The sequence below is a fragment of the Panthera tigris genome, chromosome A1 (genome assembly GCF_018350195.1).
Source record: "Panthera tigris isolate Pti1 chromosome A1, P.tigris_Pti1_mat1.1, whole genome shotgun sequence".
In the NCBI taxonomy this organism is placed as follows: Eukaryota; Metazoa; Chordata; class Mammalia; order Carnivora; family Felidae; genus Panthera; species Panthera tigris.
The window spans coordinates 117,173,972-117,316,120 of record NC_056660.1 but is presented as its reverse complement, the minus strand read 5'-3'; the positions used below and the strand labels follow the sequence as shown (position 1 = coordinate 117,316,120).

The window sequence follows — 142,149 nt, the reverse complement described above, 5'->3', positions numbered from 1 at the left end:
CTTTTGGTACTCAGAGACCGATTTGAAGCAGATGGAGTGAAAAAGTTGGCCTTTATGATAAGGATCCAGGATAGCTCACTGGACCCAAGGATGAGAACCCAGCTGGGTCAAATATATATGTTGCAACCAAAGTCTCAGACACAAGCAGGACTCCCCCTATTTTATCGCTTTGTAAACCTACACAGGTGCTTTATTCTTGTTTTTCTCTTTGCAGATCAACTCCATGTACTTTTCTGACCCATGGAGCAGAAAACCATGGCCACCCACGTTACCTGCCACGCCTCCAACCACCAGTTCCCAGTCCAGCTTCCCAGGGAAGCAGTCTGAGTGACAGACTTGAGTCAGGTGTACATCCTCAGGTCAAAAAAACCAGCATGACGGCAACAAAGAGACCACTCAACCCTGAGATGCAGACGAAGGCAGCTGCCTGAAAAAGAGGAATCACTGGGAGCCTGGGAGCAAACCCAAGAGGTGTCTGCCTCACCTGTTAGTCTCTGACTACAGAGCAGGACTGTCCAACAGAAATATAACACCACACACAAATGTGAGCCGCATACATCATTTGACATTTTCTAGCAGATGCATTACACAAATACAAAGAAACAGATGAGATTGATTTTAATGTATTTTATTTAACGCAACATATCCAAAATATGATTACTTTAACATATGCAATATATAAATATTTTACATTCTCTTTCACACACTCAATCTTTGAACTCCAGCGTGTGTTTTACATTTACAGCACATCTCAACTCGGGCCAGCCATATTTCAAGCGCTCAATAGCCACATGTGGCTAGAGGCTATCAGGGTGGACACGCAGATCTAGATTTCTTGGCTGAGATCAGGTTGATGCAGCTACTCACGTACATCACGGCAGACCCAAGTCTGTAATGATCGAACAACATTCTCTTGGTTGATGCAGTTATCATTACAGTGTGTCTGCTCTTGGACTCAGCTAAATATGCAGGATTAATCATCGCTGGCTTTCAAAGTGCACATAGCTCAAGCACATTTGCTGCCAAAATGCAATTACAGAGTTCTTTCTTTGATGGATCCAGAGTTAATGTCTTTGCACTTCCTTTATTCCAGAAATGAAATTAAAGCCACACACACACAAAAGGCCCACAGAAACCTACAGCTCCATCAGCAAATTGTTCAGCCTTGGTAGGAAGGTCATTAGACTGGTTTTATACAGAGTCCATAAAGCATCGGGAAAACAGATAAATGTCAAAATCCTGGTTGCTTGGTTGCACTTCAGCTCAGCCTCCCAAAGGTAATAAATGCACCTCTCCAAAGTGTATCTGTTTTCAGTTTGCTGCATCCAGGTAAGTAAGCAGTGCAAGGACATATTTCTTTTTCATTACATGTATTATTCCCCCAAGTTCTAGCCAACACAGATGTATATACAGGTTAGATCTGCTCCACCTCACTTGGAGAGGCTAGTTTCTATTCTGGCTATTGATTTTTCAGAAGGGTTTGGATGAAAAGACAAGATGTGATGAGTTTAGAAGTCTCTAACTTTTCTGCCCAGAGGCAGTTTGTGATGGCTGCCTTGTAAATTGATAGCTGTTATACATGAAGCATTTCTTACGTGCCAGGCAGGGGTGCTAAGCCCTTACAGACATTATGCCATGCCATTTAATTTTGCAACAATGCCATGGGTTAGTACTATCATCAACGGCCCCAACTTCTAGAGGAGGAAACTGAGGTTTCAGAAATATTAAGTGACTTGCCTGAAGTCACAGGGTTACTAAGCAATGAAACCAATATTTGAACTCAAGTTGCTTGACGCCAAAGCTTTAGTTACTAAGGCCTGCAGAGCAATTAAGGGTGATTTCTGAAATAGAAGGCCATCCAAGTCTCACTTCCAGGGGCCAGACTTTTCACCAAAAGAGAGGATAGTGGAATGAGGTCACCAGTGGGCAAGGCTAAAAGGTGGCACAATGGAACTCCTCTTTCATGGGAAAAATAAAGACAGACGTGCAAATGCCTGAGGAGGAAGCAAGTGACCAATCCTGACAAAGAAGGGTTGGACTCTACTCTGCCACAAGCTCTGACCTTGCGCAGCAGCCTTGAACAAGCCACCTGGCGTTCAGTAATATAAAGATAATGGTTCTGCCAGGCCTTCCTGAGGGCCTATTTGGATTAACCAGTTAATGGTTATATCCTAGTTAGAGTAGGCAAAGGGCCCAATAAAATCTCTACCCAAGCCTTTTTAACATAGAACTGAGCCCCTGTAGATGATAAAAAATGTTAAAGGAAGATCAAGTTCTTTCAGTTTTACTGCTTTAATTGAACCCTTTGGCAGTCCTAGGCCAGTCAAGAAAATAATAGCATGCCCATGTTAACTAGACAAATTGACTCTGAAAGACAACACTAGTAATGTTCTTAAAACCTGAATTAATTTTGGTAACCTCAAGTGGAGGGCAGGCATTGGATAAATATTTTTTGAAGGACTAAATGCACAGATTCAATGTTTAGCCAAGCACCTACTACGTGCCAAACAGTGGATTACAAAGATCAGGATTTAAAAAGCTACCTTTCTGGGGCACCTGCATGGCTCAGTCAGTTAGGCATGTAACTTCGGCCCAGGTCAAGATCTCATGGTTTATGAATTTGAGGCCCCCATCAGCCTATCTGCTATCAGCAAGGAGCCTGCTTTGGATCCTCTGTCCGCCCCCCTCCCTTCCCCGTGTGTGCACATTCCCTCCCTCAAAAATAAAATAAACATTAAAAAAATAATAATAAATAAAAAGCCACCTTTCTGATGTCAATATTTTGCCTGGAGATTGGGAGTGACACCATATCACTCCAAATGTGGATTTCTCCATCAACGAGTTCTTGCACAATCAGCAGTATAAAGCAAACTATCAAAGTAAAGAAAATTATCAAAAAATTTCTCAAAGCAAAGAGAAATTGAAAATTTGATAGCAGTTCTCTTGGCAGAATGGCCCTGGAAGACAGAAATCTACATTTGCCAAACACAGGAAAAATCACAGAATTTTCAGGAGCTATTTTGATAACAACTATAAAATTTAAAATATGCAGAGTATTTTCATCCTTTAAAGGACTATATCTACCCAGATTTCCACAAGGCAAGAATAAATAAGTTCCCAGTTGGAGGTGAAGGTCACATCTCAATTACGTAACACTCTCTTGTCAATACTTACCTGTTTGGAAAAGTATGTGAAATGTGCAAGTTTCCGTAGAAATAACCAGGCATTTGTCCAGCTGGTTTCCAAACTGGCTAGACCTTGTCAATCAGTTAATGCCTTACCTCCTGTGAGATAAACACATAAGAAGTCACTGTCAGGCTACTGTATTTTCTCAAACCCTAATTTGTTCATGCTTTTATTCATTCAACGAAAATAAATTGAGGGCCTACTGTATGCCAGACGTTGTTCTAGACATGAATGAAACATGAACAAACCAAAGGTCACCTGTCTTCCTAGAACGTACATTTTAGCAAATGCTTTCAATTCCTAATAGAACCTAATAGAACCTAAAGTGTGCTTCAACTGGTAGTTTTAACAAAATGAAATAGCCTTTTGGGCTAGTACTCAGATTTCCTTATGTTGATTCACTCTCTTGGCAAATACTAACTACTGGGCTATCCCGAAACAATACAAATATCTATTGAGATGGCAATCATGATTTCAAGGGAGCTCACTGTCTAAATGGAAACACAAGACATTTACAACAACGACAACAACAACAACAAAAACAAAGAAAACACAACCCAACACTACAGGGCATTAAATGCCATGAGCAAAGCGAGTAGAACACTGGGAAATTTCAGAGAAGAAAATTCATCTTCATGGAGAAGGTAACTAGGAGGCATCTGAATTAGGATTTAAAGGATGAGTATGATAAGCACAGGCAAAACGAGAGGAGGGTGGGACACACTAGGATAAAGGATTGTCTGTAAATGATCAAAAGTAACATCTTATTTTCTTGAGGCGCCTGGGTGGCTCAGTCGGTTGTGTCTGACTCTTGATTTCACCTCCTGTCGTGATCTCATGGTTCATGGGACCTAGTCCAGAGTAGGGCTCTTCACGTTGGGATTCTCTCTCTCCCTCTCTCTCTCTGCCCCTCCCCTGCTTGCAGGCACGTGTTCATGTGTGCATTCCCTCTCTCTCTCTCTCTCTCTCTCTCTCTTCCAAAATAAATAAATAAACAATTTTTCTTTTTAAAATAACATCTGTGGGGCTGGGGAGGGGGGAGCTCAGTTGGTTAAACGTCCAACTTCAGCTCAGGTCATGATCCCACAGTTCGTGGGTTCGAGCCCCGCGTGGGGCTCTGTGCTGACAGCTCAGAGCCTGGAGCCTGTTTCAGATTCTGTGTCTCCCTCTCCCTCTGCCCCTCCCCCACTCCTGTTCTGTCTCTCAAAAATAAATAACATTTTAAAAGTAACATTTTCTTAAATATGTGATGGTGAAACAAATCTCTGAAAGCTGCTATGGATTGAATGGTTGGGTCTCCCCAGAATTCATATGTCGAAGCTCTACTCCCCAGTGGTCCTGGAAGTGGGGTCTTTGAGAAGAAATCAGGTCATGAAAGTGGAGCCCTCCTGATAGGATTAGTGCCCTTACAAAAAGAGTCACAAGAGAGAGAGACGATCTCTCTCTCTCTCTTCCTGGTGAGGATACAGCAAGAAGGTGTCATCTATAAACCAGGAAGAGGGCTCTCACCGGAACCCTACCATGCCTGCACCTTGATCTTGGACTTGCAACTTCCAGAACCCTGAGGAATAAATATCTGTTACTTAAGCCACCTAGTATATCTTGCTACAGCAGCCCAAAGGGACTGACACAAAAGCAAACACTTCAACCTTGCTTTCAAACTTTTTTATCCAAATCAAGTTTAGAGCAGTTGTTGTCTTCAACTCAACTGAATGCTCAGGGTCAACCTACAATGAAAAGTTAAGGGTGGAAAATGGGTTTCTTTCTTTCTTTTTTTCTCTTCAGTTTATTTATTTATTTTGAGAGAGAGAGAGCAAGCAGGGGAGGGGTAGAGAGAGAAGGAGACAGAAAAGCCCAAGCAGGCTCCACAATGCTAGCACAGAGCCCGATGCTGGGCTCGAATAACTGTTGAGATCGTGACCTGAGCGGAAACCAAGAGTCAGACGTGAAACTGACTGAGCCACCCAGGCGCCCTGAAAATGGGTTTCATCTCACATGTTCACTATGGAACTGGCAGCTAGAAGTACTGTGTGGCAAGTAATTCTGAGGCTTCATTAAGGGGCAGCAGGAAAGGACCTGTGATTGATTACTGATGTCTGCTGCAGGCACAGGCTTCAGATGTGGTGGGTGATTTATTTGCCATCCCTGGGTTAAGATCAGACATCTGATTTGCTTAGGGAGGAATGCTGTGTCATAGTGGTTTTTAAACTGTTTTAGCAGCAGAACCCTTTGTTCAAATGAAATCTTACTCAAATTCCAATAGTTTGAAGAGGAGAGCAGTCCTCATTGAACAGGAAAGTTGGATGTCTAGAGTCCCAACCTCCCCCTCCTCATTCACAGTGGCACCAGGAGCACAGCCTGAAAAACCACCACTTTATGAGACTGTTGCTTTCTGGGTTACAAGACGAACAGCATTTAATTTGTTTGGCTCATATTCAATTCCACCAGAAGGAAGATAATCCTATTTTACAGATGCAAAAACTGAGGTCCAACGAAGTTAACTGATAAACCCGAGGCTGACAACAGAAGGTTACTAATGAAGGCAAGAACCAGAAGCCAGGCCTCCTCCCTCTTACAGGACCATGGTGTCACCGTCTGTGACTCAGCAGCTCTACCAGAGTTTGCCATGGGCTGAATACCAGAGACCTCTGAGGAAAAGAGCTGGGTTGAGTTGAAATAAACATGAGAAAAAGAAGATGGTCCTGCCTCTCTGTCTGAAATTCTGCCTCGCTCTGCCCTCCCCTACATATCTTTTCCACCAGCCCTGTTGTCAGTGACACTTTAGAGGTCTGTATCCCTGAGCAGCTCAGGGCCCCCGGGGGCTCAAGTTTCCTTCTCACTTCCTGAGACTTACAGGAGAGGTAACAACCTGAGCATGACCCCTCCTCCTCTCTCCTCAGCTATTTCTTTTCTTTTTTTTAAGTTTACTTATTTATTTTGAGAGAGAGAGTGCGCATGCGTGCATGCACGAGTAGGGGAGGGGCAGAGAGCGAGGCATAGAGAGAATGCCAAGCAGGCTCAGTACTGTCAGCCCAGAAGCCCCAGGAGGGGCTCAAACTCATGGACCTTGAGATCATGACTTGAGCCAAAGTCAGACGCTTCACTGACTTAGCCACCCCGGCACCCCTCTCCTCAGGCCCCAAAGGGCTGACGTAGGGTGGTCACAGTGGGTCCCCCACGTAAGCCACTTTACAAATTATACAGCGCTTTTCTCGTCTCCCCAAGCCCACCCCACCACCTCATCACTTGTAGCCTGGACTACTGTGGCAGCCTCCCTCCCCACCTCTTCTCCCCTCTTGGGCTCTGGCCTCACCATGTTCCCTTCAACTTCCCACACTGCAGGAAGCCATCTTTGAATAATGCAGATCCTGTCATGCCTCTGTCTAAAACCCTCCAGCAGCTTCCCGCTGTCCTTAGTTCCTCATGGAAAGACCATTTAATTAGGACAAAGCGTGTGTGTGCATGTGTTGCAGTGTGCACATGCACTCTCAAAAAGGAGGGTGGTTTACGATATTTAAACTGGGACACGAAAGTACTATAGGCAAAAAAAAAAAAAAAAGTACTATAGGCTCCCTAGGATACACAGCAAAGTATATTTATTTAGGTCCTGACTCATTCCACAAAGGAACTGGAGCAGCTGGGTATATAATATGTCTCCTGGGCAAGCAAAAACAGGATGCTTTCTCAGCTATGTTTTGGAAACGTCAATTCTGTGGTATGAACCAACTACAGTGTAAAATAAAAACAAATTAGCGTCTTATTCTCTTAAAAGCCCTGAAAGGAAAGGAAAGGGCATATATCTGCAGAGGTGCTCTATCACAGCATCAAGATGATTTCTGGATCACTGAATGGGCATTCTGAGGTGCATTAGGAGAAACGGAGTCAATACCTAACACAGTAGCCTGTGTGTCAGTATTTTCCTAGCACTGGCTGGCCCCTAGGTCCTAAGTCAAGAGGGCTGCAACAAAGCAGTTGAATTAAGACATGGGCAGAGGATCTGAAGAGACATTTTCCAAACAATACATGCAGATGGCCAACAGGTCCATGAAGAGAGGTGCTCAACATCACTCATCAGCAGGGAAATACAAATCAAAACCACAATGGGATATCACCTCACACCTGTCAGAATGGCTACTATCAAAAAGATGAGAAAAAGAAAGTGTGTTGGCAAGGAGGTGAGAAAAAGTGAACCTTTGGCACTGTTGGTAGACATGAAAATTGGTGCAGCCACTACAGAAAACAGTATGGGAGTTCCTCAAAAAAAATGAAAAATAACCACTATATGATCCAGCGATTCCAGTTCTGGGTATTTATCAAAAGAAAATGAAAACACTGACTCCTCTTCATTGTAGTATTATTTGCAATAGCCAAGACATGGAAACAACCTATATCTATGGATGAATGGATAGAGAAAGAGAATGGGTGCGTATGTGTTTGTATATGTACACACAATGGAATAGTATTCAGCCATAAGAAAGAATGAGATCTTGCCATTTGCAACAGCATGGATGGAGCTTGAGGGCATTAGGCTAAGGGAAATAAGCTAGTCAAAGAAAGACAAATACCATATGCTCTTACTTATGTATGGAATCTAGACAAAACAAAACAGTAAGTTCATAGACAAAACAGAATGATGGTTGCTAGAGGTGGGAGGTGGGAAGCTGGGCAAAAATGGGTGAAGGGGGTCAAAAGATACAGACTTTCAGAAAAAAAGCACTTACTATAAATTAGGCAATACATAATATTTCAAAATTCCAAAGGTACAAACATGCCTGTAATAAAGCCTCCTTCTCATCCCTGTCTTTCAGCTGCCCTGTTGCCCTCTTCAGAAGCCCTCTTCAGAAGCATAATAGTCCATGCATACATTAGCCTGCATATTCACAGTTTTTATTTTCATTCAAATAGTGGAATTATATTCCCAGTGTCCTTTGCCTTGCTTTTTTCCCCCTACCTTGCTTTTTCACTCAACCATTTATCCTGAGACCCAGTTTCATTACATGTGACTGTCATGAACAGTGACTGGGCTGTGTCCTTGGGATTCTTCTTGGGCCTGAGGGATTTTGTTCCCACTAAAACAAAACTGTCTGACTTGGGGCTGGGGACTTGGGCCCATATTTACTCATATTCACTGACCCTGGAGCTCATCATCTAGAGAAAGGCAGTTGCTGTGCGGGACCAGCAGGGCAGTACTTGGGGTCAGACAATCAGAACCAGCCCTCCTCTGCACATCACTCAGGGACACTGGCTTATTTTTTAGAGCTTTTAAATAATTTTTAATTACATAGGAAATGCACAAATATATTTCTGTGGAAAAAAACGTTTGAAGAATTCAGTTGAAGTAAAAAAGCCAGCCCCTTTGACTCCCCAAACACATGTTCACTGTCTACACAGAAGGGTCTACCGTAGCTTGGATGTTTTAAGACTTTTGCTCTGTGGGGAAGATTGTTTTGGTGTGTTTTCCTACGTGGGAATCATAGTCTTTACACCGTACAAGTTGCTTTTCTCATTTAACATTTTGTCTTGGCCCTATTTCCACTTCAGAGTATGGAGTGGGTACTTTGTCCTTTGTAACCACCACATTACGATTCTATTGTATGAATGTATCATAGTTGATGTAAGGATCTTCCCTCTGATGAGCATTTAGGTTGTTACTAATTTTTCAATATCCACATCAACTGGCTTCTTTCACAGCATATGGGAAGGCAGCTCCCTTTCCAGGATTTCTGAAGATTCCAAGCCACTTTCTGTGACCAAGTCCTGGTCACTTTCTGTCCTTGTCCTGTTCTTGAATCCACTAGGGGCTTCTCTATTCTTGCCTCTCCCCCCATGCTCATTATTGCAACTCTTGCTTCTTTATCATCCCAACACCAACAATTTCACTAAGGTTTGCTGGTAAAGGAGAGGGGTCACAGCACAATATTGAACAGGAAACACATTACAACAAATACCAGGCATCGTTCTTCTGGAAAACTCCTTGACCACTGTACCTTGGGGAGGAGCCACTGGCTGAACTTCTCGGGCCCCTACAACTTGCCAGGTTATCTCCTCTCTCACAAGGGCCCTCTGCCATCTTTTAAATTTCATTGGCCAAGGAATAGCTGCTCAATTCCTAGTGCTTTATTCTTACCTGGCATGGAAATTTTACAGCATGGTTAACAGTAACTCTGCTACTTGCTTCCTGTGTGACCTTCGATAAGTTACATAGCCTCTCTCAGCTCCAGTTGCTTATTATGTAACAGAAGCTATATTAGAATGTATTTAAAGCCCTCAGCACAGCATCTGGTACATTAGCTCATATCATATCCCTGAGGCTATCACCTCTCACACTGGGAAATGACCCATCAAGGTGTTTCCCTCTCGAAAGAGCAGTTACTGGCCTAAGTGAGTTCTACCACCAAACTATGACATCCAGCAGGTGTTGTGTGGTTGTTTTTTCTTTTTAATATTTTATTTTTAAGTAATCTCTACAGCCAACGTGGGGCTCAAACTTATAACCCTGAGATCAAAAGTTGCACACTCTACCCACTGAGCCAGCCAGGAGCCACCCCCTCTGCTTTTTTTTTTTTTTTTTTTTTTTTAGATTTTATTTTTACCAGCAGCAGGTTTTGAAAAGAAGTGTTTTCTTCTCCATTAGTGGGTTGTAGAAAAGCTCCTTTTCAGCTTTACTCCTTACAACTGTTGCTTATGCAATGCATGAGTTCTTGGAGGTTCATGGCCAGCATGAAAAGAGGTCTTGGGCAACTTAAGTGTGCTGTATCCAGGCCACAGAACCGAGATTCAATGCAGTCCCTCCCCTTCACTCTCTGCCATCATCCCTCCTCCACCCAGGGGTTCAAGGCAGACATCTGGGAGTCACCCTTGAGTTCACTCTTCCCTTACCCCCACCCTTAGGCTCCCACCAAACCCGGCTGGGGTTACATGCAAATTCTACAGCCCCAGTACTCTGAGCCAGGACACCGTAGGCTCCCCCACCCCCACTCCCACCGCTGCGGCAGTCCATCGTCCGCCAGGCTAGCAGAGGCATTCGAAAACATAAACCAGACCATTTCCCTGTCCTGATTAAAACCCATCAGTGCTTCCTGTGGCCTTCAGAGTGAAATCCAAGACTCTGGCCAATCCCCTCCTACTGTTTCTCCAGCTCCGTCTTCTGGGGCCCTTACAACTCACCCCCCTTCTCCTCCTCTAACCACCATGCCACCCGCTCTGGGCCTTTGCACAATCTCCTTCCTGGAGCACACCTCACGGCCACAGCTGCCGCGGTGGGTCCCACTCAGCTTGCCAACTGCAGGGCAGAGAGGCCTACCCTGATCACCCACTCTAACCAGCCCACCCCTCCAATTTCTCTGGCTCAAACCACCCTGTGTATCACCTTCCAGGTCTCTTCTTGTGGATGTGTTTACTGTCTGCTCCCCACAAAACAGGGGGCTCCGCGGAGGCAGGCACGTTGTCTTGTTCACTGCCCTGCACCCCGTGGGGTGCACAGTAACCACACGGTATCTAATGGTTGAACAGACAAACGACTACATTTACAAAGAAAACGAAGAGGAAATCTCCAGAGGAATGTGTAATTGGAAGACACACGCCAAAGGAGGGTCCCGTGGGAGCTATCTCTCCATACTGGAGCCTGGAGCCTCACAGTGAGACAGGTGTAGGTTGGAGCCAGGAGTGAGGTCCCAAAGTCCCAGGGCCTCCCATGGCCTCCTGAGACGGGAGAGGGAATGTCTCCCCACCACTCACAAGTGCCTTGATTGGCACAGCCAAAGGGCAGGGTTGCTGCCTCCACTGCTGATTTCCATGCAGCACGGCCCTTCTTCCACCCACCAGAGAGCCCACTGAGTTGCCATAGCAACAGAGGACTGCACCAGGTCCAACAGGGATGTGTGCATCTCCCAGCACTTCCGTGAGGGCGAGGAAAAGGGGGGCTCAGTCCAGAGTTGTGCCCTTGCTCTGTCTGCCTCTGGCCTGACCTGGTCTAAGCAAAGCACTCTCCTTGGCCCCTCCAGCCCTACCTCATGGGAACATCAGAGGAAGCTCTCCCTTCACAGTCCTCTCCTCTGTTTTCTCTCTCCCGCTGTGGAAGGAAGGCCTCATCTCTGTATCCTGTCCAGGCCCACAAATTGGCCAGAAGAACAAAGGAGAAGGATTCTCTGATGGCACATAACCCTCAAAACAGTCTCAAGTATGTTTTCTTTTTAAATACAACTTTGTTAGTCTGAACGGTCATCTCCTGGAGTTTTCGAGTCTCTGTTGGCTGTCTTTTCGGTCCTCCTGAAGAAGGCAAACTGGCTTTTTAATCCCCAGACGCTAACAGCCCTTTGAGCAAGCTGCTGTGAAGCAGTTTGTAACATTCGTCAAAATAATGACAATATTATTTACCACTCTCTGAGTGAGTATGGGGCGTGCCTCACCTCTCTCAATCCTTACATCCACCCTGAAAGAAAGGCATTATAGTCCCTCTTTACATGCAAGGAAACTGAGGCCTGATCTGTCCTGGAGTCACACAGTGGCCGAGAGGCCAAGCCGCCATCTGCACACTGCACTCTCAGACTCTGAAACCCAAGCCATTGGCCACCGCTCTGCATCGGGAGGCAAAATCAGCAACATGGAGTGACACATTTTGTGTCCCCAACTCCAGCCAGCCCCGTTAGTCCTCACGTGGCCCCCTCCCGGCCACCATGGCCAGCAGTTGTTGGCTCTGGCCCCATGCCACATCACCCCCACAGGGATCTGACAGCAAGTAGCTCAGAGTGGGAACAAAGGCAGCTTTTTCAGCCCCTTCTTTAGAAACCTTGACTCCTTGCCACGGAAGCGCTCCGTGGATTGGCTGCTACCATGGCAACTGGCTGCTGGTCTCTGTCCAATTATGTCAGTCCAGAACTGTGGTGCCTCCGTGTCCATTTCCTGCCCAGGCTCCCAGCCTGCCAGTCCAGCCCTTCTGACCTCCAGGCAGTTTTGAATGCCTACGCTTTCTAATTACAGCTGCCTTTCAATTCCCTGCTCCTGATGAAACCTTTGTAATCTGCATTGAACTTCTCCTCCCCGCAGCCCTTTGTCATGCTCGGCTGCTGGCTCTTTATCTGTGGTTTATGAAGCACCAATTGTGTGCCCAGCCTTGCCTCCAGCATACTTGTGCACCTGATGGGCAGATAACTTGGACACACAAATTTCAAACATCCGGGACTCAGTGTCTAGCACCAAGCTCTGCTGCAATTGTGACCTGGTAGGAGGTCTATGGTGGCCTGATTTTAAGCCCAGATTTCTTTGTTCAATGACTCATGAGCACCTACTATGTTCCAGGCACTGGGGATACCATGTTAAACAACTCAGCATGGAACTTCACGTCTTCCTAGAGGAAAGGGGTGATAAAAGTAAACAGGTAAACAAACATGACTTGGGGAGTGGGAAATGTAGTGAAAATAGAAAGGGGCTGAGGAGCTCTGATCCTGGGATGGACATTTTCCTCTGTCCTCATCTAAGCTTCTCACTTCCAGAGGGAGGGGCGCACCTGAGGAAGCAGGGGGTAGGAAGTGGTGCTTGGTGCCCAAGGGGCATTTCTGGATGCAAGTGGCAGAGACTAAACTTAGGGAAAAGGATTTTTATTTAGGCAATGATGCAACTGGGAGTCTGAGGCCCCAAAGTCATCAGGACTCTATCACCATCTTTTCCCTCTCTCTGGCAGCCAGCTTCCTTCCTTCTCTTTGCAGTGGCTTTTCCCACAAGACAGGCAGCATGGCTGCTGACAGATCCTGTGAGCTTTACTTTTTCCAGCCGCAGTCATGGAAGACAGCCTGACCTCAAGCATTCTCCCATTTCAAGACCATAAGACTGTAACTCCAGGCCACTTGTTGGCCTGGATCAGAAGTTCCCAGCCTGACTAAGCAGCCAAGGCCAGGGATGGGATCAGAGTACTAACAAGGAGGCTCCTGAGTTCTTTGTAGTTAGGAAAGGCAGACAGTACCAGGGTCCAGACCACCCTCACAGAGGGAGACCCATCAAAGTGTGTGCCCCTCCACCCCCTTCCCACACTCCTGGTTTCTTATTTTTATGGTCTCAGTTCTGTTCCTGAGAGGTAACTTTGCCCCTATGGCCTGGTTCAGTCCCAACTCAAGGTCACACTCTGCTCCGGGGACTTCTCTGCCCATCTTATCTTTGTTACCCTCATGTGTAGTCCCACCAAACCGATGCAGGACCCAAAGTCACCACTAACTCTGGTTTTTGTGTACAGCAGGTTTGACTGAAGGCCTAGGGGGTAACAGATGGGAAACACTCCATAGCTCAGAAGAAGACCAACATATGCACCACACATTGAAACAATTCTCAGTGCCTTCTATCCTTAGTGCTTACTATGAGGAAATCACATGATTTCCCTTCCTCTTTGACCTTTCTCTTGGAACTCCCAGCAGGAACTGTGAAATTCCTTATTACTTTCTAACACAGAGGTATTCAGCTATCTACCTCCACTCAAGTCAGATTCCTGAACTGACCCTGGTGTATCGTAAAAACACATGAAGGTGCTTTGCTAAATAAAAGAACCTTCATTCTAGGGTGCCTGGGTGGCTCAGACAGTTAAGTGTCTGACTCTTGTTGGCTCAGGTCATGATCTCAGGGTTCATGAGGTCGAGTCCTGAGTCAGGCTCTGTGCTAGACATGGAGCCTGCTTGAGGTTCTCTCTTCTCTCTCTGTCCTGCCCCCTGTTTACACACTCTCTCTCTAATAAAGAGGAAGAAGAAGAAGAAGAAGAAGAAGAAGAAGAAGAAGAAGAAGAAGAAGAGGAGGAGGAGGAGAGGAGGGGAGGAGGAGGAGAGGAGCTTACAGAAGTCAGGAGAGGTTTTCAACAGTCATTATTTGCTTAGCTTATCTACCAGCAAATTCTTAGGGATCCTATTCCCAATGGCCAGAGCAAGGACAGGAGGTCGGGGTGGAGGGGTTCATTCACAGAGCCTAGTTTGGCCTCAGGATAACGTGCTATCCCCCTCAGTGCTGAGCTTGTGTAAGGTTAGGAAAACTTGCATGTGGTATATCTTACCACGTCTCCTCTGATGTTAGATGGGGTTGCATGCTTATCCCTCAGATATCTTTTGAGGGATGGGCTCAGCAGGTCATACACTGGCTCAACATCCTGACGGTGACACAGAGGAAGAATGAATGGCTCCCAGACTGTAGAGGTTAGTGATGCCTCAGCAAGGGACACAAGATCCCATTCAGAGAAAAGAAAGGGTAGCACAGACCCTCTCACCCAATGTCAGCTATATTTTCCAGCTGAGAAAGTGCAGTTCCATGCTTGCATTCCCAGGACCTGCCTTTTTCACTCTCGCTGGGGTGGGGATATGAAAATGCTAGAATTCTGACAGAGTTGCTGCCTCTGAATCTCCCTACTGGATTTGTGAAGATTCAAAGATGACAGTCATCTGGGAAGCCGTGCCCTTACATGTTTCCCGCTGCCTGAAGCTATTTCTGTGAACAATCAGAGCTTTCTTTCTCTATGGCCTCAAAAAACCTACACAGGGGTAGTCTGCCCACGTAGGGCACTCATGTAGCAAGCCTTGTCTTAGAGACCAGTTTGAATGTTCTGGAGGGATGGGAGCCAGAGACAGGGAAAACAACTGTCCATTCTGCTTCTGTCCTATTCTCCCCCAAAGATTTCACATGAGGAGAGTTACAAATATCTTGATGTTCACTCCTTGTAAGTCTAGGTTCTTCTCATTATCTCAGACTTCTTGGAGCCTGACCTATTAGTGGACTCCTTCTGACTTTGTGGTCTCATCAAACTGCAGGCTGTTTCTGCAAATGCATTTGACTTTGAATATAGGGGCTAGGCTACATAGTCACTGAGATCCTTTCCCCTTCTTACAAAAGGGAAGTACTAAGTTCATAGAATGAGCACTGGGCCACAAACCAGGTAAGTTTGGGGATCTGGTCCTAGTTCTGATAAGGTGTGACTTTGCTCAAGTCACTTGCATCTTGGGGCCTTTGGTTTCTCATCCATCAAATGCATGGCTCAACAGAGACAGTTTTCTAAACCCTGGCCTTTCCTCTGTACCTTTGTCCTTTTTGCCACACCCGTGTATCACCTATACTATCATACATGGAATTCAACATTAATATGTTGAATTACCTTTTTAACTTGGCTTCATGATACGCAATATATCCACGATATCACATATTTAATGTGCTATTTTAATTTTTTTTACCATGTGCTAAGACAAATACTTATTTTTAATTATACTCATCTGTATAATCCCTGAAACCTTCCTGAGTACCATACACATAAACCACCTTTGAGAAACACTGAATTGGAACATAACTTTGAGAATGCTCTTTACCCTTATTGTGAAATGCTAATAATCCTCAAAAGGAAAAGGAATTTCAGAAAGGAAAAAATTTGTCATTCCTAAGCCAACAGCCAGCATGACCCTTGGAACAAAATGGTCATGTTTTGACAACTTTTTCTTTCCCATCGCAGGTAACAGGACCCAACTCTGATTTTAGTTTCTGGAGGCTGAGGAATCTATAGAGCCCCGCCCACTGCTCTCCCCTTGGATTTCCACATGGCCTACTGAAGACCACAGTCCCCAAGTAGCCCAGGCCTGCCCCTGTGCTAGGTGGTGGGACTGCTGTGGCCAAGTGGAAACGGCTAACTCAAATGACAGGAAGGTTGGCCTTTCATCCTAAGCACGCGATCCCAAGGTCAGAGCAAGTCTTGTTGGCTGGCAGCCTCCTCCAGTTCCCTTCACCGGCACTGCTTCCTGGAACTATTTGGATGACATAATGCAAGAGACTCACGGGGATCCTCGGCTGGAACTCTCTTCTCTGGTAAGGCACTGGCAAGCAAGAGAGAGGAGGGCTGGGCTCCTCAGGTGAGAGAGGGAGAAGAGATAACACTTCCCTGGTGAAAAAGGATACTTGCACAATGAAAGAAAAAGTGAACAAATCATCAGTCGTCAGGGGTGACCCTCCCCACTACCTCAGGGATTCCCAAATCTGGCTGATCATCAGAATCACTTGAAGTGCTTTTATAAATAAAATTCAACTATCCCTATGCTATTATACAGCAACTCCACTCCTTAGTATTTACCCATGAGAAATGAAAACATATTTGTGGCACCTTTAGTCATATTAGCCGAAAACAACACTAAAAGGCCCGTCAGTAGGTAAAGAGAGAAACAAACTGAGGTATAGCCATAGGGTAGAATACTACTCAGCAAGAAAAAAGAATAAATCCCAAAAACTTTATGAGAAGTGGAAAAAAAACAGACACAGAAAGTGAATACTGCATGATTATGATTCTACGGATATGACGTTCAAGAACAGGAATGACTCATCTATGGTGATAGAAATCAGAACAGTGGCGATCTAGGCAGGATGGGGATTGATTTAACTTTCTGGGGCTGTGGAAATGCTCTGTACCTACACATTTGCCAAAATTCACCCAATTATACTCTGAAGATCTGTGCATTTCCTCATAGGTAAATTTTACCTTAATTTAACATACATATAGATTAAAAAAAATATATGTGGATATAGATATAGATTATAGATTATAGATTATAGATAATATATAGAGATAGATTATAGATTTTATAGATTATATATTATATAACATAATATATATAATAATTATATTATATATTATATATATATTATATATATATATATATAATATATATATATATATATATATATATCTCCTTCCTTTGGCCCCCATCCAATTCCTAGTAAATCAGCATCTCCAGAGGTAGAATCTGGAAATTTATATTTAAAAAAGTGATTAATCAGGTTTGGGAACTTTTGGATCCTAAGAAAGCTTTGACTGACTCTCAGATACCAGATTTGGGGTAATCTGCTACTAGAAAGAAAGACTAAAGTAACAGCTACTGCTTATTGAACACTTATTATGTAATAACCCCACAAAGCAGGTATCATTTTCTCCATCTTACAGATTAAACAAAACAAAACAAAACCGAGAGCAAGGCACTTGGCCAAATCACACAGCTGGTAAAGAGCAAAACTACTTAGCCTAAGTCCTCTTTACTACAGATACCTCATTCTTTCCACCATTCATTCATTTATTCAAATAATCCAAGCCAAGTAAGTATTGTGTGCCTTCTTGGAGCCAAGCACTCGGCCGGGCATTATGCCATGTCAACCTCTCTGAGAAGATAGTAAGGAGGACTGATGGGCGAGCAAGATGAAGTCTATAAGGCAGCATTTACCTTTGCTTTATAGACTTGGGGAGGAAAAGGGATCCAAGTCCTCTTCTAATTTTCATTATTCAGATGGTCTAGGGAAAGTCCGGGGGTTTATGGTTATATAAGCATAACTAAAGGAAGCCTCTGTGCTGCTTACTTTGGGAACATTCCAGAGCTAACACCAATAGCAGGTAATGTTAAAAAAATGGGCTAAAATCATTACGGGATTATGAATAATTCACAGGCACCCCCTTTACCCATTACATTTTGTTCTACATAATTGCTTCCTGGGAATCTGCTCCCAGGGCAGGGAATTGGGACTATGCATGAAATTGAATATTTCTGCCTTTGACAAGTAAATTTAAACAAAATTGTGAATTAGTTTCAGTCCCCTGCTGCCTATCCCCTTTGAGTCGATAAGACAGGTCCTTTACTGAACAAAATAACCGTGCAAGCAAAAGAGTATAGTTCTTTTGAAAGAGAAGCGAGCCCCCAGTTCCTATTCATACGCAGGAAATGTTCCAAGGGTTCTAAATATGCTGGAGGATTTGGGGTATGATGGGGGACTAGAAGAGGGATGGCTAGGAGAGAATTAGAGTCAAACCAGAAAAAGTACTCTGGATAGTATAAAGATGGGACTGACCAGGATAAGAGTAATCCTTCTTTAAAAATTGAGATGGGGCACCTGGATGGCTCAGTCCATTGAGTGTCTGACTTTGGCTCAGGTCATGATCTCGTGGTTCTGTCCCCCTCTCTCTGCCCCTCCCCCACTTGTGCTATCTCAAAAAGAAATATTTTTTAAAAATTGAGATGTAATTCACATACCAAAAATTTACCTTTTAAAGTGTACAAGTCACTATATCCCAGCCCCTGGCAACCATTGATCTACTTTCTGTCTTTGTGACTGGCTCCTTTCACTTAGCATATTTTCAAATTTCATTCACGTTGTCTCACGCATCAGAAAGAACTTCATTCACTTTTATTGCTGAGTCATATTCTATTGTATGGATATACTACACTTTGTTTATCCATTCATCAATTAATGGAAGAAGTTTGGGCTATTATGAATAATCCTACCATGAACATTCGTGTATAGGTTTTTGTGTGAATATATGTGTTCAATTCTTTTGGGTATATAGCTAGGAGTGGAATTGCTGGGTCATAAGATAACACCTGTTCAATATTTAACTTTAAAAAAAAATTTTTTTTAATAATTATTTATTCTTGAGACATAGACAGAGTGTGAACAGGGGTGGGGCAGAGAGAGAGGGAGACACAGAATCCAAAACAGGCTCCAGGCTCTGAGCTGTCAGCACAGAGCCCGACGCGGGGCTCGAACCCATGAACTGTGAGATCATGACCTGAGCTGAAGTCAGACACTTAACCGACTGAGCCACCCAGGAGCCCCAATTTTTAACTTTTTAAGAAAATTTATTTATTTTGAGAGATAGGGAGAGAGCAAGTGGGGGGGAGCAGTGGGGGGGGGGAGGGGGGAGAGAATGAGAATGAGAGAGAGAGAGAGAGAGAGAGTATCCCAAGCATGCTCTATGCTGTCAGCGCAGAACCTGACACAGAGCTCCGATCCCACAAACCATGAGATCATGACCTGAGTCAAAATCAATAGTCAAACGCTTACCCTACTGAGCCGCCCAGGCATCCCAACGTGTTCAATTTTTTTTAACATGTATTTATTTTTTGGGGGTGGGGGGACAGAGACAAGAAGCTGGAGGAATCAAAATAGGCTCCAGGCTGTGAGTGCAGAGACCAACAAGGGGATCAAACTCACAAACTATGAGATCATGACCTGAGCCGAAATCAAGAGTTGGCTGCTTAACTGACTGAGCCACCCAGATGCCCCACATGTTAACTTAAAAAAAAAAATTATTATAATTCCAGTATAGTTAACATACAGTGTCATATTAGTTTCAGGCGTACAATATAGTGATTCAACACTTCCATACATCACCAGGTGCTCCTCCGGAGAAGTGCCTTCCTTAATCCCCATCACCTACTTCACCCATCCTCACCTCTCACCTCCCCTCTGGTAGCTATCAGTTTGTTCTCTGGAGTCTGTTTCTTGGTTGTCTCTCTTTTTTTCCCTTTGCTTGTTTGTTTTGTTTCTTAATTCCACAACACAAGTTCAATTTTTGGCGGGAAGTATCCAACTGTTTTCCATACTGGCTGTACCATTTTACATCCTCCCAACAGTGTATGAGGATTCCCCCTTTTCTAGCAATAACCTCTAGCAATACTCTTGCTTTATCTTCTTTATCAAAATTTATGTTCTATGTAGTAGTCATAGCTTATCTGAAAACCTAACATACATTACTGGTCTCATGTGTCATCCCTCTGGATAACACCTTTACAATTTAAGAGAGCTTCCTGGAAAGAGCCTAAATGTCCATCAACTGATGAATGGATAAAGAAGATGTGGTCTATATATATAATGGAATACTACTTGGCAATGACAAAGAATGAAATCCTGCCATTTGCAGCAACGTGGATGGAACTGGAGGGTATTATGCTAAATGAAATAAGTCAGTCAGAGAAAGACACATATCATACGTTTTCACTCATATGTGGAACTTGAGAAACTTAACAGAAGACCATGGGGGAGGGGAAGGGGGGAAATAGTTACAAACAGAGAGGGAGGGAGGCAAACCATAAGAAACTCTTAAACACAGAAAACAAACTGAGGGTTGATGGGGGGAGCAGGGAAGAGGGGAAATGGGTGATGGGCATTGAGGAGGGCACTTGTTGGGATGAGCACTGGGTGTTGTATGTCAGCAATGAAACATGGGCATCTACCCCCAAAACCAAGAGCACACTGTATACACTGTATGTTAGCCAACTTCACAATAAAAATTATGTAAAAAGAAAAAAAAGAGCTTCATGGAGGTACACTAGTACATTATTCAGGACACTTCCAAATTCAAATTATCTGAAGCAAAGAGAGGATTTATTTACTCATGTAGCCGGGAAGATAATCAGGTAGGCCTACAGAATCTTAAGGGGAAATTATAGGAACCAAGGTTTCAGCTTCAGGAAGAAGTTGCCTCACTTTCTCTCTTGCCCCTCCCCCCTGAATCTCCCTCTTGTTTCTCGTTTCTTTGGTGTCTTCTTTCCATGACACTCTCTCCACCTCTCATCTCTGTCGCCTCCACTTGGCCTCATTCCATATCAGGTTCTTTCCATGTACGAGAAAGACGGCTGCCCGCTGCTCAGACCTACATCCTCCCAGTTTAGCAGCAGTGGGGATAGTTTAGACTTAGGGACGGAGACCTTCTCGCCCACCATCATGTAAGTCATGCCATCCTCGTGTCAATAGCATGTCCAGGAAAATGAAGTCTAAAATGTGTGGCCCCCACTGGCTCCCACACCCACATCTGGGGCCGGATCAGAAGAAGGGGACCTTCTCTGAGACTCACCACCTAAGCTAACTACCGCCTCCTTAGTCATTTCACCCTGTTGCAATTTTACTTTTTCCAAATGAGTGGAATGGAATCTTTTTTTAGAAAATGGAGGAACAACTTCAGTAATTGAAAGCACTTTCTATTTTACTCTCAGTGGATTCCAAAATCTGAAAAGGACTCTCAAGGGACTTCCAAAACTTCTCAAGTAAGGTTAAACACCTATTAGAGCCCACATGTTAAAAAAAAGAAAACGAGCTGAATCCTTGAATGTTAGAGCTGGAAGACTCTGTGGCGACCACCTAGTCCCCCAACTCATTTTACACTGGGAGCAACTGAGGCCCAGGATTGGTAGGGTTCTGTCTGGTCACACAGATGAAAAGTAGTAGAGCTAGCCCCAAACCCTGATGTCCAGGCCATGCCCTTTCTTCTTGACCAGGCTTCTTGTCTGCACCCTCCCTTAGGCGCACACTCAGATAAAAAAAAGTGGGAGTGGGGGTACTCCAGATTCATAGTAAGGGCATAAGAAGGACGTGCTGAATGTATGTACAGACTTCCTAGTTGCAATTTACTCTGGGCATCGCAGGGACCCAATTTATGCTGTGGGGAGGATTTCTTGCTGAAATCAGCACTGCCTGGGCCATAATCTTGCTGTGAGTCACAAACTGCACAGAAGTATCTGAATGAGATTTCTTTAAGTGAGAGAGAAGTGAAGGGTGAGGAAAAGAAATATATGCAGGCATTTTGGGAACTGAAATGAAGAGCTGCAATCAACAGACTCACCCAACAGGAGTCCCACCCCTGTGTAATGCTCTGTGGGCAGTGCGGACGCCGTGGACACAAGCTTCTCCTTGCACACATGCTATTCAGAGAAAAGACAAACTTCTGGGACACATTTTAGAATCTTCCCCCCCCCCCCCATGAATGTGTAAGAGCTCTTTATACGAGAGTTTCATTCTTGTATATCTTGTAAGTGTCCAATATTTCTGCCCACCTTTCATTTCTCTTTTACTTGTTTTTATCTTTTGCAGTGTTTAATTGTCATATGTGATCTTATCAATTAATTATTTCTTTTGTGCTGGCTAAGCTTTGATGTCATAATTCAATATCCTTCTCTACTTCATTTTTTTTAACCGATGAAAGTCATTTCTTATAAACCCATTGAAACTTCCCTTAAAAGCCCGAGTTTGCAATAATTTGAACAAGACAGACTCCCATATCCATTCTACTTAAATGTATCCAAATTTTCTTCCAGTACTTTTGATTTGTTTGTTTTGTTTTTAATGTTTACTTATTTTTGAGAGACAGAGAGACACAGCATGAGTAGGGGAGGGGCAGAGAGAGAGAGGGAGACACAGAATCTGAAGCAGACTCCAGGCTCTGAGCTGTCAGCACAGAGCCCGACGCGGAGCTCAAACCCATGAACCATGAGATCATGACTTAAGCCGAAGTCAGGCGCTTAACCACCCAGGTGCCCCTCTTCCGGTACTTTTGTACACTTAACTATTTCAATTATCTAGGATTCAATTTGGTGCAAAATGTGAGATAGGGATCTAAGTTTTTGTTTTCTTGTTGTTTTTTTCCAAATGGCTAATCGGTTATCATAATAACACTTACTAGTAATTCTCTTCACTTCTAACTAGTAATTCTCTTCACTTCCAGTAATGTTTTCTAGCGGTACAGACTGTGAGGATGCATGCTTGGTTGCTGTTGTTTTAAAATATGTGCATAAATCCATGCCACTTTTCTCTTCAAAGGATGGAATTTAACTCCCCTCCCCTTGAGTGTCAGCTGGTCTTAGAAACATAATAAAGTAGGGGCGCATGGGTGGCTCAGTCGGCTAAGTGTCCGACTTTGGCTCAGATCATGATCTCACGGTTTGTGAGTTCGAGCCCCACATTGGGCTCTGTGCTGACAGCTCAGAGCCTGGAGCCTGCTTCGGATTCTGTGTCTGTCTCTCTCTCTCTCTGACCCTCACCCACTCATGCTCTGTCTCTGTCTCTCTCTGTCAAGAATAAATAAACATTTAAAAAAAAGAAAGAAAGAAAGAAACATAACAAAGTATAATGGATGGTGTAAGTGCTGGTGTGTGACTCATGAGGCTAGGTCATAAGCGACATGCAGCTTTCTTCTTGCTCTTTCTTAGATCATCCACCCTAGAGCAGGGCAGCTACCAGATTCCACAGCCCCCACAAGTGCAACAGGGAACCTCTGCTCCCTCAGAGCGCCCCAGGTCTGTCGGGGAGGCGCTGAGAAGAGCCTCACAAGAGCACACAAACCAGCCTATCTCTGTAGTCACCAGGCAGCTTCTTGCCTTTTTTTTTTTTTTTTTTTTTTTCTCTTTAGCACCACTGCTTCCTGACTGTGGCTTAGGAATCCCGTTGGAAAAGCATCGCTTCTGCATAAACCATTGAGAGAGGCCTTGGAGCAGAGTGTTTCCTGGAGGTTGAGGATGCAATTGCTTCTGAGCTACAGCAGGCCACGTGGGTCCTTGAGTGTCTCTGCTTTGCCCTGAATTTTGGGGTGTCCAGCTTGAATTGCTCTATCAGTTTCTTTCTATAAGTCCCTCTCTCTGTAGAGTGCTCAAGGCAATCCAAAGGAGTAGGTAGGGACACAAGTCCTTGTATCTGCTTCCAGACATTTATCGTCTCTCCCACAGAGAAATGTCCCGTTAATTAGATGGAGACATGGAGCTCCATGGAGATATGGATTAGAGCCCTAACAGCAACCAAGACGCAATGCTCTGTTATTCCCCAAACCCTTTTTATAGACCTCACCTAAGAGACTCCTTTGGTCTCTCTATCTCACCTAGTTAGCATTTACCTTCTCACAGATACACATTCCCCTTCCTTGGTCCAGATCTCGCTTCCTTAAAAAACCCAGCAGCTCCCTCTCTGCCCCAGGCACATGACCTGCCTGAGTTTCTGCATTAATAGCTGACCTAGCATTCTTAGAGAACCAGTGTCTCTTGAGCATCAGATCTAGGAAGGAGCCACTCTGTGTTCTAGAGAATATTCTCTTGCCCTCTTGCCTTCAAAATGGCATTCACTGAAAAGAGATAGGGTTTTGCTGTCAAGACTGGGGTCGAAGCCGCTCAGAGAGACAGACAGGCAGCCTTCAAAACATGCATACAAGCCTTTTTAACAAGCAACTCCACTGTTGGAAAAAATTTAAAGACAATAACAAAGATTTAATGGCAAGGGTGCTCATTACAACACCGTGTATAAGAGTGAAAAATTGCTAATAGCCTAAACGCTCAAGACTAAGGGTACTGATAGATTATGGCACATCCATAAAATGGAATACCATTTAGCTTTTAAAAACTGCCCTGTAGATGAATGTTCATGGGCATGTAAAGATGGGCATTGTACATTGTTAGCAAAATTTACTGTAGCATGTCATTTTTTTCAGTATACACACTAATAAATGTAGGATGGATATTTATCAAAGATTAACAGGAGTTGACTTGAGATGATGGGTATTTTTATTGTCTTCATTTTGCCTGTGTATGTGTTCTACACATCCTCTAGGTGGGTGTCTGTCACCTTGTAAAGAGAAGAAAATTGTAAGAATTATTTTCAACTCAAAATCTGACTGCCTCTCTACTAGACCAGCTAAAAGCAAAAGGACTGGCAAGACCAAGCGCCAATGAGGATATAGGACTACCAAAACTCTCGTCCACAGCTGACAGGAGTGCAAAGTCTAACAACCACTTTGAAAAAATGTCACAGGATATTACTACAGCAAAACATGCATCTACCCCATGACCCAGCCATTCCTTTCCTGGGTATATACCAATAGAAGTGTCTGTTTATGTACACCAAGTACACACACAAAATCATTACAGCTTATCAACAATAACTTTACTAACAACAACCCAAATCTGGGAAAACACTAGTGTTCATCAGTGATAGACTGGGTGAAATAAACTGTTGCCTACTAATACCACAGAGTACTACAGAATACCGAAAAACTAAACCTCTACAACATGGTAGAACATGAATGAACTTCACAGATCTAACATTGATCTGTGTACACACATTATTCTATTTACATGAAGGCCAAGAACAGGCCAAATGAAGCTACGATAGAGATCAGGATAAGGGTTACCTGGGGGGTATTGATGGGAAAGGAACATGAGGGAGCCTTCTGGGATGCTGGGAATGTTCTATACCAGCACTGTCCAAAAAACATATAATGCAAGCTGTATATGCAATTTAACATTTTCTAGTAGCCATATTTATTTACTTTTTATTTTTTATTTCAGAGAGAGAGTGTGAGCCAGGGAGAGGGGCAGAGGGAGAGAGAGAGAATCTTAAGTAGGCTCCACACCCAGCACAGAGCCTGAGGTGGGGCTCAATCCCACGACCCTGGGATCATGACCTGAGCCAAAATCAAGAGTCAGACACTCAACCAACTGAGCCGCCCAGGTGCCCCCAGAAACCAGTGAAGTTTAATTTTAAGGATATATTTTTATTTAATATCCAAAATATTGTCATTTGGACATTTAATCACTAAAAATTATCAATGATATATATTCGTTTTTTTGTACTAAGTTGTTGAAAAGTGTATTTTATACCTATAGCACATCTCAATTCTAACTAGCCATGCTTCATCTGCTCAATAGCCACACATGGCTGGTAGCTACCATATCAAAAGCCACAGGACTGTAGCTTGATTTGAGTTGTAGTTTCATAGGTATATACTTACATAAAAATTCATGATACTGTACATTTAAGATATAAAAGTGATACTTCAGGGGTGCCTGGCTGGCTCAGTCAGTTAAGCATCTGACTTCAGCTCAGGTCATGATCTCCTGATTCGTGGGTTTGAGCCCTGCATTGGGCTCTGTGTTGACAGCTCAGAGCCTGGACCCTGCTTTGGATTCTGTGTCTCCCTCTCTGTCTGCTCCTCCCCCACTCATGCTCTGTCTCTCTCTCTCTCAAAAATAAACATTTTAAAAAATGTTAAAAGTTATACTTCAATAACATAAACAAATACATTTTTATTTTATTTTATTTTTATTTATTTATTTTTTCTAACGTTTATTTATTTTTGAGACAGAGAGAGACAAAGCATGAACGGGGGAGGGTCAGAGAGAGAGAGGGAGACACAGAATCAGAAACAGGCTCCAGGCTCTGAGCCATCAACACAGAGCCCGACGCGGGGCTCGAACTCACGGACTGTGAGATCATGACCTGGGCCGAAGTTGGCTGCTTAACCGACTGAGCCACCCAGGTGCCCCAACAAATACATTTTTAAATAAACCTTTAAAAAAAGAGGGTTTAAGAGACACTTCGAGCCAAGAGAAGCAGCCTACAGCTGCCTAGCTCATTTGACCAGCCCTCTCTGGAACTGAGGATACCGGTCAGAGTTCTAAGGGCAACCTTGCAAGTCAGCTGACTTGACTGCACTGCACAGGCTAGATCCACGGTGTGGTGGAGCAGGGTGAAACCAGCAGGGTAATAGAAGGAAAAACAGAAACTTGTGGAGAAGGCTCCAATGCTAATAGGAGTGTGGGATGATTCTCATAAACAGAGTGCCTTCTTGCTGGGTTTGCCCCCCGGAGTTGAAGAGCATGCTGTGGGACTCACATAGAATATGGCCAGGAAAGATCCCAACCCACTGGCCAGGAAGGTCCCCATGGCCATGGCTGACATTGGTTCCACTCAAGCCTGACAGAATCTACCTCTAGAGTTTTACTTGGAACACCATAACTTACGCCTGTGCTCCTGAGATAGAGTAAATATACCTGATGATTTCTGTAACATTTTTCTCACTAGTTATGTACTTATTTAAAATTGTGTGTGTAGGGGCTCCTGCTTGACTTTGTTGGTGGAGCCTCTAACTCTTGATCTTGGGGTTGTGGGTTCAAGTCCCACAGTGGATGTAGAGGTCACTTAAAAATAAAATCTTTAAAAAAATGTGTGTATATAAGTACGTGTGTATATAATGGAACATGAAATCTATGATTTCATAGATAACAACTGATTAGAATAATGCTAAAGTTTAAAAAATGACTAAAAAATATTAAGTAATAACACAGACAGTACATGGATAATAGCAACCAAAAAACTAACGAAGTGGCATGCAATCTTTGAATTTTAGAAAACAGTGCTTTATATACAATCCTCCCTTCATGAAATGATACTGGATACCCAGGCTTTTTGGGGTGGGAGAGGCAGAGGTATTTAAGGGACTGGTCCATGTGGATGAGTCAAGTAGAAAAAAAAGATGAACAATTTGTTTAGAATGTCTGTAAAGAGGCATCAGAAACTGCCTAGTTGGGGGCTGCCTGGCTGGCTCAGTCGGTTAAGCGTCCAACTTCGGCTCAGGTCATGATCTCAACCGTTTGTGGATTCAAGCTCAATATAGGGCTCTGTGCTGAGAGCTCGGAGCCCGGAGCTTGCTTTGGATTCTGTGACTCCCTCTCTCTCTCTCTGCCCTTCCCCTCCCCTGCTCATGCTCTGTCTCTCTCAAAAAATAAACATTAAAAAAACAAAAACAAAACCCACAACTGCCTGGGTGGAAGTCAAAGGCAATTTTCTAGGCAAACCCAGGCCTCAGAGAAAACAACCGGGGCAGGTTTCTCCAGAGGGGTTTATGTTGTAGTCATGATAGAAATTCTTTGTTCTCCTGGGGCAAAGGACAAGGCCCCGACTCCTCACCCAACCAAAGCCCAGAGCCATGCGTTTTCCAGATCAGCAGATCTCTAGACATGGCACTTCCTGTTTGTCCGGGAGCCCTCAGACAAAACGACTGCTTGCAGGACTGATCCACGGCTGAAGGTCTGACAGAGAGCAAAGTCAGGGGAAGTGCACATCCGTAAATACTGAATTGGTGAGCAAAAACAAAGAGCAGTACCCTAACTTTGAGTGGTTGCTCCCTTTTTTAGTCTGTTAGTACATCGATTTTGGGAATTTGTCTTTTCCTATCAATATTCTGAAAGTCTTTTCTTTCTGATCTTTTTTCCTGGTTCTGACCAGAATGCTTCCCAACTTGGAAAGAACTAGCTTTGTATATCAGGGCCAACCTGCAGGGTCTTTCGAGGAAGCAAAGAAGTAGGGGTTTTAACTGGCATTGAGTTCCTCAAGGGCCCTCAGCATCCACTGAAGAGAAGCCTGTCCACCTCCAATTCAGAAAGTGCACAGGGGTTTCCGCTCTATTTCTCCATGCCCTTTGAGTCTAAAGCCCTGTGTGGAGGAGCCGCTGAAGGAACACAAAGATGTCACCACCTTGTTCTTAAAGAAGCTCAGTCCAATTGGGAGCAGAGGAGAACAAAAGTGTAAAAAAGGCAGAAGGAAGCCAAGAAGGAAGGAGCGGGCTGAGGAAAGAACCAGCCACCTTCACAGCCCCAGTCTGGTCCACAGGACAGATTTGGGGGATGAATTTTATATCCCCTCCTCCGAGCTCCCCGCCATATGGAAGAGCCCATAACAGTCGTGAAAATTTGTTTCTATTCATTGTCCATTTACAGTGTGCCAGGCACCGTGCTGAGTGCTGTCCATGCACTATCCCATTTGGCAGAGAGGTTGCGAGCACAGGCTCTGGAGCTACTCATTCAGCCAACATGTTTTATTGAGAAACTACTATGCGCCAGGTGCTATTCTAGGTACACCGGAGAAATGGCAGTGCCAAGGCCAAGTTCCTACCCTAAGAAGTTACAGCAGAGGCTTCACTTGGACCAGATCTGTGTTTCAAACCTGTCTCTGCTTTTCAGTGGATGATTGATCATTATTAGCTCCTTGAGCCTCAGTCTCTAAATCCATGAAATAACCAAAAAAAAAAAAAAAAAAAAAAAGAAGAAGAAGAAAGAAAAAGATTTGCCTTAAACGTCTGTGTGAGGATTACATGAAACACATGTAAAGTTCTTAGAGCAGCACCCAGCAGATAGCACAGGCTCAATTAATACTGGCTATTATTTACAATCCCTGAAGTAGGTACCTTTATTGCCCCCCCCCCTTTTTTTTACTGTAGTAAAATATACATAAAATTTACTATTTTAACCATTTTTAAGTATACAGTTCAGTGGCACTAAGTACATTGACACTGGTATGCAAATGTCACCACCAGCCATCTCCAGAATTTTTTCCATTTTCCCAAACTGAAACTCCCTTCCCCATTGCTTCCCGTCCCTGGCAACTACCGTTCGACTTTCTGTCTCTGAATTTGACTACCCTAAGTACCTAATATAAATGCAATCATATAACATTTATCCTTCTGTTACTGGCTTATTTCACTTAGTATAATGTCCTCAAGATTCATCCATATCGTAGCATGTGTCAGAATTTCCTTCCTTTTAAAGGCTGAATAACATTCCACTGTGCGTACAGACCTCATTTTGTTTAACCATTCATCTGTCAGTGGACACCTGGATAGTTTCTACCTCCTGACCATTGTGGATAATACTGCTATGAATGAAGGTGTACAAGTGTCTTTTTGAGTCCTCGCTCTCAATGCTTTTGGGTATATGCCCACAAGTAGGATTGCTGGTTCATATGGTAATTCCATTTTTAACTTGGAGGAACTACCATACTGTTTTCCATTCCCACCAGCAGTGCACAATAGTTCCAATTTCTCCACATCTTCATCAACACTTCTTATTTTCTTTTTCTTAAAATAACATCCCATGGGTATGAGGTGGTATCTCATTGTGGTTTCAATTTGCATTTCCCTACTGGTTAGTGATGGTGAGTATCTTTTCATGTGCTTATTGGCCTTTTGCATATGTTCCTTGGAGACATGTATATGCAAATCCTTTGCCCATTTTCCAGTTGGGATTGTTTGTTTTTGTTGTTGTAACCAAGTTGTAGCAAGGTGTTTTACATGCATTTATTCCTTTCTTCCTAACAATGCTCCTAGAGCCTCCTCTTAATCCTCCTGCCAGGCACAGACTCATGCCCAGCCTCCTCTCCTGGCACCCCAAAGCAAGCCAGACTGATAAATGAAACTTGCAACAGCAGCTGGAGAAAAGAAAACAAAAGCAGAAAGAAGGGAGGGAAGGTCAGCCAAAGAGATAAATAAACAGGCTTCAATTCTCTCAATCCAGGGCATGCTAAATTAGGTCCAAAATAACAGCACCTCAAATCCAAAGGAAAACTGATTCATGTGAATTTCATCTTTGAATTTCACAAGGGAAATGGGTCTTTCACATTCTAGGAGCATTCTCTCTGCCTCCCCTATGATGAAAGAGTAGCAGCAAAGACCAAAAGAAATGAGAAAAAGGGTGAGGGGCCTGGAAGGAGGGTAGGTCCTATGCAATCAGCCCCTGTGAGCAGAATCGTGTCTGGTGGAAGGAGGAGGGACAGTGATCGCTCCCCCATTGCATTCTCCAGAGGTGGACCCTTAGAGCACTAATGTAATAATTAAATTGATGTTAAAAAGTCAGGTGAGGCCATGATGAAAAGCTGTTGCAAGGAAGACATGTAAATGCAGAACAGAAGACCCCTAGGGGGTGCCTGGCTGGCTCAGTTGGTAGAGCATGTGACTCTTGACCTTGGGGTTGTAAGTTTGAGCCCCACACTGAGTGCAGAGACTACTTTAAAAAAAAAAAGAAAGAAAAAGAAAAAAGCATCTAAAAAGATGGCCATCCACAAAGGATTTTTTAAACATAATTGCTCCTCGTCGTGCCTGGGTGGCTCAGTTGGTTAAGCATCCAACTCTTGATTTCAGTCCAGGTCATGATCTCATGGTTCATGAGTCTGAGTCCCACATCAGGCTCTGAGCTAACAGTGCGGAGCCTACTTGGGATTCTCTCTCTCCCTCTCCCTCTACCCCTCCCCCCTGCCTCAAAAAATAAACTAAAAAAAAATAAAAAATAAAAATAGTTGCTCCTCTTGTGGTAGGGCCCCCTCCTTAAGGAAAGAAAAAAGAAAAAACAAACCTCAAGGCAACCTGGCTATATGCATATGTGACAACACCCCTCATGACCTTGTAACATGAGACCACTTAATCAGACTACATGTTTGTGTGTTACTATACATGGGAGACAAAGAAGTAGCAAGTATATAAAAAACTACACCACATGACATTCCGGGCTCAGTTCTTTGGGTACAAACCCAACTGAGCAGTGCTGGCCCGAATAAAGTTGCTTCCTGGAAAGAAAAGACTCAGTGTCACGACTCTGTGTGAGAATCCTGCTACACTCTGACAGTGACCCCAGCCTTACCCTAGTCTCTTTGTTCTTGATATTAGAATTAGACTATAGCTCTTCACCAAAAAACATGTTAAATGCAGGTTCATGGGCACCATCTCCAGAGATATGGCCCCCGTGTGCCTGAGATGGGGCCCAGGAACCTACCTTTTGGCCGAGGTGCCCATTGTGACAGTGACGTCAATGGTCAGAACCTGTTCTTTGAGCCCTTCTGGCTACTTTCAGCAGCAGAGACAACCCTGGGCTTTCCCCAGTCTATGGGACAGCCATCATGGTCTGCACATCCCCTTTCTCTCCCCAGATCCCAGATTCCTGAGATTGCAAACAGAAAAATTAGGGGCCGATCACTTATTTACCCCACAACAGCATTTTTTCCTTCTTAAAAAAATTTGCTTAGAGATGCTTTTAATTTTTAAGCACTGCCCCTAAGTCTTTGCCTCATAAAGAGTGTGAGGGGAAAATTTGGCAGATGGCATTTGGGGGAGAGATGGAAAGCATCTAAGAGCCATGCAAACTGATCATCACTGAGCAATGAAGATAAAGGGAGAATCATAACCTAAAGTTACAGTAAGAATAGGATTCTACATACTGGTCAAGGTCACACCCATTATAACTGTAATAATGGCTCATGAATCTCATGCCAGGCCCTGGGCTAAGTGCTTTTCACTAATTTATTAAAAGTATATTTAAATATGGGGGCACCTGGGTGCCTCAGTCAGTTAAGTGTCCAACTCTTGATCTCTGCTCAGGTCTTATCTTAGGGCTGTGAGCTCAAGTACCACATCCAGGGTGGAGCACACATAAAAAAAAAAAAAAAAAAATATATATATATATATATATATATATATATATATAGGAAAAATATATATATAGGAAAAATATATATATATGAAAAACTACATAAATAATTATAAAAATGTAAACAGAGGCTGCATTTACAGATGGTCTCAGGTCATTCAAGCAATGTAGCCTTGTGGTTTTAGCACATGAGCTGTAAACAGCCTTAGGTTCAAATCTTGGTTCTGTCATTCATCAACTATGTGACCTTAGCAAGAAACCTCTCCTGGCCTCAGTTTGCTCATCTGTCAAATAAAGAAGCATGTAGCTCACAGGGCTGCTCTGCTGATGAAGTGAAATGATAAATGCAAAACTCTTAGCATGGTCTCTGGTACATGGTAAAGCAACTTAAGAGTGTTTATTACCATTATTGCTGCCAGAGTAGAGTGCAAGTCCTGACCTAAAGTAGGGTGTGTTGGGCCAGTACCCACTTCTAACTTCATACATCTCCAACAAAGATCTAGAGAGATCCAGGGAACACTGCTAGGCCAGAGTAGTCACTGAGGTGGCACCCAGAGCTGGAAGCTGGCAACCTCTCGTCTTCATGCTGGATGACCCTCCCTTCACAGATGGCATGGCCCAGAACTGGCAGAAGACCTTATAAAATAGGTTGCTTCAAGAATTAAATAAACAAGCAATGCCTGGCACATAGCAAATGCCCAATCACCGTTAAGCATTATTATCATCTATAATTTTGTAAGACATTTGCTAAGAACACGACCGCAATAATAACAATTAGCATGATTGTTAGCACAGACTCTTGGAGTTTGGACGTCTTGGGTCTGGAAGCCCAGTCCTTTCACTGTTCCCTAATAACAGCATTCCACCTTGTTTTGGATGAACTTCAGCCCTCCATCCCACGGTCCTGGCAGGGCTGCCAATCACAGTCCTCTATTCCAGACCCTGACAGTCCTGTTAAGCCTCATCAGCCAGAGGCCACCAGGAAGGAGCCTGCAGTGATGCAATCATATCTCTTGCCTTGATGTGGTGAGGTGGGGCCTTCCACAGGACTGCTCGTGTTACTCTTTAGGACTCAGGATTGAGAAAAGCAGAGTTAACTGGGGATTGAAAGCTGTTGTGTCATGAGGGTGGCTGAGTAGTTGGTTGTCCTCCGTAATAGATGAGAATGGCAAAGAAGGCCTTTGTCACAGATCAGAAAGCATTGGTCACCCAAAGAGAGGTCCTTATGACATTTCATAGTTTCTACGTGACTTTGGGAGAAAGTGTTTCCTGTTGGCTTTCCAGCTGGCTTTATCTTCTCTGTCCTCCTGGCTTCATTCTTGGGCAGTGCAAGCTGATTCTCACTGTCAGTCCCAGACCCAGTTTTGCTCTTTCAGCCCCAGGAGTGACTTCAGACAGAGACACTTTTGCTCAAGACATGTTACTGGGATTTGCTAGAAAATTGTCATAATGAGAATTCAAACCTCTGATGACCATAACATGAAGAAACCCGCAGGAGTCGTGCAAAGACCAACCTACAGTGACAGGTAGCACCTGTAGTGGCACTCAGGCCCTGAGCTGTGGCAGGATGCTCCGGGAGCCGGGCAGGGCGCCCTCAGGTGGAGACGAGGTCGGAGCATGGGAGCAGAGCCCCAGGGGGGTGCAGATCCATGGCTGCTGGTGCTAACATGCCTATAACGGCCTGGTGTCTTCCTGGCCTCCTGGAGGGCTGAGTGCTTAGTTACTTTTTCGATTCTGGGAGCTATTGTAATCTTTTTTCCAGGAATATCTGTTAAACCAAGCCACTCAGTTTCTGCTGCTTTCCACTCCAGAACCCTAAATGACATATCTCTTTCTGTAGGCCCTGTGTTTGCTGCTGGGGATAGAGAGGAATGGGCTGCAGTCCTGCTTGGACATACTCACTGACTACTTGTGATTAAAGGGAGTCATTATGCTCATGACAAAAAGATTCTTGCTTTCGGGGCCCCTGGCTGGCTCAGTTGGTAGAGCATGTAGACTCTTGACCTCCGGGTTGTAGGTTCAAGCCCATGTTGGGTATAGAGATTATTTAAAAATAAAATCTTTAAAAAATAAAGATTATTCTACTCCTGAAATCATTGTTGCACTATATGCTAACTAATTTGGATGTAAATTTTAAAAAATAAAATTAAAAAAAAATTCTTGGGGCATCTGGGTGGCTGAGTCGGTTAAGCATCCGATTCTTGATTTAGGCTCAGGTCATGATCTCACAGTTTGTGGGTTTGAGCTCTGTATCAGGCTCTGTGCTCTCAGCACAGATTCTTGGGGATTCTCTGTCTCCCTCTCTGTCTGTCCCTGCCCTGCTTACTCTCTCTTTCTCTCTCTCAAAATAAATAAGCTTACAAAAATCCACTCCTGGGTCCTCCCCACTCCACCCCATTTTCCTTCCATAGATTCGATGAAGGCTTTCTCTGACCCCAGCACCTGGCCCACAACAGCCTCAGCAGATGCAGTGAAGGGATGGATGGATGGACGATGGGATCATCTCCATTTCTACACATAAGGAGACAGTCTCAAAGAGGCTTACAACTAGCCCACACACCTAGTATCAACAAGTGGTAGAACAGAGATTCAAAACTACGCCAGCCTGTGTCTTCACTACACCACACTGTGTTTCTCTTGTTCGCCCTGGAAAGGAGCTCTCTTCTTTGCTTGGATAGGAGAGAGCCAAGGTACCAAGAAAAGACTCCAATGTCAAAATAGCACATTCCAATTTGGGGGTTCCTCAAAAAGGTAAACATAGACTTACCATGTGACCCAGCAATTCCACTCCTAGGTGTAAACCCCAAAGAACTGAGAACAGCTACTCAAGTACGTGCACACACATGTTCACAGCAGTGGTTTGAGTGGTTTTTTATTTTTTAAAATTTACTGCACTCCAGCCCGTCCTAACAGTTAGCTTGCTTCAAGCTTATGCATTCCTTGCTTGCTAGCCTGTCCCTTGATGCACAGCAGAAACGACTTACTTTCCTTGACATTTGCAGACCACTGGTTGTGGGGCACGAAGAACCAAATTTTCCAGAAGATAAGCCTTCGAAAACAGCTGCCACTGATCCAGCAAGTCTGTGAAGGGTCATGTCCACATATGAGTAACCACCTGGGCACCTGCTTCTCTTGGGTGTAGCCCCCCCCTACCCTTTTCCCATGCTTTCTCCTTTAAACCCTACAGCTTCCCCTGGACAGGGAAGATGGTCTTTGACACATTAGTCTACCATCTTCCCAAGTTGCCAGCTTCCTGAATAAACCAACCTTTCCTTTCCTTCCATCATTCCTCTCTTGATTTTCAAGCGGTGAGCAGGTGAACCTAAGTTTGGAACTGGTTCTCTGTCCTGTAACATTTATAATAGTCAAAATGTGGAAATAGCTCAAATGCCCATCAATGGGTGGATAAACAAAGGGTGGTATATGATATTATGGAATCTAATAAAAGAAAAAAGCATGGAGTACTGATACCTATTACAATGTGGATAAACCCTGATAACAATATACTAAGTGAAAGAAGCCAGACACAGGTCATATATTTTATGATTCAATTTATATGAAATATCCAAAATAGGTAAATCCACAGAAACAGAACACAGATTTGGCGGCTAGAGGGGCTGAGAAGAGGGAAGAATGGAGGGAAACAGCTTAATGAGGAGGTGGGTCCTTTTTGGGGTAAGGAAGATGTTTTGAAACTAAATAGAGGTGATGGCTATACACTGTGATTGTACTAAATGCCACTGAATTGTTCATTTTGAGATGGTTAGTTTCATGTTATGTGAATTTCACCTCAATTAAAGAAAATCACATTCCAAGAGTCACACTAACACTCAAACATCAAATGTCTCCCATGGTACCTCTCCCAGTCCCAGGCACACAGTAGGTGCTCAATGAATGCTTGGTGCTTTTTAACTGGTTTTTAGGCTGTGTTGGATAAGCCCTCTTTTGGAGGAAGTATGATTGAATGGCTAAGACTGCCGACAGCTGGGTTCAAGCCCCAGATCATGACCTCAGGTGAAATTCTAAACCTCTGTATACCAGTTTTCTCGTTATTAGAATTGGAATAACTGTGCCTACCCCATAGAGTTGTTCTAAGGACTGACATGATAATGCATGCAAAGCACCTAGCACAGTCCACATAACACAATACCTTCTCAGCGAACATCAGCTCCTAGGATGACAGTGATTATCTGCTACAGTGGGTTCTGCTCCCAAACTCTCTGTTTTCCAGTGCTTATCATACTCTAACACATTCTGTGCTGTAGAAAACTGGTTTTGCCAGGAAAGAAGCTATTCTTCTCAAGTCAGACTGACTCTCCAGGGAGAAGACTTTCAGCTATGAAATCCCAAGGAGGCTACGGAGTACCCTTCTTGTTTGTTTGTTTGTTTGTTTGTTTCTCTCCATCAGCAACAGAGAGCTCCCAGGAAGTGAACTCTACACAGAATAATGAGAATGGTTCCCGTTTCCTTTGGCTGCCTGTGAAATTTAGTGCATTTACTGTGAGCTCTGTTTCTTGGTCATATGCTATGTGGGATGACATTGCTCTCCTTCCAGCCCCAGGCTGCTTCCTGTGCTCTGTGATGTGGAAGAGACTTGGAGATGTGGGAAACATCCCACACAGCTGGTCCACCAGCCTCAGAAGTCCACCCTAGAGCAGAAGGGTCACCAGGCTCAGGAAACATCCTGTCCACACCCTCAAACATATCAAACCTGTGCCTTTTGTCTATGCCCAGGTTACACACTTGATTTTTGAAACCACTGTTTTAAAAATAATTACAAGTGGGACATCTGGGTGGCTCAGTCCGTTAAGCATCTGAGTCTCGATTTTGGCTCAGGTCATGATCTTGAAGTTGGTGAGATTGAGCCCTGCATCGGGCTCTGCGCTGACACCGCAGCACCTGCTTGGGATTCTCTCTTTCGCTCTCTCTCTCTCTGCCCCTCCCCTGCTTGTGTGCACATACACTCTCTCTCAAAATAAATAAACTTAAAAAAAAATAAAAATAATCAGAAGCATTTAGCATAGGTGATGCACTCACAAAGGATAAAAAAAATCAAACAAGGGGCATCTGGGTGGCTCAGTCGGTTGAGCATCTGACTCTTGATCTGACCCTGGGTCATGATCCCAGGGTCATGGGATTGAGCCCCACATCAGGCTATGCACTGAGCGTGCAGCCTGCTTGATTCTCTCTCTCTCTCTCTCTCTCTCTCTCTCTGTCTCTCCCTCTCTCCCCAACTCATGCCCACACACACACTCTCTCTCTCTCTCTCTCAAGGTAAAATAGAAAAATTTTAAAAATCAAGCAGTATGAAAAGGAAGACTTCCTGCTCCTTTTGCTTCAGTTTCCCAGCTTTTCAGTTCTCCTCCCCCCAAGGAGATCACCACAACTGTTCTAGAATATCATTCCAGAGATAGTCTATAGGAACATGTATTTATTCCTACCTCCATGACCCCCATGCATACTTCAGCACAAATGATACCATACCTGGAGTTCTGCACCTTGCTTTTTTATTTATTAAAAAAAATTGTTTTATTTATTTATTTTGAGAGAGAGAGAGAGCAGGGAAGGGGCAGAGAGAGAGGAAGAGAGAGAGAATCCCAGGCAGGCTCTGAGCTGACAATGCAGAGCCCGATGTGGGGCTTAAACTCACAAACCACGAGATCATGACGTGAGCCAAAATCAAGAGTCAGACACTCAACCAACTGAGCCACACAGCTACCCCTATTTTTTTTAATGTTTATTTTTTGAGGTGGGAGAGGGGCAGAGAGATGGGGACAGAGGATCTAAAGTTGGCTCTGCACTGACAGCAGAGAGTCCAACGTGGGGCTCAAACCCACGAACAGCAAGATCATGACCTAAGCCAAAGTCAGACACTTAACTGACTAGGTCAGCCAGGTGCCCCGTCCTTGTTTTTTTTTTTTTTTTTTTTTTTTTTTAACTTAACTATGGGGGTAGTCTTTATAGCAGTTCACAGAACTCCTCCTTTTTAACTGCTGCATTATATGCCATTGTATAGATGTGCAAAACTTTATCCAACCAGTTTCCCCATGATGGGCACTTATGTTGTTTCCAGTATGCTCCTTTAAGAAGCAGGGCTATAATGAATGACCTTTTAGGAGGAAATGAGAATTACAGTTCCTTCTGTTGGGGGTTGGGGGTGGGGATTCTTCTGTTACTCTTGAACTTTCCCCAGAGTTGCCAGTTTATACAGGACATGTTCTGTACTTTGTCCTGCACGCTCTATTAACTATCTATTAACTTTCAGGATGCCCTGAACGTATTCAGCTTTTTTCTTAACCTATTTTTAAAACTAATTTATTATCATTTTATTTTTTAAATGTTTTTATTTATTTTGAGAGAGAAAGAAAGAGCATGAGCAGGGAAGGGGCAGAGAGAGAGGGAGAGAGAATCCCAAGCAGGTTCCGCATTGTCAGTACGGAGCCGACACGGGGTTCCATCTCACTAACCAGGAGATCATGACCTGAACTGAAATCAAGAGTGGAACGCTTAACCGACTGAGTCACCCAGGGGCCCCCATTTTTTTTAATTTTAGAGACAAAGAGGGGAGAGGGGCAGAGGGAGACAAAGAGAATCTTAAGCAGTTTCCATGCTGATTTGAGCTGAAATCAAGAGAAGGATGTTCCACCAACTGAGCCACCCAGGTGTGCCATGTACTCAGCTTTTTAAAATTAAGTTACTAAAAAGTTTCAGAGTTATTTTTCCTCCACCATAATTGGTATTTAAATCAATTAAATGGCCACACTAACTGAAAAGCATAACTCTACCAATATAGATCTGGACAACCCCTTATGGTCTCCGCAGGTTTAACTGAGGTTATTATAAAAGGGAAGGCTGCAAATTAAAGGTACTTATTTTCACATTCAGGAAAGGAAAATACTGTTCTTTGGCTAAAGTCCCAAGCGGTGAACACTACCCACCATTATTAAAAAATAGCGATTTTTGTTCTGAAAATCAGCCAATCAGCGATACTCACCCCGGTAACCAGGCTTCCGAAAGTGAGAGATTCGAGGAAGGAGAACCCCATGCCTCTGAAAGCCAGCCAATCAGTGACAGCCCTGTGCTCCTAGACAACAGCCAATCAGCAGGTCCCTCATTCCACAGTCCAGGCTTCAAAGTCAGCAAGTCAAAAGCAGCCTTGCCCTAGCAATACACGAACGCAGCTGAGGGTCCTTAAATTCCTAAATAATTCCTCTTCTGAAAGTCCACCAGCTCCTTGTCACACTCCCCCCCCTCCCCTTACAGAAAATCAGCTCTAGCTTTGTTCGGGAGACTTGGCCGTAAAAGCACATGTCTCACTTTCAAGCAAACATGAAGTTCATCTTTGTGCGTCAGACATAAAGTTCAATTTAATATTAGTTTGCAAGTATGCAACCCTTTTAACATCTGGACCCCTGTTTATGATTGGTTGTGAGATCAGACTTCGGAGTGCAGGTGCATTGTTGCACCTGTGAGCTCTTCACATTCAATCTCTTTGACTCTTGGACTTGTTTCTATTATCTATTTTTTATTTGTGTATATTTGAACCCCCCACAAACAAAAGCAACCATAAATTTTGTGAACTTTCTGAGCATAGTCATTTAGTGAGCGAGGAAAAATTCCTTTTAAGGTTTGCACAGTGTGCAATTGGTCATTTCATATTTTAAAAATGGTGGAAAGCCACATATAAACCAGCATATGGTAACAGCTACGCATAAGAGATGTATGATTTCCTCAACTAGTGTTAAGGGGAGTGATAAACAGATTTTTTAAAAAGAGAGATTCAGGTTAAAATGATAAAATACTTGCAGCAGAAATGTAATGGACTTCCACACTGTATATCATCATCAGTCTTCAAGCTCAAATAACCATTCAAAGATACTACTGCTGAAAGTGTTTTCTGATTCTAAAATTAAAATTTTCAAATAGTAGCATCCACTTCTATAATAAAATTGTAAAAGCTGTATTTAGTATTGTTGAAATGATGAGAGATCTAAATGTCTCACCTTATGGCATAGCCACAGTGCAAGTAGTCTCAAGGCAAAAACAACTTTTCTTTCGTGCAATATTTTTCTGGTTAAAAAAGCTTGCTAATAGGGCTATTCTGAGTAGAATCTCTTCCAGATAAGACCTCAGAAAGTTTCTGCAAATTTATGCAGAAACTCTTTTACTGAGTTCATCACACACACACAGTTCACCACACACACACACACACACACACACACACCCCAAAAGGGCCCAGGAAACTTCTGGAGGTGATGGCGATGTGTATTACCTTGCCTGTGGTGATGGTTCACAGAGGTATGCATATGTCCGAACTCATCAAATCACATACATAAAATATGTACAGTTTTATTGTGTATATAAAAAAAGAACTGTTGAAAAATTTTTTTACTGCTTTTGTTGCAGATAATATGAACATAACTTTTGGTGAATGTTTGTATAAGGGTATAAATCCTGCTTATTCAAGGTTGAAGCACAACATAAATAATTCTATGGTTAGTTATCCTGCTGATATTCTGCATAATGCTACTCAACAGTACCTGATGTCTTTTTTAAAAAAAAAATTAATGTTTATTTCTTTTTGAGAGACAGAGCATGAGCAGGGGAGGGGCAGAGAGAGAGGGAGACAGAATCTGAAGTAGGCTCCAGGCTCTGAGCTGTCAGCACAGAGCCCAACATGGGGCTCGAACTCGGGAACCAGGAGATCAGGACCTGAACCCAAGTCGGATGCTTAATCAACTGAGCCACCCAGTCACCACTCATGTCTTTTTTACTGAGATTGGAGTAACTGTCATGAAATTTCTCTCTTACTTCAGCATTGATACTATTCTAAGTGAGCAATTTAAGGATTTTGATTTTATTGGCATTCAGTATTCTTCATTTCTCTTACATTCAAAAACCATTAATTCTCGTTAACACACAGTTGAGAAAATCCTCCATTTAATGTGAAGGACTGAGATGATACTTGAATTCTAAAGAAAAGGGTTTTTTTCTCTAAGAAATACTCTCTAAGAAGCCAGTTGTTGGTTCAAAATTCCTGTTGGCTTTTTTTAAAAATTTTTTTATTTTAATGTTTATTTATTTTTGAGACAGAGAGAGACAGAGCATGAATGGGGGAGGGTCAGAGAGAGAGGGAGACACAGAATCTGAAACAGGCTCCAGGCTCTGAGGTGTCAGCACAGAGCCTGACGCGAGGCTCGAACTCACGGAGGGCGAGATCATGACCTGAGCTGGAGTCGGACGCTTAACTGACTGAGCCACCCAGGCGCCCCCTGTTGGCTTTTTAAATAATGCATTGAATGAAGTTTACTTCTTTTTCTTTCTTTCTTTTTTTTTCTTTTTTGAGAGAGAGAGAGTAGGGGAGAAGCAGAGAGAGAGAGGGAGACAAAGAATCCAAAGCAGGCTCCAGGCTCTGAGCTGTCAGCACACGGTCCGACCCGGGACTCAAACCAATGAACCCTGTGAGATCATGACCCGAGCTGAAGTCAGTTGCTCTACTGACTGAGCCAATCAGGTGCCCCTACTTATTTCTTGTTCATAGTTTTCAGTATCAATTTGGCAGTAGGATTGTGCAAATTGAAAGAACAGCTAACAGTGTAATGGAGGTGCTCCATTACTAAGGAACTTGTTGAATGTGTTAAACGAGAATTGATGAAAAACTTGTCCCTTTTATTATCAAAAATCTTCTTAAAAAGGGCATTATGTATAAACCAGAAAATAAATTTCAGTCCAGTAGATAACTATTTCAGCACCTGTCATGATTATCTTTTGAAATGGGTTTCATCCATTACAAAATTTGATTATTTTACTTGGATGTTACTCAACACTCTTTTAGCATGGGAACAAGTAGAATCAACATGGGTAACACAGAAGAAAAAAGGAACAAAAATTGAAGACCATGCTTCTTTTTGCTGGTGGACATTTTACAAAATTATTGATCAAGAGATGCAGTGGAATCCTGCAGAGTTGGAAAAGCAGGTTACGCTGTGAAAGATGGTATTATGTGCTTCAGCCAATCACATTTGAAGAGCAACGCTCAGGGTTGGTAACATTTTACAAGTAGATGTTCCATATGCTGGCTCATAATGCTAATGCTGAGCACGATTTCTCATTAACAAATGTTCACTGGTCAGGAACAGAATAAGTTGAATGTGGGGTTTCCTGGGGAGCTCAGTCGGTTAAGCGTCCAACTCTTGATTTCAGCTCAGGTCACGATCTCCCAGTTTGTGAGTTCGAGCCCCGCATCAGGCTCCGTGCTGACAGTGTACGGCCTGCCTGAGATTCTCTCTCCCTCTCTCTCTGCCTCTCCCCTGCTCTCGCTCTCTCTCAAAATAAAAAACTTAAAAAAAAAAAAAGAATGTGATCACTGCAGAAATCATGTTAAAATGTAAATGGAACAAAGACTGTAACTTCAGGGAATTTTATAAGCAAATTCTGCAAAATGAGGAACTATTAAGGAGAACCAAATAACCAGGGAAATATAATGAAATAAACAGGTGTATAATCTAGATACTTAGAATTCATTTCAGATAAACAACTCTGTTTTTAGAATAAGTATGTCTCATGTAATTTTTTTTTATCTCAAAGTATATGCAAATAGGCATTAGAAATAATTCAAATTTAACTGTGTCCTGTGTTTTTACTTCTTGAATTGGTGAACACCTTACCCACAGCCTCTGTGCCTCCGTGCCTTTGATAATCCCTGTCTATAATGCCTTCTCCCTCTTCTTCAATGACCAAATCCTAATTCTCTTTTGAGACCTATCTCAAAATGATCCCTTAGCGATGGCTAACTGTGCCAGGCACTGTTCTAAGTGTCTTACATCTATTAAGATCATTTGTTCCTCCCGAGGTAATTATTCTTGGTTATAATAGTATATACTATAAGGAAGATATTTTTCATATTTTATGGATGAAGCAATCAGGGCACAGAGAAATTAAGTGACTTACCAGAAGTTACCCAATCAGTAAATGGTAGAGCTGAGATTCATAGCCAGAGAGTGTGGCTCTGAAGTCCATTCCATGATAAGCCATTCACGTCTGTAGGATATGGTTGCCCTTGGAACCCAGCCACCATGTTGTGAGGAAGCCCAGGCCACAAGGAGAGGTCCTATGTGAGTGTTCCAGCCGACAGCCAGCATCAACCACCAGGTCTGTGAGTAAATGAGCCTCATGATTCCAGCTCCAGCCTGTGAGTCTTACATTTGAGGCTCCACTGTACCCTGTCTGAATGTCTAGCACATTAGAAATCATGAGAGATGATTAAAAATACATGTTTTTAAAAGGATTCTTCAGAGCAGTTTTAGGTTCACAGCAAAATTGAAAGGAAGGTACAGGGGCACCCAGGGGGCTCCGTCAGTTAAGCTTCCTATTTTGACTCAGGTCACGGTCTCATGGTTTGTGGGTTCCAGCCCCACACTGGGCTCTATGCTGTCAGCGCAGAGCCTGCCTCAGATCCTCTGCCCTTCTCTCGCTCTGATGCTCTTCCACTCACACACTCTCTCTCAAAAATAAATAAATGTTAAAAACAAAAAAAGAGAAGGTACAGAGGATGCCCATATACCTCCTGTGCCTACACATGCACAGCCTCCCTGGTTATCACCATCTCCCGCCAGAGTGGTACGTTTGTTGGAACCGATGAACTTACACTTATTCATTGTAATCCGCCAAAGCCTATAGTTTTCAAAGGGGCTCATTCTTGCACATTCCATAGATTTAGACACATGTATAGAGACCTGTATCCACCATTATAGCATCGTACAGAATGGTTTCACTGCCCTAAGAGTTCTCTGTGCTCCACTTATTCATTCCTTCTTCCTCCCTAACTGCTGGCAACCACTGATTTTTTTTTTTTTTTTTTTTTACCATCTCTCTAGTTTTGCCTTTTCCACAATGTTACACGTTTCGAATATTACAGTAGACATAGCCTATTCAGACTGGCTTCTCTCACTTAGTGATAACACACTTGAGTTTCCTTTCAGGTCTTTTCGTGGCTTGACAGCACATTTCTTTGTAGCCCTTACTGAACTTACTGTTTTTAGTCATTGAGTTTTGGGATAATCTATTGTGCAGCAATAGATAAGTATCCTTCCAGAATTTCCTCTAACTAGCCTCATGGTAAAAAAAAAAAAAAAAAAAAAAAAAAAAAATTACCTATGTTTTCACTCATCCATTCACCCGGTTATTGAACTTAACGATATATCTGGCTTCAGACATGGCTCAAATGATGTCATCAGGGTTCAGTATCTGTTTTAGATGGTTCTACTTTTCTCATTGGCAGTTCTAAGCTTTCCTGGATTTTACAGCTCCCCCAAATGTATATCCTCAAAATACCAGCATAAACCCCAAGGAAGACCTGAGTCATCTGCTGTAACAATGAGTCATGTCTTCAATTTCAAGTCACAGAAAACTCTAACAGTGACTTAAAGTTTAAACCATAAGGATATTTGTTATTTACTTAGGAGAAGTCCAGAAGCAGGAGTCCCAGCATTGGCCAAATATTAAGAAGTTCTTTCTAGCCCTCACTCTATCCTTACACTTATTGCCTCATGGTTATAACATGGCTTTTCCAGCTCCAGGCATCACATCTGCCTTCAAGGCAAGAAGAAAAGGCAAGGAACAGAGACTGTTTGGCAAGCATGTCACTTTTCTCTGAAAGTAAAGTAACTTCCTAGAGCCATCTTTTTACTTCATTGTCCCGAACTAGGTTACCAGGCCACATCCTGGCTGAGGAGCTGGGAGAGTAGTTAACTTTCCAGCGGCCACAGTGGGAAGCCACAAAGGAGAAGGGAGCCTGTGAGCCACCCTTGGGTTAGTATCTTCCCTGTCTGCCTAGCCCTGAATCAATCATGGCCAGGGGCATGGAGCTCTCTAATTGATTAGATCTTAGGCCAAAGGGCAGGGCCAGCTTCACAAAACTCACATGAACCCTGGGGACCCAGCAGGATTTTCTGGGCCTGGGGGCCAGATGTTTACTCAGAACAGGGGCAATGAAAGAGTAGAAAAACATCTGTCACAGGAGAGCTGCAGAATGTTCCACTCTATGGGTGAATCCACAATTCTTTTAATTAGCCCGTTTTGGTTCTACAAGAGGACTGAAGGCTGGGTGTGGGTAAGATGAACCCCAGGCATGCAGTGGGAGGAACATGAGGGGGCAGGAGGTTAGGGTAGAGAACATTTGGAGGGTGGAGAGTGGGCTGTAAGGAAGGTGGGAGGAAATAAGGGGTAATGATGGCTGGCCATGAAAGCCAAACTATACTACTGTATCATCGAATACTTCCAACAGATACATAAGGTCAATGTTACTAATCCCACTCAAACCCCTTGTTCCAGAAGAGAAAATTCAGAGCTGGAGAGGTTGAGTCCTTTGAGTCACTCACTCAAGAACTGGGAATTGACTACCAGATCTTTCTGATCTGTCCCTAAGCTCTCTGATTCCAGAGCTGCCAGCCTTGATATGGACCTGGAACTGGTTCCCTACAAAAAGGTAATGGGGGTTGGGGTGGAAGGGACAGGCCCACTTAAAGTCACATGAAGTCATTCTTCCTGGACAGACCCGAAGGCAGCTGCTGATGAGCACCCCCCTCCCCCATTTATCTGATGCGTTTGGAGACTGGGGTTGTGAAACATCTATGGTCCTCATGTGGAAATGAGATTTCTGACTGCATTTTTTTCCCCCTGCAAATTAGCTCCACCACTCCTTCTCATCAGGGCCTCACCAGACTAACACCACCTCTACCAAACTGGCCTGGAGCTGCAGGTGGGCCCACGGGGAGCCGTGAACCCAATGACGGGAACTGCAGAATGTGGCCACCTAGCTCATTGTGTGGTGTGTTCCCATTTCTGTAAAATAGAAGTACATTCAAGGAAAAACAATTTGGAAATGTAGTCTAAACTGTTAGCAATGTTATCTTTTTTTTTTTTTTTTTTACATCCAAGTTAGCATATAGTGCAACAATGATTTCAGGAGTTGATTCCTTAATGCCCCTTAGCCATTTAGCCCATCTGCACCCCAACAACCCCTCCAGCAACCCTCTGTTTGTTCTCTGTATTTAAGGGTCTCTTATGTTTTGTCCCCCTCCCTGTTTTCATATCATTTTTGTTAGCAATGTTACCTTGAGGTGGAGACCTGGGAAGACCAGGGACCTTCCCTTTTCTCTAGTATAGATTGCTGTAAAGATTAAGCTTTAAAAATAAAGCAAGAAAAATCCAATTATATTTAAAGCAAAGAGGTTGTAATATCTAGGTAAAACCATGACATCTAAAAGTTAACCTGAAGGCAGAGCTAGGCCCAACTCTAGGAGACTCGAAGGAAGCGATTCTGCTCTTCCTGCCCCCACCCTTCCCCAGCACTAAAACTCAGGCCCCAACCCCAGGCCAAGCACTGCATTCCTGGGAGTCACCTGAGGCCCCCAAGTCCCCGGCCTCCTGCACGAACCCAGTCTCCAAGCCTCGCCTCCCACGGCTGTTCCCAGCCCTGCGCGTCCCTGGAGCGGAGATGAAAGGGTGGCTGGCCCCGGCCAGGGCACAGTCCACCGGGAGCCAGGGCCCCGCAATCACCCGGACGAGTCAGCCCCTCCGGCTGAGAGCTGCTCCGCGTGACCCGGTGCCACGTGACCCGCGCGGGGCGGGGCCGCCAGCACAGTTGCTGCAGCCGCCGCGGGAGGTGTCGGAGTAAGTGGGTACCGGGCTGGCGGGGACCCTCCTCGCGGGTGGGCGCGGGCGGGGCCCGAGCGTTGCCCCTGCCTCTGGTCCCCGGGGACTGTGAGCCAGCGAGCTGCTGGGATCCCTTCCCCATGCAGGGCCGGAGGGGCGATGGGATCGCCATCGGGGTCGGAAAGGCACACCCGTATCCTTCGGATGGGTGATCCAGACACTTCCGCCTCTCACTCTAACTGACCGCAGTGAGAGGGTAGCAGACGCCCTCCTTGCGGAGCGGTTGCATTTTCCCCCGTACGCTGTGGGGGAAACTGAGGGTCCACAAAGCAAGCCAGGCCGGTGGGAGCACCCACTCCAGCACTGATAAGAGAACACACCTCTACAGGCAAAACCCGTGGATCTCACCTGCTCTAGCGTCCCAGTATATCACTACACCTCCGTTTATTGAGGAAGAGGCCGTAGGTACAAAATATCCAGCGGATGGGGGAAGAGGGGTCGGGAAAGAGGGCTGGGTCGAGCTACAAGGTAATTGCCAACATATTAAACACTATGGTTTACACGCATCCTTATTTATTATTCACCATCGTGAAATTTGTCAGGGAGGTACTGTCCCCATTTTCATGCCTGAGGAAACAATCTCGAAGATCTTGAGTCCTTTGACTAAGGTTCTGCCGTTGGTAAATGGAGGAACGGAGATTAGAACCCAGGTCTGTCTCACAGCAGCGCCTTCTGGTGGGTGGTGGAGGCACTTGGCCCAGTGTATTAATTCCTCTGTGAGCTGAAAGTTGGGATCTTTTCCTCTTCCTGGTTCATCAGCCTAGGCAGAGGGTGTTGCTGGGTGAGAAGGGCTTCTCCCCTCTCCCCAGCCACCTGCATCCCTCCCTTTATTCCTGTCCCTTACCACTGATTCCTTTTGTCACCTGTCCCCTACAGGACAAGATGAAGCTCATCATCCTGGACCATTATTCTCAGGCCAGCGAGTGGGCAGCCAAGTACATCAGGAATCGCATCATCCAGTTTAACCCAGGGCCAGACCAGTACTTCACCCTGGGACTTCCCACTGGTGCGTTGTGGGATAGAGAAGGTGCCATGGACTGGAGGCAGGGGGAGAGAGTGAGCATCTGGGGTTTTTAAGGGACCAGGTTCATGGGCTCATTAAGCCAAGAGACTCTGAAGGAGGGCTCTGAGGTGCTGGTGCTATGAGTGAACAGCCTTGTTTCCTGGACATGCAAAACAGAGGACAGTTTCCTTTATGGTCTGGTTTAGTTGCTGCCTTCTCCTAAAGAGTTGTGGTATAGAAGGGATCCTGGTTAGGCAGGAATAACCTGATTTTTAGACTCCATTCTAAGTCTTCCCACCAGAAGTCCTTAACAGAACTGAGTCGTAATGTCTTCAGGCATACATTTTATGTAATGAATGAATTTCTGTGCATCTAAAGCGCTACTAGCTGAGCATTATCCTTGGGAGAATTGAGAAGATAGTCCACTCAAAGCATTTTCTATAATTAATTAAACACAGGACCTAAGTGAAAAACAGTCCCAGTTTCTTCATTCATTCATTCATTCATTCATTCATTTTTAATGTACATCCAAGTTAGTTAGCATATAGTGCAATAATGATTTCAGGAATGGAATCCAGTGATTCATCCCCTACGTATAAACACCCAGTGGTCATCCCAACAAGTGTCCTCCTTAATGCCCCTTGCCCATTTAACCCATCCCCCTGCCCACAACCCCTCCAGCAACCCTCAGTTCTCTACATTTAAGAGTCTCTTATGTTTTGTCCCCGTCCCTATTTTTATATTATCTTTGCTTCCCTTCCCTTATGTTCATCTGTTTTGTAGCTGAAATTCCACATATGAGTGAATCATATGTTTATTTTTCTCTAATTTCACTTAGCATAATATACTCTAGTTCCATTCATGTTGTTGCAGATGGCAAGATTTCATTCTTTTTGACTGCTGAATAATACTCCATTGTGTGGAGTATTACACACATTGATGGACACACACACATTGATGGACATTTGGGCTCTTTCCATACTATGGCTATTGTTGATAGTGCTGCTGTAAACATGGGGGTACATGTGCCCCTTCAAAACAGTTTAACTGTATCCTTTGGATAAATACCTAGTAGTGCAACTGCTGGGTCGTAGGGTAGTTCTATTTTTAATTTTTTGAGGAACCTCCATAAAAGTCCCAGTTTCCTATGGAAAAAATCAGAATGTTGCCTTTATGGGAGGATATTTTGACCTCAGCTCCTTAAGGCAAATGTCCTGATTCTTTCTTTCTAAGTTTGGGTGGATCTGCCCCTCATTGTCCCATCCACTAGAGCAGGGACCTTCACACCTTTTCTGTAAATGGTCACATAGTCAATATTTTACACTTCACTGGCCACATAGCCTCTGTTGCAACTACTTCACTGTCCTTGTAGCTCAAAAGCAGCTGCAGACAATACATAGATGAATGTGCATGGCCGTCCACCAATAATGCTTTATCTGTGGACATTGAAGTTTGAATTTATATAATTCTCATATGTCACAAAGTAATATTCTTTTGATATTTATAAGCCATTCTTCACTGATGAGCTGCACAAAAAGAGGGAGCAGGCTAGTTTGGGCCTGTAGTGTGAAGTTTGCTGACCTGTGCACTAGAGGTTTATGGGAGCAGTATCTACACGTATCTGGAAAACCACCAATGTCTCAAGCCCCGTGGGGGCTGCACTAACATCCTGTTTTGTAACTAGAGCTATTCTAGGTCAGAGTCTATGCTGCTGAAATCCCTCCCTAATTCCCCATCACCTGCATAATCAGATCCCGGCTCCTCAGTGTGGCATTCAGGGCCTTCCAAGAGCTGGCTCTTTCCTGTCCTGCTTGAACCAGCATGGCATGTCCATATAAGGGTTCCTTGGAACATCCCTTCTTTTAGGTGAAACATCTAAAAGGTGAAAACATCTTTAATTGGTGGAAACCAAATAAACCAACTCTAGCTAACTCAAGCAGAAAAGGAATTTATTGGTTAGATACTGGGGAGCTCACAGAATTGATGGAAAAGCTAGAAATTTGGAAAATGCACATGATGAAGCTCAGGGGAAGGATAGAGAAGCTGTGTGGCTCAGGCATGGCTGAGGCCATGTCACAGGGACAGATTGATTATGGGGGCAGGGAGGGAACTTTCATTCATTCAACAGGTTATTTAGTGAATGCCCGCTGCATGCCAAGCTGTTCTAGGCACTGGTGATACAACAACAAACAAAAGAAACAAATTCCTTCCTTCCTAAAGCTTTAAGTGTAGTAGGAGAGACAGATAATAAACAAGTCGACAAATAAAGTATGTTAGATGGTGATGAGTGAATGAGAAAAATGAAACAGGGAAAGGGGTTAGGGTGTGTCTAGACAGGGGTGGGGGTTTGCAATATCAGATATGGTGGTGGGGAAGGTCCATCTGAGAAAGTGATGTTTGAGTAAAGGCCAGAAGTGAGAGTTATGCAAATATCTGAAGGGAGAGCACTACTGGCAAAGGGAACAGTATGTGCAAAAGCCCTGAGGTGGCATTGCAAGGAGCAGGATCAGTAAGGGTGAGAGAGGTAACCAGGGGCCAAATTATGTACATATTTTGTTAGGATTATTACTCAGTGAAATGTGAAGCCATTAGTAGTTTGTGAAAAAAGTGATCTGATTTGGGTGGGTCATTTTTCTTTTCATCATCTTATTTTTAAGAATTTCAAATATTCACAAAAGCTTAAAGAATAGTGTAGTACCATTTTCCTGGGCTCACCAGTTGTTAACATTTGCCACAGTTTCCTTCTTCTCTTCTGTCTCATGTTCTCTCTCTCTCTCTACACACACACACACACACACACACACACACACACACACACTTTTTTATGAGCCACTTGAAAGTAAGTTCCCAACCTCCTGACACTTTACCTTTAAATCTTTTGGCATGTATCTCCTCAGAATAAGGACATTCTCTTACATAACTACAATGCTATTATTATCCCTATTAAAAATCCTTCCATAATATCATCTGATATACAGACTGTAGTAACATTTCTTTCCACATCATCCACATTTATGTTTTATAGTTTTCCCCCCAATAAGCCTATATCCAGACTTCATGAATATTTACTTTTTTAATCTATGGAAGTCCTGCCTTTTTCACGTGCTTTATGACATTGGCTTTTTAATGACCCTCAACTCGCATGAGTTTGCTGCTCCTCAGGGAAGTCTTCTGTGAACCTACAGGCTTACCCTGATCATAGCTGACACTACTGTTTCATGTTCCCAGTCCTACAGGGTGAGCTCTTCCAAAGCGGCTGCTGTGTCTCCTGCTCCTGTGTTCTCATCACGTGGCCCCCTGCCTCACATGCTAGTTGCTCAGGGAATATCGTGTCAGTAAGGTGATGTTCACTCAGGTTACTCATCATGGTCATTTCAGTCAGCCGTGTCCTGAGCACTGGGATTCAGCAGTGAACGGGACAGACACGGCCCTGCCCTCCTTGAGCTTACAGTCTAGTGGGGAAGTAGGCATTCAGAAGCAGTTAGGATTGGAGCATTGGGATAGGACTCCATATCTGACATGTTCTCTCAGATCTGATAGGTTCTCCTTGCTGAGTAGCCCAGCTGGGCATCTTCAGGAGCTGGGAGCTAAAGGGAATTCATGGCTGTGGCCTCTCTTACAGGGAGCACCCCAATTGGCTGCTACAAGAAGCTGATTGAGTATTATAAGAATGGAGACCTGTCCTTCAAATATGTGAAGACTTTCAACATGGATGAGTATGTGGGTGAGTCTGTCTCTTTCAAGGTGTTTCCTGATTCCAGGAGAGTTGTACTCCTCCCCTTTCAGGCTCAGCCCAGGAGAAGAATAGGGAAGTCCCAGGGAGCCGGTGATGTTTAGTGATAAGCTCAATTAGCAATACCTGTCTCTTCCAGGCCTTGGTGTACTCAGCTATGAAAGCTGACCTCCTAGCTTGTAAGCAGTAAGTGATCAAACAGATATGGAAGCCTCTTGTACAGAGCAAGCATTTTTTTTTTTATGTTATTTTTGAGAGAGAGACAGAGGGAGCACGTGAGCAGGGGAGGGGCAGAGAAGGAGACACAGAATCCAAGGCAGGCTCCAGGCTCTGAGCTGTCAGCACAGAGTCCGATGTGGGGCTCGAACTCATGAACCGTGGGATCGTGACCTGAGCTGAAGTTGGACGCTTAACCGACTGAGACACCAAGGCACCCCCAGAGCAAGCATTTTAAATAAATATTAAATGAGTATCTCCTTCTTGTCTGCCTCTTCCCCAACTCCATGCCATTTCTTTCTGGAGCCAGTAATTACAAATGGGATCATGGCTGGGGTGTGTCCCTCAGTGTCCGTGTCCTGTGTTTCTCTCCAGTGTTCATCCTCCAGCTCCCCTTCCTGCGAGGTACACTGGGAGAGGAACGGACGCTGGTGTCCCTTCCAAAGCTGAAAAGCTACACCTTGGTCTTCTGTACCCGCCCCCTCCCCACCCCCCGCCAGGCCATCATTCCATTTGGCTTCTTTTTAAACATCTTTTTTTTTCAATTGTGGTAAAATCCACAAAATTCACCATCTTAACCATTTTTATATGTACAGTTCAGCAGCGTTTAGTCACACTGTTGTGCAGCCATTCCCCAGAACTCTTTTCATCTTGCAAAACTGAAACTCTACCCATTAAACACCAACTACCCATTTCCCACTTACCCAACCCCTAGCAACCACCATTTTACTGTTTCTGTGAGTCTCACTACTCTAGATACCTTATATAAGTGGAATCATAGAGTAAATGTCTTTTTTGTGACTGGTTTATTTCACTCAACAAAATGTCCTGAAGGGTCATCCATGTTGTAGTGTCAGAATCTTGTTCCTTTTTAAGGCTGACATTAAACATCCACCTTAAACATTCTTTTTCTTGGCTAAAAATCATTTTGTGAAGCCCTGAGATAATTCTGTCCAAGCACCTGGCATTGAAGTTGGGGTTCAGGCTGAGCGGGGTATAACTGTGGGTGAGTGGTGAGGTGGGAGGCACGGGGGAAGGGGCATGCTTACTTCCTTTCCCAAATGGGCCAAGCCCCACTCCCAGGTTGCTAGGCCACCTCCAAAAGCCCAGAGTGGCCCTGGCCTCCAGCCTACAATTACTCTTTTGTGAAAAGGAGATCCAGATGAGGGGATTTCTCAGGTTCCTGGTGTGTAGCTACCTTGGCCCAGTCCTGTCATCACAGCAGTGGTGGAGGGTGGACACAGGGAGACCAGCTCAGACTATCCTAAGTGTCTCAGGGCCAGAGGGGTGGTGCCTAGGGCTCCCTGATGAGCATTTCCCTGAAGGAGTCTGTGAAGGTCTGGGGGTATCCCGGCATCCTCTGTGGAACGAGAGCTGTGGCCCAGCCTGGGAATGACTTAGTGTAGCCATGGCCCCACAGGCCTTCCTCGAGACCACCCGGAGAGTTACCATTCCTTCATGTGGAACAACTTCTTCAAGCACATTGACATCTGCCCAGAAAACACCCACATCCTGGATGGGAATGCACCTGACCTGCAGGCCGAGTGTGACGCCTTTGAAGAGAAGATCAAAGCCGCGGGAGGGATTGAGCTGTTCGTTGGAGGTGAGCTTGCCACTCTGCAGCACGTGTCCAGGGCAGGCCCAGGGTGGTGAGGACATGTGGGAACGGGACGAGACCCATGCCTGTCTCACTGCAGCTTCTTCACTGCACTGAAACAGTAGCGATCATTTATCACCCTGAGTCAGGGAAGACCCTGGAGTAGGAGCTCTCACCTTAGCTGTGCTGCTCAGTGACTGTGTGATCCGCACTTCAGTGCCTTGTTGGTAAAGTGAGACGTCTGGATTTGGACTCTCAGATTCTATTCCCTAGTCTTAAGGTTTTGTATGGATCAGTCCATGGGACTTACCTAAACAGTTCAGAGCAAAGACTCTGTGTAGTTCCAGAAGATTGCAACTTGGCCCCCGCACCACTGTAGCTTAGCCATTTGAACACCAGAGAAGTTTGGTGACTTCCCCAGGGTCAGCCACAACAGTGGAAAGAAAGGAAGAATCTAGGGTGGCCCCTTCTCAATTTGAGGTTTGTTCCTACCCTGGGCTGCCCTCTTCCATTACTGTCTGTCGCCACCTCTGGATTCACCCATGGGGGTGATAAGTTGGGACTTTTACTGCTCTAGATTTAACTCTTCTTTACTTCAAGGCAGGGAGGAAGAGGCTAATGTTCTCAGCACTCATGTTCTGAGATTTTATAAACTTTGCAACCCCTGACCAGGCCATTTTTTATTTGCTATAACTCTATCTCAGCAACAGGACTCCTGACTACTGGGAAGGAGAGAGAGAAGTTACCCATCAGTAATCTTGCAAAGCGGAAGCTATTTGGAGCGCTGCTTACTTAGCTTTCTGAGGGTGGTAGTGAGGCCACGACATCTGTGTGAGCCTCAAACAGAAATGCCAGGAGGTGGGGAGAGGGGAAGATCTTATGCTTAAAGTGTACCTGCCCAGGGTGAATGGGAAAAGAGATATGATTTCAAGGATTTTTTCAGACCCCAGGTGGGGAAAAATAGATTGTCCATTCTTGAAATCTTGGATCCCTGGGACTGACAGGCCTGTCCTCATTGTTTCTCCTGGGCAGGCATCGGCCCCGATGGACACATCGCCTTCAATGAGCCAGGCTCCAGTCTGGTGTCCAGGACCCGTGTGAAGACTCTGGCCATGGACACCATCCTGGCCAATGCTAGGTTCTTCGATGGTGACCTCACCAAGGTGCCCACCATGGCCCTGACGGTGGGTGTGGGCACTCTCATGGATGCTAGAGAGGTAAGGGCGCAAGCCGTCCACAGGCCTTCCTGGGGGGTGGGTGGTGAACTGGCCTTTTTGTTAACTATACAGGGTACCACCTGGGTACGGTTATTAAAAATGAAGACCTTACAAATAAGGCTAAAATCCTAACTGATCCCATCACTGCTTCCCCTTCCTCTTTGGAGGCAACCATTGTTCTCAGTGTGAGGGAACCCTTTTCAGCACTGCCTACTTACAAAAGGCTGCAGGTCCCCCCGCCTCTGCCTGCCTAGCTTCTCCCAGGCAGAAAGGAGCCTGGCCCTACTGATGTCAGAATATGAACTTGCACCTGCCCGGGTACTGATAGGGACTGCTGGTTCCCTGCAGTTGGTGGAGGTCACTGTTCGAAGGGAGCTCCCCCTGCCACCCCAGGATAGTCGTGGTTCTGGGCCTGTGTTCGGGGATTCATAAATGTGGGGAGGTGTGATTTGAACTCGGTTCAGTGTGTTTTTCCCTAGAAAGTAGAGTATCATTTGAATTTTTGGTGGTTCCAATTTCTTTACTGTCTTTCATTAGAATTTTAAAAACATTTTCTCTTCCTTTCAGGGGTATATTCAGTGGGAAGCAGCTACACATTTTAGCTTCAAGTTTCTTTGCCTAACAAACATCTACATCAGTGAAAAGGGCTCCCTGTTTCGAGTGAACTTTTGTGAAATGAGTGATATTACCCACTTTCTCTTGGGTAACCTTGACTCAGTACCTAGGAGGTCACCCTGCTATTTTTGGCCTTGCAGCTTGTAAACCCTACGGTTTGAGAGCCCTCCCTGTCACGTGACAGTATTATGATCTGGGAAAGGACCTGGGTCTGGAAATCAGGAGTTCTGGGGTCCTGAACAAAGAGTCACATTCTCTCTGTGCCTCTGGTTTCATTTCTTATGAGAGAGGAACAGTAAATCCTGTTCACAAGTCCATGGTACAGTAGAATTATAATGAAAGAAATCTAGAGAGCAGAGTTCTTTACAGTCACTTTCCAGCACTTCTGTTCTTGATATTTGAACTGTTGAGGGGAGGCTGTGCCTTTGTTTTATTTGAACAAAAAGCATCACCCCAAGTGCTATTAGTCAGTCTAATACCCGGAATTGAAAGTGACCAGATTGAGGGGCAGCCTTTCTGGGCTTCAACCTTAGGAGCCACATGTATAACTATTACCATCACTTCCATGGCCCTTTGTAGATGGGGCAGATCGGGACCCCTCTTGTTCAGACTGTGCTTGTGAAAACTCACCCAGCCTAGGACCCCTTGGGACCCACTGTCACAACCATTGGGATAAGGAGTGTGGGCCTTTGTCCTGCATGTCTATTCATAGTCATCATCAAAGGTATCAGGAGGCACCATCAAGTGGTGGCCTTTGGGTCAGAAATGACCTGGAGCAAGGGACTTAAATCTCCTGGAGCCCTTTTCCTCGTTCCTAGAACATGGGGATAATGATGCCCCTGCCTCAGGTTATTTGTGTGATCAGGCGCATACAGCAGGGAGCACAGTGTGGTGCAGGCTAACAATTTAAAATGGTATATTAAAAACAATGATTCTTACAGCTGGTTGGGGAGACTGGGCCAGAATTCAGGTTTCTGGACTCTGGGTTCCGCTGCTCATTCTCCTCCATCACAGGCTTGTTTTCTGATCCCCAGGTGATGATCCTCATCACAGGTGCTCACAAGGCATTTGCTCTGTACAAGGCCATCGAGGAGGGGGTGAGCCACATGTGGACCGTATCTGCCTTCCAGCAGCATCCCCGCACGGTGTTTGTGTGTGACGAGGATGCCACCCTGGAGCTGAAAGTGAAAACTGTCAAGTATTTCAAAGGTGAGGGGAGGGCTGGGGTTGGGAGTTGGTGGCCAAGTTTAGGGTGTGCCAGGTGTGAGGAGTGGATCTACTTTTCTTGCTCTGGCCACTTTCATAGACAACTCTGATTTTAACAAAAATGAAACCTTAGGATCTCAGAATACAGTCAATGCTCTTCCATCCATGACTGCAAGGGTCTGTTTCTGGAAGCCTCTTTGTTCTGAGGAGGCAAAAAACCCAGTGAAATGAAAAGTTGTAGTCCAAGGGCAACGTGGTGATCTCTTGGCAGTGATAGTGAGCCTCAGGGTGTTTTATTTTTTTTTTTAATTTTTTTTCAACGTTTTTTATTTATTTTTGGGACAGAGAGAGACAGAGCATGAACGGGGGAGGGGCAGAGAGAGAGGGAGACACAGAATCGGAAACAGGCTCCAGGCTCCGAGCCATCAGCCCAGAGCCTGACGCGGGGCTCGAACTCACGGACCGCGAGATCGTGACCTGGCTGAAGTCGGACGCTTAACCGACTGCGCCACCCAGGCGCCCCAGAGCCTCAGGGTGTTTTAATCTTTCAAGGTCTTCTGCAGGCCTTCCCCTCTAGGTAGGCCACTGAATTCTTAGGAGGATCTTTTTCTCTTCCACTTTAAAAAGGACACACTGGGGGCGCCTGGGTGGCTCAGTCGGTTAAGCGGCCGACTTCGGCTCAGGCCATGGTCTCGCGGTCCGTGAGTTCGAGCCCCGCGTCGGGCTCTGTGCTGACAGCTCAGAGCCTGGAGCCTGTTTCAGATTCTGTGTCTCCCTCTCTCTAACCCTTCCCCGTTCATGCTGTCTCAAAAATAAATAAACGTTAAAAAAAATTTTTTTTAAAAAGGACACACTGCTTTAAACAAACTTACGTGAAAACCCTCATCTACTAAGCAGGCATATTGGGAATTTATTCTTTGGTTAAAAGATTAACCTTTGAGACTGCGTGCCGTCATAGCGGTCACGTCATGCTCTGTACCGCTCCCCACCGTTGCCCTGTAGCAGCAGCTACAGCGCCCCATGCCAGCCCCAGAGGCCTCCCGTACCCAGCTCCAGGTCCCGGCTCCACCGTCGCTGCTACTCCCGGGGGGTCGCATGAAACAGATGGGGAGTTTGATGCTCACCGGGTGACATACTTCAACAAGCCAGATATTGACACCTGGGAATTGTGTAAAGGGATGAACACGCTTGTTGGCTATACTCTGGTTCCAGAACCTAAAATCACTGATGCTGCTTTGCTGGCATACAGATGGTTAAATGATTTTGCTAGTGCAGTTCGCATCCTAGAGGTTGTTAAGGACAAAGCAGGACCTCATAAGGAAATCTACCCCTATGTCATCCAGGAACTTAGACCAACTTTAAATGAACTGGGAATCTCCACTCCAGGGGAACTGGGCCTTGACAAAGTGTAAAACCCCATGGATGGCTTCTCAAGGATTTATTCATAATGCTACTTGATTATAAACAGCCACCTGGAATTACTGATGATAATGTATTACCTTATTTGAACAAGTTTTCCTTTATTGAGTACCAAACCATGTAATGGTAACTTGGACTTTAATAAAAGGGAAATGAGTTTGAACTGAAAAAAAAAAAAAAAAAAAAAAGATTAACCTTTGAATGGCCAACACCCCCAGAGACTGGATTTAAAAGTCCTGTGGATTCTAGCATTCTTTGGAAATAACAAGTTCTTTTCCTACTCTAGGGTTTTTGTCATTTGGAGCCACAGAAAAAAGATGATTTTCAGGAAGAGGAAAAATTTGAGAGCTCTTGGATATGACTGTTCATAATGGTGGAACTTGGCTTCTACCTGCCTTAACTGCTTTTCGTTTTTAACTTTTCACAGGCCTAATGCTTGTTCATAACAAGTTGGTGGACCCCTTGTACAGCATCAAAGAGAAAGAAACAGAGAACAACCAGTCTCCTGAGAAACCGTATGGTGATTAGCCCGAGCTCACCCTAGCATCAAGGACGTCCTCAGGACAGGCGAGGCATTTCTGGTGATTGCCTTTAGGAGGACACAGTTGTATTTCTCTCACCCAGTATGGTTACTCCAGACGAACGGGCATACAAATTGTTCTTGGCTCTGCAGCATGGAGCCTAGTCGTCAGAGTTTAGGGACAGGGAGAATGACTTGTTTTCTAACTTAATCAGAAAAAAAGTCTCTGAAAAATGTACTCCATAATTTTTGATGTCTGCCCTACACAAATTAGGGTTTTTAGCTTTGGTTCTCCCTCTGGCACTGTTCTCACATACAGCACACTCCCAACAGGAATTTCTATCATTTGTATACTGATTCTCAATTTGGGGGGGTGGTGGGAAGGGACCTGTGTATACGGGCCAGACCTCTCTGGAGAGGCTCTGAAAGCCCCTCTTGAGCAGGTCTGCTATTTGAGGATCACTACTCCAGATAAAGGAACAAATTCTCAACCTTATGTTCAGTTCCAAGTGCCGTGGCAAGAAAGAAAAGGATTTCTTTCTTTCCCTTCTTGTTTTTCTCTGCTCTCACAGTTGGCCTTTCCGTGAACTCGGAGGATTCCTTGGGGGAGAATCTGGGTGGCCCGGGCTAAAGAGAAGGCTTTTGCTGATAAACTCAGAGCCTCAAGGGGCATGGCCACGTCACACTCCCCTCCCTCGGGGACCCTCCAGCACGGAAGGAAGGCGGAAACCCTCTTCCCAGCAGAGCCCATGTTTCTGTTCCAAGGTCTCCCTGGGGTGACAGATACCTGCACCATGTCAGTGTGCCCAGCTAAGGAGACAGGGGCCAGGGCAAGCAGCTCGCTTCGGCCTAAGTTTAGTCACAACACAAGTGACATGTTCTCCTGCTTCCCTGAGAGCTGAGTGCCAAGACAACATACCAAATGCTTCTAAAGGCGCCTAATAATAGCCTTTCCTCACTTAAAATACCTTGCCCTTCCAGCCCTCTCAGGTTCCTGTGGCGTGTTCTCGTGTTCCCAGAACACCAGGAAGCACAACTGTTTTGCCCCTTTATCCTTCACCCCGTGTTCACAAAATGAGTTCATTGCTCTGCCTTTCAACTCTCTTAAGCCTTCGTGGAGTGGATGCTGCCTTCCCCTCCCTATCTCTGTGCCTGTTTGAAGCTGCTGCTTCCTTTATTTCTGGGAAAGATCTTTCAGAGACCGGCTCAGGCCTCTCCTTGAGTGCTGTGTTTGGTACCTGGTGTTCTGTCTTTAGCTTTTATACGTGATCGTGCTGTCATTCTGTCTTAGGCTAGTGGATCGATGGGCTTGTTTACAATGTGATATTTTCTATTAAATCTGATATTTTCAAATAAAACATGTCTTTATGGGTTTGCGCCCCCAGGGGTCAGAGGGTGGTCTGCGTTGATACTTATGTATTTTGGCAATGGCTGGTGAGCAAGGCTTCACATTCACTCCTCACAGCAGTTCCGTAGGAAGGTGCAGTCACAGCAACTGCTCACCCTCTTCCGTCACCAGAGGGAAAATAAAGTCATTCATAGACATGAAGCACCTGTGTAAAATGGCAGGTAGGAACAGATGAGCAATGAATTGTCATGTTCTGGCTATGCCTGGGATCCAAACAAGGATACGGCTTCTAAAGAGAATAAGGAGATTTGTGACCAAGGGGGATATAAACATTGCAAGGTATGAAAAAATAGGTTTGGATGGTTTTTTTTCAGTTAGAAAAGTAAACATAATGGAACATCTTGGGTCAATATAACTAGTTGAGGTACAAGTGGAAGTTGGCAGAAGGGTTTCAATTTTTATCACTTGTATTGAGATATAATTTACGTGCCTGTAAAAGTCATCTATTTTAAATTCAATGATTTTTATTAAGTCTAATAAACACGACAACTAAACTGGAGATGCCTGAATGAACTCAGGACCTTAAAAAGATCCCTTTCCGAGGCCCATGTTTCCCTGGTGGCCCAACAGCAGTGTCATCCTGCTACAACCAGTTCTTCTGCAGGTCAAGTGGGATGTATGCTCTTGGGCCAGATTGGGCCTCTGACACTACTCAGGCCTCCTTGGAAAAGAGCTAATTTTGTTTGGGGGCGGGGAATCACAGCAGGCCTGGAATATCTTGTTGCCAAAAGTAAGGGTGCTTTTAAAAAGGTTTGAGGCAGTAATGAAAGGACAAGGCAGCCAGTTTAATGGAGCTCTGAATGGCCAGGTTGTGACAATCTAATCAGTAAGTATTAAATACAGCTAGGTAAAACAAGTTCAATCTGTAAAACCCTAAGTCTGATACTCAAAGAGAAAAACGGTAATATTAAGTATAAATGGTATTGCATTTCAGGAAGAAAGGATTGAATGCGTTCAAGGTTTTATTGCATTTAGTAAAAAGTGGCAGCCTGTTGACATAAATGGGTATCACGTCTTCTACTAAATCTGTTTATAAAGGAGAGATGGATACAAAAGCCAGGCCCACTATTTCCCTGATACATCTATGGCTTACTTCCTTACTTCCTTCAGGTCTCTGCTCAAATGTCATTTATCGGAGATCATCCCTTAACCTCCAATATAAAATAGCAATCCACACTCCCTATTTCCCCTTTTCCTGCTCTTTTAGTGCCTGATGTGTATTTTGTTTCCCACTAAAATGTAAGCTTCCTGAAGGCAGACCAAATACTGTTCTAACCCATCTCTATCAGTGCTTTGATATCTAGAAGGTGTCTGTTTTCGGTTGAACTATAAGCCTGATAGTACCTCCCAAGAGTAAGGACCATAACAACAACCCGGGGGAAATAAGAGCATATTATATGATAATAGATTAGCCAATTGGCCTCCTAAGGAGATCTAACTTTGTAAACTTGATTCCTCATTCACGAGAACCCAAATCCTTACTGTGAGGAGATGCTAGTGAAACATGCACATGTTTCCAATAAAATATATTTTAACAAAATACAGAGTTATTCAAGAATGATAAATAAAACAGAACATAATAATTCAGGCTTAAAGGGAGCCTTAACACCGGCTGGCAACCACACGATATTCCCCTAGTCTGTTCGGTCTCCTCTAATTTATAAGGCCTCAAGCCTCCAACCACTCTTCCTCTAGCCTTTCTCTCAGCTGTGACCTTGAAAATCAAAGTAATCAAGACAACGTCCATAAGCTCCACCATCACGCGCACCCACCTGCCAGCCCTGCTCTCATGGTTTCCCTTCTTCCTGTTATTCGCTGCTTGTCCAGTCCCTCCACTTGTGCACTAGATCCTTCTCTTGCCTCCTTGAGGGCATCGTTCCAGCAAGACTCTCGCTCACCTGCAGCATCAAACTGTCCTGCTTTCCTGGGTCACTCCTATCAGCATACAAAACAAGCTTTAAATACAAAACTCTTCACCAGATTTGCCCCATCCTGGAGTCACCTGTACTCTAGCTCTCTCCTCCCTCCCTCTCTCTTCCAGCATTACCACCATGTATACCTTATACCTCTGTAACTGTCTCACAGTTCTGGGATATTCCGTCCCTTTAAAAAATTATTCTTTTTCTTCAAATTTCCGCTTGGAACATTTCTCATGACATACTTGCAAGTTCACGGATTCTTTCCTTAGCTGTTTTAAGTCTACGGATGGACCCCTTAAAGGCATTAATTTCCATTGTTTTTGTTCATAGCATTTCTTTTTGATTCTTAGTTTCCATATTTTGCATACATGACTCACCTGTTCTTGTATGTTGTCCACTTTTTCCATCAGAGACCTCAGTATATTAACCATAGTTACTTTAAATTCCCAGTCTGATAACTCTAGAATCTCTGCCATATCAGTCTGGTTCTGGTGTCTGTTTGGTCTCATCAGATTTTTTTCCTGCTTCTGAGCATCCTTGTATATTTTTTATTGGAAGTTTGACATGATATATATTGGGTAATAGGAACTGAGGTGAATAGGCCTTTAGTATGAGGTGTTATGTTTATCTGGCTCACAGCTAGGCTGTGTTCGATGCCTGCTGCATGTGTCAGAGGTTTTGATTTCCTTCAGTGTCCATGTTTTCAGTCTTCCCTTTCTGGTTTTCCCTAGAAATTCCTTCTTGAAATAGAGTCGGTGTGTTGCAGCTTCTTCAAAAGCTGTAATCCACTATTGTAACACTGGAGTCCTACTGATGGTATGGGACTAGGGAGAATTCTTCTGTATCTTGTCTTTTTTATGAGCCAGAGTCCTGGGCTGAGAACTTTAGAAGTTTCTTAGCCTTTTTTTTTTTTTTTTTTCCTTATGTGAGAAAGGAAGGAAGGGGCTTACGCTATCCAACAGCCCTTCCCCAAGGTCAGAGAAGACAAGTATTTTTCCCTGAGGGCAGTCTTCTGCCAAGTTAACGGAAAGCTCTGGGTGTGTTTTGAAATGGCTACTACCCCCCAGCCCCCTTACAAGAGGAGAATTTTCTGCCATCTTCACAATGAGAACCTGGGGAAGCTCCTGGAGGTAAAACCCACCAAAGTGTGGGCAACCCCTTAGAGTAACTCCCAGGAGTTTTAAACTCTCAAGCTAGCCCACACTCAGCCCCCAGCAATTCACTTCAATCCTGATTACTGGCTCTAGCTTCTCCTTTAGGTGAAGTGATCTGTGTTTTCTGCATATTTTTTCTCTAGTTTTTGTGGTGGCTTGCTCTGTGACCTCTATTCTTTGATGGGTCAAAGAGAAGCTGATTTTCAGTGTGCTCAGCATTTTTTCTTGTGAGGCAACCCCACTTCTTCTCAAACACACTCCAGATTTCCCCCTCCCTTCCATTGAAACATCACTTGTCAAAGTCACCAATGACTATGTAGATCGCTAATTCAATGCTCAGAGCTCCTGTTACTTGACCTATTTGCAGTATGTGACAGCTGACCACTGCTTCCTTCAAACTTCACATGGCTTCCAGGATATCACAGTCTGCTGATTTCCCCTGAGTAGCCACTGTCTACTCTGATGGGTCCTCCACATCGCCCTGAACTCTTGGCATCTGGAGTGCTCCAAGACTTAGCCTTTGAACTTCTTCTCCCCATGTAACTCACTCTCTTGGTAATTTCATCCAGTCCCGTGGCTTCACATACCATCTATACACAGACTCCCATATTTCCATCTTCAGCCAGAGACTCTCCCTTGAACTCCAGACTAGAATACCCAACTGCCTACCCAACATCTCCATTGAATTAACTGCCAGGTGTCTCAAACTCATCTGTCCAAAACTAAGTTCCTGATCTTCACCAGAAAATCTCTGCCACCTAGTTTTCCCCTTGTCCACCTGCGACAAAAAGAGCTAGGAATCAATTCTGACGCCTCACTTTCTCATATTATATATCCAATCTATCGGTGAATCCTTGAAGTTTTACCTTTAAGGTAAGTACACAATGTGACCACTTAAGAAGATTCCAACTGCAGACATGCCGGTCCAAGCCACCTGCACTTGTCACCTGAGTGCTGCAATAGTCTCCCTTCTTTTTTTAAAAACATTTTCTTGGTACTTTTTTTAAGTTTATTTGAGAGAGAACAAGCAGAGTGGGGGGGGGGCGCGTGGGGTAGGGAAGGGGTGGAGTGGGAGAGAGAGGGGGAGGGAGAGGGGGAGGGAGAGAGGGGGGGAGAGAGGGGGAGAGAGGGAGAGAGGGAGAGAGGGAGAGAGGGAGAGAGGGAGAGAGAGAGAGAGAGAGTGAGAGAGAATGAATGAATAAATCCCAAGCAGGCTCTGCACTGTCAGCGCAGAGTCTGATGTGGGGCTCGAACCCACAAACCGTGAGATCATGACCTGAGTTTAAATCAAGAGTCAGATGCTTAACCGACTAAGCCACCCAGGCACCCCACTGCAGTAGTCTCCTAACTGGTCTGTTTCTACCCTTGCTCACACTCTCCTAAAACCTAAGACCCTATCACACTTCTGCTCGAAGCCCTCCAAAGACTCCCATCTCAGAGCAGAAGCCCAAGTTCAAGCAGTCAGCCTCTGCTATCCTAACTCCTCCTACTCTTTCTTCGGTTCCTACTGGCTCCCATGCTGTTCCTGGAGCACTCCAACAAGCTTCTTACTCCAAGAGCCCTTGCCTCTGCTGCCCTCTCTATCCAGACTCTCTTCTCTTAGGTGCCCACATGGTACACTCCCACACTGCCAAGCCTTTGTCCCAGGGCTATCTTGATGATAAGTCTTCTCTACTCTTTTAAAATTCCAACATCACTCTGCCTCCCCGATCTCCCTATTTCCTCAACCAACTTCACTTCTGATCAACCATATTAGTTCCTTAGTGTCTGTCTCCTTCTACCAGAATTTAAAGTTGCATAAGGAGATCTAGGTCTGTTTTATTCACTGCTACATTCTCAGCACCTAGGAAAACAGGAAGGCCCATCATAAGGTGTGCAATAAATACTTTGTAAGTAAGTGAATGAATACTAGGAACATAGTAGGCTGCAAGAAATGGAGTGGGAATGGGAATAAGACACGCATCATCTAAATTTCCATGCACTGACATTAATATTAGTTTAGTTTGTTGGTTCAGCGAAGGGGGGAAAAAGCCAAGCAAGGGAAAAAAGTAACTATGCTGACTTAGTATTTACAACTTTGGGATCAGAATCTCACTAAGTTTTCAGCGTGCACAATCCTCTCCGAGGTGTCCTGTGGCTCAGAGAAGTATGCGAATCCTTGGGAGTGGTAAATCTTTAGGCGACCTGAATCACTGCGCAAGGACTGGACTGTGAATGCTGCAAGTGGATAATTAGCATTAACCTTCGTTAAGATCATCCTCAAAGCCAGGTCTCTGACCACAAAGGCCCAGCCTGGTTTGCTGGCTGATTTTTTCATTGAGCCAAAGTTCAGGGAGCAGACTATTTGGCTCTTCTTCCCAGTATCAGATGGTGCCGGTGTTATGACTTATCCATCACACTTAGGAGCTTCAGATATAATAGTCTGTTTACCAAGGGATGCACAAGTGACACTTTCTATGTAACAACTGGATGCCAACTATGGTTCAAGTATAGTTTTAAGTGGCCTCACAGTTTGGATAATACTGCTGCTCCTGCCTTGCTGATGTCGTTAAGTTGCCATTCTACCTCCCCGTGTGGATAGCGGACTACAATCAAACACAATGAGGAAAATGAAAATCCCAGAAATAAGCCTGTTTCTGTAGCAAAATAAAATACTGCTCCTCTCTTCATCATGTACTGCATTTTTAGAACATGGAAACTGCTGCCACCTGCTGGCGATGCTTACGACAAAGTAATACTTGGTGGGCTCTCCAAAATTTCCTTCCAAAGCAGGCAGCCACATGGATTTATGATTATTCTATCTAATGAACTCTACTTTTCTCCTAACAACAACAAAAAATGAATCTTAAGTATATTAAGGGATTTCTAAAGTAAATTAGAACCATCTACTCCAAAAATATAACCCCGCTGGGGCACGTGGCGGGCTCAGTCAGAAAAGTATGCGGCTCTTGATCTCGGGGTTGTGATTTCGAGCCCCACGTTGAGTGTAGAGATTACTTCAATAAACTTAAGAAACAAAATGACCTTGCTGACAATACTAGAGGACTGGGAGAGTGGCTGCCAAGTCTCTTCTCCGTTATCCATCTCCTTACTTGCTGGCTGCGGTATTTAGCTGAGACTGCAAAGCATGCCCTCTCAGGCCTGTGGGTCCGGATGACCCACAAGTCTCATCACCTTGCCCAGTTTAGGGGTACCTGGCTGGCTCAGTCAGTAGAGCATGCGACTCAATCTTAGGAGTTTGAGTCTGAGCTCCACGTCAGGTATAGAAATTACTTAAAAACAAAATCTTTAAAAAAACCCAAAAAACAACCTATCCAGTTTCACGATTTCCTCAATAAGCTGATTTGGAAAATGACCATAACAGGTACATTGCCTAAAATTCCATACAAAGCTGATTTGGAAAATGACCATAACAGGTACATTGCCTAAAACTCCATACAAAGCCAGTGAAATGTCCTGAGAAATAACAGATTTAAAGCTACAAAAAGGCCTCAAACAAAATGTTCAATGATTTGGTGAGCCTGCTAGACTTAGGTCATCAGTCTTCAAGAAAAGGTTTTCAGGGGTACCTGGGTGGCTCAGTCAGTTGAGTGTCCAACTCTTGACTTAGGCTCATGTCATGATCTCACAGTTGTGGGATCAAGCCCTGCGCTGGGCTCCTTGATGGGCATGGAGCCTGCTTAGGATTCTCTCTCCCTCTCCCTCTGCCCCCCATCCTCTGCTCATGTGTACATGCAAAAAAAAAAAAAAAAAAAAAAGAAAAAGAAAAAAGAAAAGGTTTCAGCTCGTGACCAACCCAGGTACATCAAGATCTAATGGCTGTTTAAGTAATATTAACAATAAAAATGGATGGGATCTTGACTGTGCCAGCCAAGAGGAGCCTAAGAAAGCGTGATGACTAAATGTAATAGGCGGTATTCTAGATGGGATCTGCAAACAGCTCAAGGTCATTAGGAAAAAAACTAAAGAAATATGAAACAAGTATGGACTCTTGTTACTAATAATCAATATTTGTTCATTATTGTGACAACTGTATCATACTAATGTAAGATGCTAGTAATAGGGGGAAGCCTGTGTGGAATATAACAGAACTCTGTACTATCTCTGCAATTTTTCTGTTAAATCTGAAACTTCTAAAAATGTTTACTTCAAAAGAGAATGGGACAAGATGCAATTCAATTGACAAAGTGGGCCCTTAAGTCTGTTCAATCACAACCTTAAGAAGTCACAAAACTTGTATTTTGACTTTGCAAGTTATTCTGTAGCTTATTTTCATTTATCTGTTCTAGACTCAAACCTTTTATTTAAATCAAGAGATGCAGCCTCTTCAAACTACACTTGTGAACATGATGACCTGGCAGTCTGTACAGGGACCCTTTGCTCTCTCGTGCCCACCAAAAGGATACATGAGGTTCATGTCAATTTATGACAAATCTCGGCCCACTTGTAACAAAAGGCCTTCATGAAATTAAACTAGGTACAACACTCCTTATTCTATCATATAGTTTCTTGATATACCAACCTTCCACAAAGTCATGTATTTCACACGGCATGTGTGGTTACCCCAATCTTTCATTTTACTCAGAGACAAAAGTACTCTACCCAAGGGGCACCTCGGTGGCTCAGTAGGTTAAGTGTCCAACTCTTGATTTTGGCTCAGGTCACGGGATCAAGCCCTGCATCAGACTCTGCGCTGACAGCACGGAGCCTGCTTGGGATTCTCCCTCTTTCTCTACCCCTTCCCCCCACTCACGCATGCACTCTCCCTCTCCAAATAAATAAAATTTTAAAAAGTACTCTATTGTGGTCGCTTTGGCAGCACATATATTAAAAAAGTACTCCACCCAGAACTGTACCATCTTTTTTTTTTTTTTTTAATTTTCCTTAATGTTTTTATTTATTTTTGAGAGGGAGACCGAGTGTGAGCAGGGTAGGGGCAGAGAGAGAGGGAGACCCAGAATCTGAAGTAGGCTCCAGGCTCTGGGCCGTCAGCACAGAGCCTGATGCGGGGCTCGAACTCGTGAACCGCGAGATCACGACCTGAGCTCAAGTCGGTCCCTTAACCGACTGAGCTACCCAGGCGCCCCAGGAGAACTGTACCATCTTAAAATTACCTCATAACACATGCTTCAAAAATAAGACTTTATAAGCCCTATTGTCTTTGTTATAATTGGATGGTGAAAATTTTGGGCCTAAGGAAGAAAGGATGGAACATTCAGATGAACAAACAAGTCTAAGACTAACCACCTGTGTTTTTTAAAATTGTAAAGAGAAACCTCCCATTTTTTACAGAAGTGCATTATAAAGCTTTCTTTCCTACTTCCACTTTATCAACAACATAATGTGCAAAACCCTAAAATAAAATAGTCTCTAGCAAATACCAACTAGTCCATGAACTAAAGAACTTCTGAGTGGCTACTAGTGAAAACATCTCAACTGAATTCCCATTCCATCACAGAGCCACTCTTCTTAGGTATATGCTGTATAAGTGTTTTAATTTACATTTATTATATTCAACTTATTCTTTTTTTTTTTTTATTTTCAACTTATTCTTTAAGAAATTAACTTTAGTTCTGGGGCACCTGGATGGCTCAGTCGGTTAAGTGTCTAACTCTTGATTTCGGCTCAGGTCATGATCTCGCAGTCTCATGGGTTCCAGCCCCACATCAGGCTCCATGATGATGGTGCAGAGCCTACTTGGGATTCTCTCTCTCCCCCTCTCTCTCTGCCCCTCTCAAAAATACACAAGTAAGGGGCACCTGGGTGGCTCAGTCGGTTAAGCGGCCGACTTCGGCTCAGGTCATGATCTTACGGTCCGTGGGTTCGAGCCCCGCGTCGGGCTCTGTGCTGACAGCTCAGAGCCTGGAGCCTGTTTCCGATTCTGTGTCTCCCTCTCTCTGACCCTCCCCCATTCATGCTCTGTCTCCCTCTGTCTCAAAAATAAATAAACGTTAAAAAAATAAAAAAAAAAAATACACAAGCCTAAAAAATATATATATATATGTATATATATATACGTATATATATATATATATGAAATTAACTTTAGTTCTTATATAAAATGTGCAAAACGAAAGCTCATGAACCATATGGTTGAAACAAAATATGGGCCCTAAAAACCTAAGTTCAGTCACGAGTCTGGATAAAAGAACAGGTGCTATTCCATGACTTTTTTTCTGTTCACTTTAAGAATATGTGTTACATGCCATCAAGTTTTTTAAAAATGTGATCAGTTGCCTTGGAGACAGAACAGCAGCAACTCTGCTCTAATTATAAGACAATTTTTAAATTATTTTTATTTTTAAGATTAAGCAGCCTCATTGACAATCCAGAAACAGTCTTTGCTGACTCTGGATACATACACATAAAATGGTTAAAAGTGATTCCCCAATTTTCAATGACAAGTTGGGAAAAAAAGAACATGTTCACAGCTGCAGCTGTATCCCTCTGTCCTCTTTTTCAAAAAATCATTTTGCTACCAAGTCATTCACCAAACCACAAGGAAAGACAATTTTTCAAAAAGCCATCAAAATCCAGAAACAGGGATCTAGGAATCAAGCCAAAATTATCCCCCAAAATAGTGCTGTTGCAAAAAAAGGGTAGGAAGCCAAATTTCCATAGCTCATTAGAGAAGACCTTTAAAAAGAATTCAGAAAATTAGGACTCGAACTACAATGGTGGGGAGTTCAAAATAGAGGTAATTTTAAAAAATGCAGCTTGTTCAGCTTGGGAATATATTAGGCTTTCTCCTATTCCAGCATAAATAAAAATATGAGCTGGAGTTAATATTAAAATTGTCCTTACTAATGGAAGGTAGGGCATGAGTGAAGGGAGACAGCATAGAACAAAGGGTAGCAAAGACAAGTCATTTTGAATCTAGGCTCTACCACCCAGAAGAGCTGAATAGGACTGAAATTCTTCTGAGCCAGTATCATTAAATTCTAGACTGGGCTCAAAACCAGTGAACTATACACCACTAATAAATACCAGCTGGCCCACAGTGTTTTTGGCATTAAAAAGATTTTTTAAATTATCTATAAATTTCTATTCGGAAAAGCAGATCAAAATGACACTGGGTCATCCAATCAGTTACTGAGTAAAAGGGCTTCCTCAAAGAAAAGTCACTTGGCAGAAACTTAGGGTGAAAGGAACATGACCTGGAGTAAATGAGATCAGGCTCTTGGTACAATTTTAATAAGGCTTCTTTCTACCTACCCCAGTCATAAGGAGCAGTACTGAGGGGACTTCCCCATAATGTCTTAGAGGGATGCTTTCAGATAAAAAGGTCTATAACTTTAACTCTTGACTCCTCTCTTCACCTAAAGCTTGGGGAAGAAAATAAATATTTACTTTTTAACTATTCAGAGCTTCGGGCACACTGTAGTATTTAATATTCTCTAGTTTTCATTGAACCTTTGGCTTATAATTTTCTCTATGTTACACTGAAAAACGTGTGCATGTGCCTTTATCAGTAGTACCACATGGAAATATAAACCTTGTTCTTCCACATCTTCTACAAAGGATGAGTGCATAAATGGTACCCTAAATATCCTGCAAAACTATTTTGTGTACTTGACACAAGATTTGGGTAAACCATTCCATTTCCTTATCTTGAGCAGGAGTTAACTAGTCTTCAATCTCATCTTCCCAAATATCTCCATTAACATCCACAGCATGGAACAACCTGGAAGTATAAAATAAGGTACATTTTTATGCACTTGGAAAAAATATAATCTCTTTCCTTCTCTCAAAATTACCTTCTGCACTCTTCTGATAACATCTTTGAACAGCTTTTCCTTTCTCTCAATCACTACACTGGGGAGGGCTGAAATATGGGTCCCTCTGAACAAGCTGTCTTAAAGTTTACAAGAATAGCCCTTTTCGGATCCAGACAAACTCTTTAAGGCCAAGGATTAACAATAAGGGGAAATGGGTATCAAAAACCTGATACTCAATGTATACAGTAAATGGAATAAACCAGGATTAGGGAAGTCAGGCAATCCAGAAGAAGGTGAACTCTTCTAAACCACTGTAACTCTATTACACGTGAGTCACTCTACTCTGCCTCATCACCCTTGCATTCTCCACTGGTAGAATGCTTTATAGTTGCCAACTCGTTTTTCTTTCCAATGTTACCTAAAATTCATGTAATTTTCAACACTAGATTTACAATGGTTCACGGAGAGAACCTGTTTCTTCAACTTTTCTTACAGTTAGGTAACACCAATGATTTTAGGTACTATACATATGCCTCTTAAGAAAGATCATAAACTGACACTGAAATGATAGCTGTTGAAAAACAGGATATTTTCACTGTGCCAAGACATCACCCCAGATATTACTTACTAATCACACACACACAAAAAACCAAAACCTTACATTTTTTAAAAATATATTTGAGAGAGCATAGCAGGGGCAGACAGAGGCAAGATTCCCAAGCAGGCTCCAGAGCACCAGCGCAGAGCCCAATGTGGGGCTCAAACTCAGGAACCTCAGGAACTGTGAGATCATGATCTCAGCTGAAGTCGGACGCCTAACCCCTGAGCCACACAGGCATGCCAAGAAAACTTACAATTACAGTGGAGCAAGCAACAGAACTGAGCAGCATACTAACAATGGGAGAGCCTGACATTACGGACCTAATGCGATATAAAATGAAGTACACAAGTATTCTTGTCAAAAATGTTAACTCTAAATATATTCAAACTCAGTCTAGACCTAACTTCCAATCTACAGGAAAGAGAGAGGACAGAGTAACTAAAAGACAACATGGAGAAAGAAAACTCTAGAGACTAAGATGTTCTATAGGACAAGTGGCCTGGACTCTCTAAAATGTCAATGTTTTCCTCAATGCATCCAACAAAAAAGGGTGAAAAGGGCCACCTGGATGGCTTAATCGGTTAAGTGTCCAACTCTTAATTTTGGCTCAGGTCATGATCTTGAGGTTGGTGATTCTGAGTGCCATGTCAGACTCTGCACTGACAGTGAGGACCCTGCTTGGGATTCCCTTTCCTTCTCTTTCTGCCCCTCCCCTGCTCACGTGCACACTGTCTAAATAAATAAATCTTTAACTTTTTTTTTTTTTTTTTTTTTTTAAGTGGAAGGGGCCCCTGGGTAGCTCAGTTGGTTAAGCCTCCGACTTTGGCTCAGGTCATGATCTCGCAGTTTGTGGGTTCCAGCCTCAAGTTGGGCTCTGTGCTGACAGCTCAGAATCTAGAGCCTGCTTCAGATTCTGTGTCTCCCTCCCTCTCTCTCTATCCCTCTCCCGCTTGTGTGCTCTCTCTCAAAAATAAATAAACTTAAAAAATAAAAAAGTGGGAAAAACTCTTCTCTATTAAGAGACTATAAAGACAAAGCCAAATAAAATGTTTGAATTTGATTATATTGTGGCTCAATAACACAGCTTTAAAAGATATTTTTAGGAGTCATTGGGAAGTTTTAAATATGTTTATTAGGAGATAATATGCCACCATCACTAAATTTCTTTAAGTACTATGTTATGTAGAAGAATTTTCTTATTTTAGGTGATAATGTGGAAGTATTTAGAGATAAAGTATCCTATCTCCAACTTAGAGTCAAGTATTAGAAAATAAATACGGCAAAATACTATCAATTGTTCATTTTGGTAGAAGATATCCTATTAACCATAGTCTTTCAACTTTTATTTATGTTTGAAATTTTTCACTGAGGAGGATAAAAAATAAAATTTCCCAGTGGCATATTTTCAACATAAACTCACAATATAGAAGTCCATATATGTGAGAAAATATATAAGAGAATTCTCTACGAAAAATGGTCCAAAATCTGTTTCTGAGACTACAGGATTATGTATACATACCGATTAAAACACGGGGAAGCAGGATCAGTGAAATGTTTATAAGGGTTTGCTCTAGAGAGAGAACCCATGCAAATCCAACAGAAATATTGCATACATCCAGTACATGTCATCTTGTTACAACCATCTAATTTCTGGTGGGAAGGATGGAAAGAGAAAAATACCAGGGCTATTAAAGCAAGAGGAAAGCACATGCCAAAAAGATTCAGTACAATGTCCTCCTCAACTTCTCCTTTTACCCCGTGCAGGGTTTAAATACACAGGGAACATGCTGTAACTATTACACATTACAAGTAGAATATAGAAAATATTCAGCAGGTGTACCTACAACTAGATACTTAGCAAAACTTTTCTGATCAACAGGAGATACAAACCAAATGTGTATATTATACATGGAACGTGTAGTTTAATCTAAGTAAACATTTGGTATCAAGTCCTCGACTCTAACAGAGGGCTGAGGCATGTCTGAAGTGGTTCAACAGAATGCCAGTTTCCTTAGTGGAGTAACTGGAAAATCACCACCAGGTTCAGTTCAGGTATAATGGATCAGAATGGGAGAACCAAATGCAAAGATAAATTCTGATTTTAAAACATTAAGATTGTGTCAAGAAGCAATACATTTAAAAGTCTATTTTGGCTCAAGTTAATAGGAAAATGTCGTTTCCTAAGTGTTTACTTCATACGCAGGTGTGTTAAATTCCCGGATAATTAGTTCTAAGAAGCCAGGCGTGAGTTTTTATATCATGGAGATGAGGTAAGAGTTTATCGTAGCTCTACTGTGGCTTCGTCATAACCCATTCCATTTTGATGTGAAACAATGTGAGAATAATTTTCACTTTGTGAAAGCATTTTGAAAAGGAAGTCTACATCCACTTAAGATCAATATTTAGTAGTGAATTTGCATGTTCCAAGTAAGGTTTGATAAATATGTTTCCCTAGTCATAAACAATAGGCTTCTTCAGGCAATCGTAACGAGCTTGCAAATCTGTCTGCCAAGTCTGTCCCGAACCTTTACCTCTATGGGAGTCCCACAACATGGGCAGCTCTTTGAGTTCTTTTCTAGCCATTCCTTACTTTCCATCTCTTCCAGCGCCTTCTGAATCACCCTCTTGCCATACCTCTGTTCCAAAAATCTTTTATTGGCCTCATCTGCTTGCAGGTACTCATTTCGTAGGTCTATTAATTTCTCTGGAAAGTGAAATGGAAAATTAACTTTTATACAACTTTGCAAAGCTGACTAAAAACCATTTAAAAATGGTCATAACCCTTTGATTATTCAATAATGTTATTACTGGGACTTTAATCATAAGGAAATAATCCAAAATGAAGTTATATGCACAGAGATGCATGTAACAATGGCAAACAAATTAAAGTCCAAGGGAATAACCACAAGTGAAAGGGCCAGTTAATGACATCATTTTTAGTTATTAAAAACTTATAAATGAGGGGCGCCTGGGTGGCTCAGTCGGTTAAGCGGCCGACTTCAGCTCAGGTCATGAGCTCGCGGTCCGTGAGTTCGAGCCCCGCGTCAGGCTCTGTGCTGACAGCTCAGAGCCTGGAGCCTGTTTCAGATTCTGTGTCTCCCTCTCTCTGACCCTCCCCCGTTCATGCTCTGTCTCTCTCTGTCTCAAAAATGAATAAACGTTAAAAAAAAATTAAAAAAAAAAAACTTATAAATGAGATGGCTACAACTCAACTAAAATACTCATTACAGAATCCAGAAAAGGGCATATTTTAGGTTATAACTAGGTAAAAATGACACATGTACAAATAACAAAGAACATAGAAGAATCCTCCAGCTAGAGAAGTTGGACTTGCTCAAGGTATTAGAATAAGAGGCCATCTTTCTCGTTGACTTTGAGTTAATAATGTTGACATGTTTGTGCAACCAGCGGCATACTGTTAAAGAATGACTTAGCTAAAAGACACAGAGGTTGAAACACACACTCATTTTCCATGAAGTCAGCATCATTCACCCTTTGATAATAACAAAGCCTACCAAATAAACAAAAGTATCTTTGGCTTAACAGCTAAGACTCTTCGATTCTGTATACAACAAAAGTCAACAAATAAAACTTGCCACCCACAGGTACTGCAAAGTCCCTCCTGTCAACGTTTCCCCTTGATATTCTTCTCTCTGGCTGCACAGCTCTAGCACTTAACTCAAATGTAACAGGCAGCCAGTCCCAAAGGCTTTACTTGCAGACAAAGGCTTTTGTTCACATTCTATTACCTTAGTTTTTCAACATTTTCATTGAAAACCTCTCTCAATAACGTTATAATTATTTTATTAGTTTATTTTCCTCATACTCATTAGAGGTCTTTTTATGTAGTGAATCTTTTGGGGAAGCTTTCTCTCTCTGTATCGTACATTCCCATGGCTCCATCACCTCTACTTAGAAGCTGCAGACCTGTATCTTTTTATCCTGTCATTTTTATCCCTCTAAAAATTCAAAGCACTTTTGTGTTCCCAGATATCTTAAGAGCAAAGATTATTGCACTAAAGTTCTCAAAATAATTGTTAGTATTTTATGTATTTTATATAGTACTATCCAATATATAGATATACAGGCATGAATAGATACAGAAAGGGATTCTTAATTTTGCTGAAGCCCCCAAGCCCCTTTGATTTCTTCCACAAATGTTATGAAACACCTGAAACACACCTCAGCTCCTCAATGATAAGGTTATACAAGTCTAAAGCAAAGGCTTCTATTATACTCTGGTGAAGTCTCCATCCCATCTGCCCATATCTACTATAATACTCTGCTCTAGGCAAACTGGAAGTATTCACTCATTCTCCCCTTAGGGTTACTTTCTTGGAGATACTGACACTCTGTTTACGATAGCAATTAGGAACCACAGTAATAATGGCATTAATGGTTACCATTTTGCATTTTACACGTATTAGCTTGTCATTCCCAAACTATGTTGAAGAACCAGTATTTCCCCCACCACTCTGCCAAGGACCAGTATTTTCACAAAATACAATCAAATGAATTATTAGACAAATAATAAGACAAAAAAACCTAAGCTTAAATTTTTATTAGATCGGACATAAAATTACTCTGTGAAATCACTGTACCTTTCTAGACCTCTCAATTTATTTATCTTGTCACGGACCAGTTTAACAACAATACCAACTTCGAGGAGCACTACAATAGTTTATTTTATCCTGACAATAGCCCTATGAATAGTAGCTATTATCATTATCCCTGTTAGTCTGAGAAAGACTAAGCCATCAAAGTCCAGTCAAACTGAGGTCAACGCCTGATTTCTCAATCCTTATTTAGATCAGAATTAGCAAACAGGTTCCACCTCCTGTGTCCACTTTAATAAATGGTGGCTTTCTGAAGCGTTACGTGTTGAGGAAGATTCTGAGACTTTCCTGGGCTCAGTGACAAAGAACTTGATGACTGATCAGATGTATGTGCCATGGAAACAAGAGTGGCAGCTAAGATGGTCTGCACTTGCCAACTAGGAGCTACATTATTCCACGTTCATAGATAGAAATGACCTTGCCATTCCTTCTCTGTAATGGTCCCCTGGTATCTGCATGGCCGTTTCCTTAGTTCCTTCTTCAAGTCTTTACTCAAACCGCTTTGCCAGAGAGGCCTTCCCCTGGTTTCCCTAAGTATAAAACCTCAAGCCACTTCATATTCTGTTCCTGCTTTATTTTTTTTCCTCCATAGCACTTATAACCATCTAATATCATTATTGTTCTGTTTGCCTACCCATTAAAATATAAGTTCCATGAGGGTATTTGGTCACTACGATACCCCAGAGCCTAGGACAGTAACTGAAACAAAAATATCTGTTGAAGGAACACTTCCAAATGGAAGGACTGAAGTGATAGGGATTTTTTTTTGGCGGGGGGGGGGGGGGGAGGGTGGCGGGTGGCATAGAGGATAGGAGGACTGAGTTGACACAGTTAACACTTACCAGCAGTTACCTTACATGGAGAGACCCCGTGGTAAGTCAATCTGCACAAGGTACAGAAGGCAAAATTGCAACTAGAGCAGATGCCCATGGTGCAACCGGGCTCCTGCATCACAGGCAACTGGCAGCAGGGGCGGGGACAATACACCACATCTGCCATCAAGTCCAAGGTGGACTGGAGGAGAAGGCGGTCATAGCGGGCAAATAACTCTGTTTCCACTAGCTCTTTGACCTGGAGGGAAAAATAAACCACGCAAGTTTAATGATGCCCAAACGGTTCTGATTCTGGGGAGATCCTTAAAATGCCGGTGCTAAGTTCACATGAATCAAAACACTCTATCTCACTTCAAAATCAAACCAAATGTGACAAGTCTAGACCCTGACTGAGGTGGTAGTTATATGGGTCTACACATGTGTGAAAGCTGAGCCAACGTACACTTTAAATGGGTATAGTGGGGGCGCCTGGGTGGCTCAGTCAGTTGCACGTCTCACTTCGGCTCAGGTCATCATCTCACGGTGGTCTGTGAGTTTGAGCCCCACGCTGGGCTCTGTGCTGACAGCTCAGAACCTGGAGCCTGCTTCGGATTCTGTGTCTCCCTCTCTCTCTGCCCCTCCCCTGCTCAAGCTCTGTCTCTGTCTCTCTCAAAAGTGAATAAACATTAAAAAACAAAAAATGGGTATAGTGATGGCTTAACAAAGTTGATTTTAAAAAAAAGAGTCAAGCCAAGTACCCTGTCCCTGATTGTTACCCATTCCAAGGATATGCTCTTCAGATCCAAACCTCACACAAAGGCAGGCTAGTGATTCTCCAGGGTTGATGGGATCCCAGCAGATAAACAAAGTAAATCACCAGAACACTTTATAATTACTTTTCTAACACTCATCTCTGCCAAGAACTGCCCATTCCAAGTCCAGCAAAGGAAGCATTTACACTGGCTTCAACAATAAGACCCCAGCATTCTTGATGGATACAGTGAAACTATTTGTGGGCTGGCTCCAAGGCCTCAGCCTGGCCTGATGAGCCCTAGCAAGGAAAATCCTGAGAAAACATCTCCCTTTGGGAAAGAGAAACGGGAGGCAGCTTTGAAGAGAGTAGAGGATTACCTGACCAGGAGTGGCCACCGAAGGGCACTTGGGTTCTGGGCAGTTGAGGCACTGAACTTGGCCATCTCTGATCTGGATTTCAAAGTAGTCCTTTAGACAGGCTTTGCAGTACACGTGCCTGCACTCCAGGAAGTACATGCATTCACTACCCAGCTTCTCACAGAAACAGATATTGCACAGGAACAATTTACTGTTAAAGCATTTAATCTGCTGAGCTTGATCGAAGTCCAAGATTTCCTGGATCAGACTCGACAGCGATTCCACATCCTGCACCGCTCGCTCATCCACAACTTCCTCTTGGTCAACATCGGATCCAGCAGCTCCTCCAAAAGCTAGCTCTGTGCTGGGGGAGGCTTGAGCCATCCTTCTCTGCACCTTTTTCTGAGAACCCATCTTGAGCTCAAAAGGAGAGACAATATTCAGGTATGCTAAAGTCTCTTCCTTAAGAAACTGCATCCAAGCGAACAGGACCACGCTGCCACGGTGTTCTTCCCACAGGTTGTCTAAGTGCTTGCAAAGAGCAGACAGCTAGGAGGAAACACACGAGGGTGCTGGTGAGTTTGGAAAGAGGAGGATACTGTCAACTCCTCATTTCTCTTGAAATCTTTTTAACCTCTAAGTTAGGCCCTTACAATTCCAAACATGTTTTTTGTTTGTTTGTTTTACTGCTGTGATAAACTGTGCTGGAAAGAGAGTAAGAATATTCTTATATTCTTAAACTATCCAACAATGTGAGTCACAGCAGAAAACAAAGTCAAAAACTAAAAGAAGTACCATGAAAACAAGAGACATGGCAAGGCTGTGAAGGGCACAGGTTTACATAGGGGCCACTGAGGTGGAGAAGTTTTCGATTCTTTATTTGTTCTTTGTTTTAGTGTTGCTACATATCTCATGTAGGAGAAAGAGAGCCAATTTTAAAATGAACTATTTCTATTCCTTTGGAGTCCTAGCCCTGTAGGTACCCTGCATAATAGAAAGAGGGCAGTTTAAAAATATCGTCCAAGTTTTTAATTCTAGCTTTCAGTCCTATCAAACAGCCAACTCAAGAGAAAGAGTCACTAACAGAATCCAACCTCAGAATCCTTGTTATTCAGATTTATAAGCTGGTTTTAACTAAGCAATCTGAGCTTACACCAGATCCTGGTTAATGAAGGGACACAGAATGCTATGGAACCTGGACACGATTATAAGCCCTCAACATGATTCGGCTGCCATAGGGAAAGCTCACACTCTCTAAGCTGAGCAACCAAATTTAAACTACTTCGACTTTTCCTCTTTAAAGGTGGTGTGTTCAATTTGAAAGGCAAATGTAAGAGGATTTTCCATTAGAAATGTAAAATATTGGTAAGTAGAGCTCAGGAATTATAAGCAGCTTTTCTTTTTAGCTAAACACAAAAAAATAAGCCTTCCAGATGCAGACAAATTTTGTAAATTTAAATAACAAGTGAAAAAGGACCACATTTTCTGTTCCTTGCTCTGCACAGTGCCATTCACTAAACCCTATATAAGCAAGAACTTAAACACTTCCTGAACTTGAAAACTTAGGATGTTAAATACTGTTCAAAATGCTTTTTCACATGTACATGAATATGCTTATAAGATCAATCATACTTTTGAGAAACCTGCTGAAATGTGTAAAATGTACTAAATACGAAAAGGGAAACTCTGAGTGCTATTTGGGCCACCAAGTCCAATGAAGAACCATTCTCAATCCTCTTTTTTTCTCCACCCCTTCTCAAAAGGGGCAGCTGGGGTACACATAAATGTAAGGAGGAAAGAATAAGAGAGAGACTGTGTATGTGTATGTGTATGTATATATATCAGGGGAGGCATAATGGAAAATACTATGAGGTTAAACCCACTTCCCTTCTACCAACCCCAATCCAGTGACAGATAGGACCATGTGTCAACTTCACTATCAACAGGTGACATTCACAATGTCAAGGAAGCAGGGCCCAGCAACCAACAAGAATTGAACCAAGAAGGAATAGAAGGCCAATTAAAAGATCAATTATACGCATAACAATTTATCTGACAGGGAATCCTACTGTTATTTCAGCTGTAACACATAAAATAACAAACAACCCTCCTCTCCCCACACTCCCAAAAGCCAGCAGTAAGGAGATGCTACTTGGCTGGAATCTGAAACTGCAGCCATGCACTCAGTTTATCTGTCCTTGTTCTGTGCTTGTGTGTAAGTGTGTGCACACAGGCATGGATACAAAGTATCAAAAGCTCTCTGGAGAAATGTGATTATAAATATCTAAATAATTCAGTCAGCTTTCAGTGATCTAAATGTCAAACAGCCTTGACATTCTTGGGCAAATAATCCACTGTCTTGCATGTATTGCCTCTGGCCCAGATATCAGAATGTAAGGTAATAATACTCCTTTCTATTCTACATGTATTATCCTTCTGTAAAATTTAATTTTGTTTTTAAACCATAAGCTCAATTTTACAAAAGCACTCAAAGATCAGACTAGTCAGTGGGGTGGAATAAAAACTCCATGATCAAACAGGAAAAACTGACAAGCTGTTCCTTGAGGTCAAGGAACTCTGACAGCTTTTGTCTTAATATACATCAGCCTATCAATCTTCATCACGACTTGTAGAAAAGTAGCTGCTATTGATCCATTATCTATCTCAGAGGGCTTTATATTAGCTTCAAGTCATACTTATGTCTCAATCAAGAGTCGAGGTTATTACTTGAAAAGGACATATAAGCCGGAGGAAATGAAGGCTTCATAATACAAGGTTCGTAATATAAGGTCTCAAACCTTCGTGAGATAGAAGGTACAGGAAGAGATAGGAGACCTCTTCGTGACATTGGAGATACATACACATTTCTAGTTGTGTGTATTTACATCCATGTGAGACCAGTCAACAATTATTTGTTATTAACATACAGATCTCTAGAAATAAAAGCACTTATTCTGTTTACGTAGCTAATTTGTTTACTGTAACTACATCAGCACAACTTTAGCCCTCCTAATTACAGTTAAATCTTTGATTTAAGGAATGGATAAGAAACTAAGAAAAAAAAGGCATACCAACATCTAAGGAAAACGAGAAGGACCTTATAGTCTCTATTACAATACAGATTAGATGGGAAAAATAGCAAGAGAAGAAAAAATATATATACTTGATTAAAAATTACTCATACTGCAATTCACAATGATCAGTCATCCTAATTACTGCCGTTCCTTTCTAAAACACCACTTTCAATTCATTAACATCAGGTTTCATGAAGGCAAGGGGAAAAAATTACAAAATCAAAGCCATTTGTTCTTCATGCACTGAATTCAAGATCATCAAGGTAGTAGTCTTCAATTAAAGATGATTTTTTAACTTTCTAAAAATGGATAGGAGAAATTAAGTTTCGGGTCTAACCTGAGTTGGTGACAGCCATTTGCCACTAAGTGTGAATGAAGGTGGGGAGGAGGATGGATAATCTGGTGGCAGTTCAAAGTTCAGCACAAGTGGAGGCAGAAAGCAAATGGTGTATTCAAAGCCACTATTCTGGAGACACTCATTTGAATTGCCTGAACCAAAAACAAAAATTAGAAAGAATCAGTCGGTCAACACTTGAGTGTCCATTACTATTGAGCAGGTGCTCAAGAAAGACTAACGCTTTAGCGGAGGGGATAAAAACCCTCCCCCAAAGCACCTTCTATTTCCTAATTATAACTTCATAGCCACCACCTTTAAAAAAAAGAAAAAAAAATCTTATAAGCCCCTGAAAAATCTAAGCACCATGACATTTCTAAGGAAGACACATAACTTACTCTTGTACATACTTGTGAGTACAATTCCTAACACTAGTAAGTAATACACAATGTTTTCTTTTGTTGTTGTTTTACAGTAGATGATTAAAGACACTATCTAGAGAAAAGGATTTTTATTTCTATCCAAGAGCTATGACCTACTTAGACCAGCATGTGCCAACTTCCCATGAATCATAGTTGGGACAATTTGTGCCAACACAACGATCTCAGGCTCGAGGGCAAGATACAGCACACAACACTCTCACGAAGTTTCATTTTAGATTATTACACTTACTTTCTTTACTCAAGGCCTTTATAGTAGAAACATTTTGAGAAAGTGTGCATCAAAGTCTTCTGTGAACGTGTGTATCAAAAGCAGCAATTTTTTATTTTTGTGTGTGTTTTTTTTCTGAAGCAAAAGGTCACAGAGTAACAGCACGTCACAGGCTTATGGTAGTTGAAATGATTCTGGAAACCAAATAGTATTGACAACCACCATGGTACTTTAAAACTTTCCAAGCGTTTTCATGTACATGATGTCATTTTCTCTTTTATTATTCCTGTTTAACAACTAATGACTCATAGCTGATAAACTGCTAGTTAGAAGATTAGGATGCATGAAATATGCGGGATAATATCCCAATTCAGTGGTCAAAAGGCAAATCAAATTGAAAACTATGCACCCTCAGTCCAATTTTCAATTAAAACAGGAACATGCATTAAATCTGTAATACTACCATCTATCACCAATGCCTATAAACACAAGATGGTAAATAATTTAGGGTACACTAAGAAATTGAGAATAACTTTTATTTAGAAAAATCTGTTTAAGAGAGTATTATTAACTTACCGCTCACGAATATCTTGAAATTCTGCGGCAAGTCCAAATAGATCCTGGTTTCTCCACCTTGGACAGACTCTGCTTTCCTAAATTCATCTCCATCGTAAATACTCGCCAGGGCCAGCAACTCATCCTCCTGAGCTTCTCGGTCTTCTGACGACATTTAATTTTCTGGAGCTGAAGTTAAGTTAATCCAAATCAGTTAAGAATAGAAAAGGCAGAGAGTTTGGAAAAATCTAGGGGCAATCCCCACCCTCACCCCCCAAAAAAGGTTAAAGTTGCACCCAAAAAACTGCAAAGAATTAACCAATACTATCAATCTTCTGCTCAACTAAAAGTGATAGACACATCTAATACTCCAGTACCTTTGCAATAGTAACAGCTTTTTAAAAAATGATGATTGTGGTGCTTCTAAGTGCTGACTGTAACAGACATCAGAAATTTAGGGAAAAAAGGCATGATCTAAAAATTTTTTAAAAATTTTCAAATTATTCTGACTTGTCCACCAATCCTAGCAAATTGCCTTGCTCACAAAATTAGTCAAAGTAGGGACCCCTGGGGGGCTTAGTCGGCTGAGTGTCTGACTCTTGATTTAGGCTCAGGTCATGATCCCAGGGTCATGGGATCAAGCCCTGTACTAAGCATGGAGCTTGCTTTTGAGATTCTCTCTCTCCCTCGGCCCCTCCTCTGCTCACGCTCTTAAAAAAAAAAAAAAAAAAAAAAAAAAAAAAAAAAAAAAGTATAGGTAATATACTTACTAAAAACAAATGAATTACTTATTATTTTTTTTAAGTTTTATTTATTTAAGTAATCTCTACACCCAACGTGGGGCTTGAAGTAGCAACTCCGAGATCAAGAACCATAAATTGCTCCAACCAAGCCATTCAGGCACCCCTAAATGAATTTTCTAAATCCCTAAAAGTCTCTAGGGCAGGTTTTCTTCAACCTCGGTACTACTAACCTTTTGGAACAAACAATTCTTTGTAGTAGGAGGCTATCCTGAGCCTTACAGGATATGTACCAGCATCCCTGGCTTCAATCTACTAAATTTTTCTTTAATGTTTATTTATTATTAAGAGACAGAGAGAGACAGAGAGAGACAGAGCATGAGCATGGAAGGGGCAGAGAGAGGGGGAGACACAGCATCTGAAGCAGAGACTCCAGGCTCTGAGCTATCAGCAGAGCCCAACACAGGGCTCAAACCCACAAACCACGAGATCATGACCTGAGCTGAAGTCAGACAGTTAACCAACTGAGCGACCCAGGCGCCCCCCAGCTTCAACCTACAATATGCCAACAGTGTGCTTCCCCCTCAACATAGTCAAATGTGCCCCCCAGGGGTGCAGTGGGGGATGGCTCCCAGTTCAGAACACCCTGTTCTAGAGAATGCTACAGGGACAGATACTATATAAGAGGGTTAGATAACTGAGGAAGCAGCAAAATAACATCAAATTTTTATATTTTTTAATGTTTATTTATTTTGAGAGACAGAGAGCACACACGTGCCCAAGTGGGGGAGGGGCAGAGAGAGAGAGGGAGAGAGAGAATCCCAAGCAGGCTCCACACTGTCAGTGCAGAGCCCAACAGGGAGCTCAATCTCACTCACCAGGAGATGACGACCTGAGCTGTTATCAAGAGTCAGATGCTCAGGTGCCCCTAACATTAAACTTTTAAAATACCACCAGACTTATTAAAAATAATTTTAAGATCTACCATTATTTCAGGTGAAACTGAGAATGAAAATATGCTATAATTAAAATGTAAAATCGATACTTTTTAATTGTAGCAACTGAAAGATGCACCACAATTTCAGATAATTTAAATGTGAAAAAATATGTAATGAGTATCTGCGAAAATTACTTTATTAAAACAAAAAATTACCATTCTGTCAATTAAAATACTGGACTATAACTGGATTTGCAAATGCCCCCTCTTGACTAACATTTTTTAATTTAAGCATACACAATTGCAAAGTTAGGACATTATAAAAGGTGACACTTCAAAATTTGAACAAATTCATTTAAAATGATTCCATTTAAAAAAAAGGTGACACTTCAAAATTTGAACAAATTCATTTAAAATGATTCCATTTAAAAAAATAATTGTTTTTTTTTTTTCCCCCAGCAGATCATCATGGTTCTGCTTAAGCTACATTCCCATCCCAAACAGAACACACTAACATATTCTAGTTGAGGTTAGTACCTGTTATTAACAATCAGAAGAAAAGGCTATTAGCAATGCAGTCTGTCTTTCAATTCAGAATGTGGAATTCATGCAAATCCCATTTATTCTCCAGGAGGTGGAGATAAGAGTGTCGAAGCTGGATAAAATGCCAAGATCTGGAACTCATGCTAGATATACTATAGAAATCCTGCCATCTGCAGAAAAAAAAAACAAAAACAAAAAAACCCAGAAGATGGTGTCAGGACCCTCACCAAATTTTAATTCCAAATTTCCATTATTACCAGCTAAGTCAAACACATCCTAACATATAGTCAATCAATCTACAGCTGCCTATTACTTTCTTTAGGACAGCCTAACAGAGCCATGTGGTTAAAGGAGTGTTTGCAAGGCCCCAGCAGTGTGAGAAGCCTTATCTGACTGCCCTCAGCCCTGGGAGGAGTCAAGGTGGAATACCAACATCATATGAGAGTTGAGCACACCATGTCTCATAATAAACATCTAAGCATCTTCTTGGATTTGTTTTGTTTTTGTTTCTCCCTTCTTCTTTCGCTTCTTCTATTCTTTCATTTTCTATCCCCCTCCAGTTCTTCCTCTTACCTGCTATGAAATTAATCCTGCTAGGGACACTCAACATTAGGTCAATTTAAGTGTGACAGCAAGATATTTAAAAACAGAACAAAAGCGTGCAAAGGTACACATATACACACACTTTCAAGTTCTACTTTGAAAATTTTAGAGCCAGACTTCTCAACTGGGAGTAAATGGAAGTGGAGGGTGGTCGATAAATGGGTTATGGAGAATCCTAAGAACACTCTGAAGTTTTATGTAAAAATCCTATAAGAAACGGTAATTCTGAAACCAAATTCTCAGATGTGTGACTCCCAAATAAACTAAGAATGAAAGTCACAATCAATTTACATTCATTGAGCGCCTATTACATATTGTATTAGGTCCTTACACATTACCTTATTTAATGCTGAACAATTAAGTTTGTTTCTTCCAGTGTAAACATTTGTAAATGGGGTGAGAGATGATTTTATAATGATTCAGGTTTTAGGTTACTCTTCTCCATCTTGTCTGCACATGGGAATCACCTGGGGAGCTGCTTTTTAAAATCTCAATACCCAGGCCATTAAATCAAGCAATTAAATCAAGCATCAGTAGTTGCCCAAGCTCTCCAGGTGATTCTAATGTGCAGCTAGGATTAAGAAGCTCTACTTCAACCAGAGTTTCCCATCCACAGCTCCTCAAAACCTACCGCACAAACCCCAGCTTCTGAAGCTGCCACCAGGTCCCAGTGCCTTAATTCACATGACAGACCTACATTTCATTTTCATTCTATCCACTCAGCTTTCAAGATTCATCTCCAAAGACCCTATTATATGTAGAAATTTTCAATTAGATGTCCTGTCTTTCTTTAAAAATCCAACAAACTTTTTTTTTTTACGGTAACTTTTCTATGACATTATCACATCCCACTTTGCATTACAATAGTTTATGAACTTACACTTTCAGGCCACATTAGCTCCTTAAGGGCAAGTTTCAAGTCTTTTGCATCAGTGTGTTGCTCTCAGCATCTAGCAGTGCCTTGCGTTTGACAATGGAGACAAATATGTAACTGAACTGGTTTAAGATGCAGCGTGCTGAAAAGGGGGACCAGAATTCTAAGGTTCAGTGACTGCTTTGCTACAGCCCACTAGAAGCAGGAGTCACAATAACACCGAGAAAAGTAACACTGAGTTCTTACCGTGTGTCAGGCATTGTGCTAAGCACTTTAAATGCATTAACTCCTGGCAGATTCCCACAGCCCCACGCAGCAAGTCCTCTATTTGCATTACACGGATGAGAAAAATGACAGTTTAAGTCCGTTTCCGGCCCAAGGTCACAAAGCTAATATGTAACTAAATCTGGGTTCAGACCACTGTTTCTTCATCTGTAACCCAGGAACGAGACGAACCCCCGCGCGACCCGACAGATATTAAGTTTACTATTAGTCTCGGCAAACGGAAACTGCTACACCAGCGAGGGAAGCCCTCCTCCGCCGGGTTTCCCTTCGGCCTGCGAAAATCCTCCTCATTCTCCCAGGCCACACCGTGCAAAGTGTCGAGCTGGGGTCAGCCCTGGCTCCGGAATGAGCACGCCGCCGAGTGTGTCCCCACCGCTCACCACCCGGGGTGCTGAGTCGTTGTTGGTACGACTCACCTACAACCCGGGGGCAGGCCCCAGCCTCACTACCTGCCCCGGCGCTCGGACACAGAGGACGCTGCAAGAACGTGAGGTGTGAGCGAGACCCAGGTGTCCCGAACCAACAGGGCCTGGGCCTTCCCCTTCCTCCTCTGAGCGCCCCGGGTGGGAAGAGTGTTGGGATCTTAGCCGGACCGGGCTGGGGACGCCCTGTCCCAGGTCTGGGAGGCTCAGGCCCACTGAGCAGTCCCGGCCCGGCCGTTCTTCTCTGCCTCGCGCGCCCGGAGCTCGGTCCACACCGTCGCTTCAGGCCACCCCGCCGCGCCGGGCCCAAAAGTTCCGCCCTCCGCCCTAGCCCTGGTCCGCTCACCGCCACCGCCGCCCCGGCCTGGAGACGCCCGGCTCAACCAGCGCTCGGCACCGCCTCTTCCGTGTTTGGAACTGTCAGCTGAGCCGCGCGGATCCGGCTGGCGGCCCGGCGAGGGGAGGGCTTGCGCAGCCGCCGTGACCGCCCGGTCCCTCGGCCGCCCCCTGAAGGCCAAAGGCGGCGGTGCTTGGGCGATCGCCGTCACCACTCTCCCCGCCTCGCCTGGTAAATTTGTTTGCCTCTGGAGAAGTGGGTAGAAATGCAGATTCTGTGACCAGGAGGTTCCTTTCCGTAGTTCTGGGATGGGCCCTGGAATTCGAAATTTTGCCAATCCCTAGAGGTGAAAGGGAGACAGTTCTCTATCCAAGACAGACACTCCTATAACAATCTCAGACGTGCTCCTCCAGGTAGAGTAAGCAAGGTTCCCCCATCCAAACTTCTCAGAAATGCTGCCCATCTTTGGGGCACCTCCTCCATGAAATCATTCACTCACTGTTCATATCAGAACACTAATAACTACCATGTTTATTGAGCAGTCAGGATGCTTCTCTTCACCATAACCTTATGGTTTTAGAGACTATTTGTTATTCCTACTTTATTAATGAGGAAATTCAAAGTAGAGAGGTTCAGGAACTTACCAAAGGTCACATGATTATTAAGAAACTGAGTGGGAATTATAATCACATGCCCTCTACCTCATACCATATGCATAACTCAAAATGGATCAAAGACCTAAATGTAACGCTAAAACTATAAAACTCTTAAAAGAAAATGCAGGAGTAAATCTCCTAAACTTGGATTAGGCAATAGTTCCTTAGATGTGACACCAAAAAAACACAAGAAAAAATAGATAAATTGGAATCAACACAACTAAAATCTTTTGTGCTTCAAGTACACTATCAACAAAGTGAAAAGACAATCTACAGAACAGGAGTAAATATTTGCAAGTCGTTGATCTAATATTCTGTATATATAAAGAACTTCTGTAACTCAACAATACAAAAAGCAAATAACCCAATTTTTAAAAATTTTGTTTAAATGTTTATTTATTTTTGAGACAGAGAGAGACAGAGCATGAATGGGGGAGGGTCAGAGAGAGGGAGACACAGAATCTGAAGCAGGCTCCAGGCTCCTAGCTGTCAGCACAGAGCCCGAGCTCGTGGGGCTCGAGCTCACAGACTGTGAGATCATGACCTGAGCTGAAGTCGGATGCTTAACCGACTGAGCCACCCAGGAGCCCCGCAAATAACCCAATTTTAAACGTTTTCAAGGTTACCCATGTTGTAGCATGGGCGAAGGATCTGAATACACATCTCTCCAAAGAAGATATACAAATGGTCAGGAAGCACATGAAAAGATACTCAACATCATTAGTCATCAAGGAAATGCAAATCAAGACCGCAATGAGAAACTACTTCAAACTCACTAGGATGTCTATAATAAAAAGATAATAACAAGTATTAGTGAGGCTGTGGAGAAATAGGAACCCTCATACACTGCTGGAAATGCAAAATGGTGTAGCTACTCTGGAAAACAGTTTGACGGTTCCTCACAAAGTTAAACATTAAAAAAAAAAAAAGTTAAACATAGGGTTACAATAAGACCCAGCAACTCTACTCCTAGGTGTATACCCAAGAGAATTAAAAACATACATTCACACAAAAACGTGCACAAATATGCAACTACGTTTGTACCTATTTCTTTGTGTATAGTGTACATAAATGTTCACTATAGCAGCAATATTCACAATAGTCAAAAAGTAGAAACAACTCAAATGTCTGTCCTTGGATAAGTGGATAAACAAAATGTAGTATATCCATATGATGAAATATTATCCTGCCATAAAAAGGAATGAAGTACTGATCAATACTACAACATTGATGAACTTTAAAACCATTGTACTGAGTGAAAGAAGTCAGACATAAAAGGCCACAAATTGTATAGTTCCAGTTATATGCAATGTCCAGAGATGGCAAATCCACAGGGACAGAAAGCAGATTTGTGGCTGCTGGGGGCTGAGGCAGGAGTTCATGGGAAGTGACTGTTAATGGATATGGGGTTAGTTTTGAGGGATGAAAATACTGTGGAATTAGATAGTGAAGAAGACTGCACAATTCTGTGGATATACTAAAAACCACTGGACTGCACACTTTTAAAGGGTGAATTTTATGAAATGTGAATTATATCTCGATAAGAAAGTTTTAGCTACAAAACACTAAAGTTCTCAGCACTTAAGTGGGATGCTAAAATGTTGGCTCCAATTCTTGGAAACCATCAAACTAATGTGCCCTAATGATCTAATAAGCTCCTGTGTCCTCTTTATCATATACTTCTCCCCCAAGAAAAGCAACTTGCAAGGGTAGTCCTCTAATGCAAACCTACAGGATTCTAAAAGTCTTTACCGCCACTATCTTCCAGGCAGGATTGGCTTCAGGGGCCAGCCACCTGTGTACAAGCCACAGGGCCTTGTTTTCAGGAAGGCCTCAGGCTTACAAGGGTCCTGCTCTTGGTCTAATGCTCTCCTATGGCCATCTTGAAATTCTTAATTTTTTAATAAGAAGCTGTCCATTTTCATTTTGCATTTGGCTCCACAAATTATGCTGCTGGTCCTGCACCCAGAAGAGAAGAAAAACCAAGTGAGTAAATCAAGGCTTTGGAGGGGTTTCCCTGACTGTCACCAAAGGGAAACTTTTGAATTGCAAATAACCACTCCTAATTTTCCATATTGTCACAGACCAGAAACCTAACCAACCCCTGTGATAGATACCCAAACCAGAAACATATTCCTTAAAGATGCAAAGACAGAAGAAGAGTCTCTATAGTCACTCACTAATATCATTATTCATGTTTAGCCAAAGGAAATAAAACCAAAAGCAAAACATATGATAACCCTACCTCACTTTCCCACAGGTGAGACCATGAATCCTGTCAGAGACCTTCCAGATGCAAAAAGTAAGGGAGCCTAAGAACCAGTTCGGGAAATTCTCACAAATCTGAGCAGGAGGTGAATTGTGACATCATGTCATGACCTCATGTCAGAAGTCACAGGATGGAGGGAATAGAAGAGAGAATTTCAAAGCAGTGTTAATAATTTGGACTCAATGCTCAGCGTCCAGAGACAGTGTTGTAATAAAATTTGGTTTTGGACTCCATAAAAATAAAAGACTTTTGTATCTTTGGTTTCATGTCCTTTATCATTTTTCAAATGAGCTTTCCCCAGGGGTGCCTGGGTGGTTCAGTTGTTTGAGTGTCTGACTTTTGATTTTGGCTTAGTTCATGATTCCAGGGTTGTGGGATCAAGCCCCATGTTGGGCTCCACACTGAGCATACAACCTGCTTAAGATTCTCTCTCTCTCTTCCTCTGCCCCTCTCCCCAACTCGTGTGCTCTCTCTCTCTCTAAAATAAAATACAAATAAGTGAATAAATAAATAAATAAATAAATAATTGAGCTTTTTTGCATGTGCCCAGCCCTATACTGTGCTAAGCACTTTACGTGCATTATCTCATTTAAATACCCAGGACTCCATAACTGAGGCAATCTTGTCTCCCCATTTTACAGATGAGGAAGTTGGGGCACTAATGGGTGAAGTGATTTCACCAATGTCAAACAGTGGTGACATTCAAGATTAGGACCAGTCCCTCACCAATCTGACACTCTGCTGTAGCCTATAAAAGAATTAGGTTTGTTGTAGCAGAAATACAAAGAGAACAAAATAGTTCTTGCCATAAGAATTAAAAGGGAAAACCCTAAGGAAATCAGGATTAGATTTTACGACATGATGATAGGTGAGAATGAGAATACAGAGGGAAAGAAAGAGACTCCCCTCCATCACTGTCCCCAAGCCTAGTAGATGATGGAGCCATCCTCAATTACCATCCCTATTTTAAAGCTAAGGAAACTGATAACAGAGAAGTTAAGTGACTTTTCACTGTCACACACATGGTATATTATGGAACCGAACTTTGAATCCAGGCGACTGGAGCCCTGAGCCCACATCATTAACCCCAATGCTACGCTTAGATCAAGTTAACACTTCACTCAAGGGAAATGGTCAGTTGGGTGTGTAAGGAGAAACAGCCAGATCACCTGTGAGACCAGCTTCTTAGGTTGGGGCAGCTCATGCAATACCTCAGGTCATCCCACGGTTATATAAAAATAGACTCCTAAAAAGGCTTGAGGTGGCTGACAGCATAAAATGTTTTCTGTGCTTCTGATGCAAGGTAAAATTTGATTTACAATAATAGGCACAGAATGATCATGTTTATACTTGCAACCTGGCATTTTATTATTATTCCCCTGAATAACTGTGAAAAGGGTTTTGTAACCCCAAGGTAACATGGCTCTGTAAGAAGGAAAGGGGGTGAGATTTAGCAGCAGCTGCCATCATAAATCAGTGTGTGGCTGTTTCTCTCAGAGCTCCAGGCTCAACTCCTGGCTGTCATAAACTTACAAAGGGAAGCCCCATGAGAATTTATGTAACGATAGGAAGACTCATTTTCCTTCCTGCAAGAACCTTTCTGAAGCAAGGCAAGAATTAGGTTGATTAGATTCTGGGTGAAGAAAGAAAACCAAACCAATGGTTCAGAGGAAGGGAAAATGTGGGTCAACTTGAGCTACTTTCCTTGCCAAAAAAATTGACCTTGTAAATAGAGACGAACATGCTGAATTCCACCAAATAAATGAGTGACTGGATGACCGAATAAGCTAATGAATGAATGTGATCCAGGCTTCCTCCTGGGGTGGTTCTGTCAGTGTGAGAACGGTTCGATATTGGAGTCACCCAGCAATGCTGAATATATAACAAGGCCAATCAACACAGTCAGCTTCTGAATATTCATGCACAGACGATGCTTCCAGTCAATATGTTTGATTTTTGTGTTCACTGATAGATTTTCAAACTCGCTGTGTAAATCAAAATTCTAAAGAAGAAGGAGAAGGCCAAGAGGAAGGGGAAGGGGAAGAGATTGGGGAAGAAGGAGAAGAAGGGGATGAAGGAGGAGGAGTAGGAGGAGGAGAGAAAACAGAAAGATAGAAGAGAAACATGTGTTGAGACTACATATCACTCTGAGTAGGACTGCCAGGTAAAAATACACTAAAAAATTGTCATCATTTGTCTAAAATTCAAATTTATCTGGGCATCTTGTATTTTTATTTTTTAAATCTTTACAACCTGTTTCTGGGCTAAGAACCCTATGGAGAAGAGAAGGTTGAGGACAGTATCTGGGGACATGCCCACACCTGGGAGTCAGAAGGAGGGAAAACCAAGGATGGAATCAAAGAAGCAGACAGAAGAGTCAGTCTGCAGAAATATGGGGAGAGAACCAGCTATGCACAGAGCTTCTACTGAGTAGTGACACAAACATGGGGGAGAGTTGCGGACCAGGAGGACACACAGTAAGAAAGGCCTGATGGCTGTAGAATTTGGCTCTGACAAACTTGTTAGTGCTTCTAAGGAGTTCTAAGTCAGTGGTTCTCAGTGAGATTGGTGTGGAGATGGGGTGTATGTCAGAGTGACTTATATATCAGAATTAAAATCTACGTGCTAGAAGTAGCCCACTCTCCCTCTGAGGTTGGGGGAGAGAGACAAAACACATGTGTAACATGGGATGCCTGGGTGGCTCAGTCAGTTGAGCGTCCAACTTCGATTCAGGTCATGATCTCACGGCTCGTGGGTTTGAGCCCCGCCTCGGGCTCTATGCTGACAGCTCAGAGCCTGGAGCCTGCTTTGCATTCTGTGTCTCCCTCTCTCTCTGCCCCTCCCCCACTCGCATTCTGTCTCTGTCTCTCTCAAAAATAAATACACATTAAAAAAAATATGTGTAACCCTTATCAACTCAGAATTTATGTGCTCCCATTGTGGTTACTAAAGCTAATAAATTTTAAGTCTTTTCTTGCATTTTTCTTGAAAATCATGAAGGAGACCCATGGTTCACAACAATTCATTCACAAGTCCTCAAATTCAAGTTGCTACCTTCCTTCACAGTACTCCCTCCATCATTTCCTCGGCCTTCATCAACCCCCCTCTCCTATTTTCCTTTTATTATGTAGATCAATTAAGCCTCTCTTTCCAGAACCAAGTTCCAATCAACTTCCCCAACTCTGTCCCAAATAAAAGGTGAAGACTTTTTGAAGGGATGGTAGAGGGAATGGAGCTGGCAGTTATAAAACTCTCTTCAGCCGGGTGGGAAGGGGATACGTTTGAATTTTCTTGCCCTGTCTCTGGAATTCAGAAAAGTGATTCTGACACCTGGCCCTTTTTGAGAGCTATCACTCTTAACCAAGACAACCAAAACACAAAGCCTTTTCATTCCTTGAAAAGTTCTATTTCTTGGCAAACTTTCCCCTACAAAGTACATCTTTCTTTCTGCACTGGGCCCAGAAAGAGGTGCCATTGTGTGGGAGTGGACATCTGTCATCTGTCCCAGCAAAGACCACAAAGTGCCATGTCAGGGGCAGGAGACTCAGAACATCTACCTGAGTCTCCCCATCAAGATTCCTGGCCAGACTGACTCTAATTTCAACAAGGCCTTGCTAAAAGAAAGAGGCTGCCCTTGGGTGGTCCTGTCATCCTCCCAACAGGAATGATCCCAAGGAGGATGAAGCTTGTGAGCTTCACCAAGTGGCCTTGTGATGGTGACTGTGGCAGCTGCTGGGCAGATTCACAAGGAGCCCTGAGGGTGGGAAGCCAGCCAAGCAGCACGTTCATAGCATAGAGTATGATCCTAAGCCTGCATCCAGCTGAGCGGGGAGTCCCCCCAAGGGTCAGAGTCCCACCTTGTTGGTCTGACTCAAGTCTCCTCAGGACACCAAGTGTTTTGAAAAAATCCTGACTCCACCCCTCCCACTTCGTCCCCCAACCCCTCCCCATAGCCAAGGGCCCAAGTGTGAATGACCTCAAAGTTGGTGGTGAGCAAGGCTTTCAAACACCAGCCCTGATGCTGCCCTCTTTAAAAAAAAAAATATTTCGGACATAAGGGAGGCCATCCTTAGCTTTCCCAAACCTATTTGAGAGTACCTGCATGACTTCAAACCAATTTTCAAAACTCAGAGTGATGAGGGCTCTCCAGACAAACTCCATTCACCTCTTGACATATGACTGCTAAAGAACAACTGATCCCCGCAGCCAGAAAGGAAGAGAGAAAATCACTAAGTGGGGATCTCATTCCCAGAGAGAATCACCTTGTTTGCTGGCTTTGGATTCTTATAGGGTTGTCTTAGCTTTGTGCCCCCAGTGTGAATAAAAGAAACAACAACCATAAAAACCATCTGTGAAATCTAAATTCAAGTTTTCTTGTGACCTGTGAGACCACTTTTTGCATCCATGGTACAGCCAAGGCAACACATACAAACAGAGCATAGATATCACAGTGTCCCTTCAAGAATATAAATATTAACACAGGTAAAATCATGAATTCCATAATTCTTTCAGTGGGCCTTGGGTGACATTAGGTTTCTCCTGAAAGGAAGCGATTGTCTTCGTGGATAAGCTCCTTATGTTGTGTTCCATGAAGCATGGGTCTAGAGCTATGGATATGGATATTCGTGAACTCTAGCCACGCACCTCTCTGCCTCTGTACCTTTTTCTCTGCCTTTGGCCACCAGATGGCATTCTGGAAACATTCTTTGCACCAGAGTTTTCTGCACCAAAGCTCCCCTGCATTACTCCCAACTGCCTCCCCCTCTCCCTCCTCTGTTTTCTTCCAGTCCATTTTCCAGAGTGCAGCCCAAGGGGCTTTTTGGAGGTCCAATTTGCGTGATCTTGGGCAAGTTAGCGAGCCCTCTGTGCTCAGCTTCTTTCTTTGGTATGAGGGTGGCACAGAAGGATGTAGGTAAAGACCTCAGGACAAGGCCTGGCCTATAGCTACTGTCCTCATCATCCTTCTCAGAGCCATCTGATCCATCTCCATTCAAAAGCTCCCCTGTGGCCTTCAGGACAAGGTCCAAATTCTTACCATGGGACCCCAGGCCCTCCAGGATCTGGCGGCCCCTTCTAATGTCCCCAGACCACCTTCTTCCTCCTCTTTCTTCACACAGGCCCTCTTGAGGTACTATAAGGAGCCAGATCCCTCACCTCTGGCCTTTGTCCACTCAGCTCCCCCTGCATGTTCAGTCTCTCCCTTGTTCACCCACCTTCCTCTGACTAACTCCTCCATGTCTTCAGGATTCGGCCCAGTGCCCTCCATGAGGGAGCCTCCCCTGACCCCCAGGCCCGAATGCAGAGCCACTGGACCCACTTCTTTCCTTTTCCCCATGCCCTCCTTAGACTACAAGCCCCTTGTGGGTCACTTTGTCTTGCTAGCTGCCTTGCACATGATAGGACACATGAGGGCCAAGAAGCGAGGTTGCCATGCAAGTTATCACCCAGGGGCAGTGAGCACAGGGCACGTCTCTGAACATGGGGCCTGTGCTGGCTCACTCTGATGCACAGGCAGCATGGCCCAAGCCTGAGCTGAGGAAGCCCTGGAAAGTGAGCTTTCCTGGCCAATGAGGACGGAAGGGACAAATGCAAGGCCATCTTCACCATTTGCATCAGAGGCATAAAACCTGGGGAATAATACAAGCTACAGTAACAGTCCCAATGAGTGCCTTCCCTGTGCCCTTATAGGTATCATCTCGTTGCATCCTTACCACAACCTCAATAGGTGGGTGAAAACTACATTCTACAGAGAAGGAAACAGACGCCCAGAGAGGTTAAGGGACTTTTACAATGTCTCCAAGCTTGTGAGTGTTCTGTCTCTAGGACCATACTGTAGGAGATGGCCCCATGGATTCAGGCCCTTGCTGTGTGTGGTTCAACAAGTGACATGGACGGGAAACCTCCAGGAGTGGAACATGGACCGGGTGTGGGGAAGAAAAGATGAAGGGAAGGGAGGGGGCACAGATGGCTCTAAGGCCACGGGGCTTTCTCAGCTGCCCCTGTCCTACAGGCCCACAGGCCCATGTCCCAATGGGTACCTCCAGCTTTAAGGACTCAGCAGCAAACACCCACCTCAAGGAAGCTGGCCTTAAATTCCCATCATTTTAAATCCTTTACAAACCTCTAGACTCAGCCCAAGGCAGGGTGTAAGACCAGGATGGTGCTGGGGCAGCAAGTGATCCTGGGGGCCTCACTGTTGTGAGGAGGTGAATGGGGGGAGGGCACACCCGAACACATCCACATCCTTAGGAGTGTCGGGGGTGGAGAGGAGTACTGTTCGTGGGACTTTGTCATAAACAGGAGTGGGGAGACAAGAATCAGGGGAAGGGAGGGATAAGGAGAGGAAGGCGTGGGAGAGGGAAAAGTATAAAAATCTCCGAGGCAGGGGAGCAGGAGGCCGGGGATTCCCCTAGACAGGGACTCAGGCAGGACCAGATGCAGAAAACAATGGGCCTGAAGGCTGGGGAGCAGGAAAGGAAGGGGGAGGAAGCCACGTGGTCAGGTCAGAGAGATTCCTGCGCTTCAGGAGCCAAGGCCATGGGCACCCTCCTGGGTTTGTGTGGGCAGGGGCTGCCCCAGGGCCAGTGGAAGAGCCAGAGCTTAAGGCGGGACCAGCAATTCAGTTCTCAACACCCACTGCTCACAAACTTCATCGACTGTGACTCTGAGCCAGGACTCAGCCCTTCACGCATCATTTCATTTCGTCTTCACAATTTCCTGTTGTGAGTGCTACTGTTCTTATTCCCATACACACTTTAAAGATGAAGTGGAGGAGGCCCAGAGAGGTTTAGTGACTTGTCCCACATGGCCCAGCTGGTAAATTGCAGAGTCAGGATTAGAACCCAGACAGTTGGGCTCGGACAGTCACTCTCTTAATCACAGTTGTTTCCCAAGAGACAAAAATGGGTGATCCAGGCAGAGCCAAGACTTTGAAGTAGATGAGTGTAAGGAAAAGACTGGAATGGGAGAGGAATAATGGGAATATGAGGGAATCAAAGAGAGCTGAGGAAAGGAGAGACACAGGGTGCATGACACGGCCAGGAAGGGTATCAGGGGCAGGCGGAGGCTCATGCTTTCTGCCCACTTGTTTGCACAGCAGCCTTTCCCTCGGCGGCCACCTTGAGTGGATAGCACCTTTCCATTGGCCTGTCCTGGGACTCCCATCCTGCTCAGCCACAGGCCACTCGACAGTGGGGGAAACACTCTTTCTCTAATTGGCATTGAAACTTACAGCCCTCCCTTTTCCTGTAGGTGGGGTTTCCATAGGAAAAAGCTGCTTCTCCGTTTCCCCAGCCCAGCAACTGTTTGGAAGTCAGATCCCCACATCCTGCTTTACTGGGTCAAGTCCCTCTTGGACCGGCTCTTTCTATCATTTACTGAAGAGGACAAATGGGTGCCCCTGTGTGGGGTCTCCCTTAGCAATTCCACTTCATTGGTGCCTGGACCTCTGAGATCTCTTCAGATGAACATGGCCTTGCTTGGGAATCCTGCTACTTCCATCATCATCTAATTATGGGACAAGGCTGTGACAACAGGTTTTGGAGAACGGGGCTAATCAAGCCCCCCAGGAAACACTGGAGGACTTGCCTACCCCTTGAAGAACTCTAGTGGTTTCTGAGTCTAGCCCACTCTGGCGGTAAGCATGATACAACTTCTGCCACTTCTGCTGGGGCTTTTGGGGCCAGGTAGCTACTTGTTCCTTCCAGGGGGTTGTCAGGAGGTGGCCACTCTCACTGTGAGATACCAAGTGTCAGAAGAAGTGCCGTCTGGCACAGTGATAGGCAAGCTGTCCCGGGAACTGGGTTGGGAGGAGAGGCATGGGCAAACGGGGACTGCCTTCCAGATCTTGCAGCTGCCTCAGGCGCTCCCCATCCGGGTGGATCCTGAGGACGGCCTGCTTAGCACAGGGAGGCGGCTGGACCGAGAGCAGCTTTGCCGGCAGCAGGATCCCTGCTTGGTTTCCTTTGACGTGCTTGCCACAGGGGATTTGGCTCTGATCCACGTAGAGATCCAGGTGTTGGACATCAATGACCATGAGCCACAGTTTCCTAAAGGCGAGCAGGAGCTGGAAATCTCTGAGAGTGCCTCTCTGCGCACCCGGATACCCTTGGACAGAGCTCTGGACCCAGACACTGGCCCCAACACCCTGCACTCCTACACGCTGTCTCCCAGCGAGCACTTTGCCCTGGATGTCATCGTGGGGCCTGATGAGACCAAACATGCGGAACTTGTGGTGGTGAAGGAGCTAGACAGGGAAATCCACTCATTTTTTGATCTGGTGCTAACTGCCTATGACAGTGGGAACCCCCCCAAGTCAGGCACCAGCTTGGTCAAGGTCAATGTCCTGGACTCCAATGACAACAGCCCTGTGTTTGCTGAGAGCTCACTAGCACTAGAAATTCAAGAAGATGCTGCCCCTGGTACTCTCCTCATAAACTTGACTGCCACGGACCCTGATCAAGGCCCCAATGGGGAGGTGGAGTTCTTCCTCAGTAAGCACGTGCCTCCAGAGGTGCTGGACACCTTCAGTATCGATGCAAAGACTGGCCAAGTGATTCTGCGTCAACCCCTAGACTACGAGAAGAATCCTGCATATGAGGTGGATGTCCAGGCAAGGGACTTGGGTCCCAATCCCATCCCAGCCCATTGCAAAGTACTCATCAAGGTTCTGGACGTCAATGACAATGCCCCAAGCATCCACATTACATGGGCCTCCCAGCCATCGCTGGTATCAGAGGCTCTTCCAAAGGATAGTTTCATTGCTCTCGTCATGGCAAATGACTTGGACTCAGGAAATAATGGTCTGGTCCACTGTTGGCTGAGCCAAGAACTGGGTCACTTTAGACTGAAAAGGACCAATGGCAATACATACATGCTACTAACCAACACTACACTGGACAGAGAGCAGTGGCCCAAATATACCCTCACTCTGTTGGCTCAAGACCAAGGACCCCAGCCCTTATCAGCCAGAAAACAGCTCAGCATTCACATCAGTGATGCCAATGACAATGCACCTGTGTTTGAGAAGAGCAGGTATGAGGTCTCTACTCGGGAGAACAACCTACCTTCTCTTCACCTCATTACCATCAAGGCTCATGACGCAGACTTGGGCATTAATGGAAAAATCTCATACCATATCCAGGAATCCCCAGTTTCTCACTTGGTAGCTATTGATTCAGACACAGGAGAGGTCACTGCTCGGAGGTCACTGGACTATGAACACATGGCTGGTTTTGAGTTTCGTGTGATCGCAGAGGACTGGGGGCAGCCTCAACTTGCATCCAGCGTCTCTGTGTGGGTCAGCCTCTTGGATGTCAACGATAATGCCCCAGAGGTGATTCATCCTGTCCTCGTTGATGGAAAAGCCAGCCTCTCAGTGCTCGTAAATGCCTCCACAGGCCACCTTCTGGTACCCGTTGAAACTCCTAATGGCTTGGGTCCAGTGGGTGCTGATACAACACCACTGACAACCCACAGTTCCCGGCTGTTCCTTTTGACAACAATTGTAGCAAGAGATGCAGACTCAGGTGCAAATGGAGAGCTCCTCTACAGTATTAGGAGTGGAAATGAAGCCCGTCTCTTTGTTCTCAACCCCCACCTGGGGCAGTTGTTCATCAACATCACCAATGCCAGCAGTCTCGTTGGGAGTGAGTGGGAGCTGGAGATAGTGGTAGAAGACCGTGGCAGCCCCTCCTTGCAGACCCGAGCCCTGCTGAGCGTCTTGTTTGTCACCAGTGTGGACCACTTGAGGGACAGGGCCCGTGAGCCTGGGACCCTGAGCACATCGGTGCTGACAGTGATTTGCCTGGTCGTACTTCTGGCCATCTTTGGGTTGGTCTTGGCTCTGATCATGTCCATCTGCCGGACAGAGAAGAAGGACAGTGGGGTGTACAACTGTCGGGAGGCTAAGTCTACCTATCGCCACCAGCCCAAGAGGCCCCAGAAACACATTCAGAAGGCAGACATCCACCTTGTGCCTGTGCTCAGGGGTCAGGTGGATGAGCCCAGTGAAGTTGGGCAGCCCCACCAGGATGCAGGCAAGGAAGGGACGATGGAAGCAGGCTGGGACCCCTGCCTACAGGCCCCCTTTCACCTCACTCCAACCCTGTACAGGACCCTGCGTAACCAAGGCAACCAGGGAGCACTGGCTGAGAGCCAAGAGGTGCTGCAGGACACGGTCAACCTCCTTTTCCACCATCCTAGGCAGAGGAACGCCTCCAGGGAGAACCTGAACATTCCTGAGTCCCAGCCTGTGATGGGCCAGCCACGCTCAAGGCCCCCGAAGGCTATGGGCAGCCCCGCAGGGAGGCTGCCAGGAGACGCAGGCAGCGAGGAGGCTCCACTGAGTCCACCGGCCTCCTCTGCAACCCTGAGGCGGCAGCGGAATCTCAATGGCAAAGTGACCCCTGAGAAAGAGACAGGTCCCCGTCAGATCCTGCGGAGCCTGGTCCGGCTATCTGTGGCTGCCTTTGCAGAGCGGAATCCTGTGGAGGAACTCACGATGGATTCCCCTCCTGTTCAGGTACCTTGGGTGTGGGCAGCTCTCTCTGTGGTCACCCCTGGACCACCACATCAGACACCCCCATTACCCTCACATTCATCACATGCATTCCTTGGGCTCACTAGGGACTTTACGGTACATTGGATGCAGTGGGTCAGGGCACAGTTCTGAGGGCAACAGAATTTAGCTGTTGGGCACCTTACTTGCTATCTCTGAGTCTTTGTTTTCCTCTCTGTAAAGCAGAGATCATGGTAAGAGCATCTGTCTTGGAGAGCTGTCCTGAGGACTTAATTAGTTCTTATAAAAGCACTTACTTAGGGTCTGTCAAGTAGACACACAGCAACAGGCACGCTTAAGAATACATGCTTTGGGTTCACACTGCCTGGGTTCAAATCCTGGCCCCACCTCTTCTTAGCTGAGAACCAAAGGAACATTACTCAGCTTCTCTGTTGTTGAAGACGTCTGCGTTAATTGTACCCATCTCCTAAATTTGCTTGAAGATGAAATGAGTGCACTTAAAGCCTAGAATAATGTCTGGCACATAGTGAGCACTCAGCAAATGGTTACGATTACTTCTGCAAAAGCTCTTCATCTCTTCTTATCTGGGCAGCCTCCCCATGAAGCAGGCCAGCATGGGCATCATTGCCCCCGGGCTCAAAGGCTGCATGTGACTTGCCTAAGACTAGACTTTGCTGGCAAGGCCTGTAGAATGGGGCAGTGGAAACAATCTCAGAACTTGGGAGTCTGGCAGATCTGGGTTAAATTTCAGCATAGCGGCTTAGTAGCTGGGCAACCTTGGGCAAGTCTGTCAATATCAGAGCCCCCCTTTCCTCATCTATTAAATGGCAATTATGATGCCAAAATTACCCTGCGTCTACCTCCCAGGGGTTGAGGATCAAATGGGATAATGAAGGACAAAGTATCTAGCGACCTGGGATTTGCTAGACAAAAATGGGAAATCTTTTTCAGAGACTGTAACTTATCTCACACCCATATCTGTTCCTCTCCACTTCAGATAACTTTCCCTGTGCCAGGCTGCCCACTCAAGGCACACTTCTGTTTGGCCAGGCCATTGGCTCAGGTTTCCTGTGGAGCAAGGACACAGCTTCCTTCCCCTACACCCTCCCCAGGAAGCCACCTGGCGAGAGCCCGGCTCCTCTCTTAGGAGTCTTGCCCTGGGACCTATGTAGCCCCAGAGGTTGCCCAGAGCCATTCATTCGTTTGTTCATTCATTCACTCATTCGTCAAATGCTTACTGAGGGAGCTTTTTGAGCCAAACACTGTGCTAGCAGAGATAGCAGAGAACAGGGACTGTGGTTGAACCCACCGGGATGATGGAAAGAAGGGTGCCCAGCTGGGATCAACTTGACAGAAAGAGGCAGCTTGCTTAATGCTCAGGTCTTTCCAGCAGCCACAGCAGAGCCAGATCTGGGATCAAATTGTAGCCCGGCTTCTAACTGCTATGTAGTCCCTGTGAGCCTCATGTTCCACATCTGCAAAATGGGTGTAATGGTGGTATCTCATCCCTAGGGTTATTGTAAAAATTAAATGAGATTATACACCACCCCTACAGTTTTTAAGTGGTTATCATAAGATCTATTAATAAATGAATTATAGGGGTGCCTGGCTGGCTTAGTTGGTAGAGCATGTGACTCTCCATGTTAGGGTTGTGGGTTCGAGCCCCATGCTGAATAGACAGATTACTTTAAAGAAAAGTAAATAAATGAATTATATATCTTCACTCATTTAATCCTTATAACTACAACCAACTGGGCCTCATTATTATTCCCTTTTGACCGCTGAGGAAACCGAGACTCAAAATGCTTAATTTCTCAAGGCCATCCAGTTGGAACTGGAACAGGGGCAGATTTAGAATTTGAATCCAAGTCTGACTGATTCCAGAGTCTGTGCTCTAACATTGAAGTGACTCTGAATGACAGCACTATGTTCAGGGCGTGGCAGTTGGGGACTGTCCCTGAAACATCAGCTAACCCTTGGAAGAGTGGCAGGTGCCTTAGCAGGGCTTCTGGGCCCGGGCAGAGAGGTGGGATCTGCCCTGAAGCAGGCAACTGGACACTGACTCTCCCAAGTCACAGTGAGACCCCAGCCCTTACCACCTCCTCTTCCAACTGTCCTCTGTGGTTTTGGCACTTTCTAGCTGGAGCTGCCCAGAGAGGCCAAGTGGGCCTTCTCGGGGAAAAGTGGGGGTAGGCCCAGGAGCCAGAGGCAGTGTTTCTAGGAGCAACAACCCTTACTCCTCACATTCTCTGAGCATTTAAAATTTTAAAACCATTGGATTAATCCTGACAACCCGGTGAAGAAGGCTGGGTGGGTATTTCCAGCTCCAACTTAGAAATGAGGGAACTGAGGTCTGAGTATGTCTAAAAACCTGCCTAACGTTACACATACTAGAAATGACCTTGAACTAGAACTCCGCATCCCAAGACTTGGTCTGTTGCCTTCTCTTTCACAAGTCCCTGCAGGGTCTGGTCCTGACATCTCATTCACCCCCTGCCCCACTGTCCAGCCTTTTTGAACCTCTACTGTCTCCTCTGGGCTTTCAGCTTGCCTTCTGTTCTCATTCTTACTCTTGCTGAATGAATGAATGAATGAATGATACATTTTGCTTTCTCCACAGCAGAGTCTTGCGGTCTGAGTGTTTGAATACTGCTAAAGGCATGGAAATAACACCTTCAGACAACGCTTATCAAAGTAATAATGAATTTATGGTCAGGAAATGCCCTTTTCACCCCCATCCCACAGATTCCAGCGGGAGCAGGTCACTGAGAATGAGAATGAGGGGATGGGCCCAGGGGGTCCCCATTCTCTCCCTCAGACACCCATGTCCTGTGGTGACAGGACAAAACAAGGAACCTGCCTGCACAGGTCCCTGCCTCCGTCACTGGTCACCATCCCCCATCTGATCACACAAACATCTGAAGCTGGAGGAAAGACTATAAAAAGAAAGCGCCGGCATTGAGGGAAACATCCGGCAAGGAAGTGTGCTGGGTCGGAATTGTGTGGAGTCAACAGATTTTTCCTGTCTTGCAGCAAATCTCCCAGCTGCTGTCCTTGCTGCATCAGGGCCAATTCCAGCCCAAACCAAACCACCGGGGAAATAAGTACTTGGCCAAGCCCAGCGGCGGCAGGTAAGCAGCACATGTACCCACAGGCTTCTCGAGCCCCCCACCGGCTCGGGTGCACCCCTGCGGCCTCTGTGATCTGAGGAGGGGTGAGCACATCCCAGACAGCAGTCCCCTGGGAGAGCACCGGACTGCATCCATCCCCCCATTCCAGGCAGCGTGGTCCCGGAGCAACTGTATTTATAGTATTTATAGGACCCAGAGTCTCTAAGGAAATGACTTCATCCCTGAGGCTCTATCTATCCCCTGATTGCAGAGGTGCTGGGCTAGGGCTTTAAATGTGTAACTTTCAGCTTTCTTTCTCTCGACCCTTAAACATAATATAAGGACTCCCCGGCTAAGGATATGGGTGTGTGGATGTGTTCTTTTGGACACTCCTAGAATTAAAGAGACCTCAAGGGGACATCTAATATAATTCTTTTTTGTTACAGATGTAGAAACTGGAGCTCTAAGTGGTTTGATCCGACCTCGCTGTGTTAAACTTGAGCAAGCCAGATAAATCCTCAGGGCCTCAGTTTCTAATCTGTAAAATGGAGGTCATCACACTTCCTTGCAGTGATGGGGTAAAGATTTAATGATCAGATTTACTCGAGGCCCACAGCCCAGTGACTGGCACACAGTAGGTGCATAACCAATGCTCAATCCTTTCCTCCTAAAGTGACTTTGCTCAAGGTCACGTAACCAGTGAGTGGCAAAGCTGGGACCAGCTCAGGGCACCTGACTCCAGGTTCGGTGCTCTTGCCTTGACAACTCATACCTTCTTCTTTGCAAAGATGGTGGGAGGTGGTGGAGAGCACCACTGATTGGTTTTCTCATTTGCAAAATGGGAATAATAACAAGAGAACCCCTTACAGATGTGAAAAGTCTGAGAAGGTGCACATACCTTGCAAAACCTAAGGCCTGACTCCGAGTAATTGCTTAATAAACATTAGTTGTTGTCATCATTATTGCAAACTTGTCACCTCCCTGCTGATTGCTTCATGACAGCAGGAATGGTCACAGAAAAAAGGCAGAAAAGATGCCCAGACCTTAAAGCTCCTCAGGGAGCCTTCCCACCTGCTGGAATGTGGGGCCAGACCTGTCCTGCCATACTGAGGCAGTCCCGAGAAATAGCCTCCCCAAGTGGTAGGCAGGGTTTGCAGGAGGCAGAGGCCAGGATGGGGACAGCAGGAGTCAGGTAGAGTCCAAGTGGCTTTTGGATTTCTCACCTTAGCTACATCTTCTGCTGCCCTGCTCTTCTGGTCTGGGATTTGGCTTCAAATAGGGAATATGGAATATTCAGTCACTTTGTCCACAAAGTATTTATTAAGCACCTACTTTGTACTTAAGCCAACCCTTGCTTTGAGCACTGGTGAGCGGGGAATGAGGTGGACAAAAATCTTTGCCCTCACTGGAGCTCATACTCAGATGGATGGAGGTGGATGGATAGATGGATGGATGGGTGACTGCATTGTCTCAACCAGAGTTACTCTGCTCCTACTTTGGGCCAGGCATTGCAAAGGAGTGGGAGGGACAATGGTGAGTAATGATATCAACGCATTCATTGTTATTTCTATTTGCTGAGTGCTTGCAAGGCACCAGGCACTGCACTGATTTCTTTACATACAATGTCTCATTTTACCCTCACATGCCCCTTGAGGTGGGGGTTATTATCCCCATTTTAGAGATGAGGACAGAGTCAGAGTAGTAGCGCGAGGCCTGGGACCAAGTTATCCAGTTCGTCTGACTCTGAAGGCCGAGCTGTGTATCCAGTTCCTTATGTGAAGGAATGAATGCTGGCATGAATAGAAGAATGTTCATGAACAGGAATGAATGAATCTATGTGTGAATTTCCTCACTCATGGACTGGTTGGCTTCCTTTGTAGGAGCACAGTCCCAGACACAGATGGCCCAGGTGCCAGGGCTGGTAGCCAGGCAGAACCAGACCAGGAGGAAGGGCCCCTGGATTCTGAAGATGATCTCTCTGTGAAGCAGCTGCTAGAAGAAGAGCTGTCAAACCTGTTGGACCCCCACACAGGTAAGGAACTCCTCAGGATCACTCTGACCTTGCTTCTGCCTCCAAGGTCACCTTGCATGCCCTCCATGGGAGAACACAGACATTCTGTTTCTGGGCAGGAATATCAGCAGCATTTAACTTTCCCTAAAGCTTCAGGCAATCTTCATTTGTTTAAAGACAAGATGCTACTTTGATTATTCATTTTAAAAATCATATTAATAGCAAATGAGCTCTTGGTATGTGCCAGGTACTGGGGAGTGTCTCATATACATTATCACATTTAATCTTCCAGTCTTTGGAGGCAGATGTTATGAGCTCCAATTTAGAGATAAGCAAACTGAGGCTCAGAGAGGCACCGCAGCCTGCCTAGAGTCACTTAGCTCATCAATGACGGAAAGGGAACCAACCTGGGCCTGCATGCCATCAAGGAGACCTCCCCTTACTTCCTAAACCACTCATTTGTGTTTCTTTGGTGGGCTTAAATATCCTTTGACCCTGAGAACTGAGTCAAATCTTTAATGTGTTAATATTTCTAATTGAAACAAAAATCACATTTTCTAGAGAAACAGTTAGTTTTGATATTAAGTACATAATCTGGTGCTAGCTGGACATTGGTTAGCCTCCTTTAGGTAACATAGCATACCTCTGTACATCCCTACGCTGTGGTTTTCTGTTTCTGTGGTTAATAATGTTTCTCAGCTGGACGTATCCTATGTGTTCCATTTGGCTGTAAACACATTGAAGGCATGGCAAGGACTATAGCTAACAGGCGCACCTGGGTGGCTCAGTCGGGTGAGCGTTGGACTTCAGCTCATGATCTCATGGTTCATGGGTTTGAGCCCCATGTCGGGCTCTGTGCTGCCAGCTCAGAGCCTGAAGCCTGGTACAAATTCTGTGTCTCCCTCTTTCTCTGCCCCTCCCCCACTCATGCTCTGTCTCTGTCTCAAAAATAAATAAAAGCATTTTAAAAAATCTTAAAAAATAAACATGGGGAAAAAATCTTTACAAAAGTATAGCTAAAATTTATGGAGAGCTTTCTATGTACTAGTCCCTGTTCTGTGCTCCTCACGAGAAAATCTTACAAGATAGAACATCTTAAGAGAAACTATTCGTTATCACCATTTCATAAAGGAAAAAACTGAGGGGTGAGGGTGTTTAATAATTTTCCCAAGGTTGTACAGAAAATGGTTACTAACACTGGCAATGTGGCTCTAAATTAAAATTAAGGAAAGTTAAATCTAATTAAAATTAAGTTAAATGAAAAATTCAGTTCTTCAGTTATAGCAGCCACATTTCAAGTGCTCACTAGCCACTTGTGGTTAGTGCATATTGCTTTGGGCAGCACACATACAGAAAGTTTTGTAGGACAGCATTGTCTAGAATCTACAACCGTGAGGTCCAATATGGTAGCCACTAGCCACATTTGAAAAAGGCTAGTCGGAATCAATTTGGGATATATGGGGGCCTGTACCTGGCTCAGTGGGAAGAGCATGCAACTCCTGATCTCGGGGTTGTGAGTTTGAGCCCCATGTTGGGCACAGAGATTACTTTAAAGAAAAAAGAATCAGACATCTTTAAAAAAACAAAAACAAAAACAAAACCTGGAGCGCCTGAGCCGGCTCAGTCAGTAGAGCATCTGACTCTTGATCTCTGGTGGTAACTTCTAGTCCCGTGTTGGGCATAGAGCTTACTTAAAATAAATAAATAAATAAATAAATAAAAATGTATTTTAAAAAGTGTAACTTATTATTTTTTTAAAAAGGATGTGATAGGGGCGCCTGGGTGGCTCAGTCGGTTGAGCGTCCGTCCGACTTCAGCTCAGGTCACAATCTCACGGTCCGTGAGTTGGAGCCCCGTGTCGGGCTCTGGGCTGATGGCTCAGAGCCTGGAGCCTGCTTCCGATTCTGTGTCTCCCTCTCTCTCTGCCCCTCCCCCGTTCATGCTCTGTCTCTGTCTGTCTCAAAAATAAATAAATGTTAAAAAAAAAAATTAAAAAAAATAAAAAGGATGTGATAAACATATAAAACACACTTCAGATTTTGAAGACTTAGTATGAAAAAACTGTAAAATATCTCATTAATTAAAAAAATTACATGATAAAATGATATTAATTACAAAAATGTTTTACAAATCAATTTCATCTTTCCTTTTGACTTTTTTAACATGGCTCCTAGAAAATTTAAAATGACCTCTATGGCTCGCATGAATCTCTACTGGCCAGCTCTGGGCTGGAACCTGTGGGCATTGCTGCCACACGGTCCTGCTTCTCCACAGCACAGAGGGCAAAGAGCACAGGAGCACTGTAAGAAGTAGGGGGGGTGGTGACGAGGGCAGCAAGGATAGAAAAGCCTGCGCTGCTCACAGGGCAGGGCTGAGAAGGGGTGAGCTTGCTGACCCCAGAAGTCTGGGGAGCATCCATCTGATGATATGATAAGGACAATATTTAACTGGCCACACGAGCTCACTGAATGCTCCCAGCAACCTGACAAGATGAGTCCTACTATTTCACCACTTTATGAGAGAAAAAGGAGGCTCAGAGAGGTTACGGGATTTTCCCAAGGTCACACTGCTCATAAATGGCAGAGGTGGGAAATCAAGCCCAGGCCAGCCCAGCGTCTACCTGCCTCGGGGTGGATTCACCACTGCTTTTCAGCCATTCTTATACACTCCAGTGATTTTCTCATTCCAAGCCTCATTCCTTCTGAAGCTCTCTGACCCTGGTACAAAAGCCTGATTCTATAACACCAAAAAAGTTTCAACCTTATTACCAGAGTCTCAGGGAACTAAGGTTTACATTTCCCAAATGCCCAGGGTTAATATTTATGTTCACTGAGTCATTCAAGAGATGCTTACTAAGTCCCAGGCAGGGGCTGGACCAGTGGGGAAGAGGTCTGACCCTGACAAGGCAAGACTAAGACTCATTTATCAATATAAACAGTGATTAGCTGTATTTTGGAATAACTTTTCCAAATTACAAAAGTAATATTTGGTTAAGGTAGGAAAATGTAGGCAAACAAAAAGAGAATAAATCACTTCTGCCTAGGGGTAACTCCAGTTAACATTTTGACATATCTCCTTCCAGTCTTTTATTATATGCATAGATTCTAAAGCAGCTCACCTGAAGCAAACATTAAATACACACTAAAGTGGATGTTGTACCTTTTTTTTTACTAAACACAGTTGCTTAAACATAAGACTTATACTTTTTTTCCTTTGACTTGGCCTCTACCATTGGGCCCAGGGCTAGTTTTCTTTTTTTTTTCTTTTTATTTATTTTTAATAGAGACAGAGACAGTGTGAGCAGGGGAGGGGCAGAGAGAGAGGGAGAGAGAGTCCCAAGCAGGATCTGCGCTGCCAGCACTGAGCCCGATGCAGGGCTTGAACACACAAAACTGTAAGATCATGACCTGAGCCAAAACCAAGGGTCAGACACTTAACTGACTGAGCCACCCAGGTGCCCCCAGGGTTATTTTTTTGAGATAGTATTTTTGTTCAAGAGATGTGAAAAGGAAAAGCGTGATGGTGGCATTAGGGATCTAGGGGACAGTTTTTCACTGTCCCTTTCCTGGGACAGCCCTTAGGCAGACAGCCCTTTCCCAGCCTCGAGGCCAGGGTTTCCTGCAGCTTGAGAAGTAAAGTTTGAGGAGTTTAGGGCATGCTGACAGTACAGACCTTAGCAGGCCTGGGGATTCCAGAGGCCACAGGGGGGCACCCGGAGCACCCAGGGGGATAAGGGGCCGGCTCCTCAGACAGTGGGTGGGTGGTACAGTCACATGAGGCTTCGAAGTCATCAGATTTGGTATCAAACCTTGGTTTGGTTGCCTAGTAGATGTATGATTCAACTTCCTGGAACTTGAGTTTCCTCATCCATAAAATGGGATAGCACTCTTAACTTCAAAGGTATGTGCAGAGGTTAAATGAGAGAATTATATAAATTGCTTGGCACGAAAGAACTTAAGAAGTGGCCACTATTGTTATGAACACAGGCAGATGGCAGGACCAAGTCAGGAACTCCAGCCTCGGCTAAGAAGAGGGATGTCCCCTCCTGCCCCCCCACCCCCTCACCCCCCCCCACCCCACCCCCTGGCAATGCCATCTTCACCTACTAGTGCCCTGAGGGAGCGAGGATCCCGACTACCTGGGTAGATGGAAGACACCCAGCCTGAAACACACCAGGCCCAGGAAATTCTTCAGGAAAGGGTCAATTTCTAATTCAAGGTCTTCTTCCTCCTCCTGCCTCCTCCCTACTCACCTCGTGTGGGTACTTCAGTCAGCAGCCTTCCTGCCCAGCAAGCTTCCCTGTCAGGGCCTCTTCCTTCCCGTCCCGCTCTGGCCTCCCCGTCTGTCCCCCGCCATTTCCCTTCCCTCCTTTGTCCATTGCCCTTGCCCTGCCCACAGCCCCACCCTGGCCTGCCTGGCCCTTCCCCGGGCCCAGCCCTCACTGCGTCCCCTCCTTCCCATGCAGGCTTGGCCCTGGACCGGCTGAGCGTCCCTGATCCGGCCTGGATGGCGAGGCTCTCTTTGCCCCTCACCACGAACTACCGTGACAACGTGTTCTCACCAGACACTCCGGCCATGGAGGAGCCGAGGACCTTTCAGACGTTCGGCAAGGCGACGGGGCCTGAGCTGAGCCTGACAGGCACGCAGCTGGCCAGCACCTTTGTCTCGGAGATGAGCTCACTGTTGGAAATGCTGCTCGAACAACGCTCCAGCGTGCCTGTGGAGGCTGCCTCCGAGGTGCTGCGGAGGCTCTCTGTCTGCGGGAGAACCCTCAGTCTGGACCTGGCCACCAGCGGGGCCTCGGGCGCAGAAGGACAGGGGGGCCCAGGTGGAAAGAAGGGGGCCGAGGGCAGGACTGGCAGCAGCAGCAGCAGCAGCAGCAGCAGCAGGGGGCTGTGGATCCAGGAACCAGGGATGTTAGGGAGCCCAGGCGCTAAGGATCCTGGGACACGAGCTGCTTTCTAAAATCTTTGAATTCACTGTTGAGAGGTGGCCCAAGAACTTTAGGGCGACCTATGCTGCCCCACAGAGGAGGCAGGGGAGCCACAACTAACATCTGACTGACCAAAGCAGCCCCTTGTGAAGGGCTGGCTCTGCCTGTGAACTTTTTGGAGTGAATTTTTTGGCTGAAATGAGTGTTTGCTGGCAAAACACATGTAGAGCACAGAGGGTCAGGCCTCCTGTGGAACAGATGCCAAGGAGTGTCATAAGCAGGAAAGGATGGCCTCATCACATAGTTGGGGGTGGGGTGCTGGTCCTGGGGTGCCAGGCAAAGCTCTCTGACCTACTAATAAAGGAAAAGCACTGGCTCATGATCCTGTTTGCACCTGTCAAGAGGGGGCAGGGGAAGGGTAGCAGAGTGAGGTGTCCTTGTTGCCCATTTCCTGGCAAGATGGTATGCTGGACGTGGACAGGAATAGGGCACATTAGTACACAGTGCTAGGTACACAATGATGAACACGTGTGCTCTTGACCCTACTTCCCTATTGCTACCTTATCAAATAATCTGCTTCTCAGCTGGAAAATTAGGGCTAAGAAAAGCATGACTATTTATAGAGCATTTATGTGAGCCAGTGAAGCCCTGGGCTTTACGCTAGGATTTAGTTTAATTTCCCAACAACCTTGGGAGGGAGGTGTTATTATCCCCATTCCACAGGCAAGGACGTGAGGCTTGGAGAAGCAGAGTGTCTTGCCCAAGATCAAGAGTGGAGGCAGAAGCAAGCTTTGAACTAGTCTTGAACACCAAAACCTCTGCCCTCCACTTTGACACTACACTGCCAGCCAAGGAGAGGGAAGGAAAAGGCCCCGCAGCTGAGCTCCTGCCAGGTGTGGACTTACCTGAGCTCCCCTCATGAAACACTGTTGAAAAGAACGTTTCTAAAGCTGCTCAGGCCTCCACAGCTCTGCATTTCTGAGCACAGAACAAGAGGGACTTGGATCTAATCTGACACGGGCCTGAGCTTCTGCAGGCTCCTGTGCTTTCCCAGCGATTAGCCCTTCAGGTACAGACGTCATCCTTGCAGACGCACCGTTCATGGGTAAATCTTCCTCTGTCACAGCAGGTTTGGGCCTGTGAATTCAGGCCCTAGAGAACAGTGTATGAACTGGGTCTATGAAATCGATACTGACAGCAGCAAAACTTCCAGGGCAGGAGGGAGCAAAGAAATAGCAAATATTTTTCCAAGTCTCAGCCTTATAATTTTCCTGGAAATTTCCAAGCAGTCAGTCAGCTAGCCATTCAGCTTCTTGGTAGCATGGGGCCCTCCTGGACACTAAAGGCAAAAATTCCTCTCTGTGCTCCCCCTTTCGTTCTCTGTTGGAGGCCAGTACTTACGTTCATTGTCCACAGTAATGGGCCAATCATACTCCCAGCCAGGGATAATGAAAATCATATATATTTGGAATCCAATGTGGCACCCTTATCCAGTTATTCCATTTTACAGATGAGGAAAATGAGGCCCCCAAAAGTTAAATGCCCCAAGAGTAGGGTCTCTGGGTGTGTGTCACCTCACTTCAGGCCCAAGTGATCTCCTTATAAGATCTGTGAGTTTTAAGCTGTTGCGTTCCCCAAGTAAATGAGAGAGGCCAGGGGAAACTAAGCAGACAGGGTCTCGAGCCTGACCAGCCAGGTGACTGGCACAAAGCAACAATGGATGTATACTTAACTTGTTGAATGAATGAGTAAATAAATGGATAAATCAGTGCTTCAGAGTTTCCTTTTATCTGTATTGGAGCTGCAGGTAAGACGTCATTACAAAGAAAGAAAGAAAACTTCCATTATGGGAAATCAAAGTCTGAAAACCACAGAACTAGAGTAAACTACGCTGACCGCCACTCTCCACCCACGATTACTAGTGGATTTTTGATGCCGAGCTCATGTTGGGAGGGTGGAGAAAAGAAGAGATGGGGGAAGAGCCAACCTAAGAAACCCGGAGCCAAATTAATTAATTAAAAAGAAAGCTGGAACTGTGGCTGTCAACTGGATCACTGGATGCCCTTGATCACTGCTTCACTCTAGTTCAAAAATCCCTAATCTGTAGCTCTTGGACCTTGAGAATACTAGGCAAAGCCTTGTGTATAGGTGTTTTTCTAGGCAGAAGATGCAAAGTCCTCATCAGATTCCCAAAGTAACAAGTAACCTATGAAAGGTTATACTGCACCTTGTCTAAATCACTCCCTAAACCTCCACAAACACAAGCAATTTTACTCGTAAGGAGCCAGAACATTTTATAGCCAAGAAAAAAGCAAGACACTTCTGATCTGCACAAAGCTGCATGGCGGGCTTGTGGCAGGGCTAGGATTTGGATCTGGAATTTGTGTGATGTTCTTTCTAACAAATCAACAGTTCTTAACCTGGAGTCCATGGTCGGGCTTCAAGATCTATAAATCCGCTAAAGTGCATGCAAAATTGAAGGGCTGCATACTTTTGTATGGGAAGGAGTCAGTGCTTTTGCCACATTTTCAAAGGGGGTCTGGGGCCTCAATAAGATTAAGGACCACTGTGATCCTCTCTGTTGGTCCTCGGCTCTGCCTTCTCCGCAGACCCTAAGGAATTCATGGGTAGAGCTGTTTCTGTTCTGAGGCAACTGATCTCTGGTCAGAGTGGGGATGTATGTAGCTGCTCTCGTCTGCAGCATGCAACCAACTCCTAGCATGGGAACACCCAGCACTTTCCCATGAACAGGCTGAGTGACACAGTGTGTATGGCGACAAAATTGAGCATGCTGAGCAAAAAGGTTACGGAAACTTCTTCGCATCAGCCAAAATGTCAAAGCTGAGACTTCGGACATGCTCAGAACAGTTTTCACCAAGATGGGCTCAATCCCCTGGGATATCGAGGGAGCAGGCAAGCCAGCAAGCACTCAGTTAAATGTCGTCTTAATTTGGAAAGCGCAGAGGGACTTTTTTTTTTTTTTTTAATCAACAGTCAGCCGGTTCTCCAGCACGAGGAGTGTGATGCAGTGCTCACTTGGAGCCTGGGGGCAGCTCAGAGATTGACAGGCAGCCTCCTTGTCTGTCACCCAACTTCAGCTTGGCAGCTCACTGACCCTACCTCTCCTCTGGCTAAAACAAGAGTGAGATGGCAACCAATACCCATGGGACTCCGGAGAGAACCATATCCCAAAAGGAAGACAGGAGGGGGAGGGAGGTGTTTTAGCACGGGCTCGGCCTGGCACATAGTATGCACCAAGAAAATAGGTCAGCCTTTTCCAGCTCCTACTAAGTATGGAGTCTGATGTAATGGGGCAGGGGAGGACGGAGGCATGATCAGAAACACTCATTCAACAAACACTTTGTATTTATTGAGCACTTACTAGGTGTCAGAAGTAGCACTGGAAGCTACTTCTTCCAGTGGGGAGTATACAGAATCATGGACTCAACAAATATTTAAAGCACTTACTATGTGCTAGGTAGGCTTGGTGCAAGGAACTGGGTGGAAAGGGGGCAATGCATAAAATCACTCATTCCTTCAACAGATATTTACTGAACATTTACTAAGCACCCTGCACTGTATTAGCACTGAAGATATAATGAATCGAACAGCCTTGTCTGTACTGTGTCACGGATCCCTGAAAGCAACATCTCTGGATAAGGGAACTGAGTCAGCACAGCCTCGCACAAAAGTCTCACTGCCAAAGGGCACCAGGTCCTAAAACTTGGGTCACCCTGTACCTAACCCAGGCAGGGGCCACTCCCTTGTCCTCCCCACCTCATATTTCCTTTCAGGGCACTGATGACAAGTCATTAACAATGGAATTGTAATGGCGAAAGCACAGCAGTGCCTGGGTCTGTGGATGAAGGCCCACCCCTTGGGGATGGACGGAGACCGCAGTGACTGAACAGCCAAGGATTTCTGGTCTCTTGACAACATTGCTCTCACGACTCTTCCATCCTGCCTTTCCACAAGGAGAGCTTAAAAATATCCTACCTCCACGTTTAGCACCCCAAATTGAATCAGTACTTAACTTGTAATTACTGAGGGGGAAGGAGAGCTGCATCTGGCCCTCAACACGGGACGCCCGCTGTCCCACGGCTGTCTGAACTGCCACTCCTTCCCCAGAAGGAATCGGTAAGTCAAAATGACAAGAGGAGGGGAGGAGACTGGAGAGTAGGGTCCCACAGGAGGGCAGGAAATGACATTTTACAGAAGTTGCCCCAGGAAGTTTGATCGGCAATCTGTGTGTGGCTGGGCTCTGTGCTCGGCTCAGGCTGGCAAACATGGGGTTAACCAAGTTCTTTACTGCAGGACTTCTTGGAACCTTAAAGATGCTGATGTACACTGTAAATCTATAAAAAAAGGGATGTCTGGTATAGCGTTTCCCAAACTTATTTGACCACAGAAACTTTTTTTTTCTTGCAGAGATTAGTGCATTGTACAGCTTAAAAACCTAACCTTTAACCAATGTGTGTATTGAGCTCCTACTAGCGTGGGCCTTGTGCTAAGTGCTGAGGATACCAGAATACAAAGACAAGGTCCCAGATCCCAAGGAGACATCTGTGGGAGGCAGCCGCATGAGGGGATCAGTGTGGGGGTGGGAAGGCCAGCATGCAGGGCAGCTCTGGAAAGGGAGTAGCAGTCAGGGGAGACACTAAAGTTGAAAGAAGCTTAGGGCCCCCATGACAAGAGGAAAGTGCTAGAAAAGTGTGGCAGGAGCCACTGGAGGTTGGTGAGAGGGGTGGGCAGCAGAGAAGACAACCTCCACCCCCAACTCCTTCCACTGTTGAACTGGCCAAGCTGGGTGATCTTTCATATCTGAACAGTTACTAGAGGGTTTGGTCCCTCCCACTCCCTACCCTCAACCACATCCATGCTATTGAACTTGGGCTAACATCCAGAAGCCAGGGAATAGCTATTCACAGATTCAGTAATTGGAGTCATTAGCGTTGACTCAGAAATCATTTCTTCCTAAGTCTCTCCCTTGGAGAAGCTTTTAAGACCCTTCAAATTGGTTAATGGAGAGTTTAGAGATGAGGTTGGAGCCTCTGCTTTCAGCTCCCCCTGCCCCACCCCCGGCTCTCCCCAACATACTCAAAGGCAAGAGTGATGAGATAATCCAGTATCTATTTTATTAAACTCCCATCCATTTCTGGCACACCCTTCACAAACAAGGATCTCAAAATCTACACTTTCCTGCTCCAAGCCTCCACTTACTCCCTCACATTGGAGAGATGTGACAGTAACACATAAAGCTAGTGTGAACTGGCAAAACAGAGCCCTGAGCCAGGAGTCAGGGGGCCTGGTCTTCTCCTGGCCTGGTGACTCATAAAGCCATACAACCATGGGCAACAGTCTGCCCCATTGGGCCTAAGTGGTCACCAAGGGCCTTTCTGCAGTGAAATGCCCCCCATGAGCTCTGTAGGGTCAAAGGACATACACCAATGCCTTCGGTCAACAACTGAGAACAACAATGTAGTGGGTCAGGTCACTGCTTCATAAGGTGACACGGCCAGGCAAGGTGACATGGCCAGGACCTGGGTCTTTACACACTTTCTTCTTCTTTACTATGCTGGGGCAGATGCTTAAGTTTCTTTGGGAAGTTGTATAGATATCTGGCCTCTGCTTTGGGACTCAAGTTGTAACAGAGAAGCCACAGGCTCCATCTTTAGGGCTGAAGTGAGAAGGTCTGAAAAAGTCAAGCAGACATATTAGGTATGTAGGCAAGAAACTCATTCCTCCCAAATCAGTGATGAAGATGATCCTAACTCCACTGGGGATGAACAAAAGTGAATACGGAAGCCCATCTTGGAAATGGCCTGACTCAGTGCTCCTCAAGTTTTAGCCATTCATGGAACCACCATGGGTGGGACCTGTGCTCCCTTTTATCCAATTTCACAATGTTTTTCTTTAAATGGATCGTTTTTAATATCTGTGAAACTATAATGTGCTAGTCACATTTTTACATTATATATTAAATATACAACTACTAAGATAGAAAATATTAGAGTACCTAAAATCCTCTTATGAACCACCAGAAGCACATACATCAGATGTTGGCAAACATCTGTCATGCAGTCTAAGCCTAAGGAAACTGAGACATGGGAAAGAATATGTAAGTGGTTTACTCAGTCACAGGCTATGGTAAGACTCTGGAACCTTCAGGAGAGTTTTTTATAGGTCACTGAATGAATCCCTTTCGTGCACAGAACCAGAAATAACTATCAATGTTTCCACTGCCCACCTGTGAGGCTACCAACTGGAGGAAAGGTCAAAGTCATTTATTAGCCATGCACTTGAAATTGCTTGAGAACCTCAGCTCTCGCTGGAATGTCCACCTCAGAAAGGGACACTGACACCTATTTTTGTTGCCATCCAACCTGTGCACCCTCCCCACCCCAGCACCAGTAACTATGTCTTATCTTACCTTAGCCAAAACCCAGTCTGACGAGACTCCTTTCCAAAGGGTAGTTGTGTGGGGGAAGAGCTCCCCTGGGACTGGCTCCGAGACGCCCACTTCTACAGAGGAGGCCAAGGTTCCCTGTGCTCGAGGCATGTGGGAGGCGTGAGGCTCCCGCCAGCAGGGTGTTGAGGCTGCAGAGGGAGGGGCTGGAGAAGGACTTCAATCCTTTAACTGCCAAGTCGCTGGGCCCCAGGGCTGTGAGGAGAGGTGAGAGCGACTCTTACTCATACTGTGGGTTCTTACTTTGGAGCAAGGACTTCTTAAAGGGCTTGGTTGCCCCTGGCGTTGGTAACCCCGGCCAGCCCGAGTGACTCAGGAGTGAGCACTCAGAGCCCTCGAAGGGTAATTCAGGGAACTGAGGCAATCTCAGGATACGGTCTCTCCTGAAAAATCCTCAGGGAGGCTACCATTTATTCAACACCTGCTGTATGCCAGGTTGTGCCAAGCCCTCTAGAACCATCTCATTTAATCCTTACAACTGAACAAGTAAGGTACGAGTAGTACCCTCATTTTCAGAAGTGAAGAACCACGCAATTTTCAAAGACATGGAGTCCGAGTTCAGTGACATAGCAGGGTTGTTAAAGCTCAGGTGTGTCTGACTCAAAAAGCTGTGCTCTTACCCATTACTGGGGCAAGAAATGCCAAGGAGACCAAGGACTACTGCCACCCCCTTCTCTGTCACAGGGCACTGAGCTCAGGGAAGGGAACTTGTTGGCTCTGACATGCACCTTTAACCACTACTTCCATGGAAAAGAGGGTCCGCAACCTTTCCTGGGCAGGTTCATTGCCCAGAGCCGCTGACTGCTGGTAACATCTTATAGCCTCTCCCAGATTCCTCTGCACACCAAGGCCCTTCTCATAGCAAATTCCCAAGTGGTATCTGCTCTGTGAGTCCTAAAAGGGAAAATAGACAGCTGTACAGATATGCACACATGCAGGAGAGAAAAACTGAAATGCTAAGGCAAGAGGAAGGTGGGGTAGTCGGGCAAGCTGGGGCTTCATCCATATAGGTCCAGTCCCAGTCCCCCCTGTACCAAGGGATCTCAAGTATGAAAAGCCAGAGGCCCAGAGTGTGCCCAACACAGAGGAGCGGGGGATCCCTCTGCCCAGGGAGATTCGAGTGGCAGTGTGGCAGCCTCTCGCTGAGGCTGATGCTGAAGGCAGACAGAAGTGACGGCCACAGGAACTACCACCCAACTGTGGGGAACCTGGGAGTCAGGCTCCTAGTTAGGCTAGAAGAGCCAGGAGCCAGGGTAGAGGCTAGGCTTCTCAAAGGCCCCAAAAGCCTTTCTGAATCTCTGCCCAGGGGCTGCAAAACATACACTACAGAGAGTGTCCCTCCTTTTAAAGGTTAAAAGTCTAATAATCCCTTTGCCCAAAATGCTGGATCCTCTCTCCTCTCACTGAAAACTATGATCCTTAGAGAGGCATTAGCAGGTAGGACTTAAGAGAACAACCTATATAGCCAGACTGTCTGGGTTCCAATCTTGGCTCTACCACTTACCAGCTACGTAACCTCAGGCATATTATTCTATGCCCCTGTGCCTCAGCGTCCTCGTCTATAAAGTGGGAAATAATAATAACACCCACCTGATTGAATTGTTATGAAAATTATATGCGTTAATACATTAAAGTGCTTACTGTTATTATTACTTTCTTATTATTTTAGTTGCCCTAAAGAGATTTTATTTTTTATTTTATTTTTAAAAATTTTTAACATTTATTTATTTTTGAGACAGAGAGAGACAGAGCATGAACAGGGGAGGGGCAGAGAGAGAGGGAGACACAGAATCTGAAACAGGCTCCAGGCTCTGAGCTGTCAGCACAGAGCCCGACGCGGGGCTCGAACTCACGGACTGTGAGATCATGACCTGAGCTGAAGTCGGACGCTTAACCGACCAAGCCACCCAGGCGCCCCTCCCTAAAGAGATTTTAATCTCTCCCTCTTTACTGGAAAATTATTATATTCAAGCGCCCAACTTAAAAACAAACAAACAAACAAAAAACTCTGTTGATCCCCAACCATGGTCTCATTTCTCTTCTAATTTCCAGAGTCCAATTTCTTGAGAGAGTTTCTGTAACTTGCAGGGCAAAGTCTATGTAATAAATATGGTGGACTCATGACCGTAGACCAGCTCAGAACACAGCGCTGCACATTCCTAAGGCCAAAACAGCCACCCTGCAACACTGCTCAGTACAAACCTACAAAGACACAATTACTCCCGGGGGGTGGGTGTGTGTGTCAGGACTGTGCCCAACACCCTCTGTGCATTTCTCCCAGCGTCCTGACCGAAGTGGACCAAGGTGCCCTCAGGCATGTCTAGCACATGAGACGGTGAAGCACACTCAGCCCGAGATAGAGCTGGGACTCCATCAAGGAAGACAGCACAGAGGCAGTTCTAGTTGGTGACACTGGTCCCCTTCTGAAAGCTACTACAGGTAACAGAGTAAAAACAAAAAAGTATTCTGATGCCCAAGAGTCCAATCAGGTACCACTGTGTTGGCTAGAATACACCGAGAATCAGCAGCCCCAGTGCATGAAAATTCCAGTACATGCACATGGCTTGCTTTAATCCACTACTCCTGATCTTTCAGCATGCAGCGCCCAAAAAAGTCCTGCTCCAGTACATTTCAGGAATACAGCAAACCACAGACGCCTTTTTGGTGATTCACACTGAGGTGAAGCTTTGAGATCACCTGCACTGAAGACACCTGTTTAGCGCAGCATTTCCCAAACCCATCTGACCATGTTTTCCTTCCTATTATAAACACCCCATGAAACTAACACTCTGGGGAACAAACTCACGGTCCTGCAGCCTGGATGCCAAGGCCCCCAGACACCTGCCACCCCTGAAACTGTGCAGTGTCTTCTGACTTCCCCAAACTGCACTGTCCATGAGGGTGCACCTTCCCTGTGCTCAACTGACCAAGCACTCACACACCTGCTACCTCAGTTAGATTTTGATCCTCACAACAACACCCCTGTGAAGCAGTCGACAGGTGAGGCAGTCATTCCATCGCAATTTTCCAGATGAGGAGAACAAGAAGTGACCGGCTCAGGAATATGCTGGTAAGCGTAGCAACTGGCTCCGCAGTGAAACAGGCCCTGCTATGGAGCATGCCGTCATTTCTGTGGTGCAAATACTCCACCCACAGCTGATTTTAAACTACCAACAGCTCTCACAGATTGCTGTCAGCCAACTCCAGGGCCCCATCAGACCTGCTCAAGGGTCACATAGTAAGTCAGCAACAGTTAAGACCTGAAGCTGGCCCAGCGTTCCTGTCAACCCTCTCCTATGCGCAGCAGAGCCTGGTACCAGTTCCAAGATTCCCTCTTTCAGCAGACTCGATCCCCAACATGTCTGGACACTGGCAATCCCATACCCCATTGTTGGCCGCAAGCCAAAGGTATTTCACAGCTCTCTGCTCATCCAGGTATGGCTCCTTGGTGAAAAGCACCCCGAGGAAAGCTTGAGCCTGTGGTTCAGGAGGAAGGAAAAAGGCATTTCCATCACTTTCAGGCCCTGCATACTCCAGGAGCCCAGGAGAGACTCCCCACACCCACCCTGGGCACTCACCTCTCTCAAGCCCGAGTGTGCAGCCTGCTTAAGCATGGACACTGCCCTCTGGCACTCAGGATCCCAAGTGGAGGCTGGGCCTTGCAACAGGCACCTGGCGTAACGGTACTGAGCCAGGCGGTGACCCTGGCTGGCAGCCAGCTGGTAAAAAAGAACTGCCTGGGACAAAGGGAGAGACACCTAGTCAACTGATACCTCTGCAAGCTAGCCTTCTCTTTGAGCGAATTTGTAAAAACTATTTTAATTAAACAATACATCATCATTACAGATTCATCAGAAAATAGATAAGCCAAAATTTCAAAATAGATAAACCAAAAATAGAAACATAAAATCCCCCCCAAATCCTGCCTCCTAAAGATCATTCTCTGTTCACTTTTACTTTACAGCTTTGCAAATTTCTTCCCACATATATGTGTATTTATACATGTACACATATACACGCACATACACATACACACATAAATGTGTGTATGTGTGTGTGTGTGTGTATAGGGAGAAATAGTGAGAGAGAGAGAACATTCACACTTTTGTAACCTGTTTTTTCACTTAACAATACACCATGAATGTCTTTCCCTGCCAGTAAATATAGATCTAGTGCATCATTTTTAAAAAATGTTTATTTACTTATTTTGAGAGACTAGGGCAGGAGCAGCTAGAGAAGGAGAGAGAGAATCCTAGCACAGAGCCTGGTGTGGAGCTCAAACTCAGGAACCATGAGATCATGACCTGAGCCAAAATCAAGAGTCATATGTTCAACCAAATGAGCCACCCAGCTGCCCTTGGTGCATCATTTTTTAAGGCCTACATAGATATTATTAACCAACTTACTATTGAATAACTTTCAAGTTGCTTTCCCCTTTTTTTTTTTTGCCATCATATACAATTCTAAGAAAAGTACATTCTTATATATATATATATATATAACATCTTTGCGTACTTATCCTACATTTTTACAATGAATTAATCCATTCATCAAGGTAAGGTTCTAGGTCCTGAGGATACAGCTGCAAAGAAAAAAGACAAGGTCCCTGGCCTCCTTCTGAATCTAAATTCCTGCAAGTTAGGAGCTTCTGTCTTCTTTTTCCCTCATGGCTGGGAGAGAGAAGGTGAACTCTCCCCAAGCCCTCCTGCCGCTCATTTCTGGAGGTCAACTTTGGGCAGGGCAGCTCAGGAGACAGGCCTGGGGACAAAGAGGAGGTGCAGTACCTTGCCAAGGTCCCTGGGGGTGCCTCTGCCATGCTCATGACACAAGCCCACATTGTACTGTGCTTTGCTGTAGCCACGGTCTGCTGCTTTCTGGAAGTAAGAAAAGGCTGCCGTGTAGTCCCCATTCCTCATGTTCTCTGTCCCTGTAAGAAAGCACAGAGTGTAAACACAACTTCCTCTGTGAACCTCCCCACATCCTTGGCCAGATCCTCATAAGCTGCTTCCTTTCTTTTTTGTGCTAGACACTCAGCATATGTTTCCAGCCTCCGAATATTTCACTGGTTTGCCAGAGACATCAGTGGGTTCTGCCCTCCTATACAACATCCTCCTCTTGGTACCAGCACCCCAGTTTTCCTTGGAGAGCAGCCCTCCTCCCCTCTGCCCAGTGCTATCAATCATTGTGCTATGCTCTTCCCAACCAGTAGGTCCCTCACTCAGGAATCTGAATCCTGATCTGGTTGAGGCAGGAGAGAAAATAGCTTTTGCAGGTTTATTCTGACAGCAAAACTCTGAAGACACTGTCCCTCAGTTACTGCCCCCTGGATCCCCGGACCTTCTCTATTCCTGTCCTGAGATTTGGCAGATCAACAGATCCCAGTAGATTCCTTTTGTGCTTAAGTTAGCCAGAGTGGGCTTAGGCTGCTTGTAATGAACTAGATCGAATTGATAACAGCTGATACTGTTAATCCTGCTTTAGGAGGAAACCGTGAGAGAGAAAGTAAGACAGCTGTGACCTGAACTCAGGTGTGTCCAACAGCAAAACCCACGTTCCGTTTTATCATCCAAACAAATGAGCAAACAGGAAACACAGACGGGGCTGGGCACAGCCAAGTCCCAACTTAAACCTTTGCTCAAGTTGTCTCTCCTCCCTGGGCTATCTTTCTGCCTCCACCATCAGACTTTCTCATTCTGCCTCTGCTCTGGAAGCTTCAGACCACATTCAGGCTTCAAACACTCTTTTGGTTTTTACTCAGGATACAAGCCTTTTTCCATGAACTAAACTGTTTCCAGAGTACAAGCCCTGTCTCCTCAATTAGACTGCAAAATCCTGGAGGCAGAAGCAGAAAAAGAATGTAGAAGAAATAACTTCGCATAGGGTGAAAGCTCTATACAAATGCAAAATATGATGATGGCTTGTGCTCCCTTTGTGTTCTGCCACACTGCTTAGCATTGCTGAATAAATGAATATATGAATGAAGGAATGGGCAAGAAAATCCTCAGAAGAGACTGTCGGCCCATCAAAATCACAAAAAGCTAATGAGGTAGAAGCCAGGTTCCATTCAGCCAGCAGTGAATTAAAGTTACCTCCCTGCTGCCTGAAAATTTGCTGTCCAGGATGCACAGAGCCATCTGTCCTTGAGAAGACTCAAGAGGGCAAAGGATCCCACCCCTGTCCCCACTGTCCACACTGGCTCCTCGATCCATCTCTCTTCTCTGTCCCCTCTGCCTCTAACCTAGACCAAGCCACCATGACGCTTTGCTATGCCATCAGTAACAGCTCCAACCCAGTCTCCTGTTTCCTCTGGCATGCCTGCACTCCACATTTGTCCACACAACAGCCAGAGAAATCTGAAAAAGTACATTAGATCATGTGACTGCCCTCCTCCTCTTCCACTGTAAAACCCTCCAATGGCTTCTGATCTCCCTTAGGAAATCCACACTCCACAGTGGCTCAGAAGGCGTTGCCTGACCTAGCCCCTTCCTCCTTCTCTCACTTCATCTGTTTCTACTCTCCTGGTGATTTCTAAGTTGCAGCCACACTCACCTTTCTTTTATTCCTTTCACAAGCAAAACTCAATACTGCCTCAGGACCTTTGTACTAGCTGTTCCCCCTGTTTGGAAAGCTATTTCTCTATACAGAAACAAGACTGGCTTGTTTTTGTCAGTCAGGTCTTTGCACAGAGTTCTTCCCATCAGTGAGGACTTCCAAATCAAAAGCTGCTCCTTCCCCGAGTCACTGACACATTCCCCTGTTTACAATTCTAACATTTACCATCATCTGAAATTCTTTTTTATTTATTTGGCAATGTTTTATTCTTCTCCCCCTCAATTCACACATCAGCTCCATGACAGTAAGAACTCTGTCTCATGAATCACTGTATCCCTGACACCTAAAATAGGGCCTAGAAAAGGTGAATGCTTAACAGCTTTGTGCTGAAAGAATCCCACCTTCTCATGCATCTGCCCATTACACTCCAACAGATGCTGTTGGCAGTCTGGGTCGCTGCATTAAAAGGCCTGAAACTTAAGCCAAGTCACTGCAGAGAACAGAACAAATGGTGGAGGGGCATCTAGAGTCTCCAGATGTGGTAAGAGTTCCTGTCTGTGCATTTGAGAGCCTGCTCCAGACCATAGGAGTCTCTTCTCACCTAAACGTGTCAGAAAACGTAAGGTATCCTCCCAGATTTATTTTCTGCTTCTTACACAGTAACAGAATGTTCAGGTAAGCACATGGACATTCAGCTAGAGACTACATTTCCCAGGCTCCTCTGTGACCAGGTGTGGTCAGAGGTCTACATCCTGGACATTGATTTGTGCAACTTTCTAGGTGGGGAAGGAGTAGTCCTTTAGCTTTCCCACCTATCCCCTTCCAGAAAGAAAGCTGCAATAGCCAAACAGGACCTTGAGACGGAAGTCAGTTTTAAGAATGGCAGAATCATGAGGATGGGTCCCTGACACCACTGTGCCACCATGCCAGGTCTAGTCTACCTACCCGGGAGAAGATAAATTCTCTCAATTTAAACCACTCCCTGCCCTAACTCTGTTTGACCAACCCCATACCCTTTCCGTTCTCCCATCCGCCTGCCTTGATGCAAGGTCCACCCAGTTACCCAGGAAGTTGAAAGCAATGGAAACACTGAGCTGGAAGAGCTGCTGAATGGAAGTCACAGCCTCCTCGAGGGAAAGAGTTTTTGATTTATCTTGTTCCTGGGGAAGAAATATAAAGACTCATCATGGGAGGGTTCACTCAAACTGCAACCTGCCCAGGGGAATGTGATGAGGGTCTGGAGGCCACATCTGAACCATACCTGCTTTTGTCCGGTGGGCACAGGCTGGGCTGGCTTTGCCCCGGATCTGAAGCTACTGCTGGCATGCAGGAAGCCGAGATCACTAGGGTCTGCAAGGGAAATGGGTGACACCCAGCCAGGGTAAAGGAGAAGGTGTGGTTTCTCCTTTTCTCCCACTGCCCCAGTCTCCCCGGCCCCTCTGGCCAGCACCACCACCAGGAATCAAAATCATTCAAAGGGCCCCAGAAAGCACGGGCCCTCACAGGAATGACAATTTCCTCATCTGGCATAAGCAGCAACAAATGTCCATCTGCCCAGTCCCCACCCCATCTACCTCTGGCTGACTCTAGGTGGTGAAAACATACCTTCTTCAGAGAGACCCTGAAGACCAGATGCCCTCAAGGAGCTGTACGAAGAGAGGTTCTCAGGCCGAGTGGAGGGTTCTTCCTGGCCCAGCCTGGGTTCCCTAAGGCCAGTGTGCCTGGGAGCTGGGCCATCAGGGCTGGGGAGAATGTGCCTCCGGAGTGCTGGAAAGACCCAGTAAGAGTAGTCACATCAGAAGGGGATCAGCTCAGTCTGCTCAGGCTCGACTGAGTGTTCCCTGAGGTTTGGGGGAAGAATGTGGAATTTCCTCCTTCACATACCTCTACCTCCTCCTCCACTTCCTTTGCTGGGGTCAAGAGGGGCCTACATTTATGCTGATCTCCTGTCCTAGGTATAAATGCTTCATTTGCCTGAATTCTTCCAGTGGCAGGGAGGCATCTACCTCACTCACAGTTGTAGCCCCGACACCTGGCACTCTATTTGATAGTAATATTGATAATGATTATAAGCATAAGAACAAGACCTTAAACTAATACTTGCTGGGTACTTACTGTGTGCCAGGCACTGTTCTAACTCGTTGACAGGTATTAACTCATTTAATCCTCCCAAGAGGCCTATGAAGTGGGTTTTACTATTATCCCATCTTATGGATGAAAAGATTGAGGCACGGGGGAGTTAAAAGTGACTTGTTCAGGGACACAAGACTAGTATGCACCAGCTATGGGGCCTGAACCCTGACACTAACTCCAGGGCCTTAACCCCTGGGCTGTATCGCCTGTGTACCATGGTACATAGTAGTTATTCAATGAAGATTCACTTAGTAATGAATGACTGACCAGAGAATGACCTGAAGGGTCATGGGTGAAGGGTAAGCAGGAAGCCACACCCAAGATCTAAAGCAGCCTCGATCCCTGTGGGGCTCCCTTCATGGAAGGGGAGGGGAGGACATGGGAAGACACTGAGGGGCAGGGGTGGTCCACACCCTGGGTGGGTAGAACTTCCTCACATTCCCCTTCCTCTGACTTCAGATAGGAAAGGCAAGGAGCTGCTGATGGCTCTTTTCCTGAGGTGTGTCCAGAGATGCTTCCTGGCCTAGAAAAACTCCCAGCCTAGCCCTCCTGTCCCTGGGACTGAAAACTCACAGGAGCGCGGATGCCACAAGGGAGATGAGAGGAAACAGTCCAGGGGTCTGCGCCAAGAGCAGTGCTCTGCTTGTCGAGGTCCTGCTGGCAGGGACGACTGGAAGTGGATCTGCCTTGCCAGTTGCAGGGCCAGCACGGCCAGAGTGCCCTGGGAAAGACAGCACACTGGGGACCCAGCTTTGCACCAGTTACCTCCTTCAGTCTCACCCTTCAGCTCAAACGCCACTTCCTTGGGAAGCCTTTCCTGACTCCTGGCTGAGGCCAACTAATACCCTCCTGGTGCCCAAACTTGCCTGGTAGAGCCCTGATCACACTGGTACTTAAGTAATCACCTCGACAATTATTTGGCTAAGGTCTGTCTCTCCTGTTAGTCTCTAAGCACCATGAGGACAGGAATCATGTCTGTTTTGTTCACCCACGTATCCCTGGAGCCTAGGAGAACGCTAAGATGTAGCACTAATAAATACACACATGTATTTATTACATGCATAAGGAGTGAATGAATAAATAAAGTTTAAGCAGGCAAAAAGATAATGTGGTAAGCTGGGGCTTGGCCACAAATGCAGTGACAGGTCAGGGCTCACCATCAAGTTCATTGTCTTTCTCTGGCCTGAGGCACAACTCTTCCTTTCTCTCTGACCAAGCCACCCCACCACAGACACATTCACACATACAGGCTTGTTGAAGGTATCTCTTCTCTGACAGGTGTGTGGAAAACCTAAGCTAGCTCCTAGCTCAGAGACTGCTTGGTTTTCCCTGCCCCTTCCTGTCCACACCCAAATACCTGTTTATTACAACAGGCGCTGGGTACACTGGGAAAGATGATAGTCACGTCTCTGTCCTTATGGACTTTATATCTTCACTGAGGGAGAAAGACAAAATTCACGTACACAGAGAAATAAATATAATAACAACAAATTATGCTAAATGTAAAAAAAAAAAAAAAGAAAGAAAGAAATCAGAGGAGTTTACACAGAGCATAAGAGGGAGGTCTGACAAAATAGGGCATTAAGGATAGCCTCTCTGTAGGCGTGATGTGTGAGCTGAGGCCAGAAGGAAGAGAAGGTGCCAGCATGTAAATAACAGAGACGTGTATCCAGAATACTGCGACAGCTCGTACCCTTTCACAAGGGCAACAGTGACACAGCTGAGGGACAGCATCAGGACCCCCAGAATCCAAGCCCAGATTCTAGAAGGACTCACTGTAGAATAGCTCTAGGGCTCAGATCTTTGACAAAATGAGAAAATGCTCCCCTCTCCAAAGTATGTTATACCCCTAGTCCACAGCACCAGAGAGAAGTGGCCCTACCATGGAGACATCCCAGGCTCCATTCCGCTGATGACACCAATTTACAGATAAGACAACTGATGCTCCGGGGAAGTCAAGTCTTGCCTAAAGCACACAGCATGAAAGTGACAGGGAGGAGATGTGACAGAAATGAGACTGATGTGTGCAGAACCTGGATGACAAAGATTCTGCCTTCTTGGACCTAATGTTCACTACTCAGCACCTAACTTTATACATCAGAGTCAACAAATATTTATTGTTCTGTACTGGGATCTGTAGTAGGTGCTTTTACAAAGCCACACTAAGTATAGCAACCAAGCTGTAGAGCATGGTAGCTAAGAGCATGAGCTCCAGAATAAAACCTGGTTTCTCTACTTAAGAGCTGTATGGCCTTAAGCATGTTACCTAAAGGTCCAGAGCCTGAGTTCCCTTATCTATAAAACAGAGATTATATTTCCCTCGCAAGATTTTTACAAGGATTAAACAAGATAACGCATACATAATATTCTACATTAATATATAACATGTTAGCTATTTAGTATTATTCATTGATAACATCTACCCTTGTTCTCGGCTGTGTCACAAGTGCCTAACAAAAATGCCTGGCTCAGAGAAGGTGTTAAATAAATGTTTACTGAATGAAAGGAGAAATAGGACTGAGGGGAAGAGGAGCCGCAATATCTCCCCCAAATATGCCCCAATGACATGGGTTACTCACATTTTGAGTGTGGGGACAATGATGTCCTAGCTCTTGTTTCTAGGCTTTATTACCATGCAGGATCATTCTCATCCACACAGAAGGTCAAGGACGGAGCTGGGAAGCCTTACCCATGATATGGCATCCCACAAGGTGTTTGGGGAGACACGGGCAGACATCCACTGGAAGGCATCCTTCCATCCATGAGACCTTGGGCCCCTGTTCGTGCCTGGGCCTGGGCCATGGGGGCCTGACCTAGATGAGGCAAGAAAAGCTATCAAGTTATATATCCCAAGTGGAAGGAGTGGGGGGTAAGGGGAAGGGATGGGTGACGGAATGGTAATATCTCACCTGTCAAAGCTGGGGACAGGGACCAGCAGAGTGGAGGAGGCAGCCTGAGGCTCATTTGGGTTGGTAGACTTTGGAGTCAGCCCCCGGAAGCCGGGTCCCAGCAGACGGGGAAGAACTATGTATAATAACAAAGATCAACCATCTCAACATGAACGGCCCCACCAATCTTCCCTCTGTTCCTTGACAGAGCCCCACTCCTGGAACCCAGGAATCACTGGCATCTGCCACTGCGTCAGTTCTTAAACAAGGACATAAGTGGGAATCTTTTGCCTAGTACAGTTTCTGAGGTGCCACCCAGGCCAATAAACCAGGATCATCCAGGGCATATTCTGAAAATGCTCCCCGGGTGACTCTGATGTCCTCCCAGGGCTGACAACCACCATTATGAAATTACCAGACATTCCTACGCAAACTCTCGCTCAATGTTTGGAGCGCCCTGACTCTAAATCCTGCCTCTTTTCATTGGTTCCGCACTCCATTGGCCACTACCCACCTTTCACGAATTCGGAACACCAGCCACTTGACCCCTCCCCCTTTAGATAGCCCCACCCATCTCGGTGGTCCTAAGCTCCACCCTCTTCCCCACGAGCCCCACTCACACCTCAAATTCTAGCAGCCCCCGACCAGCGGGCGTAGCCCCGCCCCTGTGGGCCCCGCCTTTCCTCAGCTTTAACCCGGCCCGCTCGGGCTTCGGCTCAGTCCTCCGGCCAGCCCTTCTCCAGCTCGGAGTTTCAGCTGCTTCTCGACACGCGGCTCCGACGCCCCCTACCTCTGCCCAGGAGTCCCGGGAGGCGCCACATGTCGTCGCCAACAGCATAGAGAGCTCGCAGTCCAAAGAGCGAGGCCAGACCTACAGGCGGCGGCTAGAGAGGCCGCTGTCGCGCCCTCCGAACGGCCGAGTCCCGAGGAAGCTTCCAGCCAGCCAATTAGAAAGGAGCCTAGCCGGAAGACCGGCGCTGCGCGAAAGGAAGTGGGGGCTGGCGGGGAGGTGAACTGCGGCAAGGGCATGGACGTGGGCCCGGCCTACCCTGGAAGAGGCGTCGCTTGCCGCCCGCAAGGGAGTGGGGAGAACCCTCAGCGGTGGGGGGGTGGGGGTGGGGTCGCAGGTGGCGAAGCTGAACCGAGTCGGAAACTGGACTGTGGAGAGGCGGGGCTAAGGGCGGCCTCGGTAGCGCGGGACGACCTTGCAGACACCGTGGAGACGCGAAAAGGGGAATAGTGTACCCCAGCCCCGCGCCTGGACGAGGCGGTAGTAAGCAGGGCCAGTGGGCGGAGAGGAACGCTAGGGTCTAACGAGAGAGGCCCGTAGTCCGCGCTTTTCCAGTCCAAGGCCCTCGACTAGGAGATTCGGGCTGGGACCGACGGGGTAGACGTTAAAAAACTGTGCAGGCAGCGTTGTGATTCCGGGGTTCTAGCTCTGGCTCATCTTGTGTGTACCGTGCAGCCACCGGACGACCTTTTCCCCTTTCTGGGCCTCAGCTTGCGCCATGATAGGATCAGATAGATGGAGGGATCTCGAGTAGTCCTTCCTGGCTCTACGGGAACAACTTGAGTTGCTTTCGAAATACCTGAGACCGACCCCCCACCCACCCCCCAACACCTGTTAATCAGAGCCCTCATGCTCAGACCCAGCCAGTGTTATCTATGCGTTCTTTTGTGTGGAAGAGAATGGTTCTTTCACCAAATGTGAATATATGAAATAAAGGACTTCAAGTTCAAATCTAAGGTTCTTAGACATCCTTCCTCCTTCTTTCCCCCAGGTACATGGCTTCTGGTTGGGAAGAAGTCTACACCTGGGCTAACAGCTTACTGGGGTCACCTTTTAGACCTGGTTTTGTGATAGGACAGTTGTATTTGTTCACCAGTTTTTGAGCCATGTGGCAGTCCCCATCGTAGAATCTGAGAAGACAGATGAGTAAAGAGTATTTGTGGCCTCAAGGAACACTTGGTCCAGTGTTTTAAGAATGGCCTCTGGAGTTCCACAATTGCTTTGAATAATAGCTTTCTTACTTCCTAGCTATGTGTTCTATAGCAGTTAACAACCTTAAGCCTCAGGTTCTTCATCTATAAAATAGGAGGAAAAAATACCTCATGAAATTGTTGTGAGGATTAAATAATGCATTTAAATGGTTAGCAGAGCCCCTAGCACATAGGAAGAGCCTAATAAATATAAGTTGCTATTAATTGCAGTGGCAGAGGAGGTGAGTAGGGAAAAACAATAGATCTGTTGCAATAGAATCGTGAATACTGGGTTATGGGATACTGAGGAAAGATTCAAAAAAGTCATTGCATTTGAGCTGCATCTTTACATATGAGAGTTTCCTAGGTGGAGAAGGGAGAAAGCCATTGCAAGCAGAAAAAAACAATAAATAAAGGCCTAGGAGTACAAATACTGGGAAACTGTGTTCAGAGATACCCTTGCTTTGGGATTTGGGGCAGGCACCTTTCACATTCCTTGTGTTGCTGCCCCAAAATAGCTGATTTGGGTCTGTTCTTTCTCCCTGGACTTCTGCACCTTTCTTCCTGCCAGCTTGTCTGCAGTTGTTTTCATGCCCTGAGGCTCGGCCACATCCAGCTCTTCAGTGAATACTCCCCAACTGTTGGAGCCCTCACTGCTCTCCGCTTTTCCCAATTCCTTAGCACTTAATTTCTTGCCACACAAATTAGCAGTAATTATATGTTGTCCTGTTATTTAATTGTCTCATTTGTGTAAGTCTAGTCTCCCCAGTTCTTTCCCCCGGGGCAGGGATGGCATTTTCCCATTTTGTGTCCCGCATAGAGCTTGACACAAACTGTCAAACCATGTCTGTTGACTGGACACCTTGTGCTGATGATAGTTACAGACAAGAGCACCAGACCCCAATCAGGGACTTACTGATTTGGGTAGGAACGTATTCATTCCATATACAAACATTGAAGGGCCCTTCATGTTTGAAGCTGGTTGAAAAATTGTGAAGATGAGGTGTCTGTTTCCACGTGTAAAATGACATTATGACATCTGTTGTCCCTAGAAATCTAAACAACTAACCACTGTGTAGATGGCAAGGGCAGCTGAAGTCTCACTGGCGCAGCAGATCACCTGTTCAGTGTTGCCCAGAGGAGCCCCATCAGAATGACAACTTTGTTCCCGTGCCTTTGGCTTTGCTAAAACCATTGGCCATTCTCTTCTTCAGCTCCCAGGGTTGCTCCCCGTTGTTGGCTTGTGGCCCAGTCAATTTGACCCAGTCCTTCTACAGAGATAAGCTGTCTAACTTAACATCAGGAACCTACTGCCAGATAGCCACTTCATTACCTTTTGTTCATGACACTGTATACTCATCACAGCCAGTGTTCCAGACATTTTTTGTTGTTGAGTCTCAGTTTACATTAATCAAATATTTTCGTGCTTATTCTGTGCTAGAGAATGTCCCGGTATATAACAATTTTTAAAAAATGGATGTGGTCCCTGCCTTCACAGAGAAAATAGTCTAGCAGGGCAGACACACTCAGTAGACAAATAAAATACCGAATGGTGTCTTGGTACAGCATACAAATTCTCTGAAATTTAGTGGCTTAAAACAATTATCTCTCACAGTTCTGTGAGTTGACTGGGCTCAGCTGGGCAATTCTGCTGGTCTCACTTCAGGTCTCTCGTGAGGTGGCAGTCACACGGCACCTGAGCTGCAGCTGGAGTCCTATGAAGGCTCAACCAGGACACTGGAACAGCTGAGCCTCTTTCCTTCTCCATGTAGTCTCAGGGCCGTCCCAACTGAGTAGCTGAACTTAAATGGTGGCTCAGAGCTTCTGAATGTACAAAGTGTAAGCTGCCAGGCTTCTTGAGTTTTAGACCTGGAACCTGCACCTATACCCTGTTGGCTAAAGCAGTTCATAGAGTCAGCCCACAATCAGTGCAGAGGGGAAGACAAATGTTAGGAAGTGTGGTTTTTTGGAGACCAGCAAGAGCTTTAGTGGGGAGAGTACAGGTGCTATGAGAACACCTAGGTACGGAAGCTGGGAAGACTTCCTGGAAGCAATGACATCTTAACTGATGAGCCTGAATGATGAGGTCTGGGATCTAGCGAGATGAAAAAGGGAAAGGGCAACAGTTCAGGCAGGGAAAATTGCTGGTGCAAAGTCTCAGAGAGGCAAAGAGAGCACAACTTAAGATCAGTGTGGCTGTAGCTGGGTGGGGAGTGGGACAGTGGTGGGGAAGTAGGCGAGGGGGTGGTATGGGATAGGGATAGCCCTTTAATCTGGAGAGATAAATAGCCTGATCATAACGTCTAGTAAGCCCCCCTCCCTGAAGATGTCTGGACTCTGTCCTGAGGGCATGGGACACCAAGGAAGGAAGCAAGGGCATGATCAGACCACAGAGCTCCTAAAGAGGCTACCAGCTACTGTGTGGGGAATGGATTAGAGGAGTTAAATTCTCATTTGCATCCAGACCCATCCAGTGACCTCACCTGTCACCAAGAAGACTGAGTCATCACCTCAGCACTAACATTAGTTCTTGTTGCTTTTTATTAGTGGGAATGTTTTTTAAGATTTAAAAAAAATTTTCTTAACATTTATTTACTTTTTAGAGAGAGAAAGTATGCACGCGAGCATGAGTGGGGAGAGACAGAGAGAGGGAGACAGAGGATCTGAAGTGGGCTCCATGCTGTGAGTGCAGACCCCAATGCGGGCCTTGATCTCACAACCGTGGGATCATGACCTGAGCTGAAATCTAGAGTTGGCTGTCCAACCGACTGAGCCACCCAGGCGCCCTTAAGATTTATTTTTAAGTAATCTCTACACTCAATGTGGGGCTTGAACTCATAACCTCAAGATCAAGTGTCACATGCTCTACTGACTGAGCCAGCCAGGTACCCCTATTAGTGGAAATTTTTATTAGAAATGCCAGGTCCTTTGTACAAGTTTTTTGTTTTTATTTTAAAATGAACATGTCAAAGGAAATCTTCTACCTGGTAGAATTTGGACATAAGGTTGGCCAGGTGATCAAACAATTTGTGCTTAAGTGTAAAGTGTGTTAAGGAAGAGCTTGCCTGCCAAGGAGAGGGAGCAGGCCAGATTCAGTGGATTTTACCCCTCAGTTAAGTAATGGTCAGTTAAAAGAGCCCCTATTCTAGGAAAAAGTCAAACAGTACTAAAAGGCTTAAAAAAATTATAAAATCTTTTCCCTCACTCCTCATCTCTAAGATGGGAATGACAATTGTAGGCTTCTCGTGAGATAACGGTATATAAATTGCCTGGCACATGGTCAATAAAAGGTGATGAAGAAGGTTCTAACTTGAGAGCTGCTGTGAGTACAGCTGTGGATGTTTAGTTGCACACTAGACAAATAAATGTAAGGCATGAATAGGAGTTAGAGGAAATGACAAGAACATAGACTCATTTGGAGAGGTCTGTCTCTTCCCTTTGTTCTAAGGCCAAACTCTGCTCTGAGTCCCATTCTCTTCCTGCCTCTTCTAGAACCTTGTCACTATAATTAACCTGACCCTCATGACAAAGCATATGTGTCTCTACTGGTTATTTTCTTTGAGCCTATGAAATATACAAGCGCCTTTCCTATCTTGGGAGGAAAATCCTTCATTTGATCCTCCTGCCCTTTTCAGCTACCATTCTGTTTCATTCTCTCTACTGCCAGATTTCTTAATTAAGTAGCACACACACTGCTTCCTATAACTTCACGACTCCTTTGCTTTTCAGTTTTGTCTCCCAGCTTCCATCGCTGTTCTTCTGACACAGCTGTCAGTGCGGTCGTCAAAGACCACCTCATTAACCACCAATGGGCCTTTGCTCAATCAATCTCCTTGGCCCAGAGCACTTGACTCAGTGGACTGTCCACTCCTTAATTCTCACATACAAAACCACCTCATCATCCCACTTCCTTATTTCTGTCAATTGTATCATTTCCCCAAGCCATTCAGGAAAGAAACCTTGAACTCAGGGTTGGCTCAACTCCCTTCTCTGCCCTCCCCCACATAAGTTTTGACTTTTACTGCCAGTATTAGAAATTCATTAAGATAGTTTTTGGGAAAAATTTGATCAGGATATGGAGGAGCGGAGGGACATTTAATGGACCCTAAAGACAGGATATAGTTGGAATCCAGGAAAGACCAGGACTGTAGACTTAGGAGTCGATGAAGTGAGCCTTCTCTCTCTAGCTTTCTTTCTGGAATTCTCATGATCTTCACAGACACCCCAAAGGTGCTAGATACTCCCACACCTACTTAGTCCCCAGGGCCCATCAAAAATCACCATCTTTTGCATCAGGCCCTTGAATCTGTCTTCTCCCCAGCTTCCCTTCTACTGCATTTCCTGTGTTGGTTTACCTTCTGATCATTCTGTGTCTGCCATTGCCTCTTCCTCCTCCTGTCCCTGAGTCCCAAGCATTGCCCATGTTTCAGTTCTCTGTCCAATGCCCTTTTCTTGAACTCTCTTCTGTGTTGTTGACTCCTAAAGGAGAGGAGACTCTAGGGGCGCAGGGGTGGCTCAGTTGGTTGAGCATCTGACTCTTGGTTTCGGCTCAGTTCATGTTCTCATGTTTCATGAGATAGAGCCCTCCATTGGGCTGCAAAAAGACAGTGCAGAGCCTGCTTGGGATTCTCTCTCTCTCCCTCTTTCTCTGCCCCTACCCACCTCGTGCACGCACACGCGTGTGTACACGTGCCCACATGTGCACGTGTGTGCACTCTCTCAAAATAAATAAATAAACTTTATATTTAAAAAAAAAAAAGGAGGGGCGCCTGGGTGGCGCAGTCGGTTAAGCGTCCGACTTCAGCCAGGTCACGATCTCGCGGTCCGTGAGTTCGAGCCCCGCGTCAGGCTCTGGGCTGATGGCTCGGAGCCTGGAGCCTGTTTCCGATTCTGTGTCTCCCTCTCTCTCTGCCCCTCCCCCGTTCATGCTCTGTCTCTCTCTGTCCCAAAAATAAATAAAAAAAAAAAAAAAAAAAAAACCGTTGAAAAAAAAAAAAAAAAGGAGAAGAGAGTGGTTAAGAGTTTGGATTCCAGAGTCCTAGTGGCCTGCGTTTGAATCTCCCACCATTTTCTAGCTGTGTGAACTTGGGAAAGTGACTTGAATTTTTTGAGCCTAAATTCCTCATCTGTGAAATGGGGATACGGGGATAGTACCGGTACCTTCCTGACAGGGTTGATGTGAGGATTCACTGAGCCATCACATGTAAAGTGCTTAGTTAGCATAGCACCTGGCACACAGAAAGAACTCAATAAATGGCAACAATTATTAGGCTTAGCCTTAGCCTTGTTCTTTTTCCTGAGTTCTAGCCTGACATCATCTGCTAGACTTTTTCCATTAGATGTCCTGCTGTGACCTCAGATCCACCTGTCAGAATTCTCTGGATACTGCTGGAAGATGCAGATTTCTGAGAGCTGGAGGGTGGAGGGGACCTGAACAAAGAAAGGTGGTCTCATCGAGTCTTTGAAGGAACCCCCACCTAACCTCAGTCAGGCCTCAGCAGAGAAGACTCTGAACAGTTTCCCTGTAAGCCTTCAGACCCTTTGCCAGCTGACTCTTGGAATCTAGGAGAGCAGGCAGGGCTGCCATTAAGAGAGCAAATGAAGGCTGTGAATCCAACCTTTAAAAAAAAAAAGCCCTGGGGGTGGTGAGAGGAGATGTAGCGGGATCAGTGGAGCTTTGAGGTGGGTGTGAAAGGTGAGAACAGCACCCTCAGGGCGCTGAGACTGGCTTAGGCAGGGGCCTCCCTCCACTGCCTGGGATTTGGCAGCTCAGAAGCCAGAGGCACTCCTGTTTTTAGCTGAGCTTTTGCAGATCTCCTTTGCCACCCTTGTGAACATTTCTCATTAAGCTCAGCGTGGGGAGCAGGGTGTACAGCTTTCACCCGCCCTTCAGCCCCTTGCTCCTACCTGCCTCTCTGCTTCTGGGTGGCAGCATTCCTACTGCATTCGTGGGCAGGGGACGGTATCCTCAGAGCTGTTTGCTCTGAGCCAGAGTGGCCAAAGAGGTAAGAGCTCTGACCCTAAAGCAGAATGTGTCTCTATTTGAAGGCCCCTGTTGGAAGGAACTGGTGAAACAGTATAAAAGACTCAAGATTCCCTCAGGCCTCAGGGTCCCACCAGCCATGCTGGGTGATTCACAACAAATAGAGGTCCTAGGTCAGTCACTGTTCCAGGGCTTGGGCTTGCAATAGGAGAGGCTCCTGGCCCCATGGGGCAAACTGTTCAGGGGGTGGTGGACATTAAACATAACAAAACTGATGATACATTCCATCTAGGAGCACTGCTAGCAAGGAGAAGCCCAGCTGCTATGAGAACAGAGGGCAGAGATTACATTTGGGGAGGGGAAAATCAGGGAGACTTTCCCGGATGATGTGACAAGTAAATTCAGGCTCAAAGAAAGGACAGGCTGGTTTGAGGTGGAGGGTGGAAAAGAGCCTTCCAAGCAGATGAAACGGTGCATGCAAAGGTCCTGAGGCAGAAGGGAACTAGGATTTTGGGTGGTTAATGCAGCCAGCCGAAGCTCAGTAATGAAGGCAGACAGTGGCCTCTTGAAGGCCGCAGAGCTACCAGCATGGGTTATGCAGAGCTTTGCAGACTATGATGAGAATTTGAGCCTTTATCCTAATGATGATAATGAGCATTCAATTTCATGTATACGAGTGCTCTACTAAGTACTTTAGGTGCGTTTTCTCATTTGCTTTTCATAAGTCCCCTAGGAGGCTGGTGCTATTATTCCCATTTTACAGATAATGAAACCATGGCTCCGGGAAGTTAAATTGCTCAAGATCACACAGTTGGCACGGCAGAGCTGGGATTTGAACCCGGATATCAGGATCCAAAGGCTGCCCTCTTAATGTCTGCACGGCCCTCGGCTGAGAGCTGAGAGCTAAGGGTGGCCTTTGAGCTCAGTTCCATCTTCCTCAGACCTAGGTTCCTCTATCGCCGCACGGATGTCCCCGATCCTTCTGCCCAGAAACCCAGGCAGAGGTTTGTTTTGGCCAAAGGAGAAGCGGGCCGCGCCGCGGATTCGCCCCCCGCCCGGCCCCCACGGAGGCGAGGGGCTGGCTGGGGCGCGGGCGCCGCGGAACCACCAAGCGCGGCCGCAGTGCGGGGGGCGCTGGCGGGTGCGCGCTAGCGCTGCCTGGCAGCTGTGAAATCTGGAGGTAATGGACCCCAGAGAGGAGCGGGGGGCGGGCGCCCCTCCGCGTCCGGCAGGGGGCTCCGTCTCCCCGTGATCCCGGGGCCGAGCGCCTCAACCCCGCCGCCCGGATCACGTTCCCTCCAGCCTTGAGGGGGAAAACAGCGTTCATTTCTGATTAAAAATGACTATTTTTTAAATGGGCTTCATTCTTTATTTCTTTCTGTCCTCTCCCAGGGCCAGAAAGAGGCGGAAAGCGACACTGAGAATCCATTCCAAACGAGCAGCCAAGAGGAGACGCGGCAGCTCCCAGATGTTGATGTTTTGTTTTTTGACATAAATCTTTGCACTCATATGGGAGTTTTCATTGATTCATGTTCCCATCTGCTGAATTTCCTCTTATTTATTTAATATGGCTTTTTGGGGAAATCTTGCTCCGAAGCTCTGGAGGAGCGTAAACTGTGGCAACCGCTGCACCCCACCCTCCCGCCTCCAAACATTGGCTTGCTGGGGGGAAGGGAGAGGCAGTGGCACCCTGCTTCATGTTCTCATCTTGGGGGACAGGAGCCCTAGGCACGTGCTAACGTGACTGTTCCCGTGCTTGGGGCCTGCCTGAGGCTGTAAACCCGAGAAAGAAACAGCATGAGACAGTCACATTGAGTCTCCCTTCCTTTTGCTTCCTGCCCACCCACAATACCGCGTTCCCTTCAAGCTAAAACACTCTCGGTTCAACAATTTGGAAACCAGGAAACATTTAACAGTGGATGTCCGCATAAAATTTACACTATCTCCTCCTCCCCGGGCTCATCCTGCACACCCCCACCCCTGTAGTAATTCCTAGTAATGAAGAGCTTCTATTTTAGAGTCAGACCACCTAAGTTTGAATCCCGAGTCTATGAATTCTTGAGCCAGATAGCCTCTCTGAGTGTCAGATTCCTCATCTATAAAATGGGGATGATTATGACTTCTTTTTCCAATACATTTTACAAATGAGGAAACTGAGGCTGAGAGTAGTTAAGAGGTTTGCTCGAGTACAACAGAACCAGGACCCGGAGCACATGAGTGGTTCAGTTGGTTAAGTGCCTGACTCTTGATTTTGGCTCAGGTCATGATGCCAGCTTCCTGGGATGCAGCACGGTGCTGAGCGTGGAGCCTGCTTCTAAGATTCTCTCTCTCAGGGCACCTGGGTGGCTCAGTCAGTTAAGCGTCTGACTTCGGCTCAGGTTGTTCGGTTCAGGTTGTTCATGGGTTCAAGCCCCACATCAGGCTCTGTGCTGACAGCTCAGAGTCTGGAGCCTGCTTTGGATTCTGTGTCTCCTTCCCTCTCTACCCTTCTCCCACTTGCTCTCTGTCTTTTAAAAATAAATGTTTAAAAAAATTAAAAAAAAATTATCTCTCTCCCTCTGCCCCTCTCCCCTGCTCACTTGCTCTTTCTCTACAACAAAAACAAACAAACAAACAAACAAACAAACAAAAAACCCAGTACACACTTCTTGGCCTTTGTCTTCCTCATCCCATCCCACCTCCACCCCTTGCCCAGCTGCTCCTTCACGTTCCCCAGGATAGGCCATCTGCCTGGCAGAGAGAGGGTACTTTCTTTTCCATGACACACAAAGACTAAAAATTAGTGATTCACAATGTCTGACACCTTAGAACAGTATCCATTTAAACTTAGAACATAGGGCCAGATGTGGAAAGGACCACAAGTTCATCTCATCCTGTCCCCTACCTCATCCCTGCAGGCTTCCCTGACAGGTGCAGAGAATTCACCCCCTTACAGGACAACCTTGTCCTCTAGGTATTAGGAGACCCACAGACCAATGAATGGGACCACTTGAACGTAAGAAACCATGGTTGCCACAGAGCAAGCCCCATAAAACCTATTGTTGCTAAGACCCGAGACTGTATCTCCAGTCCCAAGTGGAATGGAGAGATTACTCACAGTGTGAGATTATTGTACAGCATCATCCTTTGTGAAGCACATACTGAATACACATTCCTTCCTGATGTATATCCCGTCCAGTCCAAGCTTCTCTGCACATGCTACATGGGAGTCTCCTTGCAGGGCAGGGTATGGCTGTATATCTAGGACTTTGTGATTTGGTTCTTAGCTCACCCTGTAAATGCACGTGCCCTTAACTCTCATCCATGCAGGCTGTTTTCTGGAACTCCCGTGTGTGGTAAGCAGATATGATTGACAATCATAAATTTAGTGCAGAGTCAGAGAAGACACAGAGGGGAGGGGGAATCTGGGGACCTGGACGAGAGAGGTAAGAGCAGTGAGGAGAGAATCGCATTTGTGCAGGCCCCCTGTGGGAGGCCCAGGCATGAGGCTCCAGCCAGTCCCTGAGATGCCTCACTGACACCCTCTTGGCTACATCACGCTTCCCGCAGTGTGGATTTAGCCTCGGAAGTCAACACAGGACACAGTAGGATGGCCCAGGCCCAGTTCAGCGACAGTGAGGGAAGCCATTCTGCTGACTGTATGCTCTAAGGCACCGTGGAAGCAGCCAAGAATAAGAGCTGTCACCCAGCCAAAAGGCACTGGGATTAGCCAGGAGGCCAAGAAAACCTGGCCAGGGTCTTCCAGCCAAGAAATGCCTACAGGGGTGTGCACCTCTGAATGCCATGTCCACAGGTCTTAGAACAGAGACTTGTGCCCAAGCTTGGCCATGAGCTCCTTAGATGTACCTCCCACGAAGAGCCCAGTAGGGGGTACTGGGGAAGGCCTTTCCAAACCAGAGTGTGCTGATTTCCACACCAGGGACTGATATACTCTGTCATATGATAGAAGTCCTAGAGAAAGGGGTGTTCAAATGCTGGACTCACTACACAGACTATGGGTTCCTGGGCTAGAGACACCTTGGGATTTTTCCCTTTTACCCTTCCATTTTACCCTGGATTACCCTTCCAGCTAATCCAATTCAGTAATTCAATTCATCCTATATCTGCTGAGGACGTGCAATGCCCAGATGCTTTTCAAATGCTGAGGATCTTATGGTGAATGAGGAAGACATGGGCCCTGCCTTCAGGGAGTTTACAGTTTAGGGGGAAAGAGGTTCAGGATAATTACAATTACAGGTGGCTTACAAAAGGAGAGGCTCAGGGATCTACGGGATAGGATCAAAGGAAGTTTAACATAGCTTAGTGAAGTTTCTCAACATATGGTACCTGGGCCACCTGCATCAAAGGCATCTGAGGTACTTGTACAACATTCAGATTCTTAGCCCTCATGCCAGTTGTACTAAGTCAAAAGCTCTGAAGGTGGGGCCAGGAATCTGCCTTTTATTTTTATTTTTTGGAGTAAAATTAACTAAGATACAACTAGCCATTTAAGAGTATATACTTCACTGGCACTTAGTACAATCACAACATTGTGCTGTCATTGCCTCTATCTAGTTCCAAAACATTTTCATCATCCCCCAAAGAAACCCCATACCCATCAAGTAGCCACACCTCATTCCCCCTCCCAACATCTGGCAACCACTAATCTGCTTTCTATCTCTATGGATTTACCTATCCTGGACATTTCATATGAATGAAATCATACTACATGACCTTTTGTGTCTTCCTTCTTTCCCTTAGCATAATGTTGTTGAGGTTCATTCATGTAGCATACATCAGTACTTCATTTCTTCTTATTGATGAATAATATTCCCATATATGGATATACCACATTTTGTTTATCCACTTATCCATCAGTGGAGATTTGTGTTGTTTCTACCTTTGGCTACTGTGAATATTGCTACTGTGAACATTCTTGTACAAGCATTTGTTTGAGTACCTGTTATCATTTCTCTTGGGTATATATCTAGGAGTGGAATTGCTGGATCATATGGTAATTCAATCTTTAACTTTTTCTTAAGTTTATTTTTATTTATTTTGAGAGAGAGAACACGAGAAGGGGAGGGGCAGAGAGAGAGGGAGAGGGAGAATCCCAAGCAGGCTCTGCACTGTCAGTGCAGAGAGCCCACTGCGAAGCTTGATCCCACGAACCTTGAGGTCATAACCTGAGCTAAAATCAAGAGTCAGAGGTTTAACACCCGCCCAGGTGCCTCCCTATGTCTAATTTTTTAAGGAACTGCCAAACTGTTTTCCACAGCGACTATACTATTTTACATGCTGACTAGGATTGTATGAGGGCTCCAATATTGCTACATCCTTGCCAGTACTTGTTATTTCCCTTTTATTATTATTTTTTTGAGTTTATTTATTTATTTTGAGAGAGAGTGTGTGTGTGATCAGGGGAGGGGCAGAGAGAGAGGGAGAGAGAGAGAGAGAGAGAGAGACAGAGACAGAGACAGAGAGAGAGAGAGAGAGAGAGAGAGAGAGAGAGAATCCCAGGCAGGCCCCACACTGCAGGCAGAGCCCAACTCTGGGCTCAAACCCATGAATTGTGAGATCGTGACCTGAGTCAAAACCAAGAGTTGGACGCCACCCAGGTGTCCCTTATTATTATTTAAGATTTTATTTTTAAGTAATCTCTACACCCAATGTGGGGCTTGAACTCACAACCTTGAGATCAAGAGTCACATGCCCTACCAACTAAGCCAGCCCCAGACACCTCTATTATTTTTTATTATAGATATCCATTCTAGTGGGTGTGAATTAGTATCTCACTGCATTTCTAATTTGCATTTCTTTAATGACTAATGACACTTAGCATCTTTTCATGTACTTATTGGCCATTTGTATATTTTCTTTGGAGAAATGTCTATTCAAGTCCTTTGCCCATTTTTAAATTGTATTATCTTTTTGTCATTGAGTTGTAAGAGTTCTTCATATATTCTGTATATGAGAATCTTATTGGGTATATGATTTGGG

At 45.0% G+C, this 142,149-nt stretch overlaps 5 protein-coding genes and 2 long non-coding RNA genes across 17 annotated transcripts; 3 read left to right on the top strand and 4 right to left on the bottom strand.

Annotated features, from left to right (window-relative positions):
- Positions 1 to 34,600: 34,600 nt before the first annotated feature.
- LOC122238607 lies at positions 34,601 to 42,999 on the bottom strand. Its single transcript, XR_006217600.1, has 3 exons — positions 42,687 to 42,999; positions 38,731 to 38,897; positions 34,601 to 34,817 (listed from the first exon to the last, which is right to left on the bottom strand). It is a non-coding gene; the product is annotated as an uncharacterized LOC122238607 (long non-coding RNA).
- Positions 43,000 to 46,343: 3,344 nt separating this feature from the next.
- Positions 46,344 to 57,998, top strand: GNPDA1 (glucosamine-6-phosphate deaminase 1). Of its 3 annotated transcripts, none has more exons than XM_042986141.1 (7): positions 46,344 to 46,409; positions 47,328 to 47,457; positions 51,077 to 51,178; positions 52,824 to 53,006; positions 54,033 to 54,217; positions 55,867 to 56,041; positions 57,885 to 57,998. In XM_042986141.1, the coding sequence occupies exons 2-7, from the start codon at positions 47,334 to 47,336 to the stop codon at positions 57,983 to 57,985; spliced, it is 870 nt and encodes a 289-aa protein (XP_042842075.1). In that variant the 5' UTR covers positions 46,344 to 46,409; positions 47,328 to 47,333; the 3' UTR covers positions 57,986 to 57,998. The 3 variants fall into 3 exon arrangements, with proteins under 3 accessions (XP_042842075.1, XP_007077998.1, XP_007077997.1); XM_007077936.3 differs by lacking the exon at positions 46,344 to 46,409 and adding an exon at positions 46,459 to 46,852; XM_007077935.3 differs by lacking the exon at positions 46,344 to 46,409 and adding an exon at positions 46,459 to 46,856.
- On the bottom strand, positions 46,958 to 58,069 carry LOC122238606. The gene is made up of 6 exons (XR_006217599.1): positions 57,997 to 58,069; positions 57,538 to 57,620; positions 55,772 to 56,010; positions 52,937 to 53,113; positions 49,194 to 49,329; positions 46,958 to 47,211 (listed from the first exon to the last, which is right to left on the bottom strand). It is a non-coding gene; the product is annotated as an uncharacterized LOC122238606 (long non-coding RNA).
- Positions 56,943 to 57,530, top strand: LOC102965948 (cytochrome c oxidase subunit 5A, mitochondrial-like). The gene has a single exon (XM_015535626.2). It carries the CDS (start codon positions 57,007 to 57,009, stop codon positions 57,448 to 57,450), a length of 444 nt encoding a protein of 147 aa, XP_015391112.1. The 5' UTR covers positions 56,943 to 57,006; the 3' UTR covers positions 57,451 to 57,530.
- A 10,656-nt stretch (positions 58,070 to 68,725) lies between the features above and the next one.
- Positions 68,726 to 89,663, bottom strand: RNF14 (ring finger protein 14). Of its 9 annotated transcripts, XM_007077929.2 has the most exons (11): positions 86,328 to 86,663; positions 85,873 to 85,950; positions 85,633 to 85,768; positions 84,144 to 84,319; positions 81,951 to 82,118; positions 80,727 to 80,878; positions 77,337 to 77,864; positions 76,236 to 76,464; positions 73,309 to 73,481; positions 72,297 to 72,427; positions 68,726 to 70,142 (listed from the first exon to the last, which is right to left on the bottom strand). In XM_007077929.2, exons 5-11 carry the CDS (start codon positions 82,102 to 82,104, stop codon positions 70,085 to 70,087), a joined length of 1,425 nt encoding a protein of 474 aa, XP_007077991.1. In that variant the 5' UTR covers positions 82,105 to 82,118; positions 84,144 to 84,319; positions 85,633 to 85,768; positions 85,873 to 85,950; positions 86,328 to 86,663; the 3' UTR covers positions 68,726 to 70,084. The 9 variants fall into 9 exon arrangements, with proteins under 9 accessions (XP_007077991.1, XP_042842046.1, XP_042842029.1 ...); XM_042986112.1 differs by lacking the exons at positions 85,633 to 85,768; positions 85,873 to 85,950; positions 86,328 to 86,663 and adding exons at positions 89,079 to 89,285; positions 89,572 to 89,663; XM_042986095.1 differs by lacking the exons at positions 85,873 to 85,950; positions 86,328 to 86,663 and adding an exon at positions 86,680 to 86,741.
- Positions 89,664 to 96,912: 7,249 nt separating this feature from the next.
- Positions 96,913 to 111,934, top strand: PCDH12 (protocadherin 12). The gene is made up of 4 exons (XM_007077927.3): positions 96,913 to 100,117; positions 103,148 to 103,245; positions 105,105 to 105,256; positions 109,701 to 111,934. The coding sequence occupies exons 1-4, from the start codon at positions 97,238 to 97,240 to the stop codon at positions 110,198 to 110,200; spliced, it is 3,630 nt and encodes a 1,209-aa protein (XP_007077989.2). The 5' UTR covers positions 96,913 to 97,237; the 3' UTR covers positions 110,201 to 111,934.
- A 3,347-nt stretch (positions 111,935 to 115,281) lies between these two features.
- On the bottom strand, positions 115,282 to 129,253 carry DELE1 (DAP3 binding cell death enhancer 1). The gene is made up of 13 exons (XM_007077926.2): positions 128,998 to 129,253; positions 128,229 to 128,343; positions 128,009 to 128,132; positions 125,893 to 126,040; positions 124,792 to 124,953; positions 124,448 to 124,536; positions 124,250 to 124,346; positions 121,419 to 121,561; positions 120,213 to 120,371; positions 120,019 to 120,111; positions 117,363 to 117,528; positions 116,599 to 116,829; positions 115,282 to 115,860 (listed from the first exon to the last, which is right to left on the bottom strand). Exons 1-12 carry the CDS (start codon positions 129,026 to 129,028, stop codon positions 116,600 to 116,602), a joined length of 1,557 nt encoding a protein of 518 aa, XP_007077988.1. The 5' UTR covers positions 129,029 to 129,253; the 3' UTR covers positions 115,282 to 115,860; position 116,599.
- Between the last annotated feature and the right edge of the window lie 12,896 nt (positions 129,254 to 142,149).

Bases quoted from the DNA above. Each gene is read 5' to 3' on its own strand.
- GNPDA1 (XM_042986141.1), top strand. From the start codon at position 47,334: ATGAAGCTCATCATCCTGGACCATTATTCTCAGGCCAGCGAGTGGGCA. The intron at 51,179-52,823 runs GTGAGTCTGTCT...ATGGCCCCACAG, and splicing joins CAACATGGATGAGTATGTGG to GCCTTCCTCGAGACCACCCG. The intron at 54,218-55,866 runs GTAAGGGCGCAA...TCTGATCCCCAG, and splicing joins CTCTCATGGATGCTAGAGAG to GTGATGATCCTCATCACAGG.
- LOC102965948 (XM_015535626.2), top strand. From the start codon at position 57,007: ATGCTCTGTACCGCTCCCCACCGTTGCCCTGTAGCAGCAGCTACAGCG.
- RNF14 (XM_042986112.1), bottom strand. From the start codon at position 82,104: ATGTCGTCAGAAGACCGAGAAGCTCAGGAGGATGAGTTGCTGGCCCTG. The intron at 77,865-80,726 runs GTTAGACCCGAA...GTTTCCTCCTAG, and splicing joins AATGGCTGTCACCAACTCAG to CTGTCTGCTCTTTGCAAGCA. The intron at 72,428-73,308 runs GTAAAGGTTCGG...CCTTCCCACCAG, and splicing joins GTTGTGGGACTCCCATAGAG to AAATTAGATGGTTGTAACAA.
- PCDH12 (XM_007077927.3), top strand. From the start codon at position 97,238: ATGATACAACTTCTGCCACTTCTGCTGGGGCTTTTGGGGCCAGGTAGC. The intron at 103,246-105,104 runs GTAAGCAGCACA...CTTCCTTTGTAG, and splicing joins GCCAAGCCCAGCGGCGGCAG to GAGCACAGTCCCAGACACAG. The intron at 105,257-109,700 runs GTAAGGAACTCC...CTTCCCATGCAG, and splicing joins CCTGTTGGACCCCCACACAG to GCTTGGCCCTGGACCGGCTG.
- DELE1 (XM_007077926.2), bottom strand. From the start codon at position 129,028: ATGTGGCGCCTCCCGGGACTCCTGGGCAGAG. The intron at 121,562-124,249 runs GTAACTGGGTGG...GCTTTCTTACAG, and splicing joins CATTGCTTTCAACTTCCTGG to GGACAGAGAACATGAGGAAT. The intron at 120,112-120,212 runs GTGAGTGCCCAG...CCTGAACCACAG, and splicing joins CACACTCGGGCTTGAGAGAG to GCTCAAGCTTTCCTCGGGGT.